At 36.8% G+C, this 144,179-nt stretch overlaps 2 protein-coding genes across 11 annotated transcripts in view; one reads left to right on the forward strand and one right to left on the reverse strand.

Annotated features, from left to right (window-relative positions):
• The first annotated feature begins 6,502 nt into the window (after positions 1 to 6,502).
• On the forward strand, positions 6,503 to 111,217 carry PRRC2C (proline rich coiled-coil 2C). Of its 10 annotated transcripts, none has more exons than XM_074222003.1 (35): positions 6,503 to 6,661; positions 37,633 to 37,801; positions 46,332 to 46,509; positions 47,376 to 47,485; positions 49,740 to 49,865; positions 51,924 to 52,159; positions 56,244 to 56,326; positions 56,882 to 57,015; positions 57,100 to 57,190; positions 57,890 to 58,028; positions 61,759 to 61,848; positions 65,170 to 65,875; positions 68,154 to 68,323; positions 69,897 to 70,143; positions 71,166 to 71,379; positions 71,821 to 74,076; positions 77,302 to 77,510; positions 83,176 to 83,330; positions 83,832 to 84,198; positions 84,599 to 84,684; positions 85,931 to 86,119; positions 86,302 to 86,553; positions 87,485 to 87,577; positions 91,856 to 91,957; positions 97,341 to 97,542; positions 99,536 to 99,733; positions 100,683 to 100,801; positions 101,526 to 101,662; positions 102,460 to 102,694; positions 103,714 to 103,836; positions 105,734 to 105,952; positions 106,693 to 106,796; positions 108,064 to 108,190; positions 109,065 to 109,301; positions 110,925 to 111,217. In XM_074222003.1, exons 2-35 carry the CDS (start codon positions 37,687 to 37,689, stop codon positions 111,180 to 111,182), a joined length of 8,307 nt encoding a protein of 2,768 aa, XP_074078104.1. In that variant the 5' UTR covers positions 6,503 to 6,661; positions 37,633 to 37,686; the 3' UTR covers positions 111,183 to 111,217. The 10 variants fall into 10 exon arrangements, with proteins under 10 accessions (XP_074078104.1, XP_074078106.1, XP_074078105.1 ...); XM_074222005.1 differs by having other exon boundaries at positions 103,714 to 103,821; XM_074222004.1 differs by having other exon boundaries at positions 68,157 to 68,323.
• A 20,646-nt stretch (positions 111,218 to 131,863) lies between these two features.
• The window catches only part of MYOC (myocilin), a 15,203-nt gene continuing 2,887 nt past the window's right edge, over positions 131,864 to 144,179 (reverse strand). The window contains exons 2-3 of the mRNA XM_074220367.1: positions 136,600 to 136,725; positions 131,864 to 133,394 (exon numbers count right to left, since the gene is read on the reverse strand). Of these exons, the coding sequence (XP_074076468.1) occupies positions 132,610 to 133,394; positions 136,600 to 136,725 (911 nt within the window). The 3' untranslated portion in view covers positions 131,864 to 132,609. The remainder of the gene's footprint in view (positions 133,395 to 136,599; positions 136,726 to 144,179) is intronic.

Raw genomic sequence — 144,179 nt, forward strand, 5'->3', positions numbered from 1 at the left:
CACCTTCATCTTCCAGTATAATCCTTTTTTCCAAGTCTTACCTGTCTTATATCTGCCTTGTACCTGCACCCTGTACCAAAATATACTCCTTTCAACTGGCTTAATAGAAGTACAGTTTCCAAGAATCATAAACTTTATCACAACTTAATTTATACCATACCCTCTGCCTGAATACCCTCCTTCCAGTTGTCTCAATAGAAATAGCCATATCATATGTCTAATTATGTTCCTTTCAACTGTCCTAAGAGAAATATAATTCTCAAGACTTTCAGGTATTGTCTTCCTATTTAGTCTTATTGATTTTTTTCTTTCCATTTAACTTTTTATGCATCTTGACTCTTGTATTTGAAGATCAAATTTCCTTTTCAGTTCTGATCTTCCAATCAAGTGTCTTTAAAACACCATCTTTTCTCCTGAAAGAATATGTTGAATTTTGCAGAGTAGTGGATTCTTGATTATAATCCAAGCTCCTTTACTCTCTGGAATATCATATTCCAAGTTCTCTGATCCTCTAATCTTGAAGCTGATAAATCCTATGTAATCCTGACTGTAGCTCCCTGGTATTTTAAATTATTTCTTTTTGGCAGTTTGTACTTTTTTTTCCCTTTAGTTGAGAATTCTGAAATTTGGCTACAATATTCTTTGGAATTATTATTTTGAGATCTCTTCCTAGGAGTGATATGTTGATTCTTTTAAGGACAATTTTATCTTCTTGTTCTAGGATATTAGGGCAATTTTCCATGATAATTTCCTGCATGCTAATTATTCAGGCTCTTTTCCTGATTGTGCCTTTCAGGCAGATCAATAATTCATAAATTCTGCCTACTGGATCTAATTCTCAGGTTGGTCATTTTTCCTAGGAGGTACTTTACATTTTCTTCTGTTTGTTCAGTCTTTTAATTTTGTTTGATGGCATCTTAGTGTCTCACAGAGTCATTAGTTTCCAATTGTCCAGTTCTAATTTTTAAGGTTTTATTTTCTTCAGTTAGCTTTGTGTTTCTTCTTCCAGTTGGTAAATTTTACTTTTCAATGAGTTACATTTTTTTTCCAACTGGTCAATTTTACTTTTTGAATATTTTCTAGGCGGTCATTTTTGCTTTTAAAGGAGTTGATTTCTTTTTCCATTTAGACAATTAAAGGTATTGTTTTCTTCAGTTAATTTTTCATAATTTTCATGCACTCTCATTACTTTTCTCCATTTTTTCTTTTCTTCCTTTCTTTTTTTGGGGGGCTTTTAAAAACCTTTGAGTTCGCTCTTCCCTTGAGCCAATCCTAGGTAATCAGGGTCGTTGGCCAAAAAAAGAGTGCTGAGTTCTTGCTGCATATGCTTAAAAATGCAGAGAGCAACCCTGAATTAAAGGGTTTGGATGTGGATTCTCTTGTCATTGAGCATATCCAAGTTAACAAGGCTCCCACAATGAGACAGTGTACTTACAGGGCTCATGGTCGAATCAAGCCATACATGAGTTCTCCTTGCCATATTGAGATGATACTTACTGACAAGGAACAAATTGTTCCTAAACCAGAAGAGGAAGTTGCTCAAAAGAAAAAGATATCCCAGAAGAAACTGAAGAAACAACAGCTTATGGCATGAGAGTAAATATGACATTAGAGTGCAAATAAAAGTGAAATAAAAAAAAAAAAACCTTTGAGTTCTTCCAAGAGGTCTTTTTGGATTTGAGACTAATTCAAACATCTCTGAGGTTTCACATATTGGTATTATGTTACTGCTTTCCTCTTTTGAGAGCATTTTTATTGTCCCTCTCAGAATATAGCTTTAAATGGTTGGCATTTTGGGGTTTGTTTTTTTGGGGTTTTTTGCTTTTTTGATAGTTGAGCTCTGCTCCTGGGGCAAAGGGGGATATAGTCCCAAACTTTTTGTGCTGGAGCCAAGGGACCTTGCTTACCACTTGCTCATGGTGTCTCAGGTGCTAGAAGTTTGTTCCCTGCATTAGAATTGCCCAAATTAATCCCATCTATTGCCTCAGCAGTCCTGGGGCTGGAACTTTGTCTTTCAAGCTAGGGTTGGGGGACCTTCACTGCTAGCCAATGTACCATTGGCTTCCTGAGCCCAGATATGAATTGTACTGTGGCTAAAAGCTTACTGTTGACTTCCAGCTCTCCTGCCTATGTGGGGTTATATTCCCCTTTTACTCACATGATACAGACCTTTACTGAAGTTCTCCATGATTTCTTGAATTGAGAGCTTGCTTTATTTTTTTTTGTGGGTTCTCTCACTTTAGAATCTGTTTAGAGGCTTCATTTTAAAGTTGTTGTGGCAAAAGCTCTTGGAAATTCCTAGCTTTGGACTACTATCTTGTTTCCCCATTTCTTAAAGCTCAGTAGCATTCCATTCACAATTTGTGTTTAGCCACAATTAACCCTAGTTAATGAGCATCTACTTTGTTTCCTGATCACAAAGCCTCAGTTCCAGATCATCTCCAAACCTTGTCTTGTACCCTCTGCCCCCCTCATTCCCCCCCACCCCCCACCCCTTTCTAACTTTGGCTCTTTTATATCTGTGCTATTATCTTCTGTAACAAAGTAAACTACTTGAGGTCAGGGACTGACTTATTTGATTGAATTTGAATTTGATTGAATAGGTCCTGAAGGTTTAATTAGTATTCAGATTAGCACCTTGTAAGCACTTAATGATTTTTTTTCTTTCATTCATCCATCCATCCATTCTTTCATTCCTCTTCCTTCCCTTCCCTGCTTCATCCATGGTATTTTGCAACACAAATACTTAGACAGATAGGGCTCTAGGAAACTTCCAGGACTAAGACAACAAAGAAGAGAGTTAATTGTGGATTCAAGAGAGTACTATCTCTTGAGGAGGGAACAGAATTTCAGAGAAGGGCAGATCTAGGGAACTTAGATGAGCAATCTGCCTTCAAAAGTTGCTGTAACCAGGAGAGTGTAGCTTGAGTACAATTCTGGAAGAGAAAAGCCTTTGAAGCCTACAGCTTTAGAGGTAAAAATTAACTGATCCTTCCATTTTACATCTCTACCAATACACTCATTCTTCTGACAGATTTTATGTGTATTTGTGAGAGAATAATTGTCACATTTATGGGGCAATATTTTATAGATATTTTTCTTGCTATACCAGCTTAGTAAATGTCTTTGCTGTAAGGTCATTGTGTCTTGTTTTGTTGTTTCAATTGTCTTACTTCATGCGCCAATTTGAGGTTTTCTTGACAAAGATATTGGAATAGTTTATCATTTCCTTCTCTAACTCATTTTACAGATGAGGAAACAGGATAAAATGACTTGCCCAAGGTCACAAAACTACTAGGTATCCATGGTCACTTTTGAACTCAGGAACTTGAGTCTTTCTGATTTCAGGTCCAACACTATCCAATTGTATCTACTGACTATCTATTAGAGGTAAGTTCATTGGTGAGAGTATATAAGCTATTTTGGGGGGAGTGAAAACTTACAGACTCTCTTGAAGCTGGAGATGGTGCTAGCTCTCTGGAAGATCCAATATTCAAGTAAATGTGACTCAGTCAGAAGAGCTGGGTATGAATTCTTCCTCAGACACTTACTAACTGTACAACTTTGAGCATGTCTTAAACCCCTCATAACAATCTTTTTTGATTAGTGTCCTCATCTATAAAAGTGGGATAGAAATAACTTCTGCTTCAAAGAGCTGTGAGGAAAATAAAATGAAAGAACATGTGAAACACATTGTAAACTTTAAAGCATTATGTCGATATCAATTATTAATATTAACTTTCTTTACTATTAAATAATGCAATATGTCCCAATGTATTTGCAGCCAGGAAGGAAAAGAAAAGAAAGCTGTGCTCCTTAAATGATGGTTTTGGGGTTTATGACTCCACTTTCTAATCAGAGGGGAATAGAGAGTAGTGTTGGGGTATAAGAAGGAAGGTTGTTTGAAAAATATTATTGTAAAATAAAGAGATTTTCTCAATGATGAGCTTCCTGGGGCAGAGAAAGTTAGAGAAGTCCCAAAGTAGTTCAGTCAGGGGACAAATGAAAATAGAATTTGAGAATTTGCTTTTCTGTATTCTCTATACACACACATATGTATTTACACATACATCTATACTTATATGCATGATGCATGGGAGTCACATGTATATACACATACATATAAGTGTGTAGCTATGTGCTTATAAATAAATATTTGGGGGAGTTGTTCAATAGGGAATGGGTAGTGGAAGAGACAGATTATAAATACACATAAAATTATTTTTTGAAATGGAATAAAGATTTTTAAAAAGAAAGAAACCTCTTTCTTTTCAAGACATGTAAGGTCTTGTTTCTCAAAATATCTTATATAGTATTTTAAAACATCAATCTCAAACTTTCCATTTGCAGCAAGTACAGAGAAACTAGTTTTTGACTGAAATAAGTAAATTCTTGCAATGCTTGAGTAGTAGTCTTACTATCCAGAACTAGTTGAGACTAAGCATAGTTTGATCTTATTTACTGTTGTTTTTAATTCTGAACCTGACCTATAGTAAATAAGAGACATTTTCATATATAAGGTAGAAAGAAAAATGGTATTGTGCATGAAGTGGCAAAACTGCATTATGAACGGTTTTCTTTTTTATTTAAATAGATAAGAAATTCAATCTATTTTCAAGGTTATCTTGTCCATCCATGTTTCAGCTTGGCATTTTATGCACTTTAAAGATGCTGAATAACTCAGGGTTTTATTTTTTGTTATATTGTGGTAGACTATTGATTATTGATACTGGATATCCCCCAAATGTATTTATCTCCCTGGCAGGTGAGTGAAGTGTTTCATCTTGTCTTCCAGACTTATGCTTTTGTCATCGTGTTGATCAGTTTGAAAGTCTTTCAAAGTTTTTTTTCTCTATAATGTGGTTTCTCTAAAAAAAATTTTTTTGTTTTTGTGAGGCAATGGGATTATCACTTGCCCAAGGTCATGCATATAAATGTTTTTCTATAAATTATTCTTGTAATTGTTCATTTGTCTGTGAGTTTACTGAGGTTTCCCTAGTTTCCTCTGAAACCATGCCTTTTAAACATCAGAAATCACCTTTATACACATTTCTCTGTGAATCTCTCTTGGATATTCTACTGTACCATCTGGATCCCAGAATGCTGGGATGTACAAGAAAATCACAAAAGATGATAATAATCTCTGGAAAGGACTCATGGGAGTACTGATTTTTTAGAAAGCCTTTTAACTATTTTGTCTTTGAAAGATGGAGTAGGGGCAGCTAGGTGGTGCAGTGGATAGAGCACCGACCCTGGAGTCAGGCCTGCCTGAGTTCAAATCTGGCTTCAGTAAAAATTACCTAGCTGCGTGGCCTTGGCTTAACCCCATTGCCTTGCAAAAAAAAACAAACCCTAAAGAAAAGAAAGATGGGGTAGATCCAGACAGCTTTAAATGGGGTGGGAGATCTAAATTCTCTAGCTAGTCACTTTCTATGGGATGACCCAGTCTCTTCATAAATGCTGCAGATAAGTTCAAGCGCCCTTATAAATATTTAAGAATCAGACTTTTTTTTCTGTAGATGTATAGATCTAAAACTCCCAAACTAGCTCTCTCTAGTTATGCAGCAGTTTTCATTTATGATTTCTTGAAACGTAGCTCAGAAAAAAATAGGCTTTAAAAAAAGTCCACTGTGGTTTTTTTTAAGTTTTTGCAAGGCAATGAATGGGGTTAAGCGGCTTGCCCAAGGCCACACTGCTGGGTCATTATTAAGTATCTGAGGTCGTATTTGAACTCAGGTCCTCCTGACTCCAGGGCCGGTGCTCTATCCACCTGCCACCTTAGCCACCCCTCATCCTGTTTCTTTTTTTCTAGTTTTTTTGCAAGGCAATGAGGTTAAGTGGCTTGCCCAGAGGCTACACAGCTAGGTCATTATTAAGTGTCTGAGGTCGGATTTGAACCCAGGTCCTCCTGACTCCAGGGCCACCCATCGTGTTTCAAAGGCCACTTTTAAACCCAAGTCCCTGGGGCCCCCGGAGCGGCCCGGAGCACCCCGCAGAGGAGACCTCTCGTTCCTTGGTTTTCTCCCCGCCCCATTAACCCTTCCAAATGGATACTTTGTTTCGAGCCGGTGAATCGAGTCCTCTTTGTCTCGGGCCGGCCCGGCCGGGGCCGCACAGTGGGGCCGAGCCGGGATCGGACATCCCCAGGAAGGCCAGCCCGGCCGGGCCCGACTCGGGTCTCGCCGCTGGACCGACTTCGGGGGGGCAAATGGCGTGAAGGCTAAACGGAATTTCTGAAAGAAAAGGTCAACGGGAGAGTCCCCCAGCGCGGCGCGGAGGCGAGCGGGAGGCCGGGAGCCCCGCGGCGGCCCCGGGCCACCTCGCGCTCCCCGGGCTCCCGGCCCCGCCCCCCGCCGCGTCCCCACGTGACCCGGCCGGGCTCGGGCCGCGCCTGCGCCGCGCCTGCGCCGGCGGGATGACGTGCGACGCCCGGGCTGGCCGTCCGCCATCTTGCCCGTCCCTCGCTCTCTCGCTCTCCTTTACTGGAAGCGGCGGCCGCGCTGGGTCGGTTTGTCCGAGGGCGGCCTCTGGTTTCCGGGCTCAGGGACCCGCCGGCCGCCTCCCCCGGACCCTCTCCGCTCCCGGGCCGGCGCCGGGCGGAGGCCAGTGCGCGGGCGCACACACGCACACAGCCCGCCTTCCCTCCCACCCACACCGGCCGGTAAGGAGCCTGCGCGGCGGGGAGGGCAGGGCGGCGGCGGCCGCGTGGGTGCGGGGCGCCCCTACTCCTAGGCCGGGGCCGGGCCTCCGCGGCCCGGGAAGCGGGAAGCGGGGCCCGCGGGGCGAGCGGGGCCCGGGCCGGGCCGTTTCCGGGGGGGAGGGTCGGGGGAGAGGCGCCCCCCGGGCGGCCCGGGCCGAGCCGCTTCCGCCGGGCGCCCCAGGCCTGTGCAGCCCCTCGGGGGAGCGGCCCGGCTTCCGACAAAGGCGCGGCGTGCCGGCCGGGCCGGGCCGGGCCGCGCGTGCCGGGGGCCGTGGCGGACCCCGCCTCTCCCCGGGGCTCCGGAGCCCGGCCCGGCTGGGCTGGGGCCAGAAGCGACGGCGGAGGACTGGGGAAGGGAGCCGAGCGGGCTGCAAGAGACCGCCCGAGAGAAAGGGAGAAATGCGGCCCACAGTTCTGCTCATCCGCTTCATGTATAGGACTGGGCAAATCTCCTTCTAAGCCCTTTTTTGGGGGGGGGGGTGGCGCAGACTTGAGATTAGTGATCAGTTTTAAGATTTGATGAACTGTTGGGTCCAGAAATGCTGTAAAATTTAGCAAATGCGAACTGTAACTTAATATTCAAGGAGAACAGTTGGGTTTCGGGATCAGTTCAGTGAAGATGAGTTGGGGGGAAAAATTTAAAGCAAAACAAAAGATTTGATTTTGGGGAGGAGGAAGGCCTTTGCACTTGATCAGTTTCAAAGTAACAGTGCTTCTTTTTAAAAAATTCCTGATTTAGGTTAAAATAAATTCCTTTCAGAGCTTACTCTGTGAAGCAGTTTCCTATCTTTAAATTTCAAGTTTACTTTTAGCTGGTAAAAGTATTTAACAAGGCCTTAAAAAGATCTCCACTTTCTTGCCTTCATCCCTCATTTATGCCTCGTTAACCCTTAATTAACCTATTTTCACTGATCAGTCCCCCTCCTTCTGGAATCTCTTTTATGCTTATTTAACTAACAACATCCTACTGTTCAGATTTTTATCCACTTGAAAATGTGGCCCCATTAGTTTTGAAGTAGTTCTATTCTTTTTAACCCTTTTCCATTCCTCCTTCACTAGTTTCTAATTTTCTGGTATAAATATTTATTTATTTCCAAAGACTTAATCAAAAGTTAGATTTTTTTTTCCTTACGAGACATTAGCAGTTGAGCATTGACTTGAAAGTGAGTCACTTGGGTAACAGCAGATGATGACTTTAAGATTATATTTATGGTAACAAGGCATGCAGTATAGTTGGTAAAGAAGAGTGTTCTTAGTCTTAAAGAATTTTAAAGTCGGGGCTAACTGCCTTATGACTAATCTATTCCCACTAAATGGATACTTGTCACATTGTGAAAAGTTCATCTGAGTATACATTAACTATGTTACTTAGGTATCTGACACTTAATGTGTTGGTTTTCTGAGTCATTATACTTTCCATTTCTGACTAGTTTTATTGGTGCTGACAACTCAGCTTAACTTTAGAAAAGTATGGGGAGAAATAACTTCTTTATTTACTGTATGAAAATATTTTTTTTACAAAATTGATAAACCTGATTTGATCTTCTGCCACATTACATCTTTTATCCTCTTCTCTGACATATAAGGCCTAGATGATTTCAGTCACCCCCTTAATTGGTTTATATATCTCAAGTCTCTCTTCTTCACTGCAAATTGTTTGATATTTTTTGTTGTTGTTGGACTGTTTGTTGTTATGGACCGTTACCTTCTTGTACCTGTCATCGTGATTCTCCTAAAGCCTTGTTCGAGAAATTTCAGTGGCTTTCTATTACCTCTAAAACCAAATACAAACTTCTCTTGGTTTTAAAGTCAGTCAACCTGACTCCAACTTACTTTGCAGTCTCATAGGTATTTCCCTTCACATGCTGATATACAGCCAAACTGGCCTTTGTGCTATTCTCACGCATCAAATTCCTTGTCTTTGCACAGGCTTTCTCACTTGCTTGGAATGCTCTTTTTATTTTCTTCAAAAAACTAAGCTCAAATCCATCCTCCTAAATGAGACTTCTGTTTTCTTTACTTTCCCCACTTATCCAAATTCTCATTCATTTTGTATAGATATTATGTATACATGCCATCACAAGAGTAGGGAGTTTTATCTCCCCCCCCCCCCAATCTACCGAGTGCCTGGCATTGTAGATGTCTAATGAATTCTAATTAGGAGAACATTATTTTTTAGTGGGTTTTTTTTAGGGACTATTGCTTTCAGTTTACCCTATTTGTATCTTATATGTATGCAGTTGCTTTGTACAGTTGCTTTTTGCAGTTGTTTTCTTCATTATAATGTGAGCTCCTTGAAATTAGCACAAACTTAGCACCACACCTGATCCATAGTAGGTGCTACATAATGCTTGTAGACTGTGTATTGATGATGTAAGCCAAAGTTATTTTGTATCTTTCTCAACCTATAAAATGTAGGTGGGTTGACCCTACTTGTGTTTTTCCCTATGGTGGTGGTAAAAGATAATGGACAAAGTGCCATCTGTGAGCCCCAGTGAATCTGTGACCTCATACATAGGTAATGCCCTTTCCTTAATTACTCCTAGTGATTCTTGACTCTGTAAATTGTCCATTCAGGAAGCTGAAGATTCTGGTTCTTTTAATATTTCTTAGGTCCTAGAGTGGTTCTCATTCTTTCTACATGATTGGCCTTATATATATTCTTGATGCCTTTTATGTCACTTCTAGCGTACACCGATCTTGAGTCTTTCCATTGCTCTAAGGATCATTTTTAAAAGTCATGTCTTAAGATAATTAATATTTACCTTTATATTAAATTAAGTGATTTGCTTTGCATTCGTTATGACTTACTAGTTTTTACTTAGGTTAATAAAGTGTCTTCTCTTCACTTGATGCTCATGCCAGAAAGTAATGAATGGTGCTTCCTGGTTGTGGGAAACTTTTAGTTTAAACATCCAGTACAAAAAAATCCACATAGTTGCCTCTTGTACAAATTCTGTGTGTGTGTGTGGCAAAGGGACTTGTTAAGGAATTAACAAATAAGAAAGATCAAGTTATATACTATAGGAAGTGAATTTTGAGTCTGGTTTTGAAATAGTGATGTGGACTGATTTTAAGAAATAGAAACATTCCAAGTGAAGGGGAAGGGCAGATAAACAGGTCTCTAGAAAATGAGAAAAATTTATTTAGTGTTTAGCAAATGGGGTAACTTGACTGTAGTGTATTAAGGGTTTTTTTGGGTAAGGATATTTCAGAAAATTATATTTTCAGTATGACTTAGACCTTGAATGCCAGGCAGAGGAATTTGTTCATTTAACAAACACTGTTTTAAATACTTACTGAATAAAAATGATACAAAGTTCTTTGGAGGATATAAAAGTAAAATGTGACCCCTGTTCTCTAAAAGTTGATGATCTAAGTTTGGAAATATTTAGCAATTAACTGGATTTCTGAGCCCAGAAATGATGCCTGCTTATAGGCAGTGTTGGTTCAAAATTATTCTAGCAGTAGGATGAAGTGAAGGATTAGAATTGCAAGTCTAGTGTAGAGGAAAGAGCTCTGGATTTGAAGTCAGCACTGAGGTTTGAATCACTATGGTGCCACTTAATTGTGGGACAATGACCAGATCACAAGAACCTCTTTAGGCCTTCTTTTTCTCTTCTGTCAAAGGTCTTGGACAGAGCTGGAAGATTTCTAAATTCCCTTCTAACTGTAAATTTGTGGCGCTAGGTTGTTTTAGTAATATAGCCGGCAGCTGAAAAGAACCTTCCATGGAATTATTTCTAAGTAAAAATAAAGGTTGATCAGAGGAAGAACCATCCTTAGGTTAGACATTTGTAGATAATGGAGGGAGAGCTGAGTAGGCCTCCTAGAGAATGACCAAAGGAAAAGATCAATGGGTACTTAGTCCTGTATTTGAAGTGCTTATTGCAAGTATGCATGTGTGTGACTAGCAAATAAATGATGACATTTAAAACAAAAAAGACAATGACACAATGATAAGATAGAGACAAGAGAGGAAAGTTTTAAAAGATGTGTCTTCCATGTAGTAGAGAATAATGACCAGAAAAGACCATACAGGTCATTTTAAAAACTGTTTTGGGGGCAACTAGGTGGCGCAGTGGAAAAAGCACCACTGGCCCTGGAGTCAGGAGTACCTGGGTTCAAATCTGGTCTCAGACACACTTAATAATTACCTACCTCTGTGGCCTTGGGCAAGCCACTTACCATTTGCCTTGCAAAAACCTAAAAAAAAACGGTTTTGAGAAAGTTTTAAGAATAAAAATCAAAGAATGGGGAGTGGGGGGGCGTGCTAAGGATCTGAGTTCAAATTGGACTTCAGACACTTGGTACTAGCTATGTAACCTTAAATAAGTCACCTAACCCCATTGTCTCACCAAATTACCACCACCACCACATGTAATTGAAAGTCAAAGAATGGAACAAATAATGAGGAAGTAGAAGTAATTGATTCAGTTGAGAAGTGTTATGCTATGAAAAAAAGTAGTAAAATGGTAGTTGGGAGGAGTAATCAAGTCCATTGAAGTTTTGTCCATGTGCTTTACTTTTTTTTTAACTTGAAGTTTAGATAAGAGATGCAAAAAACCCCTCTAAACCCTATGAGAAAGGATGAGTATATGGTGTTAGTCATGTCCAGCTTTTTATGACCTCATTGGAGGTTTTGTTGGTAAAGGTAATAAAATGGTTTGTCATTTCATTTTTTCAGCTCATTTTATAAATGAGGGAAAGGGTTGTGATTTGTCCAGGGGTCACACAGCTAGGAGGTGTCTGAGGCAAAATTTGAACTCATATCTTACTGATTCTAGACTTGATACTGTATGGGTCCACTGTGCCACCTGACTAACTGTCCATGGGTATATAGAACACAAAATAATTAGCTTTTCAGCAGAAGGAGAGGGATAGGAAAGGATAGGAGAGTGTTTGTGAGACTTTTTCCTAATTTGTAATTGTTATTCCTGAAGATTACATATGTTTGCTTTGCTTTTGTTTTTGCACCTTTTTTTAATGATCCTAATCAGTAAGCTAATTAAAGGCAGTGAAACTATAGTTCAGGGGTTCTTAATCTGGGGTCCATGAAATTTGTGAGTGACTGGGTATGTGTACCATTTCAGATTGCTTAAGTGTTCCCTCACACACACACACATGCACATAATCTCTGATATAGAGAAGTCTAAGATGAGAGCAAATGCTCAAAATATTGCAGAGCTAGATTGGCATAGTTGGATAAAGATGAAACTACTGTTTATAGTATTATGAGTTAAATTTTGTGATTAGCTGAAAATCATTGTGTTTACCAGAATTAGTGCAGAAAGTACTTAGTGATCATTTAAAATTTTAATTATAATTTAGATTGGAAATTTATCCTGTATGATTTGAACTAGTTAAGTGAATTATTGCCACTAAAAATCAGTGTGTGAATTTTACAGACCTTTATGATGTGCTTTAATTCTCTAGAATAGAGATCTGACAAACTTGAGGGATAAAAACGCAGAAAATACATACAGATACATTTATATATGGTATTGGGAAACAAAAATTTGTGATAAAAATTGACTTAGGAAGGAAGAGGTGAGGAATGAAATGAGGCAAAAATTTATATATAGTATTTTGAAAATTGAGAGAAGATATCTTTTTTTTAAGGTTTTTGCAAGGCAAATGGCATTAAGTGGCTTGCCCAAGGCTACACAGCTAGGTAATTATTATATGTCTGAGACTGGATTTGAACTCAGGTACTCCTGACTCCAGGGCGGTGCTCTACACACTGCGCCACTTAGCTGCCCCAAGAGAAGGTATCCTTAAAGGTAATACTTTAAGGAATAAAAACAATTGTTGATTTTCCATAATTGGAATATTCAACATACAAATCCTCCAAAGAGTTAGGAAAATTCTGTTTTGAGGGAAGAAAAAGTGCCTCTGTTAGCTATAATTATCGTGTTTGGAAGGTTCACTTATTTGGATACTGTATATCATGATCTGTGATTTCCAGAGTGCCACCAAATTTTGAATTAAGAAGAGGCCATTATCTGACAGTTAAAAATAGAAAATTTTATTGATAGAATGTAAACTCTTATCAACAGTATTGTTTCATTTTTACTTTTATGTACCTAGTACCTAGGCACATGGTTGGCATACATTAAATGCTTATTCATTGATTGATAATAATGATTGATAATGCTCAGTTAACTGCATAGTTATAAAACTGTGAAAGGTTATACTTGATCAATTTAATTTTTAATCTATAGGAATATCTACAGTTCTTTTTCTTGCAAAGTATTTCCTTTAGATCTGACCACTTGAACTGAAACTGCTCTCTTCAAAGTTACCAGTGATCTCTCTGTCACCAAATTCAGTATCCATAATCCTTATATATGACCTTTCCAGGGGTTCGACACTGTTAAGCTATTTACTGAATCTCTAACTGCTTTTACCTGGGACTTCTATCTCCCTTACTATTTTTTCTCAGTCTCTTTTGTTAGATCATTATATATCTTCTGTTCTAGTCAGCCCTTCCATCTTCATGACCTTAATAGCTTTCTGAGTTCATTTATTATCTTAACAAAGGTGATTTCCAAATCCCTGTATCTATCTTCAAAATGTCTATTTGTCCTTTTCTCTCCTGACATCACCTCTTGCCTGGACTATTTCAGTAGCTTTTTGGTTGATTTCTCTGCTAGGAATCTCAAGATGATACTCCACTCAGCTGCCAAAGGGATCTTTAAAAGTGTTTAACCATGTAACATCCCTCCTCAGCCTCCCTACTTGAACTCCAATGACTTCCTAATGTCTCTAAGTTCAAACATAAAATCCTCTGTTTGATTTTTAAAACCTTTTCATAACCTGATCCTACAATCCAACTCACATTCCAGCTGTGTTATAGTATACATAGTTGTTTACATGCCATCCTCATTAGAATGTTAGTTTCTTGAGGTCTGCCACTTGTCCTAGGAACTTAATAAATGCATATTGGCTTAACTTTTTTCAGTTGTTTTTCAGTCATGTCTGATTTGACCTCATTTGGGTTTTTTTGGGAAAAGGTCCCTAAGTAGTTTGCCATTAATTATTCATATTCTTTTACAGATAAGGAAACTGAAGCAGACAGAATCACACAACTGGTAAGGGTCTGAGGCCTGATTTGGAAGATTAGTCTACTCCAGATCCACTGCTTTATCCACTGTACCACCTCAGTACCCTTACCTAGTAAACATTTCCAAAATAGAACTTATTACCTTTCCCTAAAATGATAACCCCTTTTCCTAATTTCTCTGTTTCTGTCAAGTATATCACTATTCATTCAGTCCTTCAAATTTATAACTAAATCAACCTTGACTCACTTTTCCCTTACCCCATATTCCATTCAGTTCCTAAAATTATCCCAACAAAACATAAATACAGACATTTTAAACTGCCCATCATAATGGATTAAACTCCATATTAGGAGACAATGAGCTAGGTTGGTGAAACAGCCCACTTCAGTAAAGATTATTTTTTTCCAACAACACTTTGATTGTAAGTCAGTCAGTCCAAGATGTCCTATAAACAACTAAGTTACACATAAGTTAGAACACTGCTGGAATGTGCGAGGTGAATTGTAGGGTCCAGTTATGGAAAGGTTTTGGGGTTTTTTTTTTAAAGAAAGACTTTATTTTGAATTTTACAATTTTTCCCCTAATTCTTGCGCCCCCCCCAAGGCAGTTAGTCTTTACATTGCTTCCATGATCTACATTGATCTCACTTGAATGTGATGAGAGAAGAATCATATCCTTAAGGAAGAAAAATAAAGTATAAGAGATCACAAAATTACATAATAAGATAACAGGTTTTTTTTTCCTAAATTGAAGGTAATAGTCTTTGGTCTTTGTTCAAACTCCACAATTCTTTCTCTGGATAACAGATAGTATTCTTCATCACTGATAGCCCAAAATTGTCCCTGATTGTTGCACTGTTGGAATGACCAAGTCCATCAAGCTTGATCATCACTCTCATGTTGCTGTTAGGGTGCACAATGTTTTTCTGGTTCAGCATCAGTTCATGCAAATCCCTCCAGGATTCCCTGAATTTCCATCCCTCCTGGTTCCTAATAGAACAGTAGTGTTCCATGACATACATGTACCACAGTTTGCTAAGCCATCCCCCAATTGAAGGACATTCACTTAATTTCCAATTCTTTGCCACCACAAACAGGGCTGCTATGAATATTTTTGTACAAGTGATATTTTTACCCTTTTTCATAATCTCTTCAGGTTATCGACCCAATAGTGGTATTGCTAGATCAAAAGGTATGCTCATTTTTGTTGCCCTTTGGTATAATTCCAAATTGCTCTCCAGAAAGGTTGGATGAGTTCACAGCTCCACCAACAATGCCTTAGTGTCCCAGATTTCCCACATACCTTCCAACATTGATCATTGTCCTTTCTGCTCATATTGGTATAGAAAGGTTTTAAAAAATCAAACAGAAGATTTTATGTTTGAACTTAGAGACATTAGAAAGTTATTGGAGTTCAAGTTAGGGAGGCTGAGGAGGGATGTTACATGGTTAAACATACACTTTAAAGATCACTTTGGCAGCCAAGTGGAGTATCATCTTGAAATTTCAAGCAGGGAAAAGTAAGTCCAAGTTCACTTTAATTCTTTATTTTTTTGAGTTTTTGCAAGGCAATGGGGTTAAGTGACTTGCCCAAGGTCACAAAGCTAGTTAATTATTGTCTGAGGCCAGATTTTTTCTCAGATCCTTCTGACTTCTAGGGCTGTGCTCTACTACAACACCTAGCTGCCCTGAAGCTCACTTTAATAAAGATTATTTCTTTCCAAAAGCACTTATTCATGTATTACTTCCTTTTTGCAGGCTCATGATTAGTAAAAAATCCCTTTCTTGTTAAGTAACAACACAAGAAATTGAGACAGCTATAGTTTATAGAGTGCTACACCTGAGAGTCAGGAAAATTTGAGTCGTCAGGTAAGAGCTATATGGTCCTATCACATAATTTCTTCCACTCAGTTTTCATTTTCTGTAAGATGGACATAATGCCATCTACTTTAACCTCAGGATTATAAATGTTAATATTAGCAATAATAATAACTAGTCCAGGTAAATTTTAATACTCCTCACTACACCATGATAAGTAGATTTTGTTCATTGGTGTTATTACCACATATCTGAAGAATGGTGTGTCTGGTTTTCTTATTTGAATATAGAAAGAATTGTAGAAATGAACATCAGCAAAATGAAATGCCTTCTCTAGCATATTTTAAAAGTCAAAATGACTTATAACATGAAACATTTTATAAATTAGTAATGGTTTTTTTTTAACATTTTATTTATTTAAAGCAGTGGGGTTAAGTAACTTGCCCAAAGTCACTGCTAGATAATTATTGTCTGGGGCCAGATTTGAACTTGGGTCCTCCTGATGCCTGGACTGGTGCTCCATTCACTGGTCCACTAGCTGCCCCTAGTAATAGTTTTAATAAACTCTTTAAATGGTTTTTGATGAGTAAAAATGAATAACAAAAGCTTAAATTTTTAATACAAAATAACTTGGAAGCCCTTCTAAACCCAATTGGGTTTATTTTCTCTTTGAACCAAATCTGTTGGGAGTAAGATTTACTCAGTGCTCATACCCTCTCCTATATTACTATATTCTTTTCCTCTACTATATTAGATTCTTTGTGCTTTTTCATGTGGTTTTATTTATCCTTTAATGCCTCTACCTTATTCCAGCATCATCCTTTTTCTTTTCCCATGTCCTAATTGTATATACTCCTTTCAACTCTCCTGAAGTACATATAATTCTCAAGAGCCATTAGCATCTTTGCATGGTAATCAATTTATACTTGTACTCCCCTTCCAACTGTCCCAATAGAAATATAATTCTCAAGAGCAAAAAGTTTGATCACATCACAGACAATTTATACACCCTCTAAGTATTCTCCTTTCAACTAACTGTCTTAAGAGAAGTACAATTTTCAAGAGTTACAGGTATTGTCTTCCTGTGTAGGGACGTATGCAGTTTAGTCTTTTTTTTTTTTTTTTTTTTTTAGGTTTTTGCAAGGCAAATGAGGTTAAGTGGCGTGCTCAAGGCCACACAGCTAGGTAATATTAAGTGTCTGAGACCAGATTTGAACCCAGGTACTCCTGACTCCAAGGCCAGTGCTTTATCCACTATGCCACCTAGCTGCCCCAGTTTAGTCTTATTGATAAACATTTTCCCTCCCTTTACTTTAACTTTATGTATCTCTTGTATTTGAAGATCAAATTTTCTGTTTGATTCTAGTCTTTTTATTGATTGGTAAGTTTAAAACTCATCTATTTTGTTGAAAATCCTTCTTTTCCCCTGAAAGAATATGCTGAATTTTGCAGGGTAGTTGATTCTTGGTTGTAATCCAAGCTCCTTTGCTCTCTGGAATATCAGATTCCAGGCTCTCTGATCCTTTAATCATGAAGCTGATGAGTCCTGTGTAATACCTCTCTGTGGCTCCCTGGTATCTAAATTGTTTCTTTTTTGACTGCTTTCAGTGTTTTCCCGTTTAATTGAGAATTCTGAAATTTTTCTACAATATTCCTTTGGAGTTTTTATTTTGGAATATCTTTCTGGGAGTGATCTATTGATTCTTTCAAGGACTATTTTCTCTTCTTGTTATAGGATATTAGGACAGTTTTCTATGATAATTTCCTGAAAGATTGCCCAGGCTCTTTTTTTCTGATCATGGCTTTCAGTAGATCAATAATTTGTAAATTATGTTTCCTGAATCTATTTTTCCAAGTTGGTCATTTTTCCTAGGAGGTGTCAAATTGACCTGATCCCAGGCTTTCCATTGTGATGTTCCCAGTGTTCCCAGTGAATCTTGCTGTGAGGCCTGGGTTTGGGACCCTCTCCACTGAGCTGCAGGGTGGCTAAAAGCCTTACTGGCTTCCCAGCTCTCCCACCTATTCTACCCCCAGATAGACCTTCAACCAAAGTCCCTCCTAGATATCAAGCTGAAGTTTCACTGTTTGGTTTTTTGTTTCTTTTGTTTTAAAATCTGTTTAGAGCCTGTCTTCTATTTCACAAATTTAATTTGTATGTGTCAGTTTCAAAGAACAGTCTGAACCTTTGTGCCTTTATGATTAACATCCTTTGAGCAAATTTATTTTACACTTTGTCAAAAGTAAATGATTATACTTTACTTTCTAAGTTTGTTATTTATTTTTAGTTTAGGCATTCAGTGTATGGCAGCAACTTTTTTCTGATGGATTGTAACAAACTTTTTCATAGAATTATATAGTTTTCAAAGAATTATAATGGTTGGGAATGGAATATTTATATTTATGTTTATGTTTTTCTACTGAAAAGAAAAATCTAATACAGCCCTGGGAAATAGTTAATGATTCTTAATGAATAGTTAGCTCTCTGCTTTGGGAGGCAGTCCATTTTATTCTACTTAGATCCTTTCCTGTATTGAACTGAGATATTTATAACTTCTTTCTATTGGTCTTAGTTTTTCCCCCCAGTATTACTAGGGGTGTTAAATTTAATTATATTGACTCTTACATGACAGTATTTTCAAGTATTTGAAGATTGTTACAATGACCTTCCTAAACTATTCGGGCTTAGGTAAGAATCTCCAGGTTTTTTTCATTTCTTTCCATTTTGACTTCCTTTCCGATATTTTTATTATCCTGGTTCTTATGGGACTTGTGAGGTTGCCAGATAATGTCTCTCTTAAATTGTGATACTAACATAAAACTTTTCTATTCAGTTTGTAGCCTGATATTGCTCTTTTTTTTTTAAGCATTCATGTTGTCCTTTTGGCTTCTCAAACTTATGGTCAACTTAAACCTTTTAAAAATTTTCATTAAACTAAATTGTTTTAAGATCAAATTGAATAATTAGGTTTTGTAACCTCATTATATTGATCCCTTCAAAAATTTATCAACATGGTTTTGACTTGCCATGTAATCTTGTTAATCTTTTTTTTTTTTTTTGCCCAAGGCCACACAACTAGGTAATTATTAAGTGTCTGAGGCCAGATTTGAACTCAGGTACTCATGACTCCAGGGTTGGTGCTCTATCCATTGTGCCACTTAGCTGCTCCAGTAGATTAACTTTCCCACTTTTTGTCATGATATATATTTGTCTGTATTACTGATTTTTTTAAAAGATTGCTATACAGAAATGGGACCAACTATAGAACCACATGAAGCATACCAGTGAAGGCTATTCTAGGTAGGAATCATATATTAGTCAACATTCTGAGTACAGTTGTTCAGTAAGCAATTAAATTCATCTAACTGCATTTTTACTACGTCCACAGTCATTTTAACTTTATTAATCTCTTACTGTTTAACATAATTGTTTAAAAAAGAAAGTTTTCATAATTTATGAAGATGGGTAATGAGGATTTGGGGGTATTGAGGAGAGTCTCTCAGTTCTTCCATGTGACCGCTTGGGAGTCTAGATTAAAGAACTTAACATTAACAACCTCAGTGAGCTAGGTTAGATAGGAGAAGGCTTCTGGGTTCTGTGATCCAACTTATATTTAGTTGATAAGTATGTGCCATGCCTTAGGCATACAAATATAACAATAATCAATCTCTACCCTCAAGGGATTTGTTTCATATGGATAGACAATTTGTTCCTGTTTAATTATATTCAAAATCAAGCATTTTGGAAGAGATAGTAGCAGATTGAATTAGAAATGACCTTGTGTTGTAGGTGTTGGCATGCTGATTTAATTATACATATATATGTATATATAATTTATGTTTTTTATATTTACTAAAAACACTAGGGAGACAAAGAAAGAAGTGGGGAGGAAGAGGAATGCATTGGATGCATCTGATTAACAGACTTTGAGTATAAGAGGTGGGAGGTAGAATGTGGTGTATAGGAGCAGTGAGGAGGCCAGTTTGACTGAAAAGAAAGGTTCCTGAAAGGAGATTAACTTTATAAAGCTGAAAAAGTAGTTTGGAGCCACATTTTGATTGCTTTAGAGGACAATTTTTTTTTTATTCCAAAGGTAATAAGTGACTTTCTTGGTTAGACCTGTGCTTTAGAAATATCACTATGATGAGAACAGAAAGGAAAGAGACTCAAGGCAGGATGGCCAACTGGGAGGCTACTGCATACCCCACTTTTTAAGTTCAGGCTTTTTATCCCTCCAGTGATTGGTAATCCTTCTCAGAAACTAGATGCCTAGATGTTTTTTCATAAATCCTACGCTAACCTGTGGTTCATTATCTGAATCCATTAACAAGCTATGTATTAATTCCTTTTTCTGAATTAATATGGAGGTTAAATTATACAGGAGGTGGAAGCCTAATCTTGTTTCCTACTGTTGGGTTAAGGAAGTGCTTGATTTTTCTTGTCTTTGTAACTAATAGGGAATTATTCTGTTGTAGTATCTTCAGATGGTATGTTAATGCATTACCAAAACATTTCTATAACAATCCATGTATGTTAGGGAAGAGATGCTGGGAAACAGTGCAGTAATTAAGGATGGGTATTTGTATTCTTTTAAAAAGACAAGCAAGTTGCTGTATGATCTTAGAATTTGAAGAGACCTTAAAGGGTAGGCCAGTCCAGTAATAATTTTAATAATAGGAGAATATTTATTTTGCTCATTGGAAAAAAGTCTTTGGAATAATATGGGAGTTTCTATGTTCCTCACAGTCATCTGAACTTTGTTTTAACATTAATTGGAAATTCACTCTTTTGAAACAACCGTTCTTACATAGAATCCTAGTTTGGTATCTTGGGTATAATGGAAATAACATTGGATTTAGATTGAACTTGAATTCAGAACCCAGTTCTGACACTGTTTCTGCCCCCCCCCCCCTTTTGCATCCCCAGTGGTTAGTACTGTCAGACAAATAATTAGAACTTAATACATTTTGGGGGGTTTGGAGGAAGGAGTAAGGCTTTGACTTGGGCAAGTCAGATTCAAAAGCCTATAGTTACTTTTGTGCTAAGCACTGTGCCAAAGGCTTCAGATATAAAGAAAAACAAATCTGCTAAAGGAACCCACAACACGGACACAATTATGTGTAAACAGAATAAACACACAGGACAAATTGGAGGTAATCAAGAGGGAAAGTGATAAATTAAAGGGGACTTGGAAGGGCTTTTCGTGTAAAATGACAGTTTACCTGAGATTTGAAGTCAACCAGGGAAGAAAGAAAGGAGGGGAGATACTAATAGGAAGAGAGAGACCATTCAAGGTGGAAGGAGTTTAGGCATGTGAAACAGCATGGAATCAGGAGATGATGGTATCTGGTGCAAAGGGTGTCACTGGATTGCACAATTTGTGAGGATGAACAAGGTGAAGGAAAACTGGAAAGATGGGTAAGAGCCAGGTCACAGAGCACTTTTAAAACCAGATAGAGAATATGTAAGAGAAATATTGCAATGGTAGACAGAGGTTTTGGAGTGGTCTATTAATCGACTGGAAAAGTGATGTTGTCCATGACAGATTAAATAGGGAACTGGGAGAGAGGTTGAACTAAAAGATAACATGTTGAATTTAAGATGATTTTGAGACATGTAGTTTGAAATGTCCAGCAGACATTTGGAGAGATGCTAGGCTGAAAGTTGGGAGAAAAGTTAAGGTTGGATAAATGAGAGAAACATCTGCATAGAAATGATAGTTGAATTTATAAATTGATGAGATTAGCAAGCCTAGTATTTTTGTTGTTTTTGCAGGGCAATGGGGTTAAGTGACTTGCCCAAGTTCTCACACAGCTAAGTAAATCTTGGACTGAGACCATATTTGAACTCAGGTCCAGCTGAAGCCAAGGCTTGCTTTATCCACTGCGCCACCTAGCTGCCTCTACCATAATATTGAGGGAGAAGAGAAGAGAGCCTCTTACAGAACTTTGACTGACTCTCATACTACATCCAAGGCAAAGCCACAGTAATGGAGACTGAGGAGTAGTCAGACAAGTAGGAAGAGAAACCAGAGAGGTGTCATGAATAATCAGGATAAAGCGTGTTTGATTGTCAAAGATTATAGAGGAGTCAAGAAAGACAAGGATTGAGAAATGGACATTAGATTTGGAAAGAGCAGGTTCAGTTGAGTAAGTTGGAGGCCTGACTGCAGAGTTAAGAATGAGAGGAAAGAAGTAGAGGCACTAATTGTTAGAGTCTCAATTTCCTCATTATTCATATTAGGGATGTGGAAAGGAATGATTTCTTTCCATTTCTAAATCTGTGGTCTTATGAATCATCCAGAGTTCATGGGGAAGATAAATAACTGTCTTCCTGCATTGGCCAAATTGATGAATTTAGCTATAAGTTTCATTGTTAAAATAGGAAGTGACCTCAGAGACTGTCTAATCAACACACCTGAGTTGGGAGACCTGCATTGCAGTATCAGCATTGCAGTTTATGATCTTTAGCAAGTTACAATCTGATTTTTACAGTCACATGGTTCGCAACAAAATCAAATAAAAATATATTTTATATATTTATATATATTATATATTATTTATATATTATATTATTTATATATTTTATATATACACTGTAAAATGTTACACAGATGCTATTCTTTTAGATAGCATAGTCTTCCTACCAGTTTAAGTCTAACTCAAGGCCTCACTCTTAACTGTTAATAGAAACATAATTCTGAGTGAATACTTTCAAATGTTTGATCCAGAAAAAGAATTCTTTTCTTGTGAGTGTAATTGACCCTTAATTCGGAGTAATACTCAGACTGTAACCCTCTACACAGAACTTTTTTTTTTCCTTCAGTGACTATTTGAATTCATAAAAAACTTAATCATCATATGCCTATTTTAATTAATGATTATTGCAAAAGTGAATACTTTTTCTCATTGTCCTATTAAACTTTAGTATTTTTTATATTCGAGTTTTTCAAAAAAGTTATTAAGCCACCTACACTACAAAATACTAGGTGCTGTGTGAAAGTTTCAAGTTAGCACAAAACAGATCAGGTTAGTTTTATATCATGAATTGATAAGGTCTTCTTTTGTCCATAAAAAAAGTGAGGAAAAAAGTCGTTATTAATTTTACCTCAGGTTCAGAATCAAGTGAAGTGGCAGTCAAAAAAAGTACTTAAGTGTTTCTGTATTCATAGAATTATAGCAACTTAAATATGGGAGATCATTCTATGAAGGTTCTTCATGCCTTGTCAGTAAATTGGCCCCTGGACTAAGGGCAGCCAATATGTATGGCTAAATCATAAAAATGCAATAGCTAGTGAAAGTGAAGATATTTATTCAGAAAGTAAGATCAATGATGTGTAATTTACAGGTTTCAGTTAGAAACTTAACAATATTTTAGCACTCAGAGGTCCTCAAGATAGGAGTGCCTGTTTTGTTTGGAGGGGGTTGTTTTTGTTTATAAGAAATGAGTGCCCTGATGAATTTATAAATGCATTTATTAAATGCTTTCCTGCTAGACATTGCCTAAGTTCTGGAAATAATAATACAAAACTACCATACCATTCAAATAATCAGTGATCCCAAGATTCCCTTGAGTTCTGAAAGAGGAGTGATAACTTAGGGAAATTTTGTTTGGTCAGGATAGGCACAGGGAGATGGAACGTAGTAGTCACTTATTGACTGATTAGAGTTATGGGATTGTCACTGGAAGTATACAAAGTCAAGATGAGCAATTATTTGTCTAGAAACATTTAAAATATATATATTTTTAATTTAAGACAATGGGGTTAAGTGACTTGCCCAGTCACACAGCTAGGCAATTAAGTGTCTGAGGCCGCACTCGAACTCGGGTCCTCCCGACTCGACCACTGTGCCACCTAGCTGCCTTGTCTAGAAGTATTTTAGAAGGGATTTCCCTCTTTGAGCTTCCCTTTCCTTTTCAGAATGGGGATATTACTTGAATTCACCGGATTAATATGTAGATCAAATAAGATAATCCATATAAAGTTCCATTGAAATGTAAGTTATTAGAGTCCTATATTTAGAACTAGAAGACAATAGAATCCAGTAGATGAGCCTCTCAGTTTTACAGATAAGTCTGAGATCCAAAATTATTTTTATGATAGGAAAAGAGGACTCTGGTGATTGATAAACTTTTTTATTTTTTACATATATTTTCCAAGTTAAGAGATTTTTCTTCCACCCAAGCAATGGCCATTGTGACTTGCTTTGTTTTAAGCCTGTAATGTTTGCTTTACTACTTTGCTTGTTATTTCCTTGACAGAATTTTGAATTGTGTGTGTGTGTGTGTGTGTGTGTACGTATGTACGTACATATGTGTGTATGTGTATATATATTTATCTATTTGGCACTTCTTGCACTGTCACTAAAAAAAGATATAATTAGAGTTTTTCTCAAGCTACTAAAATTTTAAAAATTTTGAGAACACTTACACTTCCTTTGTTCACAGAAAACTTTTTAATGCGTTACATGATTTTAGTTTTGAAGGATGAGGAATTAGCCATTTAATTTGTCATATTGGCTCTTAAGAAATTTAGATGTAGGTAAGGCTTTCCTTAGGATTTTTTTTTTTAGGTTTTTGCAAGGCAAATGGAGTTAAGTGGCTTGCCTTGCCTAAGGCCACAGAGCTAGGTAATTATTAAGTGTCTGAGACCAGATTTGAACCCAGTTACTCCTGACTCTAGGGCCTGTGCTTTATCCACTGAGCCACCTAGCTGCCCCCTTTTCCTTAAGTCAAATCATGAATAACAGAATAGTCAAAATATAATATATGATAATGTACTCTCAAACTAAGATAACAATTGTAGTGCTCCATTTCCTGTAGATGATGCTCTTCGTTAATTAGATTGTCTTTTGCTATGTCACCATTCCCTAAGTGAGGTATCCCCACATTCCAGTTTTTCTACTTCTTGTGTTCTATAAGAATGTTTATATTACTGTTTAATTAGAGAATGTGAGTTAGTATGTAAGGGCCTTCCATAAGAATTGGAAAAATATTGCATTGAAACTGTAAATCTATTTCACACCATTTTGGTTTTTTTTTAAAGTATAATAAATTCTACATGGTACTTCAAGGATTGTCTTTAAGCTTATTATTCTAAAAGTTAGTAGTCCTCAAAAAAAAGGTTTATATATTTACCTTCAATGCCTAAAATCTATTCTGTGAAAGGGAGAAAAAGCCAGATTCTTTCTTCCCTTTTTCTTCCTCTTTGTCAGTCTGAAGATGGGGTGAAGTGGTTTTTAATTATTTTCATTTGCAGTTCTCTATTAGTGATAATGCAGCTTTTTTCCTATGGCTATTGATGACTAGGATTTCTTTCTCAAAAACTGCCTATTCCTATTCTTTGATCTTTTAGCAATGGGAGATGGATCTTATAAATTTAACTCCGTTCCCTAGGTACCTTAGAAATGAGACCTTTGTCAGAGAGACTTGGATCAATGATTTCCCCCAGTTTCTTAGATCTCTTTTGATTTTAGCAGTGTGGGGAAAAAAAATCTTTTAATTTTCATGTAATCAAAATTTGTAGGCTTTAAAAAAAATCTCTTGTTTGGTTTTGAATTCTCCCTATGTATGGATCTGGCAGTAGTTTTCTTCCCATGTTATTCTAATAGCACCATTTATGTCAAAATCATGCACTCTTGAACTTGGTACATTGTGTGAGATGTTGAACTATACCTAGTTTCTATGAATTTGCTTCCAAGTTTTCCCAACAGTTTTTATTAAATATTAAGTTCTTTTCTCAGTAGCTGTGATTATCAAAAACTGAGTTACTGTGTTATATTGTGTATCTAATCTTTTCCATTGATCAACTTCTCTTATTTCTTCCCTGGAACCAAACTTTTTAATGATTACAGTTTTGTAGTATGGTTTGAGATCTGTTACTGCTAGATCCCCTTTCTTCCCACATTTTTTCATTAATCCATTTCAAGTTTTTAATATAGAAGACTTTTTTCTTGCTTTTTCTTGTCAGTGTTGCTATCACATAATGAATAGTGGTTTTTTTTTTTTTTTAAGTTTTACATATTTGTCTACTTGTTAGAGAGTTGAGATTTGTAGTGGTAACCTTTTTGGCCACTTTTGTTAACTCAAAGATCCATTGTAAATGACTAGGACTAGGTTTGATATGGAGCAGTAAGTAGTAGAATGAGTTCTCAGGGTAATCTTAGCTTTCTGGAAATTAAAAACCTCCCTTCATGTATTTTCCTTCAAAGCAGGCATTGGAGATCACATAAAACTTTTTTTCTCTTCAATCACCACAATTATATTTGTGCAATTTAAGTAGCAGCTGTTTGGTACAATGAATAAAAACACCGAATTTGGAGTTTGAATGTAGTCTCACATCCTGTATGACATTGGACCAGTCACTTAACTGCTTTCTACATCAAGTATTTCATTTGTAAAATGGGAAGAAGAATAATATCTACTTCCTAGAGTTGTTATGAGGATGAAATGATAAAATTGTAATTAATTTTTCAGTACTTAAAGTACTTTATAAATGCTAGCAGTGATTATATGCTATTAGTCTTTGCCTTGGCACTTAATTGAATAAGAAATGGTTTTGGGGGGGCAGTTTAAAAATTATTACCATCATATCAATGAGGTAAAACAAAAACACTTAAAGGAAAGACTAGGTTCTTTAACTCCCCACTTGGGGCCTGGAAACCCATTTTCTGTAGTCCTGTGCAGATGTGCATACAATTAACTTTGTTCTTTCATGCTTTGAGCTCATTCTGCTATTTCCCATGATGCCTAGTACCTTCAGCTTCTTCTCTTTGAGAATTGTGGAGTAATCAGATCATTGTATGTAAGCCAGAATTGATGATTGAATTAAGACACTTGGAAGCCTAGTTAAAGAATTCTAGTTTGGGCAGTGAAAATGGCGTGCTATGGGATCAAAGCTTAGCATAAAGAGAGTAAATGAAATAGGAGAACAAATCATAGAATCATAAATTTCAGAGGAAGGAACCCCAGAGACCATGCTGTCTAACCCACATCCCCAAAAGAACTTCCATTAAGATATTTCATCCCCCTGCTTGTAAACTTCCAACAAGGAGATTTAATCTATTTCATTTTGACTGCTTTAATTGAAGAAAATTTTTCTTTATATCAAACCTAAATTTGCTTCTTTAAACTTTGCACCTTTGCTCTTAGCATGACTTCCTGGAAGTAACAAAACAAATAGTCTTCTGAAGTGCAGGGCCAGAGAAAACAACTTTTATACTTAAGTATTTCCTAATATTCATAGTCTTAACTGGTGCTGCTTTGAAAATCATTGACATTTGAAAGAATTCCTCCTCTTCTAGTAGAGAGATGTTTGTATCCAAGGATACTTTTTGTATTAGAGTATACAGATCTCTTTCTGTAATAATGGAGATTTATGTCCCAGTTGTCTTATTATTTTAATTGACTTAGCAGCAAGGATATTTCTATTTAATTGTTATATGCATTCAGTAAATATTACTTGACCAGGGCTTTAGTTGCAAAGTTTAGGATCACCCAAATTCAATTCTCTACTAATCAGTTCAGTGTTCTTTAACTATACTGTTGCCTTTTGTAAATACTTCGTAAAATTCTAAGTAGTGTATAGTTATTTGACAGTATATACGATACACTAATTTTAAGGTTTCCAAGTTTAGAAGTTGTATAGAATCTAAATTTTTTTTAGGTCATAATTGTTATAATTTCAAATATGTTGATTCTATTTGTATATTAGTTGGTTTAGAAAGTATTTTTTCCCTCTATTTGGAGTAACTAAGTTTTTCATAATTCGTCCTCATGGATGGTCATGATTATGAATTTAATTCTCAAGCTGATTCTTATAAAGTCAACTAAGTTTTTATAAGATTTATACTGCTTTTCAAGCCCTCACCAATTTTAGCTTTTTTAAAATTTTATAAAATTAAATTTCCAAAAGGAAAGAATTGTCTTTGTTTTTGTAAAGAGTTTCTAAGTAGAGAAGAGAGAGTGGGTGTATTTGTTTGAGGGCCCTGGTATAAAGTGTATTAATTGGCTTTGAAGTCAGATTAACTAGGATTGGGTTTGTTTGTTTTTTTAAATCCTAGCCTTTTCTGTTTTAGTACACAATGTGACCCTGGTCAAGTTAATTGACCTTTAGGATTAGTTTCCTTATAAAATGTGGGAGGTGGACTAGATGATCTCTAAGGTCTTAGAAATTTTAGAGCTCTACTGGCAACACAGTGAATGAGAGAGAGAGAGAGAGAGAGAGAGAGAGAGAGAGAGAGAGAGAGAGAGAGAGAGAGAGCGCGCGCGAGAGCCAGACCCAGCTAAAGAAAATGCTTCTGAGTTCAAATCTAGCCTCAGACACTACTCTCCTTGATTCTGGGGAAGTCACTTAGCCCTATTTGTTCTATCTATAAAATGAGCTAAAGAAGGAAATGTCAAACTCCTCTAATGTTTTTGCCAGGAAAACCCCAAACAAAATCATGAAGAGTTGATTACAGATGAACAACAAAAAGACCTTTCCAGCTTGAAATTCATGGTCTTGAATTTTTTTACTTTTGTTGCTGACAGCAGTTGTATTGTAGTTCCAACTTTCACATATGCCAACACAATTATATCTTAGAAAATCTTTTTTTTTCACTCACCAGAGTTAAGCATCTACAAATACAAGGCACTCAAAGTTAAAATTGAGTCTGGTATTGTGTTACATTAATAATAGGAGTTATTATTAGTGCCTTTATCCTTTTAGGTAGATTTTTGTTTTGTACCCCCCCATTTTACAGATAGGAAACTGAGCCTCAGAGAAATTACTTCACACCCTTCCAGGATCCTTGAAGGGCTTCTTAGCCCATTTCATCTGTATTCCAGAGTTGTGTTAGTACTTAATACAGTGAAGTTTTTTTCATTCTCATTCTCATTGCTCTAATTTTTATCTTATTGGACTGGGCTATTGTACTAATAGCCTTCTATTGTTGATCATTCTGTGTGCCCCCCCCCCCCCAATTCGTCTAATCTATCTATATCCGTCTAATCCATCTATATCTGCAAAAGTCAGATTAATTTTCCTAAGGTAGAACTCCAATCCTTGTGACTTTACGGTGTCTGCTATAATTAATGGTGGGTGGGGGTGGGGTGTATAATTTTTTTTTAACTCTTTTTTTAAACTGGTGAGACCTTGAATGAGTTTTTGCTTTGTCTTTTCAGTGGAGTAGTGGATAGAGCGCTGCATAGGAGTTCTAATCTAACCTCAGACACTTGATACTAACTATCTGTGTGACCTTGGGCAAGTGAGTTAACCCTGATTGCCTCCCATCCAGGGCCTTCTCCAGTTGTCCTGATAAATATCTGACCACTGGATCCAGATGGCTCTGGAGGAGAAAATGAGGCTGTTCACTTAATTATACATCAGTTCCTGTAAGTCTTTCCAGGTTTTTCTGAAGTCATCCTGCTTGTCATTTCCTACAGCTCAGTAATATTCCATTAGTCATATGCTACACCTAATTTAGCTATTCCCCACTTGGGGTATTAGGATTGCCAGTTCCTTAGCCACCATAAAAGAGATGCTCTGAATATTTTTGTACAAATAGATTCTTTATCTTTTTTGGGGAGAACTTTTGGATATAGACCTAGTTGAATCAAAAGAGTATGTAGTTTTATAGTCCTTTGGGTAAAATGATAGATAATGTTTTCATCATAGGTCCTTCGGAATTGGCTTGGATCATTGTCTTGGTTAGAGTAGCTAGGTCTTCCATTGTTGATCAACCTTACAATATAGATGTTACTGAGTACTTACTATTCTGGTTCTGCTCACTTCACTTTGCCTGAGTTCATTCAAGTCTTCCCAAGTTTCTCAGAAACCAACTTGCTTGTCATTTCATGATAGTATTCTTGTATGATATTATTTCATCACTGATTGATGTCTTTATCCCTGTCCACATTAACCATATCAGAAATTTAAATGTCTTACCAAAGTAACTTTACCATGCAGATTTCCTAAAAGTCTCAGATCCCCAGGGTTCCTTGAATCATATTTTGAGAACTACTAGTCTGTTAACTAAAAGTATTTAATTCATCCCTTCTTGACTACACATCTTTTTCTCCTTCCTTCCTTCCTTCCTTCCTTCCTTCCTTCCTTCCTTCCTTCCTTCCTTTCTTTCTTTCTTTCTTTCTTTCTTTCTTTCTTTCTTTCTTTCTTTCTTCCTTTTTGCAAGGCAAATGGGGTTAAGTGGCTTGCCCAAGGCCACACAGTTAGGTAAATATTAAGTGTCTGAGGTCAGATTTGAACTCTGGCCCTTCTGACTCCAGGGCCAGTGCTTTATCCACTGCACCTGCTAGCTGCCCCTACACATCTTTTTCTTAGGCTTTCCATCTCCATTCAGTTCATCAAGCATTGATGATTGATTTTGGTGAATTATTATTTGACTAATGCTTAGTGTAGAGTATCTAGAGTATAGTAAGTGCTTAATAGGTGCTTGCTAGGAAATTGAGACAAGAATGAAATAGTCCTTCTCAAGAAGCCTTATATTCAACTGGGGAGAAACAACATTTGCATAGAAAACTAATTACAAAATACTTTTATCTGGAAGAAAAAAAGAAAAATTAGGGAGATACTTGAAGTTCCAGGGAATAGGAAATGAGAGATTGCATAAATCACTAAGCATTTATTATCCACCCACCCAAAGAAAGGCCCAGCTAAGTGGACTCTATCAGTAATACTAAAACAAAAGGAAACAGTCCCTGCCCTCAAGGGATAAACATTCTGGACTTGGAGATAACTGAGAAATACATACAAGATGCAAAGTGATTTCTTGGGAGAAGGCACAAATTAATACTCTTCAGCCAGGCTAGTTCTCAATTTGAGCCATAGGGCTCAAATGTTGAATATTTTATTTTCACCTTAGTCATGACCTTCACCATCAAACTCTTAGCCAAAAACACTTTTAAATGACCACTTTTTAGATCTTCCTACCAAGCAGAAAGTATTTTTTTTATAAATCTAACATTTGAACCACTCCTAAGGCCATCTTTCCATATTCCCCTTTAACAAATTAGAAACTCTTTCATAACAGTGACTTTTTTTGGTTCTCTTGTAACATGTGATATAGTGCTTTGCAAAGTAATTAACATTTTTTTTGTTTTTTTTTTACTAAGCAATGGGGTTAAGTGACTCGCCCAAGGTCACAACAGCTAGGTAATTATTAAATGTCTGGGGTTGGATTTAAACTCAGGTCCTCCTGGCCACCCCAATTTTTTTTTTGACTGAAATTATGAGATCCCTAAGAAAAAGCATTTCATGTTAAATTTGCTTTAGCGACTATGCTAAAAAAAGATTAGCTGAAATTTCAAACATTGTATTAGTATTCCATGAACTCTCCTTTATCCCTTTTTTTTTTTTGCAAGGCAAATGGGTTTTAAGTGCCTTGCCCAAGGCCACACAAGCTAGATAATTATTGTGTCTGAGATGGGATTTGAACCCAGGGTCCATGCTTTATCCACTGCCCACCTAACCGCCCCTATTCTTTTTTTCTTTAGAAAGATTTTATTTATTTTGAGTTTTATAATTTTCCCCCTAATCTTACTTCCCTTCCCACACCCCCCACAGAAGGCAATTTGCCAGTCTTTACATTGTTTCCATGGTATATATTGATCTCAGTTGAATGTGAAGAGAGAAATCATATCCTTAGGAAGAAAAAGAGATTACAAAATTGCATAATAAGATAACGGTGTTTGTTTTTTTTCCCCTAAATTGAAGGTAAAAGTCTTTGGCCTTTTTTTCAAACCCCACAATTCTTTCTCTGGATACAGATGATATTCTCCATTGCAGATAACCTAAAAGTATCCCTGATGTTGCACTGAAGGCATAATGAGCAAGTCCATCTAGGTTGATCATCACCCCCATGTCGCTGTTAGGGTGTACAGTGTTTTTCTGGTTCTGCTCCTCTGACTCAGCATCAGTTCATGCAAATTCTTCCAGGCTTCCCTGAATCCCCATCCCTCCTGGTTTACTAATAGAGCAATAGTGTTCCGTGGCATAGATATACCACAGTTTGCTAAGCCATTTCCCATTTGAAGGACATTCACTTAGTTTCCAATTCTTTGCCACCACAAACAGGGTTGCTATGAATATTTTTGTACAAGTGATATTTTTACCCTTTTTCATAATCTCTTCAGGTTATCGACCCAGTAGTGGTATTGCTGGATCAAAAGGTATGCACATTTTTATTGCCCTTTGGGCATAATTCCAGATTGCTCTCCAGAAAGGTTGGATGAGTTCACAGCTCCACCAACAATGTATTAGTGTCCCAGATTTCCCACATCCCTTCCAGCATTGATCATTACCCTTTCTTGTCATAATGACCAGTCTGAGAGGTGTGAGGTAGTGTCTCAGATGCTTTAATTTGCATTTCTCTAATAAGTTATGATTTATAGCAATTTTTCATATGACTGGATCACTTTGATTTCCTCATATATAAATTGCCTTTGCATGTCTTTTGACCATTTGTCAATTGGGGAATGGCTCTTTTTTTGTTTTTGAAAATTTGACTCAGTTCTCTGTATATTTTAGAAATGAGTCCTTTGTCAGAATACTAGTTGTAAAAATTGTTTCCCAATTTACTACATTTCTTTTGATCTTGGTTACACTGGTTTTATCTGTGCAGAGCTTTTTTAATTTAATGTAATCAAAATTATCTAGTTTGTTTTTAATGATGTTCTCCATCTCTTCCTTGGTCATAAGCTTTCCATAGATCTGACAGGTAAACTCCTCCTTGATCATCTAGTTTGCTTATAATAGTGTTTGTTATGTCTAAATCTTGTATCCATTTTGGTCTTATCTTAGTATAGGGTGTGAGGTGTTGGTCTTTTCTGAGCAGTTTTTATTGAAGAGAGAGTTTTTATCCCAAAAGCTGTACTGTTTGGGTTTATCAAAGAGCAGATTACCATGGTCATTTCCTGCTATTGCACCTAATTTATTCCACTGATCTACCACTTTTTTTAGCCCATACCAGACAGTTTTGATGACTGATGCTTTACAATGTAATTTTAGATCTGGTAAGGCTAAGCCAACCTTCTTTTGCACTTTTTTTAACTGAATCCCAAGAAATTCTTGCCTTTATTTATCCATATGTGAATTTACTCACAACTTTTTCTAACTCATTAAAGTAATGTTTTGGAGTTTTGATTGGTAGGGCACTAAACAGGTAATTTAATTTTGGTAGAATTGTCATTTTTATTGTGTTAACTCCACCTATCAATTAGCAGTTGATATTTGCCCAGTTATTTAAGTCTGATTTTATTTGTGTGATCATGGTTTTATTAATTGTTTTCAAAAAAATTTTTGAGTCTTTCTTGTCAGATAGACTCCCAGGTATTTTATATTGAATGGGATTTCTCTTTTCTAGCTCTTTCTGCTGTATCTTGGTAGTCATATATAGAAATGTTGAGGATTTATGAGGTTTTATTTTATGTCCTGCAACTTTGCTAAAGTTGCTAATTATTTCTAGTAGTTTTTTAGATTTCTTGGGATTCTCTAGGTATACTATCATGTCATCTGCAATGAATGAGTTTTTTTTTCTCTTCCCAATTGTAATTCCTTCAATTTCTTTTTCTTCTCTTATTGCTGAGGCTAACATTTTTAATACCATATTGAATAGTAGTGGTGATAATGGGCATCCTTGTTTTATGGGAATGCCTCAAGCCCTATCCCTATTGGATATAATGTTTGTTAATGGGTTCATATAGATACTGCTTATTATTTTAAGGAACAAATTTATTTCTACACTCTAGTGTTTTTAGTAGGAGTGGATGCTTTATTTTGTCAAAAATACTTTTTCAGCATCTATTGATATAGTCTTATGATTTCTGATAGGTTTGTTAGTGATATACTTAATTATACTGTTTTCCTAATATTGAGCCAACCCTACATTCCTGGGATAAATCCTACTTGATCATAGTGTATTATCCCAGTGATAACTTGTTTTCTTGTTGCAAGGTGTTGTCTCTCCCAAATTTTCCAATTGATTTTTTCCCCACTTTTTTTAATTTAATTTTATTTTTTTTACGTTTTTGCAAGGCAAATGGGGTTAAGTGGCTTGCCCAAGGCCACACAACTAGGTAATTACTGAATTAGGGTCTTTTTCTTCTAGGTATTTATTGTGGACCCTCCTTTTCTCTGAGCTTTCTTTATTCTCCTAAGGGCTTATGTTGGGGAGGGGCTATTTCACTGAGGTTTAGTGTTTTGATCCCTCCCTAGAGGCTTTACTCACAGGCCAGTCAGTCACCTGTGTTGGTTGCTTTCTCTGGCATGTCTGTGACCTTAATTTGAGGCCTTCTCCCTTAGCCTGTAGGGGGTGGATGAAGCTGTAAAGTACTTTTATCTTTGTTGGATGGTTGGTTTTGCCCAAGGGCAAGGTAATTGCTCTCCCTATTCAGACCTGGACCAGGTCTGCTGTTTGTTCTGGGAAGAGGCTTCTGCTGAAATGAAGGTATGGTTGCAGCTCTCCAGCACTGGAACTCACCCTCCAGCTCTGCAGACAAATTCCAGATTGTCACAACCAATGCCTCTGCTCCCTAGTTGCCCCTGTAGCCCATCAGGCTTGCCCCCTTTTTAGACTTCCAGGCCCCAGTCCACCCTCTGTACCCAAACTCACCCAGGATCCTGGAGGACAAACCTTGGGGTAGATCTCCTAGTTTCTCTTTCTGGCTTTTGTAGATTGGATTTCTGTTAAGAGGTTTGTTTCATATTATATATGAGAGAAGATTAGGAGAGAAGATCAGGAGATTAGCACTGTGCCTGTATTCTCTTTGCCATCTTGACCTGAAGTCTTAGCCTCCCTTATTCTTAAACAGCCATTGAGTCCTTTTTACCATTTGAAGTGATGAAAATTGGCTTTACACAGAATGTCTTACTTATGATAGTTTGGCAGTCTATTTCTGTCTAGGAATAATAGATTGGGGTGAGAAGCAAGGAAGCACCTGTTATTTCATCTGTGAGTTATTGGTATGGAAATTCAGTCAGTTTCAGATTGATCATTTTGTAATTTATAGATTTAGAAAATTGCCGGGGAATAATGATATTAAGTTAATTTGCCAATAGTCTTCATGAAAAGAATGTCTTGAGAAATAACAATTGATATTACAAAGGATCTTACAAACTACTTTCCTCACTGATTGCAAAACTGTTGGATCAGAGTTGGAAGGGACCTCAGAAATATTAGTTCAACTCCCCTCATTTAAAGATGAGACAATTTTCACGGAAGTATTTAGTATTGAATCAAGTATTCTTACAGGAAAAAAATAAGAATTTCCACTAAAGCATTCCCCATTACCATTGCTGCTCAGCTAGGAAGGGTTTCTTCCTCCTGAGGGACTCCCCTTATGTCTTTCTCTGTGATTTTCATCATCTCAGTTGCCTCTGTGTCATCCATCTCTTTGTTCCACACCCATTTCTTTATGCGCTTGAATTCTAGGATTCCTAGAGACAGAACTATACTGGAGGTGGAGAAGAGGCAGCTTGAGTGGAGATGAGGACTGGATGAATGCCATAATTTAATCTGCCTAATCTTAACCTTGGCTGGATTCAGTGCTCTTGAATGAAAACTCAGGTTGTGGGAAGAATAAACATCTTTCACTTCACCCCAGGATGAGAGGATGTGATTCAGTGACATAGGATATGAAGTCTTGAACTGTGCCTTGAGTTTCATTTCTCTATACATAAGCACAAAGAATTATATAATTGAAGCTTGGTGGTGAGAACAATAGAATTTTGTTTTATTTTTGTTTTTAAAATGTGTGCTAGAGTTAAAATAATAGCCTAATATGAATAAAACTAGGAATTAGAGAGGCATAGATATGGTGGGAAACATTTGGATGAAGGTAAGTTGTGGCAAAAACAGAAGTAGTAATTTCATTGACCATGATGTTCACTGTCAGAACAAAAATAGGAAGTAAATGAATTCAGGGAACAGATCATAAGCCTAGGATGGCAACATGGTATGGTATTGATGGGAAGAATTCAATAGTTCAAGTAGCCTGGATTTCTCAAAACAAGAGCAGCTAATAAATTCTTGATTTGGTTTAATGTTGTTACTTATCAAAATATGGGACAACTAATGAAGCTAACCACTATTTCAGATAAGATTCTCACCAATAAGGTAAAAAAGTAGGATTAAAAAATGCTGGAAATTATAGGGTGGGATCAGGTCAACAGAAGAAGCATTCCATTCTAAATTTATGATAGAGGATTGGGAAGCTGAACATAGATGGCCATATATCCTAAAAACAAATTTTGGCTATTTTTGCAAGGCAATGGAGTTAAGTGATTTGCTCAGGGTCACACAGCTAAGTCCTCCTCACCCCATTGCTTGTGGTGCTCTATCCACTGTACCACCTATTTGCCCCCTGTATCTTAGATTTTGGCAGATTTTTAGAGATCAGAGAAAAATTAAATAGTTTAATTCTTTCAAGTATATCAACATAGAAGAAGGGATGAAACACACACACAATTCCCACAAAGATTTTAAAAAGTCAGTTTAAAGAGGTAAAGATACATAGTGGGTTCGACCAACTTGGATTTTTAAGAGATGTGTGCAAGAAAAAGGCCAAGTAGGGGAGGATACATATAAAAAAAGTATATACGGCATTGTCTTCTAAGCATAATAAATCTCAGAATGAACTTAGATGTTGAGAACTTAGATTGATGAAATGGTTCTTTTTTTATTTCTGTTGTTTTAACTATAGTGAGCTCATTTGAATAAGGAACATAATAAAAGTTGGAGAGAATGTGGACCTGTTGAGCTTTTATTTGCTTTTTTGCCCTGTCAAGGATATTAAGACCAGAGAAGGAAGGATAAAAATGACTAATTGTGCATTATTACCAAGATAAATGAGAACTAGTAAGACTCCTAAATGCCCTTGATTAAAAAAAAATTACATTGCAGATGACTGAACAAACTGGCAAATGTGATTGATTGTTGGGCATTGTCGGACATCTTTGAGACGTTCTAGCAGGTAGGAGAGGTGTCATAGATCTGGAGAAAAGTATGTCTGCTTTTCCAAATAATGGCTACTAGTGTGTGCCAACTAGAGGTGTTAGACTTGACTTAAAACCTGGCAAAAATTCTAGAATTTATAAGGGAAATGGTAATAGATATCATTTACTTAAATTTTTAGCACTATTAACAAAGTGATTCTGTCTTGGACAAGATGAAAGATATAGGTTAGACAGTAATACAATTAGGTAGATTCAGAAGTGATTGAATAACTTTAGTCAAAGAGTAGTTATTAGCAGTCAGACCAGAAATATATATCCAGATTGTCATATATGCCAAGGATCTGTGCTTGGATCTTATGCTATTTAATTTTGTTATCAGTGACCAATTCATCAACATTTAAGTGTCTAGTATGTTCCAGGCACTGTGGAAGATGTTGGAGATAAAATTATAATGATTGAAATAATCCTTTCACTTAGAGATTTATACACTAAAGGGAGGAAAAAACAGGGGCTTTTACTTTTCTTTTTATCTCCAGTGGCCTGGATAAGTCTCTTGTACTTACTATGTTTGGTGAATTGAATGAAAAAGTCATACTACTAGCCAATAAACTTTTAGCTGTAGTTTTTGACTGGGATTTAGACCTGGAACTTTAGAAGTCATCTAATCCAACTCTTATTTTACACTTTTGAGGCCTGGAAGAATGGGTTACTTGTTCAAAATCCAACAAGTAGTTACCAGCATAATTTGAAATCAAGACCTCTATCTAGTTGTACTACTTGTATTATAACCTCATAAGAAATGAGAAGTTTTAAAGTTTATTTGATCCTTAGACATCCTATGAAATGTAAAGTACACCTTTAGATTTTATTGCTCACTTGGTCTTTTGCTTTCTGTACAGACTTTAAAGAAAATGGGTTTTCCCCTAGTTTAGTTGCTTAGTGTAAGATGTAGCCATTAAGGAAATTTTTGGTTGGTATAGAATTGACATATAAGGGCTATTGGCAGCTCTGATAAATCTTAAGGTATTTACTATGAATCATGATCTTGTCTTAAAATTTGCTAGCCTAATTTATTTTTCTCCCTTTTTTACATGCTGTAGATTGGTTTTAAGGGGTGAGGCAAGAGGTTCTGGACTCGATGAGTTTCCACCGAAATGTCGGAGAAGTCAGGCCAGAGCACAAAAGCAAAGGATGGGAAAACAAAGTATACAACACTCAGTCTATTTAACACTTACAAGGGAAAATCACTAGAAACTCAGAAAACTACAGGTAAGTGAATTGCCTTCCATATGTGTATGTGCTAAATAGATTTCTAAATAGATAAATCTACTTAGGTATAAAATGTATTACACACTCAATTATATACACCCATTGATTGCCTACACATCAAGTGAGGCATAGAAACTCATTTAATTGTAAATATCATGATTTATATACAAGATTATAAAGTATAAAAGAAAAGTTCATCTCAGAGGACCAAGACAGCAAAGTCTTACTGGGAGATGAAATGTTAAGGAAGAGATGAGGATGTTCTAGGCATGGGGTAGAGGCATTGCAAAGACATTGAATTGTAAGGAACAGCATGGAGGCCAATACAAGTGGATTGTGGAGGATCTGGAGAAACTAGAGGGCAGAAGACTGCATAGATGGGAAGGGACTAGGTAATTTTTTATGTGCAGCTAATCGAAAGTCTCTAAAGTTTGTGAGAACATGGCATGTGCTTCAGGAAAATTTTGATTGACATCAAAATCTTGAAGTGGGGAGAAATGAGAAGGAAACCAACCAGAAACACTATTGTAGTTGTGAACTGATTTTGCTTTATATCTCATGGATCAATTATTATATCTCTTTGCCTATGAGTCTTAGCTCTAATCTTTCTCCTGACCTCCAGTCTTTATATCTCAAAACTAGGTAATCCATAAATATCTTAAAACTCACCATGTCCAAAAATGAATGAACATTTTCTTCCTTGTTCCCTCATCTTAACTTCTTTTTTGTTGTCCAGAGAACAACCATCTTGCTATTCTCCCTGCCCTAAATATTGTCCTTGACTTTTCACTTTCAGATTCCATATCCAATCAATTTGGGGGACCTATTGATTTCATAGTTTCTGTATTTTAAATAAATGTCCATTTTCTTTCCTCTGACACAACATTGATACAAACCTTCATTATTTCATATATAACTACTTCAATTCCCTTACTCAAGTCTCTTCCCACTCCAGTTTAGTCTCTACTTGGTTGTTAAAATGATCTCCCTAAATCATTGTTCTGACCATGTCCCTTCTCTATTCAGTAATCTCTAGAGGCTCCCTTACTTGTAGGGTCAAATATAAAAAATCTTTTGCATCTAAAGCCCTTCCTAACTGGCCTGGTCCCTCCCTGCCTTTCTAGTCATTTTTTTCCCTTAATTTTTTTATAGATGTTTTTAAAGTTTTTAATATCACTTAAATATCCCCTAGTAATTCCTCTTTCTCCCAAAGAGCCATCCCAAATAATATGTTTAAAAGACAAACCCCCGCAAAACTGATCAATGTATCATAAAAAATGTCTGTGCCATACTAGTGGACCTCCTAGCTCTGCAGAAAGATGGAATTATCTTCTTTAGTCTCTTCTTTGAAAATATTCTTTGTTATTTTGTAGCATTTACTTTTGTGATTATTCATATTTTCCATTATTTACATTGTATATAATATTTTCCTAGCTTTCTTTATTTCACTGCATCAGGTTATAGAGATTTTTCCTTGCAGCTATACTCAACACATTTGTCCTTACCTTTTTCATTATTTTCCTTTATATCCTATATCTATTTTTCCAAGAGAATTTTGTTATTTTGAGTTCTGTATTTTTTTATAATTTGATTATATAGTATACAAACTAAAAAGTAACTTTTGTATTATCTCCATCCTGTGTTTAAGTAACTCTTTATGATTGAATCTATGCAAGTACTTTGAATATTTTGATGTAGCTTGAAATATTCTAGGCATTTTGTAGTTTCTTGCAAGGAAATCCCTTTCTATTATTGCCTCTTGGATTTTGTTATTACATGGAAATACTATTTTGCAGGTTAATTATGTAGCCTACAACTCTTATGATTATGATTATCTTAAGTCTTTATCTGTCTTAAGTCCTTTTTTTTATTAGTGGTTTGTTAGCAACTAGCATTTCTAGAACTATATCAGATAGTAGTGGGGAAGAATGTTTATTTTGTTTTTCTGTGTTTATTGGGAAAACTAGGCTGTTGTATTCATTGAGTGTTAATACCTTGACAAAGAGAGAGTGAGCAAGTGGCAATAGGTTTACCTTAAAGTTGACTCAAGTTTAAAAATACCTGAAAAGACAAAGGAAGAAAAAAACTTTACAGAGGAAGAAAAAAATTCTTACTAGGTGAATGTGGAGAAAATCAATATTAGAGACAAATAGAGGAATGATAAATCTATTGTAACTTAAATGTACATGAATTAGACAATAATAAAAGGAAGAGTGCCAGTTTTATTGGAAAACAATACTCTACAAATTTTTGCCCACAAGAAGCATAATTTAAAAACAGTAATATATACAGAGTCAAAATGATAGTGTGGGGAAAAATTTTTTTTAGGTTTTTTTTTTTTTGCAAGACTAATGGGGTTAAGTGGTTTGCCCAAGGCCACACAGCAAAAAAAAAATTTTTTTTACTATGTATTAGGTGATTCCAGATAAACAAGTATTGCACATACAACCAGACAAATGAAAAGAAAAATACACAGCCTAAAAATTTACAAAGAAACCACATTGTGAGGAAAGGAACCATAAAAAAGAAACTGATAACAATATTTAATTTATATACTTAAAGTGCTTTAATATCTAAATGGGGAAAAAATTAAATAAATTCCAGGAGGACATTGACAGCAATGCAAAAGTAACAGGAGATTTTCATGTTGCTCGCTCAGTTTTGAACAGAGCTAAGCTAATACAAAAGGAAAAATTTAGAATTGAACAAATTGCTTGAAAAACTAAGGCAAAAAGACTTGATATGTTCTTTTAAATGGAACTTCTAATAGCATGAGTTTTTCAGCACCATATGGAGCTTTGACAAATCTTAATCACATTCAGGTACCCAGAGACTGCAAACAAATAAATATTAAAAGGGAGAAATAATAAATATCCTTTATGGCTTATAGCACAATTAAAATAATCAATGCAGTGAGCACAGACAAGATACAGACCCACATGACGACCTAATGAAATTCCAAATAATGAGTGAATCAGCCATTATTATGTGAAAGGGATAACAATAAAACATCAGTGCTTGGTGTATGAAACAATGCAGTCTTGGAGAGAAAAATGATATCCCCAATAGAATACATTAACAATGTAAAAAAGGAGAAAATTAATGAATTGGATATGCATTTTAAAAATATAATGCCAACGAGTAAGCACAGAAGAGGATATATTAAGAAAAGAAATAAACTGAAAAGCAAAAAGACTAGAAATCATAACATTAAAAGCTGCTTTTTAGGGGGCGGCTAGGTGGCACAGTGGATAAAGCACCGGCCCTGGAGTCAGGAGTACCTGGGTTCAAATCTGGTCTCAGACACTTAATAATTACCTAGCTGTGGCCTTGGGCAAGCCACTTAACCCCATTTGCCTTGCAAAAACCTAAAAAAAAAGCTGCTTTTTAAAAAAAAAAATATACAAAATTTTTGCCATGCTGATTAAAATGAAGAAAGCAGAAAATTAACAAAACAGCAAGCTAAATTTACTACCAAACCACAAGAAATTAAAAATCGCCAGAATCTATATGCAGTTAGTATTTATCAAAGCTGAGAATATTTTCAGAAATGTGAATACCTAAACTTTCAATAATCCAGTCTTAGTAAAAAGAAATAAAACTGTATTTATCAAAGAAGATCCTTATGGGTTCACAGAAACATTTTATAAAACTTTTTAAAAAAATTAAGTACTAGTACCAAACAAATTATTCTCAAAAATAAAACACCATGATAAGTTCCTTTTGTGAGCCAGAAAATCCTAATACCCAAATCAGGAAAGGATAAGACACAGAAGAATAGTAGACAATATTATTATAAATATTGATTCTAACATTTTAAGTAAGTTGCTGTCAGATAATAGCAGTTTTTATATCAATGATACAATGAGGGTTCAATATTGGAAAAGCATTCACCATAATCTTACTAAAAACAAATATCAACAAACACATGATTATCACTATTAAGTACAGAAAAATCCTTTGACAAAGTATAGTACTCATTGACACTTTAAAAAAAGCAAACTTCTAGTCTTAGCTCTCCTCTCCTATGTACTGTGCTTGGCTTGGCTGACTCTCCTGCCTGATGTCTCTTGGTTTCCCTGATCTCCCTTCAGCCCTAGCTAAAATCCTGCCTCTGTATGAAATCTCCCTTCATCTCTCAATACTATTGCCTTCCTTCTAAGATTATTTCCAATGTATCTTATCTGCATGTTGTCCCTTTTGATTGTGATTTAACAGAAACTGTTTTGACTTTCTTTGTATTCTCAGAGCTTATCGCAGATATTAATAGTTTAAGAAATACTTTGAGCACACAAGAATAATAACTAAGTTGAAAAAAAGAAACTTATATGAGATGCTACAAAACGTGAAGTATTTACAAATAGATTTGGGAATCATCTAGAGATTTGACAGATCCTGGGAGGACATCCAAGATTAGTGGGCTTGACCGGAATGAAGATCCAGCAGAGGAAATCAAGTTGAATGACATGAGTTTGTAAATCAAATTACAGAGTTTAGGAGTGAGAGGATGTGGAAAGTGGGGGCAGCTAGTATAGGCAAACCTCCAGGGAGATTATCCAAGAAGGAAATAAGAAATTTAGGATGGTAGGTGGTAGGGATAGTTAAATCATGTACATTTATAAGGAAAATGTTAGAGATTAGAGAGAGAAGGTGAGATGGGGGCTGCCTGCTACAGAAGATAGGATGAGCTTTGGAAGGAATCTGTCTCTTCATGTGAGAAAGAAGGCAAAGCTAAAAATCTGAGAAGGATAAGGAGGAGTTCTTGGTTCAGGGCCTCAGTTTTTCCATTGAAGTATGAGGTGAAGTTCTCAGCTAGAGGGTGGGAAAGGAGCTGCTTTGGGAGACTGGAGGAGGTTGGGGAAAAAATTGGAATAAAGGTGGGGTTTTTGGTTTTTATATGTGTATGAGTGCAATAACAAATCAGTTATGGAGGTGTAGAGGGGTTGCCTCACCCAGTTAAGGTTATATAAGATTAACTTGTAGTGCAAATAGTTTACCTGATTTTGAGATTTCTCCAGAAGCAAAAGAAATCCACAATTGGTGCAACAAATCAAGGGTATGGATTTGGCAGGGCTTAATCAGCCATGGAAGAAGGGCACAAGACACTGAAGAGCAGAGTTTAGAGTTGAAGTCATTCACTGAGATGGTGGAGATAAGGAAGGGAAGGAAAAATGTCCTGGAGTGATTGGGGGTCATGGTAAAGAAGGTCAAGGTTAAAAGTCACATCTAGTAAAGGTTGAAATGATAGAGGTTTATCATCCTTTTTTTAATTTGTTAGAATTGTCATATTTATTAAAATAGTTCAACCTATACATAAGGAATTTTTCTCCAGCTGTTTAGATCTGACTTCATATGTGCAAAAAGTGTTTTTTTAATTGTGTTCATTTAGTTCCTGGGTTTAACTCACCAGGTAGACTTCTAAGTATTTTATATTGTCTGTAGCTATTTTTTAAAATTTTTGTACAAGTAATGTTTTTTAATACATTATTAAAATAATTCTTTTTTAAGAGTAAACATAATACCCCTCCCCCCCAAAACTATAGACCCTCATGAGAAATAAAGTAAAAGAAAGAGGGAAAAAAATGTGCTTCAGTCTGTGTTCCAACACCACCAGCTTTGTCTCAGGTGGATCACATTTTTTATAAGTCCACCACAAAAGCTACTTTCATATTTTTCCACCAGTGTTGTTGCTAATCGCAGTTCCCTCCATCCATACCTCTCCACTACCATATATATACTATATTTTCTCTCCTTTCGTTCTGTCCATCTTCTAAAATGTGCTGTAGGGTAGCTGAGGGGCGCAGCAGACTGAGGCCCCGAGCCCATATACCACCCCTGAGAGCCAGCCACCCTTGTGGTCCCGGACAGGCCACCCAATCCCAGCCCCTTGAAAGAAGTAAAAAAGAAAATATGTTACATCTGACCACTCTCCCCCATGATCCACTCTCTCTTTCATCACCCACATTCCCCCCTTCCCCTTTTCCCCTTTCTCTCCTTTTTACTCTACATGTCTATACCCCATTGACTGTGTATGCTGTTTCCTCTTTGAGCCATTTCTGATGAGAACAAAGGTTCCCTCATTTCCCCCTGCCTTCCCCCCTTCCATATCATTGCAATAGCTCATTGCAATAAAAAAAATCTTTTATACGAAATATCTTAGCCTACTCCCAGTACATTTCCCTTTTAGCCATTGACTCCATTTTTACAATATCTTCAAATTCAGCTCTAACCTGTGCTTCATCTATATAAGCTCCTTCTACCTACTCTATTAAATGAAAAGGTTCATATGAATATTATCAGTATCATTTTTCTATGCAGGAATACATATAGTTCGTCATCGTCAAGTCCCTCATATTTTACCCCTCTCTACTCTCTATGCTTCACCTGAGTCCTGTTTTTGAAGGTCAAACTTTCTGTTCAGCTCTTGTTTCAGCAGGAACAATTGAAATTCCCCTGGTTAACTGAAAGCCCATCTTTTCCTATGGAAGAGGATGTTCAGTTTTGCTGGGTAGTTGATTCTTGGTTGCATTCTGAGCTCTTTTGCCTTCTAGAATATTTTATTCCAAGCCCTATGAGCCCTTAATGTACTTGCTGCTATGTCCTGTTTGATCCTGGCTGCAGCTCTGCAATAATTGAATTGTGTTCTTCTGGCTGCCTGTAACATTTTCTCTTTAACTTGGGAGTTCTGGAACTTAGCTATAATATTCCTGGAGGTTGTTTTGTTTTGTTTTTTATCTATTTCTGGGGGAGATTGGTGGATTCACTCAATTTCTATTTTGCCCTCTGCTTCTAGGATATCTGGGCCGTTTTCCTGTAGAAATTCTTTAAAAATGAGGTCAAGGTTCTTTTCCTGATCATGACTTTCAAGTATCCCAATAATTTTAAAATTATCTTTCCCGAATCTGTTTTCTAGATCAGTTGTTGTTTTTTTAGGTAAGATGTTTCACATTTTCTTCTAATTTTTCATTCTTTTGGTGTTGAAGTATTGTGTCCTGACTTCTTATAAAGTCAACAGCTTCCTTTAGCTCCCTTCTACATCTGAGAGATTTGTTTTCCTCTGAGAGCTTTCTTATGTCTTTTTCCATCTGACCAGTTCTGCTTTTTAAAGCATTCTTCTTTGAACTCTTTTATTCATTTGACCTATGCTGGTCTTTAACATGTTATTTTCTTCAGCATTTTTTTGGCTCTCCTTGACTAAGCTGCTGACTTTGTTTTCATGTTTTTCCTGCATCTCTCATTTCTTTTCCAAATTTTTCTTCTATCTCCCTTACTTGATTTTCAAAATCTTTTTTGAGCTCTGTCATAGCCTGAACCCAATTTCTGTTTTTCTTGGAGTCTTTAGATTCAGGAGCTTGTACTTCCTCATCATCAGATTGAGGAAGTTTGTTGGGATCACAGACAATGTATTTCTCATTGGTGTTCTTTTTTCTCTGTTTACTCATTTCTTCAGCCAATGCCTTGTTTTAGGGTGCTTCCTGAACTTTTTAGTATTATTGGGGACCCCCCCCAACATACGCACACGCACACACACACATATCTCAATGTGTGAAGTTCTGAGTGCTCCACAGGGCTAAGGTGGGGGGGGGGGTGATGTTCTGTGGGGGCCTAGACTGTGATTAGGATCTGAATGTGGTCAGAGCCCCCGAGTCCTGTTCCAGTTAGAGGGAACAAACCTTGGAATTTTCACCTACCTGAGCTGAGCACTCAGGGCTCAGTTACCTTGGAGGATCCTGCTTGCTGGCTCTGCTCCTGCTTCACTTTTCTGGATCTGGGCTTCATGCATTCCTTCTGGCAGAGGTCCCCCTGCTGATCCTCCAACCTTTTCTCTGTGCTCTCCTGGGTGTTGGTCAGGAAACTGCCCCCACTGCCGTGAGCTGGGGTTCCCAGGCACCCTGGGGCTGCCTCCAGGAGGTTGAAGTTCCTTTACTCTGGTGGGCCACCACTCTAACCTTGTGGAGCAGAGTTTTTCCATTGTTTTTCAGGTTACCTTGGTCTGGAGAATTGCCTCACTGGATCTTTCTTTGGGTTCTGTCTTTCAAAAATTTAGTCATAATTTTAAGATTTTTGAAATATTATGGAGAGAACACGTAGGAAAGGCTCTTCTCCTGTCACTATCTGAGGTTTATCATCTAATAAAGAAATTTCAAAACATGGGAGTAGAATGCTTGAGGATGACTGTCAGATCATTTCTGAGTGTGAAATGAAATCGAGGAAGAAACCATAGAATTGAGTAACTTCAGATAGTTTGGGTTAGGGTATTAATGGAAATATAAGTTGATGACTATACCATTCTTATTCATTAATCAGCAAATATTATTAAATGCTTACTATATGCTACACGCTATGCAAAAGTCCTGGAAGGAAAATGACCTTTTCTCTCCTATCCACATAGCCAAGCATTTAAAAGTGTCATAATCACCAGTAGTTTAGAAACCCTACTCATTCTAGCATTATTCATCTCTCTTATCTCAATAATAGTTGAAAATAAAATAGAAATGCAGAAATTAATTTGGTTTTGTTTATCTTCTAGTTGCTGCCCGTCATGGATTGCAGAGCCTGGGAAAAGTTGCTATTTCTCGGCGTATGCCCCCACCTGCTAACCTCCCTAGTCTCAAGGCAGAGAACAAAGGCAATGATCCTAATGTGAACATTGTGCCTAAAGATGGTACAGGGTGGGCATCTAAACAGGAACAACATGAAGAAGAAAAGTGAGTTTGCAATAGTATACCTTTTAGGAGGAAACATATATTCTTAAATTTCAGAAACATTTTTTTTCTGACAGTTTTTGCTTATTCCTGTGAATTTATTCAAACATTGAAAGTATTTAATGTTCACAGAATTTTTTCTATATCAAATTATTGTATTATTAAGCTAAATAATGGTAATTTTCCTATGACCTGTGACATTAAACATATAGTTCCTCAGATTTATCATTGGAAGAGTGATTTTAATCAGTTTTGGTACCATATTTTTCCAAATACCATTGACGACTTACTGCTTTGTGTTTAGTCATTGAAATAATTTTTTTTTGGAGGTTAATCATGGCATTTAAAGGACCACAGAGATTAGATTTTTTTCCTTGGTCCATTGTTACATCTTCTTTACTATTTTTGATATTAATTGGATCTAATTGTCGTCCTTTATGCTCTACTATTTGAATTATAGTAATTACGTTGTCCTTCACAGTGCCACTACTGCTTAGTTAATGGCTTACAGGCAATGATCATATAGTCTGTTAACCTCATTTTGTCCCCCTCTTAAGGTAAAGGAATAGTGGATTTCTTTAAAATGATGACCCATAACAAATGATATTTCTCCTGTGGTTATTATGCAGGGATTGTATGGTAAAGTAAAAAGTAAGGTTTTTAAGTATTTTCTCTAATTGATCTGATGGGTAACTTTTTTGAGTTAAGGCAGCATTATCACCTGGAATAAGCTATTCCTTTGGAAATTACTAGTTCATAAATATTACCTAATACTTGTTCTCATTGCTTCTGAAATAGGTTTTCTCTCTCCCCCCCACACACACCCCCCTATTCTGTTTTTTGTTTTTTTTGTTTATTGTTTTTTTAAGACCACCGGAAGTGCCACCAGCACAGCCAAAATCAGGAGTTACTGCTGCCCCTGAAGTTCCTCCAGTTGCCAAATCATGGGCCAGTAACAAGCAAGGTGGGCAAGGAGATGGTAAGTGGAAATTAGCTGGGAAAATTAGTTGGACTTCATAGTTACAGCACGGCCATACAGGAAATGGGTTTGCTTTACATGGTCCTTTGAGAATTATCCTAGCACTCTTGATGCCTGGGAAATACACTTTTATATCTCTTTTGTCAAGTAAGCAGACTGTGTTAAGTGACCGAGGAACTTTCCATTTCTCACAATATCATAATGGAAATAAAATTGTATTTTCAAGCATGATCTTTTGAAACAGAATAGGGGGTTTTTAAACAAAGACCAGAACTTTGAATGATTTTATCTTTTTTGTCCCATATAATCTGTCTTCCTTTTCACTCCTTACCTCACTACCTCACACTTAAGAATAGAGCAATAGTCAGAATCTGGTGTTTTCAGACATATCACCTGCTTTCTTTGGACAAAAAGCATAGCCTCTGACACTTAGACAATTGAACTTCTTTGCTATTCTTGAAAAAAAGTTGAGAAAAAAACCATAGGGTCTTCCTCTAGAGCCATATTCTTTGCAACAGAGCCTCCCTACCATTATGCTCTATTTGGTTTTGAGAGTTAATAATGTGTGTCATTTGATCATAATAGCCTCAGTATCATCTAGTTAATTTAATATGTTTTCAGTCATTTACAGTCTTTCAGACCACTGTACTATCATTCTTAACCATTGAAAGATTTTCTTTTAAGCCCAATGTCTTAAGCATTATGAATTCCATTCATAAAATGGGATCTACCTTTGATATTGCCATCTCCAAAAAATGTAGCCCTTTTGTAGCTTTTCCTTTCTCAGAATTTATAGGAAAGGATCAGTCATAATTGGAAATCAGTTTGGTGTTAAAGAATTAGGATTTTCAAAATATTTGCTTAAATAAAAAAGATACTCAATAAATTCCTATATAATGAGAGTTCTTAATCTCAAACCATATGTTTCAGATTTTCCATAAAGACTCCCATTCAGAGAGAGAGTTAGTTTTTTAGGAAAAGAATTTGACCTGTATAGACAACATAAAATCTGGGATCTTATTTCATCGGATCTATAATCTCACCCGTGTGGATGCTTCCTGCAGTAATAGAGAAACCTTCTTCTCTTCCTTTGGAAATCTTGTTTATATCTTGCTACAAATTTTTAGGAATAAAACATTGTGTACTGGCTAACATCTTTTGGACATAGCTCTTTTTATATCCTTTTATACTGCTTCTATGCAATTTGTAATAATAGGTGATATGCTGCAGTCTGTGTCTGGCAACCATATTGCCTTTTTAGTGATTTGAAGGCTCATAAATAGCATTAGCAAATGAATACTGGTGTTTAAAAGATGGGTTTTTGTTTGAGAAAGAAACTTGGGGATATTGGACATGCCATATGAGTTTACTAATGCAGTGTAGTTCTACCTCCTATTATATTCAGAGCACCAGCTCATTTGACCTTCTACTGTGTCTGTCTAAGATCTATGTGCTCATCAAACGTCTGCCCTTTCCAACCATGTAGTGCAGACTATTACTTTGATAATTAGACAGTCTTCCTACATTTGGTTTATTTTTTTGTAGATTGTTAGCCTGAATAATTTGTGATAACCAGGAATGTAATTTAGGAAGTTATACAGTGTTGTAGAGGCCTGGTACAGTAAGCAAGTCATCGGCATGTAGCAGAAACTTCACTGTCTAGAAAGGATCTTTGTGAACTATTGTTTACAAGTTATTTTTAAATACTCTTGGAATGACCTTTTTGCAAAAAACACTTATTTGTCCTTTTATTAAGGGATAATGCATATAATCTTTTATTTCCCATAACTTTCTATTAAGATATAATCAGTTTTAATTTTGTGATGTTATTTGATACTTTTCAAATTTAGAATCATCCTATTCTTGTACCTCTCCATCTTTTGGCAGATGTTGGAACAGTCTTAGCATTATCTTTCTCATTCGACATGAACTATCTGTCCAGTGATGTTATTTCCATAAGAAAGAAGTAGGGAAGGTAGAACTTTTATCCTAATCCAGACATCTTGAACCTATTCTCTAAAAACAGTGACTGATAAATCTCTTTTCTTGCTTTGTATTCATGAATATCCCTTAGTTTTTCAAGGAGTTATAGCTAAACAAATTCTTAAAAATTGAGGCAACACTTCCATTGATAATAAATTCCGTCAGAAAGCTAATAGTGACTTACTTAGAAAATGGAAAACAGGAAAGGGTGCTGACCTATAAATTAATGTTTCGTTGACTATTTATATTTAATATTTTAAAAATTCTTTAGGTGTACAAGTAAATAGTCATTTCCAGCAAGAATTTCCTAGTCTACAAGCAGCTGGGGATCAGGAAAAAAAAGAAAAAGACGCAAATGATGATGCCTATGGACCTGGACCCAGTTTACGACCACCAAGTAAGAGAGCATTTTACTTTGGACAAACAAATTTTTTAAATTCAATGTAATTGATATTTTGTACTTATGTTGATGTTGTTGTTATTATTACTATTATTATTATCATTAAGCAATTTAAAAGTTAAGCACCTATTGTATGCTCAAGGCTGGGGATAAAAAGACAAAATAAATCCATACTTACCCTTAAGGAGTTTCCATTCTATTAAGGTAACATACACATGTAAATATGGTTCAATTTATGTGGGGATTAGAAGGTGGAATGGATCAGGAAAAATCTTTTCATGTAGGAAGTCATGTGTTAGCTGAGTTTTTAAGAATACTAGGGTTTCTGAGAGTCTAAAGCTGAAGAGGGAGTCCATTCTAAAAATAATGGTCAAAATAGGTAAAAATAGAGGTGGAAGGTATATTATAGTGAGTGGGGTGCAGGAAGAACGCCAGACAGAAGAGGGCATGAAATGTTTTTTTTTTGTTTTGTTTTGTTTTGTTTTTTTAAAGAAAATACGAGGTAGATTTGATCCAGTTTTTGGAAGGCTTTAACTGCCAAAGTAAAGAGTTGGTATTTGATCTATAGAGAAGTTAATAGAACTCAAAGTGACATCAGTTCTGTGCTTGAGAATAATTACTTGTAGAGGATGGATTGAAGTATGAGGAGACTTGATGCAAGGAGATTAATTTTGATGCTTTTGAAAGGGAAACAAGATGAGAATCTGAACTAAAGTGGTAAATGTGGAGAAAAGGAGATGCATGCAGATGTTGCCAGAGGTATGATGTCATTTGGGCATGTGTAGAGTAAGAGGGATCATGTAATCAAAGGGTGACCCAAGTGGCATACCTGGTCAAATGTATAAAATGAAATGGTCTTTGATATTATCTTCTTGACTTCTGGAGAGTGCTATAAGTTACATTAGTTTCATAGGCTTCCTACCTCACAGAATCTCAGTAGGAAGGAACCTTAGTGGCCATTGACCCTCCAGTGGAGGGGTAAGTGTAGGGAAAAGCACATCTGCTCCCCAGGGTGATCCATTCCACTTTAGGATTGGTGTAATTCCTAGAATGATACTCTTTAAATCAATTGAAATTTATGTTTCTGTAGCTTCTACCCATTTCTCCTGATTCCTCCCTCTAGATTCAGTTCAAGCAGAACCAACCTAATCCCTCTTCCCCATGGGACAGCCCTCTCCCCACCCCTCAACACCCAAAGTCTTCTTTCCTTCATCCAGTTCTCATGACATGATCTCTAGGCCCTTCACCACCCTTGTTGCCTTCCTCTGGATAGTATCCAGCTTATCATTGTGGTGCCACTGTCTGAGCATAATAATCTAGAAGTGGTCTGAGTAGAATAGGATGATAGAATAGTCACCCCAACATGTTTGACATACTGCCTTTCAGGATAATTTTAGCCTATCTTAAGCTTTTTTTTTTTTTTGCCTTCATATCATTGATTCATATTGAACTTGCTGTCCACTAAAGAAATCAGATCTCTTTCAATCTACTGTATAAGAAGAATGATATAAAAGGATCCTAAATTCAGATAGTGTTTCCCCAATCTTGCTTAGGAAATTGGTTTTTAAACCCAAATCTAAGATTCTGTATTTATCCCTTCTAAATTTCATCACTTTAGATACAGTACAGTTATCTTATCTCTCAAAACCCTGTTGGATACTGACTGTAATCTAATATATTAGTTATGCCTCTTATGTTTACCTTCTCTGCCTTTTTTCGAGGTATTTGACAAAAATGGTAAAGAGAATAGGGTCCCTTACAGATCCTCATTCCCAAATTACTCTTGGATTGTAAGTGATTACTTTTGGTATCCAGTCATTCAGCCACTTCCCAAATAAACTTAATTGTACTACCACCTAGGGCACATCTCTTGACCTTTTTCTGTGAGTTGCACAATTGACTTGTTAGGCCTTTAAACCCCAGAGCAGATTTTTATCATCTTCATCAATAAATTACAGTTGACTTTGCCTCCTAAGTTGTGTAAAAGCCAATTTTTTGCTTTTTTTATCCATTTCATTCTTAGTGCTTTGCATGTTTAATCCCTCTTCCTACCAGATGTTGCTAGTTGGAGAGAAGGTGGTAAATCTGCTGGCCCATCTTCTCCATCTGATCAAGAAGATAAGCTCCCTGGTCAAGATGATGGTGCAAATGGACCAGTAGAGCAAAACGATTCTCATAAAACAACAGAAAAGAGGGTACCTGGTGTTCCGCCTCAGATACCTCAGCCTAAACTGAATGGACAACAGCAGCCTGCTCTTGCCTCTCAGTACAGAGCAATGATGCCCCCTTATGTAAGTACTGTTAAGTGGATGAGGTCTAAAATCTGCATACCAGTTCAAAGAAAAAAAAATTAGTTTCTACTAAGTATAAGGCATTTTACTGGGATCTGGGAAGACAAAACCAAAAATGGCCCCTGCTCTCAAGGAGCTGACACCTTTTTGGATTATAATGTTATGTAATTTTAATATTATGTAAATCTAATTATAAATACGCTTATATGAGTTTAAAAGTTATGCCTTTAAATTATCTTCCTGGAAGAAGCAAGCTTAACTGTCAAAAATAGTTTCAGTTTAGTCTTGCATTTATTTTTAATTATGTTTAAAAACTTTGAATATCAAGCCCTTTCTTTGAGCTTTTTCAATTCATTATTAGTTATTCATTCCCCCTAGGGAACATTTAAGTTAGCAATCTAAAAATGTGTTTGGAGGGAAAATAATAGAAAATGTGTTTTTTAATTTATCAGTAACCCTTAATTATTTGTGGCAACATGCCATAGTAGAGATAAAGTGCTCAACTTGGGAGTCACCAAAGATGTGGATTCAGATCTTGAGAAGACACTAACTTTTTAAGCCAAGAGAATTTATTAACCTTTATGTGCCTTAACCACTGCACTAAGAATTTATCTTTTAAGTCAGAGAATGATTGCAGTTTATGTTTATAGAGGGAATTAAAGCACACTGGTGAAATCACAATTCATTTGTGTGTTCATTTTTAAATTATTTTTGAATCTGCCTGTCCAGTTTGACCGCAGATAATTGAAATTATTTCAACTCTTTTGGAATACCATAGAGCTTAAATAAATGCCTCCTAAACTTTACATGGCATAACTAGTAATTTGAGAGTTAAATCAATGCCAGATCTAGGGTATTATTTTTTTTTCCAGACCATAAAATCTCTCTCAATGTCTCAAATCCTTGAATTAAATTACTAATCTGTTTTGTAATTTTCTCAAGTTGAGTTTGGAAACAAGTCCCTCTTGGTTCTTATTCTAGTTTGTTTTTTAATTTAATAAACATGAACATTCTTCTGTAAAGAAGAGGACAAAGAAAAGTTTCATATAGAAAAAAACTTCTATTATATCCAGTTTGTTTTTAAAATATAAATTAACACCAAAGTAACAAATTTTCTTTTATCTGTGTCCCCTCAAATTTTCTTCTCTTTTGAATTATTTTTAAAATAGATTTCTCCCTGTATCCCTTATACTTCTTGTCCCTTTTAACAATTTTTTTTTTTAGTTTTTTTGCAGGGCAATGGGGTAAAGTGGCTTGCCCAAGGCCACACAGCTAGGTAATTATTAAGTGTCTGAGGCTGGATTTGAACTCAGGTACTCTTGACTCCAGGGCTGGTGCTTTATTCACTGCACCACCTAGCCACCCCTAACAGATTTTTTTTTAAGAGGAAGAAAAAAAGATCAGCAAAGCAAATGAACCCATTGAAAAAATATAAGAATTATTTGTAATATTCCACATGTTACTTGTTCATATATGCTCCTTGAGGGAAAAAAATTTAACCTAGAGGAAATCTTAAAAAATGAGACAGTTAAGATTATTTATAGACTTAATGATGTACCATAGGGATACTTGACAGCTGAATAAAATTGGAAAGAAAATTTATTCAGAGGAACAAAATATAATGAAAATAATAGGATCGAAAGGGGGAAAGCATTTCTATATCCTCAAATTATGTTATGAAGCAGCAGTCATTAAAATCATATCATATTAAAAATAGAAAAGTAAATTACTGGAACAGACTAGACAAAAGAAAACATAAATAATGGAACATATTAATGACCCAGTGCCTGGTACACCCCCAGTATAAATTGCTTAGGAAAATACTCCATATTTGACAAGAATTGCCAGAGAAAAGCAGTCTAGCAGAAATAAGTCCTAGACCAGTAGCTTGCAATATATATTTTACAAATAAATGTGACCTGAATATTTAAGCTCACACCATAAGAAAGTCAGAAAAGCATTATATTGTTTCAGTAATTATAGATATTAGGAATAGAGGCAATTACAAAAGATAAAATAGATAATTTTGACCATGAAATTGAAAAGCTTTTTATCTTTAACTTAATTGACACTTTGTTTTCTTTTTTTTTCTAACTCTGTCCCTACCCACCAATTATTCTCTTCACTTAAAAACTCTTCTATAGTAACAGTAAGTATAGTCAGGCAAAACTAATTTATCAACCCATATTTGAAATTGTGTATCTCTTTCTGTATCTTTTATCTACTTTTCACAAAGAGATCAGAAGCATTTTTTCTCATTTTTCTGAATTCATAATTTATCATTGCATTGATCAGAGTTCTGAAGTACTCCAAAACTGTTTTTCTTTATATTATTTTGATTATCACATAAATTGTTCTTCTGGTTTTATTTGCTTTACTTTGTATCAGTCCATCTATAATTATTCCCAGATTCTTTGAATGTATGATAATCATCATTTCTTATAGTATAGTGCTGTTCCTTAAGACAAAAATCACAATATATTCAGACATTCCCCTGTTATCTTTCTTCCTGTGTCTCAGGTCTGTCATTATTGATAGTTATCTCTCATGTTCCTCTTAAGATTTCAGTATTCTGATCTTATTCTAATATTTGATGTTTTCTTATTGTAGCATTGGGTTCTTTTTTTTTTTCTGTTTTTCAGGGTTCCTGAACTTGGGTACAGTTTCCATCTCCTGATTGTTAATTTTCGTTCCAAGTACATTCTTTACCACTTTTTTTTTTGTTTTATTTCTTTAGTTTCATTTCATTGATCTATTCTTGGAATCCTTGAGAAATGGTTCATTTTTTTCTGATGTTCTACTTCTTATAGGATAGGATATTAAGTTAGCTCTATGTTAGCTATAGTTCATCCTGTAATTCTTGAACTGAACTTCACATAAAATTACTTTGAGCTACCACTTGACTTTGCTTTAAAAGGATCCTATCTTTACTGAGTATAAGTAACCATATCCTTGAGATAAATCTATGCCATCTATACTAGCACTATCTTTTATTAGGCTAGTCAACTAATAAGTTAAAACTAAAATGCTTTTGTTAAACAGAAAATATAAAGCCAGTAGTTAAATTCTAACTTCTATTTTTTATAAAATAACTCATGTACTAAGTTTATTATTCTAAAAATAAAAAATATAAGTTGAAAATAGCCTTTCCTCTAGAAGAGCTTGCAGTTCCAGTTTTATGAGACTAAATTTTAGAGGAAGATAATTCATGTTTTTATAATATATTCTTGAATAGATCAGAAGTACTATTTGATTCTTGCAACTCCTATGAAATTAGGTACTATTCCTATTTGACAGATGACATTCTTATTTAGTGGTTTACTTCTTCTGTTCTCATAGTAAATCCTTTTGACTCATAACACTGATCATGAGCCAATCATTTAACTTCATTGACTAAGTTCCAGCTGATAGTCCATCTGCATTGGTGGTGCACATTTCCACATGGAGAATTCCCTGCAACTGGTTGAAGTACAAAGGGAACAGTTGTGTGATAGGAGTTTTAATTCTTTTCAGACTGTTGTCTTCCATTATTTTAAGTCAGTTAACATCCCTGGTGAAATGTTGACTTTCATTTTAAGGAGAAATCTCAATCATTAAAAGCGCTATGCTGTCTCAGTCTGCTCACTAGTTGTTCTAAGCTCTATTAACATTATAATCCATCTATAGAGCCTGTTCAAGACTGGTGTCTTAGTGGGTTCTTCATCCAAATGATAGTATGGTCTAGACCTTCATTATTTCTAGTCCCTTTTCCTGTATGATAGTTGGACCACTGTTTTGAGTGGTGATGAATTTAATTTCTGAAATCCTAGTGCTGTGGAATTTGATGTCAGTACAATAGTTGGTCCCATCAGTAAGCATGTTGTTTGTCCTTTGAGCATTGGTTTCCTCATCTATAATATGAAAGGTGTAAAGTTCTTTCCAACCCTAATTTCAGAATAATCACTCAGATTGAACATAGTTTATTTTAGGTAAGTAGTAATGTTTATTTTAACTTATATTGTGCCTATATACCTTTTAAGAGGTAAAGTAGACTTTTTTAAGTTTTAAATTAATTTTGGGGTTGGATATATGACTTTTCTTCCAGATGTTTCAGCAGTATCCTAGGATGGCATATCCTCCATTACATGGGCCCATCAGGTTCCCACCTTCTTTATCAGAAACTAACAAGTAAGAATTTTTAAGTGATTGAAGAGAATTATAATATGTATTCTGTAATTATGATTTTTGGTGGTTATGAAATATAGACATTTAATAATGTATGAACATCTGATTTTTAAAATGTAGGCATGTTGATATGAAAGATAGAATAAAAGATAATTTTTGCTGCTTGCAAAAACAGATTAGAGTCTGTTCCATCCCTTGATTTTCCTCTTGATTTATTCTTTAATTATTGTTTGTTTGTTTTTGTTTTTGTTTCTCTTGATTTATTCTTGACTTGTCTGTATTGGATTATAGATCTTTGTAGTATTGTCTTATTTATGTGATGTAAAAAAGGAAATAGGAACTTTTAAAGACTTTTATAATTGTCAGCCTCTTACACTTTTTTAAAATACAAGTTTTAGTTTAATTTTCTATGGTTAAAGGTTTGATTCTCTTTAAATATTAAGCTCATATAAATTAAACTAAAAAATTTCAGCCTTTAATTTTCTGCTAACCTATTTCATTCTAACTCACAGTGCAATTTTTGACTCATTTTTATGTTCATTTTTTTTTTTTATCTAGAGGTCTTAGAGGAAGAGGCCCACCCCCAACTTGGGCCCCTGAACCTGAACGCCCCTCAATTCTCAGTGCAACAGAATTGAAGGAGCTTGATAAATTTGATAACCTAGATGCTGAAGCTGATGAAGGCTGGGCAGGTAAAAACTGAAATTGACTTCTTAAGTTTCTACATTCATTTTAAGGCATTACTCTGAATTTTCTTTCATATTTATATTTAATAGGAGCTCAAATGGAAGTAGATTATACAGAACAGCTAAATTTTAGTGATGATGATGAGCAAGGAGGAAGTCAGAAAGACAGCAAAGATAATTGGTAAGTCATTAAACTATGTGTTAAACCATATCTTCCTGTTTGAACAGGCTGTTGTTCGTTTGAACATTTTCACCATTTTGCTTTATTATGAAAGATATCAATCTCAGTATGTTAAATCTTTGTAAAGCATTACTTTGGGCTAGTTATTCTGCAGGATTCTGGAAATAAAAATGCAAAAATCAAACAGTCCCTGCCTTCCAGGAGCCTCCTATTCTCAATGAGGAACAAGATGAGCAGATAGAAATATTTAGAAAGTAAATATAAAGCAGTTTGGGTGGAGGATTATAATCTGGGAGTTATCAGGAAAGGCCTTTTATAAGAGGTGTTTGAGTTGATGCTGAGTTTCAGTCTGAGTTCAACTCATGCTGGTGTGGAGGCAGGAGAGTAGCTTGTGCACAGGTTCAGTGGTGAGAAGCTGTAGAAGAATCATGGGTAGAAAGTCTAGGTAGGACAGGCTCTTGAACCTTCACTATGTGAAATGCTTGAAATGTTTAAAAAGTGACAGAAGTTTTAAGGAAATAATATGTTCAGAATGATGCTTTGGATTTGCTTTAGGAATATCATTGACTTTTGTTTGGAAGGTTATATGCAGAGAGAGAATCACAATTTGGTAACACTGTTAGAGAAAATGAATTGGATAAAATAGATATTGATGATGCATAACCCCCCTCCATTCTTGTTATGCTATTTGTTCTCCAGCGAAGAAGAAGCACCAAAGACTTCTGAAAATAGTGAAAACCGAAAAGAAGAAGATGAAAGTTCTAGCAGCAAGCCTCAGTTGCATCCACAGGCAACACTATTAAAGAGTTCTTATGGAAAAGGACCTCCTTTTAATCAGGTTTGTTGAACTAAGGTGTATGTGTGTATAGTAATCAACAAGCCAGAGTCCTTTGTTTTTCTTTTTTTAAAAAATAAATATTTTATTTTTTTTCCAATTAGATATAATAGTAGTTTCTACTAATAATTTTTTTGCAAGGTTTTGAATTTAATTCCCCTGCCTTCCCCCCAACAGAAAGAAGGGTCCTTTGTAATGGGCATAATTAAAATGATGTGCTTGGGGAGAGGGCATTATTACTTAAAACATCAACTAACTGAAGACTTTTGAGTCTTAGTCATTTTTTTTTTTGGCACTGTCCATCTAAAGTATTACCTTAAACATTCTTATTGACTTAAAGAAGGATATTTAAGCCAAACTGCTACTTTTCTACATCTTTTAATATATCTCCAGACCCAAAATAAACATCCTGTCTGGTTTCTGCTTAAACATTTCTAATAATAAGTGTGACTAGGTGAGCAGTTTTGCTTTGGCATAACTGTTAATAAATTTATAGGAAACCTGAAATCTATTTCTGTTAGGTTCATTTGTGCATTTATTGAATTCTTAATGAAATTTATTTAGATTTTGTGTGGTTTTTTCCAGAGAGAAGGATTCCCATATCTGATCTTTCCTGAGGCAACCTGCTTTATTTTTGGATAATAAAATTGTTAGATTTTTCTTTGTAGAATGCTAACATGCTTCACTTTAACTCCAGATCCTCTGTAATTGTGGTTTATCAGTTATTGATGCTTTCAAAGTTGTCTTTATACTGTTACTGCAAAAGGAATTTTCAGATTACACTCACTTTATTCTGTACCAACTTAAAATGGCTCTTCCAGAGTATTTCAAAAAGTCTCTTTTGCTTTTTTTTCTTAGATTACTGTATTCCAATTCATACATAATAATTTGTTCAGCCATTTCTCACCAAATAGATACTGCACTTCAACTTTCACTCAACTCCTCTTCTGCTTTAAATATTTTGGTACATCTGGAGTCCTTTCTTTGAGTTCCAGTAGTTCTAGTAGTATTATCACTTGTTTTATAACAAGTCAATACCTTTTGGAACATATTATAATGAAAAAAATGGCATAGCATAATATTAATTTTTTAGTGACCATGCAACTCTCAGCTTGTAGTCAAAATCTTGAGGTATTTTTCACAGAAATTTGTCTTAACAATATTTTCAACATCTTATATTTGTGATGGTTATGTTTTTAACCAAAGCATAAGCTTTATTCTTCAAATTTGTTTTGGCCTTCTTTACAATATTGTTGCTTTTACTGGGCTAGATCTTATCATTTGTTATATTAGTTATCTTTTCAAGCTTTTTGCTATCTCCTAATTTGACAAGTATACCATCTCTGACTTTATCTAAACTATTAATGAAAAGGTGTTAACAATGGGGGATTAAAGACTAATCCCTTCTTTCAAATTAACACTAATTCATTATTAAATAAGTATTCTTAGGTTTCTGAAAGTTAACCTAGTTGCAAATGAGCATGTCTTTCTTACACCACACTCAAGAGAATTCTATATTTCTATTTTGATCCTCAAACAAAAATTGAAGGATTTTGTCAAGTATTTTTTAACAGCATTTCCCTGATCCTAACAGGCTAGCTTCCCTGTAAAAAAAGGGAAATGTTGGGGACCTTGCATGATACCTTCTTTATTAATATGGTTATAGAACAAATATAATAATGGAAAGAACTATAACTAAGGGCAGGGTTATTATTATTCTCATATCACACTCTGTTGGACAGTAAACAGAAAAATCTCTATGAATAATAAACCCTGATATGATCCTTGAACTTGAAACTGGAAGTCCTGTGACACTAGTGCACAATTCCAGAAATATTCATCTACTAAATCAATCTTTTCATCCCTACCATCTTCATGGCTCAAACATTTATAAAAATAATCACACGTTAACTGTGAAATAAATTTCTGATTATTTCTTCCCACTCTTCCACAAAAATATGCATCTACTAGTGACTCTAGTGAGCTCCTACAACTTTTTTTCTTTTCCAGAAATAGAAAAGATAGACAAAAAGTGTTTACTCACATACTGAGCCACAATGGAGTCTAATGTGTGTGCTTGGAATGTCAAAATAGCTTGAGAAATGTATTTCCACTGGCAACAATTTTTCCAGTGTCTTTCTTGGCTTTGAATACTTCCCCCAAAAGAAGTCCTTTCTTTATCAGTGACTGCCTTAAGTCCTCGGAGTAAATCACAAAGAAGGATAATGCATGTTTTAGCACCATCTCCAGTCACATTCCGATTCATGGAAACACAGTTCACTATCATTCTGGCCAGGGGGTGTGCCACGTTCAGCGCCCCCAGGAGGTCGGCCCCAGTCGTGGCTCAACAGCATGTCACCGGCGGGCTTGGTGCACAGCACCTGCCACCCCTCGGGCCCTACACAGCCGCTCATGGCATTTTCCAGGACCTCTGCTGCCTGCAGCACGACCCTGAGCCCGCCTGGTGCCATGCTCGCAGCCCCCGCCCCAGGAACCGCTATGGCGAGGGCTGCGAGGGATTGACCTCTGTCTTCTCATGAGCCAGGCGGCCTTTCATGATACCTTTTTTTAATATTATTTCATTCCCCTCATCGTGTATCAAGAAAATTTTTATCATTGATTTTTTACAAGATTTTGAACTCCAACTTTCTCTTTATTTAAGTGTTCTTAAACATCTGCATTAGTCTCCACAGGCTTTTCCAAATTCTTATTCTCCAAGTTTTTATTCTTGAAACCTTTAATTTCTCTTGCATTGACATTCCATTGAATATATTAGACTATTGAATTCTCACTCCAGCTACTGGATATATTTTATCCTTTGAAACCTAAGGTTAATTTCAGGTTGCATGACTTCAATGTAGCCATCATTTGTCCACTTTTCAAAGGTGTTTATTTAACAAAACAGACCTCCAGTATTCAACGTTGATCTCCTATCTTTATTTAGCCACAATTCCTGAGTTGTTCAGTTCAACTTGACTGAACTTCATAATCTTTAGGAATCTTAGTTCTTATTTCTGAGGTCAACATATAACTTTCTTGGTTCCCCTTAGCCTGGAGTCACCACCTACTGTCTTTGATGACTTGTTTGTCACTTGCTAATAACTTGGGAATCCCTGTTTCCTTGAGTTCAGGAAACTTTCTCCAGAATTGATCCAATACTCTTTCTATTAGGAAAACTTCATTTCCTTTACATAGCTGTAGATATCCAATGGGTCCCTATATGCTTCGTCATGATCTTAAAACATCAGAACATTGACAGCAGTGCAGACACCTATGCATATTCATAGATCATCATTTGTTACTTTTTCTGGGTTAGACCAGGGGTAGAATATTTGCTAGATAGCTAGATACATTCAAGATTTTACTATAGTCTAGTTCCTAACTCAGTGTAACTCTTAAAAGTAGCATGATTTCCCTTACTTAGCAAATTTGTCACCCATTAATACATTTACATCATAATTAGGATAAGGAAACTTTTAGATAAAAAAAATAAAATTTTATGATTAGTTAAATTCTAATAATAAGTGTGGTATTGTTTGAGAGTAGAATAAAAACGTATAATTAATATCATTTTCAGCCACTAATGGAAATAAAGGCTGATGATTTACTTAGGTATTGTAGCATGTGTAAAATTTTAAAGGATTTAGAATTTTAATTTAGACTGTTAGATTTATTTATTTATTTCTTAAAATGACTCCTCTTAACCAGATTTTTGTAAATCTTTTCCTCTTAGGATCGTGGACCTCCCCCAGCACAGTCCTTAGTACATGAAAAGAGCAGTTCTGTCCACTTACCACTTCAGCCAAAGTCACTTCCTCAGCAGGTATGATGATACTAATTACTGGTTAAAGTGCTTGAATTTTTGAGTAGAAAGACATGTACAAATGTTTTATCAATATTCTTTAGGATGAATTTGAATTTCATGTTATTTTGCTGTTCCCAGGATATCTACAAATTAATGCCAAATTGGATTTTTGTCTTGAATAAAATTAAGTAACAGATGAATTAAAATAGATTTGTAAGTGATAGGTAGTTATGTTTAATGAATTAGCTAGATATAGTTCTGAGTTCACATTTTCTGTTCTGCCTAGACATTCAGTTGTTATTCTTCCCTCATTTGTATTTGGCCAGCCATAAGCTACCCCTCACTTCATGATCTTTCTCCATAACTCTGGTCACACAATATCCCACAGTATGAACTAATTGCCTTTTGGACATTGCTCCCTATGTCTTCTGGACCCCTCAAACTTAGTCCTTTTCTGAACTTCCTTTTTACCACTGAGAGCTCTGCTGTCCACCTACATACACCTAAGATCACAACTTTACAGTCATCCTCAATTCCTTTCTCTCTCTCTCTCTCTCTCTCTCTCTCTCTCTCTCTCTCTCAATTCACATACCCATATTTTTACCAAGTCTTGATTGTGTCTACAAGATCAAATAGATCCCCTTATTTCCTACTCATGCAATCTATATTTCAGGCCCTCATAATGCTTCCTTAGAGGATTGCAATAGCCTACGTTTTATTGGTTTTCCTGTCTAGTCTTGCCTCTACATAGTTAGCAGATTTGTTTTTCATAAGTGTGGTCCTGACCATGTCACTCTGATTCAATAATCTAGTAATTTCTTTTTATCTCTAGGATCAAATATAAATTCCTCTGTTTGGCACCTAAAACTTTTTTGCCTCCTCCTCCCTTGCAAACTTTTAAACTTCTTATACATTACCTTGCTTCTATCTATAATCTGGTGCAGTCATGCTGAGTTACTCTTGAGTTCATCCATCACACAAGATCTTTCTTCCTTTCCTATCTCCATGCTTTTATACTTCAGTTCTTAGGTCTAATAACACTCTTGGTAAGTAAACAGTTTTTCTGAATTCCCCAAAACTGTAAGTGCCTCCCTTTGTAAGATTCATCCATTTATACTGAAATTACAGAATAGTTCTATCCCATGGGTCCTGAGGAAAAGGGACTTAATTTTTGGGAGAAGGGTTATATTTGGCATTTAACATAGTACCTGGCTAATAGTGTGAACTTGATAAATGTTTGTTGATTAAATTGATAAATGTTTGTTGATTTAATTGACAGATTTTTAAAACAACTTAATCTTGTACATTATTAATTTTTGTAAAGAAATGAATGTGCTGTTAAGATTTCAAAAATAGACTGAGCAGTTCCCTCAGTTTTTATTTATATATATATGTGTGTGTGTGTGTGTGTGTGCGCGCGTGTGTGTTTGTGTGTGTGTGTTTGTGTATATATACACAAACACACACCAAATCATTCTAATAATTATTTTTAATGTAACGTGTCCATCTTTTAGTCTTATTTTACCTTCAGCTTTTGTCCCATAGGGAGTTAAAAACACTCAAATTCTGTTCAGCCTATATATTTCATTATGGGATTGAACTAGAATAAAAAATTGCAGCTCTTTGTAAACTGATGATTTGCCTCAATCTGAAAAGGATTATATGAGCCATTATCAGTAAGTGATGTTAGGATTCAGTAAATAAGAGTATGTAGTTCTTCCAAATGGCACTTTTGTTTGGTTGTACAGTGAATACTCATAATATTATTTGTTAATTGAATATAAGATCAAAATGAATCTTCATTTAAGCTATTTGTGCTCTTTGGACTATTCTTTACTTCAAAAAGATAATAAAGCATTTTATATTTGTAGATTAATTAGGCATCATTGGCAAATGGTTTGTACTGTTGAATATACAAAACTTAGTTTTAGTACTACTTTACTATGTTATAACTGAAGCAAGTCTTGTTTCAAAGCCAAGCCAAATTTTTTTCCCCCTTTAGCCCTCCAGGTGATATTTGCATTCATGAAGATAAATGAAATAGTCTTAGTAACTTTTAAGTTAACTGAAAACTTTAAAATAATAAAGTAAATACAAAGAATCTTCAAATCAATCATATTTAACAAATATTACCAGGAAAATATTTATTGAATATCTACTGTAGTCTTAAGAGTTTCTTTGCTTTTTAAAAGCAAATACAATACACTAATTTACTTTTACACAGGCACTGATATATATATATATATATATATATATAGTAGATTCTACAAATGGGAGTCCGAATATGAGTTCTCGTTCTACAATTTTGTCTTTCTGTGACCTTGGAAAGCCATCTGAGTTTGATTTTCATTATATGAATCCTGTTTATTGAATTAAAAATAATTCGAATTCCTGCCCCTGCTTCAAGAATCAAATAATGAAAGCACTTTGATGTGCATACAATTTTCCATTTTAGATTAACATCTGGTTCATATCCTTGTTTTTAATTAGAACTTTTCATACAGAAATACAGAAGTGTTGAGCATATATGCCTTGCTAATACAGTGAAAATTGTCATGTAGTTTACATTCCTATCTTTTCTAGAACTTATGTGTAACATCTTTCTCCTGTACTTGTATTTAACTTATATAAGAAGTTTTTTACATTTCATGCTTATTCCCAGAACTTTGAAATAGTTCTGCACATTAACTTATTTATTTATTTGACCCCATATTTCTAAATCTGTATTAACTTAAATTTGGAGGTTTTTCTCAGATTTTTACTTTAGTACATATGTATCCTTTGTTTTTTTTTTTAGTTGTGGTCATCTAACTTCTCTCTCCAAATAGTGTTTTTAAATACATAAAATATATAGAATTTTAAAGGAAATCAATTATATTAAAATACAACTGGCCTGAGTAAAACTTAAAAGTGTAACAATGTAACCAAAGGAAAAAGACAGCATGTGTATAAGGAGGTTCAACCTTTTTGGAGAAGGGAGGCAGAATCAATAAAGTTTTTTTTTTTAGGGTTTTGAGCTGATCCAAGTGCCAGGTATGAAGAACAATTAAGGATCTTGGATCATAGTGTACATGAAACAAAGTAATATGGAATTAGGTTAGGACCAAGTTATGAAGAACAAATGGATATCAGAGGAGAAGTAACAGGGGAAACCATTAGAGCTTTTTGAATAAGAATAAGAAAGTGACAAAAGCCAATACTTTAATTTTTAAGAAATTATTTCTTGAGATTCTGGTTTTTAGCTAGTAACATTGAATTAGAATGATCTTTCCCCATTAGACCTAGGATAATTATTCTTCTTAGTATGCATTATTGTTAATTGAAGTCTTCTTATTTCAGCATCCACCTCCTCCTGATCGACAGGCAGGACCTGGTAGATCAGGTCCTTTTCCTCCTAAACAAATTCCTGATGAAGATGAAGCTTGGAAGCAACGCCGAAGGCAACCAACTGAACTTTCTGCAGCAGTAGAACGTGCTCGAAAGAGGCGTGAAGAGGAGGAAAGGAGGATGGAAGAGCAAAGGAAGGCTGCATGTGCAGAAAAGCTGAAACAGTTAAATGAGAAATATGGCATTGTAGAAAAGCAGCCATCTCCTGAAGAAATTAGGGAACGGGAGCGTGAAAAGGAAAGGGAAAGAGAGAGGATAAGGGAGCGGGAACGGGAGCGGGAGCGGGAGAGAGAGCGAGAAAGAGAAAAGGAGAGAGAGCGAGAAAGGGAAAAGGAGAGAGAGCGAGAAAGGGAAAAGGAGAGAGAACTGGAGAGGGAACGGGAAAAGGAGAAAGAACTGGAGAGGGAACGGGAAAAAGAGAAAGAACAGGAGCGGGAGAGAGAGCGGGAAAGAGAAGAAAAGGAACGGGAACTAGAACGTCAACGAGAAGCAGAAAAAGAAATGGAAAAAGAAAGAGAGAAGGAAAAAGAAAGAGAAAAAGAACAACAGAAAGAAAAAGAGAGAGAGAAAGAGGAAAAATTGGAACGGGAAGAGACTACATTACAACCTGTGTTAGATAATAAACAAGAAAGTGAAAGCTGTAATAAAGAAAAAATAGGTTTGTATATTTTATTTTTTAAGGTTTTTTTTAGTTCTTGTAAAATTGTAAAATTTTTACAATTATTCTTTGAATAAGAGTGCATATTTTTCCTATAGTTTTATTTATGTGAATATATAATTTACCCATACAGTTTCACAAAACCAATCCTATTGTTGTTACTTAACATCCTTGTGATGATTTCTGCATTTAAGTTCTTAGCAGTCCCTGTACTGGAAAGATTTACCAGCTTATCAAGATCTACCATTTCTTTTACTCTCATGATAACCTTCAAAAATCCAGTATTCCCCTCTTTTCTACAATGAAGCAATCAAAGGAAGACCTTAGTAGAGATCTTTGTTAGAATGAAAACAAAGCAATAGCCATAATCTGAATTCTCTATGGCATGATTAAATTAGGTGACTATTTCTTTTACCAAACCATTGGCTTGACTTCATTACCATTCTGCTTAGGGTTTTGAAGATTTAATCATACCAAAGCAAATTTAAGTTTTATTTTTTGCCTCTTTTACACATTAAAGAGTTGAGTGGAGGTATGTTTCTTATGAATTCTTAATTGATTTTATTGCCAAACTTTCTCAAAAGACTAGCACGTATCCTTTCCCATCCTAGCCATGACCCTATTTCCAATAAATTTAGACAGGCATTTTTCTAAATAAAAAACCCATTAGCAGTAAACTAAAGGTTAAGTGGATTTTCATGGAAAAGATGATTTTTCTAGACTTTAGTAATTTCAGTTCTTTCATATTCCCCTATATGTTTGGGGCAATGGGGAGGGATAGAACACTGTAGCTGGAATTATTTTGTTTTTTGAATAGGAATTCTGCTTATCTCTTAGATAAAGGAACTTGAGGAAAAGTCAGGTGTTTTGTTTTTTAATTAACTATTATTAATACAAAACATGAGCCTGTGAGCAATGTGATATGATAGGAGCATGGACTAAGTAGTTGCAAGCTTTGTTATTAATGTGCTGTGGGACTTTTTATCTAATCTCCTTGGACAGCTTTATAAAATCAGAGCTTTATACAAGTGAAACTTGTGTTTAATCCCAGCCTTAATATAATCTAATACCATTTTTGCCCAGAATTCTCTCTGAATCTGATTAGGATTTTGCTTCAGTTTATGAACCTGGTTTGAAGTTTTTTTGAGCATACCTTGGTTGCATCATTTTTTTTTTCAGTCACATTGCACATCTCAATGTGCTGATTTATTTTTAGTTAAACTTGATTATATAGCCATTCCATTTTCTGCTATGCTCTTTCACAAGATTTTGGGGGTTTTTTTGTTTTGTTTTGTTTTGTTTTGCAAGGCAATGGGGTTAAGTGGCTTGCCCAAGGCCACACAGCTAGGTAATTTTTAAGTGTCTGAGGCTTTATTTGAACCCAGGTACTCCTGACTCCAGGGCCAGTGCTCTTATCCACTACGACACCTAGCTGCCCCCACAATGGTATTTAATTAACTAATTGAAATTTGTACCTTTATAGCTTTGGTACTTTTTTAAAAAGTATTTTCCAGGCCTAGTGTATTTTGTATTTGTAAAACTACATTTCATATATATTTTAAAATTGTACTTTATGAAAATTTCTTTGTAGTTTAACCTACTTGATAATGTACACTGTTCCATAAATTCTTAGAATGAGTTTGGCTTACAGTCTACTGGATTTCTGTGTCTTTAATTAGAGCTTTCCTTGCATTAAAAAGCAGTCTCTTTTCATTGTGGAAAAGAACTAAGATCTTTTTGCTCATCAAGCATTCATTTGGAGAAGCTTTTATCTTTTTTTTTTTTTTTTAATGATCTCTCATGCTAAAAATGCTTAGTCAAATGGTCCCATACAATTCAGGTGTGTGTGTGTGTGTGTGTGTGTGTGTGTGTGTGTGTGTGTGAGAGAGAGAGAGAGAGAGAGAGAGAGAGATTTAGAAATCTAGTTATTTTATTGTTCCAATTTGATCTATTCTTCCTTGCCCAAAATTTGTGGGGAACCTAGGTTGTGAATAATTTTATAGGTTAATCTACCAGAATCTGACTTTTTTCTTGATCAGTATCCATTAGAGCAGAAAATATCTTCTTGGAAGTGTTATGGTTCTCTTCCCTTTGGAAAATGTTATTGAGGCCATTTTAAATAGCATGTACACAATGATGTCAAAGACAGATAGGAGCATATCTGGAGCAATTTAAGGTTTGTAAAGTGCAGTCAGTTTATGAACTCATTTGGTCATTTTCCTTGAAAAAATTCAAAGATGAGGATGAAAAATAATTATCAAGTGTTTTCTTTTGTCAGAAGAACAGCCAGCTTTCACTAGACAAGATAGTAACCGCAGTGAAAAAGAAACCCCACAAGTGGCTCATGAAATAGAACCAGATTCAGGATCTCAGCCTCGACCTGCTGTTTCATCAGGCTACTCCAAACAATTTCAAAAGTCATTGCCACCCCGGTTCCAAAGACAACAGGTAGGAAGAAAAATTATTTTGGACAATTAAAAAGTCAGATATTTAATGAACTGTATAAAATAGGGTAATGGATTGGGGTATAAAAGTTTTAAATGAATAATTATGCCCAAATGTCTAATGTTGCCTTTTGAAACAAGACCTAGTCTCTGACTCAGGAAGATCTGTGTTTAAGTGCTGCTTTTCATATACCTATCTTTGTGACTAGGGCCATTAGTCTTTAAACTTCTTACCCCAGACTGCTCTTCTTAAGCTTATACATTAGATGAGATGCCATGGATTGTCCACATTAGTAATTTCCCAGATCAATAAATTTATGTCTCTTCTTCCCTTCCCCCCATACATATACATTTGTATGCATGTTTGTATGTGTGCATGTATGGTGTATATTTTATCTTTTTATGAAACCAGATTAAGTATATTGTACTTGATCTATACTCAGTCCTGAAAACTACAATATCCTCTTAATTGAAGACTTGCATTTTGATGACTGGGTATCCCTGTCTTGACTTCCATTTCTTTTAGTATAGCATGTGGTATAATAAATGCCTTTTCTTATTGATCTGTTTTCAAATTCTGCATGAGAATACATTTTCATTTTTGTTTAAAAGAGATCACTAGACTCAGTTTCAAGAGGCCTCTCTGTTCAAAGTCTGACTCAACACAAATTTGCTGTGTTGTATCATTGTGGACAAGTGACTTAAATTATTTAAACCTTTGAATCCTTTTTTAGGACTTAAAAAATATTTGTGCTACCTGTTTCAAAGGGATGTTGTAAGAGAAGGGCTTCTATATAACCCAAATCAACTCCTGTCTCTTTACTTCTATTCCTCTTCCCCACCTCCCAAATACAAACTGTTGCCAAAGCCTGTCATCTTTCCCCTTTCAACATGTCTTCAATGTGCCTCCTTCTTTTCTCTGAAAATGCAGTCCAATACAGATTGTCATTTCTTCACAGCAGAAGTACTAGGAACCAGCCTGCTGATGGATTTGCCTACCTCAAATTTCTCCCCCCTTCCTTTCCATCTTGCTTTCAGCCACCAAAGTGATTTTCTGAAAGTGGAAACAGTCTTAACCATTTTACTCCTGTGGCACTCAAAACTTTTCATAATCTTCTGAGACTGCTTCCAAACATATGCACACTCCTTCCTTTTTACATTCCTGCACTCCCATGTACTCATCAGTTGATTGAATTTATAGTCAATTTTTCCATCTCTGATCTCCATGTGTGGAATACTTTCCCCTCCTTATCTCTTATTCTTTCTTTAAGTTGCAGTTAAACTCCCATCTTTTACAGCTTTCCCCAGTCCCTTGCCTCTATTTTGCATAGTTTGCATGTAATCTCTTATTAGATAGTTTCAGGCATGGTCTTTTACCTTTTATTTCCCCTAGGTTAGAACAGCGCCTTTAATAATTTTTTCAGCTTTAACATTCTGTAAAGTGTGTTAAAGGAATATTTAGTTCCTTTTTTAAAAAAAATTAGTTACTCTTATACAGGTTTTTCAATAAAAATTTAAATTGTAAAGACTGACTTATTCCCACAAATTCTATTGATTTTTTTTGCCTTGCTTTTCAGGAACAAATGAAGCAACAGCAGTGGCAGCAGCAACAGCAGCAAGGTGTCCTTCCATCTGCTCCTTCTCAAGCGTCTAGTGGTGCTGTCCCCCCTCCTCCACATAGAACTCTTTACCAGCCCATGCAGCCTCACCCTCAGCATTTAGCTTCCATGGGCTTTGATCCCCGTTGGCTAATGGTACAGTCTTACATGGATCCCCGTATGATGTCCGGGAGACCTACTATGGATCTTCCACCTCTACATCCAGGTGGGAGTCAATGTGTTCAAAATTGACGTTTAAGCTCTTCAGGGTCTGTCTGTTTGGTGTTTAAGGGTTCTTGATTGATCTTTGCCAGAGATTTTGTAGAGGGAAGAAGAAATAAAGGAGTTGGGTCTTACATCATTTCCATTTAGATACAAATTATAAAATATCATTACCACCTGAACCCCTGCAGTGGGTATTCATAAGACTTGGACTTTTTTACATACCTGTAGAGACTTGTACCATTTATAAAATCCTATGAACATTAACTTAAGATAGTTTCCATTTTGCAAGGGAAAAGATTGATCATTAAGGACCTACTATGTGCTGGGGTACAGTGCTATGCACTCATTCAGTGTTCATAATAACCCTGGGATGTAGGTATACTCTCATTATCCCCATTTTATAGTTAAGGATACTGAAGGAATTAGAGGTTGCCACAGTAGGTAAAGGCCTCAGGATGGATTTGAACTCGCTTCCCATCTCCAGGCTCAAGGCTCTCTATTCACTGCACCACATAGTTATCTCTGTTCCTTAAACTGTTTTCCTATCTCAAAATTTATTCTTCTTTTCTTTAACCTTTTTTTGTGAAGTCTTCCTTGTAACATTTTTTTTTTTTTTTTTTTTTTTACTTTTTTAGATTTTTCAAGGCAATGGGGGTTAAGTGGTTTGGCCAATGCCACACAGCTAGGTAATTATTAAGTGTCTGAGGCCGGATTTGAACTCAGGTACTCCTGACTCCAGGGCCGGTGCTCTATCCACTACGCCACCTAGCTTCCCCCAGACATATATCTTTAAATCACTTTTAGTACTTATCACAAAACACCAGTGTTTTGCATGTTAAGTAAATTTTTTTAACTTTGCATATTTTTGTCCTTTCTTCTTTAGAAATATTCTCATTTCTTGTAAAAGTAATTCACACCCTTCCCAAATATAAAATAATAGCATTCTATCATCTCCTTTACTAGTGATTATTTATTGTTAAGCTTAGTTTTTCATTTCATCTTTTTTCTGAACTCTTTTGATAGGAATGATTCCTCCTAAGCCCCTAATGAGAAGAGACCAAATAGAAGGTTCTACAACTAGTTCTGAATCATTTGAACATATTGCTCGATCAGCACGAGACCATGCTGTTTCCCTCACTGAACCTCGTATGATGTGGGGAACTGACCCCTATCCCCAAGTAGAACCTCAACAGGCAAGTTCTCCTCCCAAGTTGGCTGAAGAACCCAAAGATCTAAGGTAATCATTACATTAGCAATCATAAGTCAAAGCAAAAAAAAATTGTGTGTGTGTTTACGTGTGTGTATTGATATAGTCACTGAAGTGTGATTTTGAAATAACATTCTGATTTTTACTCATTTTAAATAGTGATCAGGGAATTGAATGAAATGAAAACTGTTTCATTTCTGTGTCACTTTTTAGATGTGTACTCAAGAAGTGTTCACATAGTTTTCTTCTGTTAACAATTAATGATTGACTTAAATTTTTTAGCAGTTGTAAAAATTATGAAAATATCTGTTTTGGAATTTTTCCATTCAAAATACCCATTCTTGAGCTTGTAATTTATATTTCTATAATTAGGATTAGGAATCTTGTTTTTTGATGATGAGTTATAATTCTTTGTAATATAACCTATTTAAGGAATACTTTGTCAGTAACTTTTATTTCTTTTTAACATAGACCTGAAGCCCCATTGGAACAAGATCTAATGCCTGCTTCCTACCCAGTTGAGCCCAGTCAATTGGATGCTCATCCCAAGGCAGAATTTTTCAGAGATTCTGGTGAAGCAGAGATACAGAAGTTTGCAAACAAGTCTTTGGAAGATACAAGAACTCCTCCCACTGAAACAAATAGCCAAGCAACTTGTTTTCAACTACCTGATCAGAATATTGTTCTCACTCCTCAAGATGACCATAGTCCAGTTGGAGAAAGTCAGTCTGTCAGGAAACGAAGTGTGTCCCATGGATCCAATCATTCTCAAAAACCAGAGGAACCGAGGAATGAGACACCTGCAAACATTCCTAAAATAACCAACAGGTGCACCGATATAAAAGAACCCTCAGAACGGCTCGAAGATAAGCCAAAAAAGGAAGGTTTTATAAGGCCTTCTGAAGGACCAAAACTTGAAAAACTGTACAAACCTAAATCAGAAACACGATGGGGTCCAAGACCAGGCTCCAGTAGAAGGGATGAAGGTGTTGACAGGCCTGTGAGAAGATCTGGACCTATTAAAAAACCAATACTTCGAGATATGAAAGAAGAGCGGGAACAAAGAAAGGAAAAAGAGGGTGAAAAGGTAGAAAAATCAACAGAGAAAGTTGTAAAACCTGAAAAGTCCGAAAAGAAGGATCTTCCTCCATCCCCTGCAGCTCAGGTTCAACCACAACCACTTCCACCGCCCCAACCAGAGCCAGACAAATCTCCTGCTGAGACTTCATCTGTGGCTAAAAAACCGTCCCAAGATACTGTGAAGCCACCAGAAACTGTAGAAAATGTTCACATAGAACCTGCCATTAAAACATCAAATCAGCAAACTGCTCCCCTTCATGTAACCAAGGAAGAAAAACAGCCTGAAAGAGTTCTTATCAAAGAGCAGGGAGTAGAAAGACCACGAGTAGATTCACGGCCAATTAAAAAAGAACCAACCTTACCCCCTCGAACGTATTGGAAGGAAGCCAGAGATAGAGATTGGTTCCCAGACCAAGGCTATAGAGGCAGAGGACGTGGGGAATATTACTCCAGGGGTCGAAGCTACAGAGGTTCTTACGGTGGACGTGGTCGAGGAGGCCGAGGACATAGTAGAGATTATCCACACTATAGAGACACAAAGCCAAGAACAGAGCATGCACCCCCTGGATCTCTGAGGCAGCGAGAAGAGAGTGAAACTCGAAGCGAAAGCTCTGATTTTGAAATTGTGCCCAAGCGCAGAAGACAGCGAGGTTCAGAGACTGATTCAGATAGTGAAGTTCATGAAAGTGCAAGCGACACTCTTCCATCAGACAAAGATAGCAGCAAAGGCAAGCATCCAAAAAGGGAGGAACGCCCTGAAAACAAAAAACCTCTGAAACCTTTGCTTTCTTTCAAACCTGAAAATAATGTCCGAGTAGATAATAACAGGCCGCAGGAAAAATTGTATGTCAGGGATGATGAGAACAAGAACAAACCTGGCTTCCTTCCTAAAGGAGAACCTACTAGAAGAGGAAGGGGAGGGATGTTCAGACGTGGTGGAAGGGATCCTGGAGGCCGTCCACCACGTCCTTCCACGTTACGGAGGCCAACATATCGTGACAATCAGTGGAATCCAAGGCAGGCAGAAGCCCCTAAAACAGATGATGGAGAGCCCCCAAGAAGGCATGAACAATTTATACCTATACCACCAGATAAAAGAACCCCAAAATTTGAACGGAAATTTGATCCAACTAGAGAGAGGCCTCGAAGGCAGCGACCTGCACGACCACCAAGGCAGGATAAGCCTCCACGATTTAGACGTCTAAAGGAAAGGGAAGCTGCTTCAAAAATCAATGATGTGGCAGCTCCTTCTGTCACAAATGGCACAGTTAATAATGTAGTTCAGGAACCAGTTAGTACTTCTGGGGATATCTCTGGGAATAAGACTCCAGATTTATCCAATCAGAACTCTTCAGATCAAGCAAATGAAGAATGGGAGACAGCTTCTGAAAGTAGTGATTTCAATGAGAGACGTGAAAGGGATGAAAAGAAAACAGCTGATATGAGTGCACAGGCAGCTGCCAAGACAGGAGAAAATGTATTGCCTCCAAAAAGGGAAATAGCAAAAAGAAGCTTTTCTAGTCAGCGACCTGGGATAGATCGCCAGAATAGACGAGGCAACAGTGGTCCACCTAAATCAGGAAGGAACTTCTCTGGACCTAGGAATGAAAGAAGAAGTGGTCCTTCATCAAAAAGTGGAAAAAGAGGGTGAGTGAGAGGGAGGAAAAGGGAGTGAATTTCCTAAGGAACAGTTGGGGAACTGTTCTTAGTTAGGTTTGTCACTCTTAATGTTAGTTGCTTTGGAGGTACAAAAATGGTGAACTACTTTCTGAGAGATAGAGAAAGAGATCAGGTTAACTCTTGAAAATAGAGTGAATAAGAAATGTATTAAATATCTAATTTTACTGCTTCGGAAGTTCAGAGGAAAAGGAGATCAATGAGACCTCAAGTAGTGAGGGAATGGGACATAACCCATGTAAAAATATTTTCATTAAATTAACCAAATAGTTATTAATGATTGTATCTATTATATTCAACATTTTATACTAGTAAAGTGGTAAGAGAAAGACAGTAGCTGACCTTTGTGATAGTCTTTTTAAAAAAATTATTTAAGGCAATGGAGTTGTGACTTACCCAAGGTCACACAGTAAGTATCAAGTGTCTGAGTCAGAATTTAAGGTCCTCCTGACTCCAGGACCGGTTCTCTATCCACTGTGACATCTAGCTGCCCCCATATTAGTAGTCTTATACACATATCGTATTACTCCTTTTCAAAAATTTATCTTAAGAAAATTAGTTATAATAAAACTAAAGAACAGTGATTAGCACATAATTAACTTTTAGAATTACTACATAAACATACAAGTAACCTTTCACCTCTTTAATAGTGCTGAATTTTGATGTTATATAAGATAATTAAAAGTCTCAGTGGCATTACATTAGGTGTTTTATAGTTATTTTGAGCTTCAGAAAAATCTGGCAGCAGTGCATTTAATGATATTAATGAACATTCATAGCCTGATCTAATACAGTTTATCAGCATGTTCACTTGTCCACAGCCTGCTTTGTTTTGTCCAGGCTAATTTTTTGAGACACAGTGCCCCTAAACTAATTTGAATTGTATTTTTCAGACCACTTTTATTTTTTCAAGACCTTAAAATGAAATGATTTTGCTTTACTTTTGTCTCTTATTGAGCTTTATAAAAATCTGTTTCAACACTTCCATATTTCTTTGTCTTAACTGGGTGGATTTAATTTTGAACAACAATTTTTGAAAGCTTGCATTTGTTAGTGCTGAAAAGTTGTTAATTGAATGTAAGGACAAGCTCCCGGTTTTTCAGGGTAGAAGGGATGCTTTCAATATCATACTTTTCATTTCTGTTTTGTATTTGCTTGTTGTGATTTCTTATACCTCCTTACCCAGTATCTATTCAAGAATCAGATATTTAACCTTTCCTCAGTCCCTTGAGATTTTGCTATCCTATAGCAATCTCCATAATCTCTTCTGTCTCTTTCTATTCCCCAGTGGTCATACGCTGCCAAAGAAAGTCATTATATTATTCTACACTGAAATATATAGTAGATAATAAAAGATAATGTTAAATATATTTAATACAGCCTGCTTCATTTCTATGGCCCTTTGTTACATGGAAATACATCTCTGCTTATTTATAAGGTTGTTTTTTACACATGTCCTTGTCTCCATTGAAATAAGACTTCTCAAATTAAAATATGGTGTTTTAAGCAGCACTGATTGTGCTTTTTATTTATCTGGTTTTTGTTTTTTGGAAGGCAATGGACTTAAGTGGCTTGCCCAGGGCCACACAGCTCGGTAATTATTAAGTGTCTGAGGTCGGATTTGAACTCAGGTACTCCTGACTCTAGGGTCGGTACTCTATCCACTGCACCACCTAGCCGCCCCAATTGTTGCTCTTTAAATAGAAAACCTTTTTCTCTCTTTTGGATAAGTTTTTTTTCTTAACAAGGCGCAAATGGGTTTTAGTTAGTGACTTGCCCAAGGTCACACAACTAGGCGATTATTTAGTGTATTAAGGTGATTTTAAACTCAGGTCCTCCTGACTCCAGGGTCGGTGCTCTTTCCACTGCGCCACCTAGCTACCCCTGGATGAGTTTTAAATATTTTGCCTTCTGAAAATGTTGAGTCAAGCATTCCAAGACCAAAGATTCAATGTGGTTCAATTTATCGAGCATACTTTCAGAAACATGTATTGAGGTTCCTTTCCAATTTAGAGCAGTTCTAGTGATTAATAATTATATACTACCTTAAAGTTTGTGAAATACTTTATAACTCTTGAGAATAGATGTTTAATAAAGATTGTCCTTTAACTCAGCATTAGTACAATTTAAAAAATTAGGATTTAAGAGTCAAGACATCTAGATTCAAATGGGCTGGTCACTTGGCTTTCAGGCTTCATTAGTTTCCTTAAATATACATTTACAGGACTCAAATCCATGACCCTATTAAATCATTTTATTGAAAAAAGAAATGAGGCATAGAAAAATTGAGACTAGAGTCATGAGTCCATCACTTTTTCCACTACTCTGTACTCTCTTGTAGAGTTTTTTTAAATAAATGCTAACAATAAGGAATAGATTAAGGAATGTTGAGTTTTTCTGTCTTACATAGAATATAGAACATTTAGGTATGTTCACAGCTTTACTGAGGATTAACTTTTTCAGAAGCAGAAATAATATTTAAGGTCATTTTGGAGCAAAAACATTTTCAAAACCGATTTGCCTAAAATAACCAGTCAACTAAGGAAGAAGTGACATGGATTATAAACTTAAAACTACAAGACATCATCAGGTACCTCCCCCTCATGTCACAGATCAGGAAACTGAAACGGACATTAAAATGACACAACCAGTTTCCGAGATCGAATTTGAATTCAATCTTTCTGATCCTTATGACTGTTACTCTTTATTTATTAAGCCATGCTGCTTTCTCAGAAAGCTGACCTTGGAATTCAAGTAGTATTTCTGACACATTATTGGCTATGTGAATTTGTACACTTAAATTCTTTGGATTTCTAAGCAGTTTTCTAAGATAACTGGTGAGAGCTTCATCAATGGAGGGAATTTCCACTTGGGATATTCCATATTATCAAGTAAATCACATATTCTATTAGTCTACCCTATATCTGATTTTTCATTCTAAAGAAATTAAAGCTGCAATCTTAAAGAACCCTAATTTTACAGTTGAAGAAACTATGGGCACTTTAAAAGGCTGTGAATTTTCAGAGTGCTTGTTTTAGGATGATAAAAATTGTAACCTAGATTTTTTTTTTTACTTTCTTTACATGTAATTAACATGATCAAATCTTGATATTCTTTTATGGGAGATAGTATGTCCTTTATTTTTAGTTTAATGGAATTACAAGTATATTTTATATAAACCATTTACTTTTGCAGTCCATTTGAAGACCAGTCCATAGGCATGGGTGGTATTGATCCTGCCAATGGCAGTTCAGTGCATCATCAAGATGGAGGTCCTAATGGCACTGGGCCCAAGAACTCCAAAGATGCCAGTGGCAAAAAAAGAGAAGAACCTAAGCCAGGTCCTAAGAAGCCCAAAGAAAAAGTAGATGCCCTATCCCAGTTTGACCTCAACAACTATGCAAGTATGTATACTTTTTGAAGAATTTATTTTTTTGTACAAATGATGTTTTTTTTATACATTACTGAAATATTCTTGTTTAAGAATAAGCATAATACCCCCTCCCCCAAAAAATTATAGACCCTCATGAGCAATAAAGTAAAGGAGAGAGAAAAAAGTAAGAATAAAAAAAATGTGATTCAGTCTGTGTTTCAGCACCACCAGCTCTATTGTGTGTAGATCACATATGTCCATCACAAAAGCTACTTCCGTATTTTTCTACCATTGCCATTGCTGATCAGAACTCCTCCATTCATATCTCTCTACTACCATATACTATATTTTCTCTCTCTCTCCTTTCACTCTATCCCTCTTCTTAAATGTGCTGTGGGGTATCTGAGTGGTGCAGCAGACCGATCCAGCAGACTGATCACCGGCCCTGGGACCAAGAGGCCCCGAGCTCACATACCACCCTTAAGGCCCGCAACCACCCAGCCTTGTGGTCCTGGACAGGCCATCCAGTCCCAACCTCTTGCAAGAAGTAAAAAAAGAAAATGTGTTATATCTGGCCACTGCCCCATGATCACTCACATCACCCCCTTCCCCCATCCTGCTTAGTTCCTTTTTACTCTAGATGTTTATACCCCATTGAGTTTATATGCTGTTTCCTCCAAGCCACCTTTGATGAGAACGAAGATTCCCTCATTTCCTCACCTTTCCCCCTTCCATATCATTGCGATAGCTCATTGCAATAAATACCATGTATCTTGGCCTATTCCACTCTCCTTTCTCTTACTCCCAGTACATTTCCCTTTTAGCCTTTGACTCCATTTTTACAATATATTTTATCTTCAAATTCAGCTTTCTCCTGTACTTCATCTATAGAAACTCCTTCTATCTGCTCTATTAAATGAGAAGTTTTAGGGGTGGCTAGGTGGCAGAGTGGATAAAGCAGTGGATAAACCTAAAAAAAATGAGTTTTATATGAATATTATCAGTGTCATTTTTCTTTGCAGGAATACATGCAGTTAATCATCAAGTCCCTCATTTTGCCCTTCTCCACTCTATGGCTTCACCTGAGTGCTGGGGGTTTTTTTGTTTTGTTTTTTTTGTTTTGTTTTTTGCAAAGCAAATGGGGTTAAGTGGCTTGGCCAAGGCCACACAGCTACGTAATTATTAAGTGTCTGAAGCTGGATTTGAACTCAGGTCCTCCTGACTCCAGGGCCGGTGCTCTATCCACTTCACCACCTAGTCGCCCCCTGTGCCCTGTTTTTGAAGGTCAACTTTCTGTTCAGCTCTTGTTTCAGCAGGAACAATTGAAATTCCCCTGGTTAACTGAAAGCCCATCTTTTCCCCTGGAAGAGGATGTTCAGTTTTGCTGGGTAGTTGATTCTTGGTTGCATTCTGAGCTCTTTTGCCTTCTAGAATATTTTATTCCAAGCCCTATGAGCCCTTAATGTACTTGCTGCTATGTCCTGTTTGATCCTGACTGCAGCTCTGCAATAATTGAATTGTGTTCTTCTGGCTGCCTGTAATATTTTCTCTTTTTGACTTAGGAGTTCTGGAACTTGGCTATAATATTTCTGGAAGTTGGGGTTTTTGGTTTGTTTTTTGTTGTTGTTGTTTTTGGATCACTTTCCAGGGGAGATTGGTGGATTTGCTCAATTTCTAATTTGCCCTCTGCTTCTCGGATATCTGGGCTGTTTTCCTGTAGAAATTCTTTAAAAATGAGGTCAAGGCTCTTTCCTGATCATGACTTTCAGGTATCCCAATAATTTTAAAATTATTTTTCCTGAATCTGTTTTCTAGATCAGTTGATTTTTTTTCAGTAAGATGTTTCACATTTTCTTCTAATTTTTCATTCTTTTGGTGTTGAAGTATTGTGTCTTGACTTCTCATAAAGTCAACAGCTTCCTTTAGCTCCCTTCTACATCTGAGGAATTTGTTTTCCTCTGAGAGCTTTCTTATGTCTTTTTCCATCTGACCAGTTCTGCTTTTTAAAGCATTCTTCTCCTCAATAGCTTTTTGAACTCTTTTAATCATTTGACCTATGCTGGTCTTTAACATGTTATTTTCTTCAGCATTTTTTTTTGGCTCTCCTTGACTAAGCTGCTGACTTTGTTTTCATGTTTTTCCTGCATCTCTCATTTCTTTCCCAAATTTTTCTTCTATCTCCTTTACTTGATTTTCAAAATCTTTTTTGAGCTCTTTCATAGCCTGAACCCAATTTCTCTTTTTCTTGGAGTCTTTAGATGCAGAAGCTTGTACTTCCTCATCTTCATATGTTTTGATCCTTCTTGGGATCATCGACAATGTATTTCTCATTGGTGTTCCCCTTTTTTTCTCTTTACTCATTTCTCCAGCCTGTGTCTGGTTTGGGGGTGCTTCCTTAGCTTTTGAGTATTATTGGGACACCCCCCACAAGTATCTCAGTGTGTGTGAGCCTCTGTCTTCCCTCCTGGTCTGTGAGTGACCACAAGTGCACCCCTCTGCCACGGGGCTGAGAGGGGGGGATATAAAATGTGATCAGGATCTGAATGTGGTCAGAGCCCCAGATTCCTGTTCCAGGTAGAGGGGACAAACCTTGGAATTCTTCCCTACTGAGCTGAGTTGCCTTGGAGGGTCCTGCTTGCGGGCTCCACTCCTGCTTCATTTTCCTGGATCTGGGCTGCCATGGCCACTGCTGCTCACTGAGTGCCCTGTGGGTTGGGCTTCACGCATTTGCTCTGGCAGAGGTCTGCCCCTACAGACACACACACACACATATACACTAATCTTCCAAGTTGTGCCCGGTGCTCCCCGGGGTATAGGTCAGGAAAGTGCCCCGCTGATGTGAGCCATGACTTCCAGGCGCCCTAGGGCTGCTCCAGGAAGCTGAAGTTCAACTCTGGTGGCCTGCCCCTCTAACCCTGTGGAGCGGAACTTTTCCGCTACTTTCTAGGTTACCTTTGTCTGGAAAATTGCCTCCCTGGATCCCTCTGTGGGTTCTGTCTTTACAAAATTTAGTTAGAGTCATAATTTTATGATTTTTGAAATATTATGGTAAGAACATGTATTAGAGGTTCTTCTCCTGTTGCCATCTTAACTCCACCCTGGAATCCTGTATACTTTAGAGAAGAGCAGTTACAAAGGCAATAACAATACTCATCATACATACTTAGTTTTGATATATTAATTTTCATTGACTTTTGCAGATGGGAAGAAACATGGTTACAGTAGAAGCTTCGCTTTCTGACCTACACATGAATCAAATGATACCTTGATACCAGCAGAATTTTTAAAAAATTTAATAGAAATTAATGATATTTTAATATTTTTAAGTTTGGGGAATATCAAAACTTTGGCTCAGCTGAATAGCATAGTCACAGAAATATTCAAATAGAAAAACAGTCCATTTTCTCAAGGAGCTTGAATTCTAATGAAGGAAGACAAAACTTAAAGCTGGAGATTAGGATTGGGCGAAGCATGTAGGGAGAGCAATAATAGAAGTATAGGGCAACTGAAAGATAAGAAATTAGCATCTGATAAATCTGATTTCATTGCTGAAATGCAGCAAGATCAAGGATATAGTTTTCCCTATATATGTGTGGGATATTAACATAGTGTGTTTAGAAAGCAATAGAGAAATTTCCTGAATACTTCATCTTTAATTTAAAGTTAGGGAAATTAAGTACTTTTGAAGAATGGTAGAGCAACAAAGTCCATTTTATGGAGGCCCATTCCATTTCTGTAATTTTAGTTTGGAATTGTGGCAGAAAGGTCAAATCAATTTTAGGCAATTATAAAACTAAGTATACAGCAAACTTTACTGTATCGTTGGTACCATCACATTTAATAGAAATGATACTAATGACCAAGACAGAAGGAACTAAACTAGAATAAATGTGTTTTAGAACAGGTCAGCATCAAGTACCAGTGATTATGAGAGTGTTGAGAGAGTGGAGAATGTTCTCCATCCAAAGACAAGAGAATTTCAATTTCCAATTTCCACGACTACTTTGAAGCATTTTAAGAGCTTAAATGGAATGAAGGCATCCTCAGGGAATGTGCTCATTTTTTGCAAGGGACATTCTATATCAGACCACATTGTTATATAATGGACTGAAAGTTAAGGAAAGGTCTTGCACTTATGTTTTGTTTTTAAAACACTTTAATCTATAGAGGAAAATGAATAATAACTATGATTCTTTTAAAACGGAGTAACTGATGACTTTGAAACTAATAATTCCCAAAACTAGGGTGTGCATCCTTGCAGCCTGAACCAAATCTAAGTGCTGGTTTTTTGAAGTGAGTAATAATTTCTTAGAGGAAATTATTGCCTATAGTCTTAAAATTTTAGTTCATTGAGGACTTTCACTAATCACATTTCTAAGAGTAGTGATGCTTTGGAAACAGTTTGATCAGTTGTTGTGAAAATATGTATAGGTTATCACATATTCCTTCCAAACTTTCTTTGGGAAGAATATATTGAGCTCACCTGGCATTATGTTTTCATGCTTCGAGGGTTCACCTGTTAAAATGGACTTGAGTCATTGTGTCTTAAGTCTTCCTTAAATTTGTTTTCTTTAAATATTTACAAACACCCATTTTCAGAGTTCTGAATTGGTCCTTTCCTGCTCATCTTCCTCTCTATGCCACCTCACAGGTTCAATGGCGGCGGGGGGGGGGGGGTGTCCACTAATTATACTAAAGGTTATCTTCAAATTGTAGCACTAAGTATTCTGGATCCATTTAGTCTTTCCTTAGTGATTGGTCAGATCAGAATCCTTTGAAAGATGAAAAAATCTCTTCCAGAAAGCTTTTCATTAACTTCATGTCATCTGTAAGATTTTCCTATTCCATGTGATAGAGAAAACCCTCAGTGTAGTCTGGTGAGGAGTTATTCTTCCAAATTAAATGCCATACCGTGAGGTCTTCTGTCTTGTGTTCTCTTCTATCTCTCTCATAGTTGTGCAATGGTAACATATGTCTGTGATCCATTATTGGAAAAGTTGGCTCATTCCCTGCTTATCAGTACCTCAATACCCTCCCATTTTTATTTCTTATTTGTTGTTATTCAGGGATCTTCAACTCTTCATGACCCTGTTTAAGATTTTCTTGGCCTCTCCAGCTCATTTTATAGATCAGGAACTGAGACCAACAGGTTTTGCTATTAAGAGTTTAAGGGCTTTGCATATACCTAGGTTATCATCAGGCTGATGTTTGCATTTTTGGTCTCATTAGTGCTATCATGGACATTATAGGGTCTACATATGATAATATAGGTATATCACTGGACACTTGAGAAGATCTTTTTCATTTCTCTTCTGTTTATTTTCTTTCTATATTTACCCTTAAGTGTCATTGGGATGATTTTGCTTGGTTAGTTGAATATCTTGCATTTTCCTTTAGTCTTGAAAAGCATTAAGGTGTTGAATCTAAAACAGCTAATTTGCTGCTTTTTTTTTTTGTCCTTTGTATGAATGAAATTCTCGCAGATAAGTTACTATTTAAGGATTACTCTACAGTAGAGGGAGTCTCCTCACAGGTCTGATCCCAAAACATCTTTGATCTTAGGATGGATATATCAGACTGCTTTACCATAGAAATTGTGGGAGGACAGAAGTGAGCATCAGAATTAAATCTCTGATCTTGCTTGAATGAAGAATTCTTAACACCATGTAAATCTAAAGCATCTTCTTAAATTACAGGTGTTGTAATAATTGATGACCATCCTGAAGTAACTGTGGTTGAAGACCCCCAATCAAACTTAAATGATGATGGTTTCACTGAGGTTGTTTCAAAAAAGCAGCAAAAACGCTTACAGGATGAAGAACGTAGAAAGAAGGAAGAACAAACTATGCAGGTTTGAAACTTTAAAATTTTGGAATGAGTTTTTTACAAATTTGCCTAGAGTATCCTGTAATTATATTTGGTAGCAGATTATATTGATACCAAAACAAGTTTATTTAAAAAAAAATTTCTCAGTTTTCAAATTCCAAGATTGATTTGCTCTTGTATTTTTAGGTCACAAAATAATCCTATTGGAGATTAAATTGTAAAGGAATTAGAAATAGTATGCTAAGTACTAATAGGGTTTAGATGGTTGATTTTGGAAAGAGATGGTGTTTATGGAAGTAATTTGTGCTAATGGGGACAACAGATTTTTATAGTCAAATAAAAGATGACTGTAATAACTTAATCAAGATACAATTCCATCTTTTTATTCCATCTTTTCTCCTTAATCCTTTGCTCTGTAAGTAGGCCAAGAGTGCCTTAATGGATCACTTAGATCACATTTTGTTGAATGGTATGAATGCTTCTTCTCATAACTGACTACATTATTTAAACTTCAAATTTTTTTAAGGTGTGGAACAAAAAGTCTTCAAATGAAAAAGGAAGAAATCAGAATTCTAAGCTTCCTCCCAGATTTGCTAAAAAACAGCAACAGGCTACAGTTAGCCAGCAACCACAAACTGCAACCCCACCTCCAGTTCAGGGTCTGGCCCAGGCTCAAGTCCCTGTTCCAGTTCAGCCCCCAACAACACAGGCACCTAACCAGTCACCACCATCAGTCCAGCCACAAGTCCAAGCAACAAATGCAACTAATGGCACAGACTATATAGCAACAGGAAAGTCTGTCCAGCACACACAGTCTCATGGACCTCTAGGGGCAGAGTTATGGGAGAACAAAGTAGCCCCTGCAGCTGTTCTCAATGATATTTCTAAGAAATGTAAGTGTGACTTTGATTTTTAACTATTTGGGATTGAACAGGATTGAATACTTTCCATACAGTTTTGGTTTTGGTTTTGGTTTAGTTTTGGTTTTTGTATTGAGAAGGACCTTTGTGTTCTTAATTATTTCTCCAGAAACCTAAAGGAAAAGAGATCTGAACTATTTTTCCTAAACCCAAAGGTATATTAGATTGTCATTGCCAGTATTCATTTTGATATAAGTATAGTTTTATGGACTGACATGCTTAAAATATAATTAACCTTGTCCTAATGTTAAACACTCTTATTTTATTATTATATTGTATAATAGTAAAACATGTAAGGTATTTTAATGAACATTAAGAAAGATGATTTTGATTATTGAGATTTAAATTCATACTCTCTGCCTTCTGATTTCAGTGGGACCCATTAGTCCACCACAGCCACCTTCAGTCAGTGCTTGGAATAAACCTTTAACATCTTTTGGATCAACTACATCACCAGAGGTAAAAATTATTTCAAATAGTAAAATGCCATGATATAATTCATTACTATGATTTTTATCAAGGGAGCACTAGTGTTAGATTTTGCCTGTGTATTTTCCTTTTAAAATCCCTGTATATTGATAGGTTGGATATTTGTTCTCGGACACATGAAGACTGGTATTGTAGATGCACTTATGACTGACTGGAATTTGGCAGTAGGTTACATTATACATAGAAGTTGAATATAGATTTTTGTTAACATTTTTACACAGTAGTATAGAGATGGCTTTTCTGTATATACGTGAATATGTGGGTTAAGCAGTCATTGCAGCTTTCACAGTTGAAGAAACTGCCATATTTAAATTCATTACATACCACTTTAGATGTCATGTTTCTTAATATTTGACCTGGCAAATCCCACAGTTTACTTTAATCATGCTCTAGAGCAGTTTGCTCAGATAGGAATTTATTTGTTCTGGTTCTTAATTGAAATCATTCCTCTTGATTCTTATTCCAGTTTTCTTCCCAATGTGTGCACCCAGAACAGTTGCATGTGACTTGTTTAGTTACAAGAATTGTTCTCTGGGGAGTGATTGTTGAATCTTAACAATTCACACTCTTAATACAAACCTCTATGACTTAAGCATTTCATCTTTTTCAATAGCCTCTTTTGTCTCCATTTCCAACAGATGGGATCAGTATTCCTAAAGTAGCATTCTAAACATGTCACTCTACTGCACAACAAGCCTTTAAAGATCAACTTCTTTACTTGGAGTTTTGAGCATTTCCTAGGCTCATACATTAATAGTGTCCTCCACCTCCCCTACCCCTCCCCTTCCCCCCCCCCCCCCCCCCCCCCCCATATCTCCCCTTTAGTCATAGTAGCCAATGCCTATTCCATGGCAGAGATTATCCATTTGGAGAATTCCGCTCACTTTCACTTTTAAGTGCTTCCTTTTCCTCAAGCCTTTCATGATTTCCCTAGCTGTTAATTGAGTCATTCCATTCCCTTTATTTTTGCATATAACCCATATTTATCTAACATAAAAATATGTGTGCATATACATTTATCAACATATAGTAATACACATACATATATAGATACACATACATAAAATCTCCTGGTTTCCTTGAGTTCAGAAATTATCTTTTGTATTTTATATTCAGGACTTGGCATTGTAATTTTTTGTTGCTTATTTGGAAACTTTGATAACTTGTTTCTTTTGTGGGGGGGGATTGGTAGCTAATATCTTTATACCTTTTCCAGGGATCAAAGAATGGCCAAGAAAGTAGTGTTGAAATTGGAATTGAAACCATTCAGTTTGGTGCCCCAGCTTCAAATGGAAATGAAAATGAAGTTGTTCCTGTACTTAATGAAAAGCCCCCTGACAAATTACCTGAACCCAAAGAACAACGGCAAAAGCAGCCTCGAGCAGGCCCAATTAAAGCCCAGAAGGTGAAAATAATAATTTTATAATTCATCATATTGTCAAATTTTGAAAAAAAATTAAGTTAGTCCTTCTTTGAGGTAGATGGAGGGTGGCCTTAAAATTATCTGCTTGTTAGTCTATTTGAAAGAATATATTCATGAATGCCTTTGAACAAAATATTTACTTGTCCCCAAAATATTGAATTCAGCTTCCAGATTTGAGTCCAGTAGAGAACAAAGAACACAAACCTGGTCCCATTGGAAAGGAACGTTCTTTAAAAAATAGAAAAGTGAAGGATGTACAACAGACGGAACCTGAAGGGCAGGAAAAATCTACCCCACCTTCAGTCAGAAGCCCTGATGCTGTTACCACAAAGGAAACCAAAACAGCTACAGAAATGAGTTCTGAAATAGGCACGATGATAACTGTTTCTGCCCCAGAATTTGGTGCTAATACAAAGGTAAGCAAAATATGGATTTAGAAATTCAGTTGACACATTTACTTAAAATGACAGGGAGATCACAAATACAACTATTATCTCAGGATTTCCTTATTGTGGGTCATTTAGCACCTAGTATATGCTAATCACAGTTGGGGATATATGTTAAATTGCCTATTGAGATATGATCTACATTCAAGACTCAAACCTAAACCTTTAAGCCATGAAAATCCAACCTTTTAGCTCTTTTTGGACCACATTGCCCAACAAAAGCTTTTCAGGGACCACATATAGTATTTAAGATTTATTTATGACTGCAATGTAATCCATATTACCAATGAGCATAATGATAAAATGTAGTAATACCTTGTGAATGGGCTTTGAGAGGCACATGCAGACCATGGGATGATTATCCTGGTGTAAATTATTTGTTTTTGAATAAAAATCTGAAAATAATATCTTTTTAATCTGTTACATACTATTACTAGAAGTACGCAATATTTAAAGAGGAATGCAGGGGAAAGTTGACTTTGTGAATGATTGCTCTGAACACTGCCACATAATTCTGCTCAAGGGATGATAGTTAGCTTTATGATGTCTAATGGTTTACTAAGCTGTTTATTTTTCAGGAAACTTTTGATTTGTCATTCATACTTGACTGTCAGCATGATGTCAATTATTTTCAGTTATTCTTTTCAAAATATTAGTTAGCATATCTATGGTCCTTAGCATAGTTACTTGTTTACTCCTAAAAGGACCATTTTAGACCTATAGGGTTTCTTAATAGAGTAGCTGACTTTAAAATGAATGAACATTTATAATTCTTCTTCCCCCAAAGTTTCCAAAATTTACTTTATCAAAAACTAGGATATGTCTTTAGGAAAAGATATGGCAATGTAATTTGGTGGCTTTTTCTTCAGAGTATATTTTTCTATCACTTATTCCTTCACAGGAGTCTGTAACAGACTACACTACCCCCTCTTCTTCTCTGCCAAACACTGTGGCTACTAGTAATACCAAGATGGAAGAGACATTGGTTACTAATGTAAGTAGTTAACTAAACTATCATATCACACAATTCTTAAATGTCATTATTATCACAGCAGACAAAAGCTGAGGTACAGAAAGGGAAAAGGAATCTTGTCTAAGATTGTAGATTTTCAGAAAAACTGCTATAATGCTACTCTAGGCTGCTTGTTGAGTTAGTAAATTAAAAGCAGACTAAGCAGGGTTTTTTCCTCCCATCTTATTCCTAGTAATGACAAGTGTACTTTAAAGGTTCTAAGGTACAGCTGCCTTATGAGTTCACCATGGTCTCCATTGACAATCAGATGAATGTGTACTAATTATTGATCACAGGTTTATCTAATTAAATCTGAGGGGGGAAAGGTTATTCATTTCCAAGTACCATCCATTACTGGAATAACAGAAATCTCTTTAATTTAAACTGGTTGAAGGAGAAGCAAGATCTTACTAGACTAAGTCCCCATATTTTATATTCTTGTTGTTAGTCAAATGAGATCGACAGTTAACCTATCTGACATCAAATGACTATTTGATAAATTTAATAGCATCTGTGAAATTGCTCAGAACTTTGTTAGAGCCCTATATTTGTAAAGAATTATTAGAAGGGGTAGCTAGTGATGCAATGGTTAGAATAATGGTCCTGGAGTCAGGAGGACATGAATTCAAATCTGGCCTCAGATGCTTAATAATTACCTAGCTGTGTGACCTTGGGTAAGTCACTTAACCACATTGCCTTGCAAGAAAACCACAAAAAAATTATTAGATCTCAGAATTAGTAAGGGTCTCAGAAACCCATCTACTTCACTTACACCTTTACTTTCCTTCTTTCTTGCTTTCCTTGGCAAGTCACCATAAAGTCTGTTTGACAACCTTCCATAAGCTGGAGACTCTGATCCCAACTCACACCTCCTTTAGAATAGTTCTTCTTGAGAGGGATGATCATGGAAAAGGGTACTCAGATACAACACACTTCTGAGCAGGGACAGGGTGAAAGGAGGGAGAGAATAGAGTAAATGAGAATGGGGAGGAATAGAATGGAGGGAATAGCTTATCCGGTGGACTTGCGATAAAGAAAGCAACTTATTCCAGAGACAACTGCTGGATTCTGAACAGAGATTGAAGTACACTTTTTTTTTCCTCTCTCATTATTCTTAGGTTTCTCTATCTTTTGGGGGCAGGGCGGGGGAACATGGGCATGTATACTTTCACCACAAGATTATTGTAATATGTAAAATAAATAAACTAAATTGTCATTCAGAATAGTTCTTTTTAAGTTCAACCAACCCTTTCTTGAGCCTAAATCTGCCAACTGTTGCTCTAATTCTGTCTTCTGGGAGACAAGTAGTTTCCCTCTACCCCTTCATCTTTTTCTGGGTTAAATAAATAAATCCTAGTTCCTTCCACCAAGTTTCTTTTTCTCTTGATCTTTAAAACATCCTTGTCTCTCCTGCCTTCCTTCTGGTCTCATCTCCTTAGTATTCAGTTTCCTTGTTTAAAATGTGGTAGGATGAATGGAACACAATACTTCAGATGCAGTCTGACTAGGACAAAATCACTCCCCTTGTTTTGGTCACTATTAACTTAATAAGTTTACAATTCACTTATATCTTCAGATTTTTTCCCAAAAGCTATTTTCTATCCTTCCCCAGCCAGTTTTTCTGTAGAGAGGTTTTAAACTAAATAGGTTCTGACATTTAATCCATATTAATAACAATAATACTAATAATAATGAAACATCAAAAATGTCATAGTTCATAACTCTGGATAGCAATATTAAATTTTATGTATATAAATCTATTGAGATTATTTAGAATTGGGATTACTTTAGATAGCATCCTGTAATTCCTCAACTTGCAGTTGAGGAAACTTTAGTATATAGAGATTGACTCTCCCAATGGAGACATAAAGAAAGTGCCAGGAGATTTCGGTATCTTTTGAGAGGAAGTGGAGAGCTGAAAAACGATAGTATTTGTTCTAAACATTTGTGGCAGAGTTGAGATTGTCAATCTACTACTGTAATACTGCTTTTTCTAATGAAAGGTGTATAAAATGTGGAAACCTTGTATACACTGTACACAAAGGACTTTGTAGGAGTAACTATATTAGTAAAATTATTCATTTCAGCACATAAGTATTTAATAACTCAAAAGAAGTATTAAAATTTGAAAATCGGGGAAATTTCTGTGTAACTTCATTTGTGCTTTTCTCAGAATAATAACAAAATCAACAATATCAGTGAAATTGGATTTTAGATCTGAAGTGAATATAGAGATCTACTCCAATTTAGTCCTCTCTCCCCACACAAACCCTCCTTCATCTTAGACCTCCTCTATCTTAAGGTGAGATATCTAGGGATTCTTTTTATCACTAGGAGGAAATGTTTCATTGACAGACACAAATACCCATGGCAGGAGACAGGAAATAATATTTAAATATTGTTTGGAATCTCCTAGATTGCATTCCTTCTGCCTCTTTGAATCATTGCTCACAATGGGGGTTATGTCCTTAAAACCGATGAATAAATAAATTATTAAAAAGTAAATAAGCATCATAAAGGACTGCCTATAGTATTGACTTCCAAGAATATAAAGTAATGAACTAGACCAGCACAATTATTGAGTTTTGGTGCTTTTTTGTGTTCAAATAGGATATATGTTTTAAGCTATGGTATTTGTATTTTTATGGAGCTTTTTCTTAAACCTTTCTCTTGAAAAATGGTGAAATTTTGAGAATATGAATGGTAGAACTTCAAACTTTCTATTTTAATGATGTCTATATTACTGCCAATTAGGAGATGTAACTCAAAAACTGGGGTTGCTTGTTAAGCTTACAATGTTAGTATAGGTTCCAAGTTCTGTGTGAAAATAGCAAACTCAGATTTTTGGAAGTATTGTAAATGGTAACCAGATTGGAATAATATGTACATTGATATCAGGGATTTTATTAAATTCTTTGACAATTATGAAGTGATGTTGAGATAAGTATTTTTTGTGGGTACCTTGGAGTTTTAATATTTGGGTTTTTTTAATTGGTCTACTAGTGCTACTCTTTTTTGGTTCTTTTTTATTTGTTGTTAGGACAGGTGTTCACAGAATTAAAGATAGTCACTTTTTAAAAGTCAGAATTTTAGCATTGGTTTTTGTGTGAAATGAGTGTGAGTGTATCATCGGTTAAAATGAAATAATGCACATGATATTTTGATGAATGTGTTATGAGGAAAGGATTTTGTTTCCATGAAATTATTTCTGTATTTCCTGGATGGTCCATTCATTTAATATTTTGTTTTCTATAGTTTTGAAATGTGGTAGCACAACTCTTTCATGAAGCAATGATCACCTATGGGGTTTTTTTTTATAGCAACCCCATCAACCCACCCAAACCCCCAAGTTGTCCACCAAAAACAGAATACAAAAGCATTGGGATGTGGGAAAAGATGATAAAGGTGGATAATGTCCTTTCCTTATATCCCTCATCAATTCACTTTTCTTTCTCAGAATGTGAGAAATATCATTTCTTATATTTCTAGACCAGAATAAAGGAACCTTTTTCCCCCTCCAAAGGCCATTTAAATATTTCTGACACCATTTGTGGGCCACACAAAATTATCAACTTAAAAATTAGCCTGCCATATTTGGTCAAACATTTAATTAATTCACCCCTATAAACCTAGATTTACTGAATTTCAAGTTCAGCGCCAGACTAAATGATTTCATAGACCTCAATAGGACCTGCCAGACCAAATGTTCCTTTCCCCTGTTCTAGATCCTTCTGTGATTAATTTCTGGTAGTGTACTCAACTTACACTACAATAGAAAGGAACATGAGACAATCCTGCAAGTTTTGCTTGTCCAAAAATGTGTTTCCTCATAGTTAACTTATTACATATATATTTCCATCTACTGAAACTACTTTTTGAAAAGAAAATTGACTGCAAAGACATAACCAGAATTAAATTTTTTGCTCCCTCTGATCCATATTTTTAGGCATGTGCACTCATGTAGTATATCCATTGTAGTATTTTAGGTAACTTGGACATGAATTTGGGGGTAAAAAAAATTTTTTTTTAGTAAATCTCTTTATGGTGCTTAACTTCACCATTGATTTTCTTATTAATAGACAGATAGTCTTCCATAGAGTTGTGTAGGGTTGTTTGCAATACCTATGAATATGTAATGTTTCGCAAATGATCTATTTTGGTCAGGCCCTAAGTTTTTAGCAACACTTGAGCTTTTTTTCTTTAATGGGGCTTTTATGGTAGACATAGTTAGATTGTGATGTATGTTACCTGCCTTTTCAGGTGCCCTTGCCCAACACCCTTCCCCTCCCTAAGAGGGAGACTTTACAACAGAACTCCAGCCTAAGTCCAGCTCCTCCCACTACTTTCAACCTCACCTTTAAGGTATGTACAATGTCCATCTAAGGGTCCTTATTTCTTGCATGCATGGGGAAGGAAGTTTATGGTAATTCTCTTAGTTCTTATAGAACCTTTTTTTGGGGGAGTGTTCAAGAATAAAAAGCAGAAGAAAGGAAAAAGAGGGGAGAAGATTCAGACTTCAGTAATTCTAGTTTTCATTTCCAGTTTCTTATCGTTGCCTTTTTGTCCTCATTTTTGAGTCAGGCTTTAGCTTTAGGAATGAAGGAGTATATTTGTGCCATATGTTGCTTGAGATAGGTTCATTTTTTTAAAATCCTTAAATAGCATTCATTAGAAATGTGCAACAGAAATGAATAGTGTTTCTTGGTGATTTGTTCAGAGGAGCAGTGATAAGGATGCTCATTACAATGTCTTTCTGTGGTATTATTGATGCGTATTGTGGTGGTTTTTTTTTAAGTTGCTCAGTTACTTTTTATGGGACAGTAGCATATGGATTGAGCTTTTGCTTTTTGGTTCTACTATAATTCTTTGAATAAGAATACACAGCCTAGAAAGTAAAATAAATAGTTGTGACACTAATAGATTTGAATTTGTTTTATTCCTTATTTCTTAAAGGGATAGTGTTCCGAATAAGGTTAAAAAGTTATTGGCAGTATGATTTTTTAAAATGCTTTTCATTAATTAAATTAATCTGATACATTAAAAATGGATTCTTTACCTTAGGATAATCCTATAGAAAAGAAACAAACAAGGAATGAAACACTGAATCTTTTTCATATTGTATTACCTTTTGGCCTTTTTTCTAACAACAAGAAATTATAGTTTAATAATGCTTTCTAATACCATTGATGGTTGAAGATGAATCCTTTTGATCTTTATTTTCCTCTGAGAAAAGACGTGTGTGTGTGTGTGTGTGTGTGTGTGTAGGTACAGTGTATGTCCTCCTTTACTGGAGCTAAATGGTACCTATTTAATCATTACAATTCTACCAAAGGTAATTTACTTTTATACTATATATATCATTCAAATTATCAAAGGGATACTTTTGAAAACTTGATAAAAAAAATAATGGCAAAATTCATTTGGATGAATATATCTAGACTATCAAAGTATATAGTGAAAAGACATAGGAATGAGGGGAAACCATCCTGAACCTAAAACAACAATATGCAAGAGGCATCAAAACTCTCTAGTATTTAGGGGCAGCTAGGTGACCCAGTGGTTAGAGTACCGGCCCTGGTGTCTGTAGGACCTGAGTTCAAATCCAGCCTGAGACACTTAATAATTGTCTAGCTATGTGACTGTGGGTAAGTTACTTAACCCCAGCTTTAAATAAAAAAAAAAAAAGATAAAGAAAAAAGTCTGGTATTTGTTATAACAAAGGAATAGAAATAGAACACACTTGGACAAGGGAGATCGGAGGCAGGGAAACTCAGTAATAACACATTATTCAATAATCTGGAAAACAAATTATTGAGGAAAGAATTCCCTTTTGATAAAAATTACTGGGAAAACTAGTGAATAATCTGAGAGAAATTCAGTTTAGACCAATCTCCTTTCATATTTCTTATTCATGGTAAATGAATGGATGACCTTTATTATTTAAAATTGTTCTATAAAATATTAGAAGTGAAGCCCCACTCTGGATAGGAGAAATATTCTTTTTTTTTCTTGTCAGTATAAGTTTCTTTTTATTTTAAAATGAAAGCAGTGGAGTAAAGCTGTTTGTGGCTAAAACAACCTTCACTGGAAAAAAAACTGGAGCCCATATAAATCAAAAGAACAAACTCCAAATGTCTGAACCAGCTGCCCCGCCTCCCCAGAGGACAGTAAAGAACAGGGTTAAAGCAGAGGGTATAGAGAGGGTACAATCAGAAAGGAAGGTTATTTACAGTCAAGTACAACTTCCCAAGGCAAATACAATCATATAGAAAGAGGGTAGCACTTAAGTTGAGACACATGCAAAACTACAAGCCCCACTCCACCCCCAACCTTTCTTAGAAATTCTTTTCTCCACTAAGGAGGGAGCAATGACATGGAGCATTCATGCGGGTAGGGGTAGGAAGGCATGGTACATGGCCTGTGTTATTTTTGCCAAGGCCAGGATGTTATCAGTGGTAGTTGTAAGAATTGTATATTTTTTCATAAATGAAGTGGAGGAATCCAGTGTGGGATTCAGGCTTTTTTTTTTTAGGTATTACCTGCCAGAGTTAGTTTTTACATTGCTATACATGAAGTTGCAAAGAAAAGTTTTACTACACAAAAAATATTACATTAAAAAAAGTTCCTCCTCCCCCTTACAGGCGCAGTGGTGGGTAAGGCATGGAGCCCTCCAAAGCAATGGCCTTTGTGGGGTGACCTGATTCTCAAGGGTGTTGGGGAGAGGGAAGTGAAAGAGCCTAAGTGAGGCTTGCCAATGCGATTGGAGAAATATTCTTAACCAAAAAAGGATAAGTCACCTTGACTATATAAGATTGAAAAGTTTTATAAAAAAACAATTAATGGACCTATGATAAAAATGGGAATCAATTAAAAGAGAAAAATTCTTTATATCAACTTATTTTCTGTTATATAAAAACACAATTAGATATAAGTAATTTGGGAGATGTATAACAAGTTCTCAAAAGGAGAGCTATTAAACATATAAAATGCTTCAAATTAACTAAAGGTAGAAATGGAAATTAAAATAATCCTTAATTTTTTTCCTGGCACACAGCAAATTGGAAAAGGTGATTTAAAAAAATGGGAACAGGGAAAAACTTAATCACAATGTATGCTTGATTAGTAGAATTGTAAATCAGTACCAACCACAGTTTTGTAAAAGCAGTTTGGGATGCAGATAAAGTGGCTAAAAAGTTCATACATTTTGATCCAGAGATTACACCACTATTGGGTTCTTAGGGATCAAAGGCATTCATGGGCGAATAAAAAGTCCATTCTGCAACAAATTTTTACAGCAGCCTTTTCTAGGTGATAACAAAAACTAGGAAACAAAGGGGTCCCATTCTTTGGAGAATGATGGAACAAATTATGGTTCCCTGAGTGCTATAAAAAGTGAATATAGAAAAGTATAGGAAAATCTCTATGAAGTAAGAATGAAGTAAATAGATTGAAACAGTATACTTGGGATGGCTAGGTGGCGCAGTGGATAGAGCACTGACCCTGGAGTCAGGAGGACCTGAGTTCAAATCTGGCCTCAGACACTTAATAATTACCTAGTTGTGTGGCCTTGGGAAAGCCACTTAACCCCATTTGCCTTGCAAAAATCTTAAAAAAAAAAGGAAAAGAAAAGAAACCATATACTCTGTGACTACAACAATGTAAATGTAAATAACAAAAAAAAAAACCAAAGAGACATTAGTAGAAATTCTTCGCCAAATTCTTTTGCTGTGTGCACGATGTATGAAACAATGCATGTGAAAAAGTTCAATCTGTTGATCAATTTTGCTGGAGGGATTCCCCCCCCCCCCTTTATTATGTGGGATAATATATTCTCATCCTCTCAGACAATGGGGAAGTAATAGAGTAGGAAATTTAGGTCATAAACAGAAGATAGCTATTAAAATATTTCAAAAGAAAAATGAACCTTCTACTGTACATAAGTGTATATCTAGAAGATTCTGGCAGTTTTCAAATACTGATTTCTCAGACTTTGTTTCCTTCTTTTCTGAATACATTAGTAATGGTTCTTTAGTTTCACAGAGTAATAACCCTGATAGCAATTTCTCTTAAGGAGTGTTGTATTTTGTAACCCTATCTTTTTTTTTTTTTAAACCACACTGTCCTGCCTTAGGTCTATTGTTTACTGTCACAATATCCTTAGGGTGTAACTCTATCAAACCCCTATTTCTACTTCTTTCCTCTGTCCTCAGAATGTTGATGCCTTACATTGTAACTGATCATGAAAATGAATGTCTTCATATTTATTTTTGCATTTGCTAAACTTCTAAGCATAAATTGAATCTGTTTTTCAGAAATGATCTTGCTTCTTTACTTTTGCTTTAATATACTATCCTACTCTGATCTATGTGATAATTTTTAACACTAAAGAGGTACCAGTTGAAATCAAGGATTCTCCTATAACTTTGGCAATGTCCATTATCTTTGCTTATCACTTAAATAAATGATTATTTTGAGTCTTTTAAGCCAACTTTTAGACTCTCAAATCACTTGTCTTTGCAATATTGATAATATCTGATATAAGGACAATCTCTGTGATCATTGTGAAAATGTTACTTGTGCTAGTTTGAGCCTTCACTCAGAAGACCTTTCACTCTTAATCATCTTGACTAAGCATATTTAGTTCATGTTATACTGTATACAAAGTTAATAAGACAGTATTATCTTTCAATTTTTTTAAGGAATAAATGCTTTCACAGTAAATACACATTTGCAGGCCTTAAGTTTTTTTTTAAATCACCTTGTACTAAAACAAGTTAAAGCTAAATCCCATTTAGAGCTAGTTTCTGGGTTGGGAAAAGGAATGATACTTATTTTATCAAAAAGATTTCCTGTTGATTTCAATATTACCTATAGATGAATAGCTTTTCGCCTCTTTTATTATCTCTTCAGATTACACATTTCTGACATCCGTGATAATAGATTATATCCCCTTAAGACTTAATGGTTACAAAAGACTGTCCTGTCATGTTATTTGTTCTCCTTAACAGCTTTGATGTAGGCATGCCTTGTCCCATTTTATAGATAATAATGACTTAGAGAAGCTAAATATATTAACTGATAATAGGTTTTCTCTCTATGTAGTAAGTTTTCTACTACATCACTCTGCCTTGTGAAACATCTTTTTATGAGGCAAAGAAATCATATGATCTCTATTAAAAGTGTGCCTGTGGGAAATTATTCAAATAAGTAATTGTAGTATCAATGGATTTTACTCATATCTTCCCTATTACCAATTTTACCTTGAATTTGAATTTTAACAAATATTTATTAGATATCCCCATTTCCTGGATTTCAGACCTGTAGGAGCAAGAGACAGTTTCTAATCTATCTAGTCATGCTATTTAGTGATGACACTTGGTCCAGGGAACATTTTGCAGCTCTTCTGAAGAGGATCTTTTACAGAATCTAGTGGAGGCAGTTGTATTTTGGCCATCTTCCTTTCCCAGGTTCTTAAGAACCTATGAACCTTTGTAAATTGGTGTCTTGCTACTTCTCAAAGCAGTTCATAAAACTCTTTCTGAAGCTTTTCAAAGAAGGTACTCTTAAACAGGATGAGAATCAAGGGAGGAGATGAAGAAGGTAAAATTTTTATAGAATTGCTTGAAGGTTGATTTTTGAAGGTCTTACTAAAAATGTATTTACATTTGCTGTATACATGTTTTTGATTGTTAAAATGAATCTTTATAGTTTAGAATATAAATAAAATTATCATGTCTAATTGTAGATGGAGTCTGCCCGCAAAGCATGGGAAAATTCTCCAAATGTGAGAGAAAAGGGATCACCAGCAACTTCCACAGCAACTCCTATTGCAAGTGGAGGCAGCAGTAGTGCCAGTGTACCAAGCACTGGAAATTACAACTCCTTCTCAAGTGCATCAATGCCTCCAATTCCTGTTGCATCTGTCACTCCTACAACTTCATTATCAGGTAGAAGATTCTTGTTTTCTTCTAAATTTTTTCACCTCGTTTTTGATCCTCCACATCAGGACTATCCAAAATACAGCCCACCTGTGGGGTTTTTTAATGCTTTAGTAAACAAAGCTGAACTACCACAGACCTCACACTAAAATAACGGATCAAAATATGTCTATTGTTTCAATTAAAACTTTTAAAAGGTTGGACAGCCCTGCTCTACATAATAAGAACAGGGATTGTTCTTTTTTTTTAAATATTTTATTTGTTTTCTAATTATATATGATAAGTTTCTTTTGTTTATGTAAGGTTTTGAATTTTACAATTTTTCCTCCACCCTCCCTTCCCTCGAAGCCCCCACAGAAGACAGTCTGATAATCTTTACATTGTTTCTATGCTATACATTGATTGAAATTGAATGTGTTGGGAGAGAAATCATATCCTTGAGGAGAAAATAAAATATTAGAGATGGAAAAGTTATGTAGTATATAAGAAACTTTTTTAAAAAATTGAAGGTAATAGACTTTGGTCTTTGTTTAAACTTCACAGTTCTTTCTCTGGATACAGAAGGTATTCTCCATCAGAGATATCCCAAAATTGCTCCCGATTGTTGCCCTGATGGAACAAGCAAGTCCATCACCCCCATGTTGCCATTAGGGTGTACACTGTTCTTCTGGATCTGCCCATCTCATTCAACATCAGTTGATGCAAATCCTTCCAGAATTCCCATCCCTCCTGGTTTCTAGCAGAACAATAGTGTTCCATCACATACATATCCCACAATTTGTTCAGCCATTCCCCAAATGATGAACTTTTCAAATTCTTTGCTACCACAAACAGGGCTGCTATGAATATTTTTGTGTAAGTGATATTTTTACCCTTTTGCATGATCTCTAAAGGGTATAGATGCAGTAATGGTATTGCTAGATCAAAGGGGGTGCACATTTATATTGCCTTTTGGGCATAATTCAAAATTCCTTTCCAGAAAGGTTGGATGAGTTCACTGCTCCACCAACAATGTATTATTGTCCCAGATTTCCCCCATCCCTTCCAACATTGAACATTGTTCTTTCTGGTCGTATTAGGGATCATGCTTGAAGATCCAATTGTTTGGCACAGTAATTATGATAGTATGCTTAAGATTTTTTTGTCTATTTTTCTTTGGTGTGAGTTGTAAATTTAATGAGAATTTTATAAATTAATCTTTCTGTAATTTTTCTGACACCTTATAGACTGACTACAGTAAGTGATAGTGCTGTGGATCTAAAATGAGCATTTAAACTAAAACTTTTAAGTTGACTAAGGTGACTGACACTGGTAGAGTTTCTTATCTGTGTAATGTAATCATCTAGGATCAGTTAAAATTACTAGAGCTCTTATATTAAACATAGGAAATTTATTTTTGCTGCCCTTTGACATTATCCATCTGAAGCTTTGTGTTTCAGCCAGAGATAAAGGGAACTGATTGAGCTATTGCCATCTGGCAAGTGACCATTAAACTGTGAGGAATATTCCTATGCTACCTACTAGTTATGGAATCTGAAACTCACTGTTAATTTTCTGCCGTGTGTGTGTGTGTGTGTGTGTGTGTGTGTAAAATATTTCACCTTTCAAATTGAAGTTTTATGATACCTTTCATTCAACAGGCACTTATTCAGTAAGTATGATGGTCATGTGGTAGTTGTCCCTATACCTTTAAAGTTTTTATTTCAGTGACACAGGCAAGATATGGATCTGAAAACTCCTTCAGTAATCACCAATTCTTGAAGGTTAATCACTTCAGAAATTTTTTCCCTGTGTTTAATTGACTCTTTCCAGTTCAATTAAAGAGTATTGTTTTCTATTTCCTATTGCTGATCCATGTAGAGAATTATGTGAAAAACTACTTCCCTTAGTTTATTCCTGGATAACTGTTTATGCCTTTTCCAGAGTTTGTGTTTTATGGGAAAATATCATTATAAAATATATCCTTAATCTGTGTTTCCTTTTTCCCCACTCCCTGTCCTAGGAGCTGGTACATATACTACCTCTTCTTTGAGTACTAAATCTACAACCACCTCAGACCCTCCCAACATCTGCAAAGTGAAGCCTCAGCAACTACAGACTAGCAGCCTTCCTTCTGCCAGTCATTTCTCCCAATTGAGCTGCATGCCTTCCCTTATCGCCCAGCAACAGCAGAGCCCACAAGTCTATGTGTCTCAGTCTGCTGCAGGTAATATTTATAGGATTGAATTTAATCAGAAAAGGTTTCTAAGATAATTATTTCCCTTCTAAAAAGGTTTATTCATTAAATGATGCCAGCTTTCTCAAATACCAAACTCTAGCTTACATGGATATGTGTTTATGTGTTTTCTATGTGCCAAGATAACAGGTTTCTAGCAACTGACCTCACTTATTATCAATTAAGCAAGGAATTCTAGACTCCCACTTTAAGTTTTATGGGCCACATGGAAGATGATAACATATTATTTCGTCATACATGCTCATTTGTACAGCTCATTTCATAATGCAGTAGGGTTGAAAAATCCAACTCTTTAAAGGTCTCAATATATTTTTTCCAAAGATTAATAATTATTAGTCATATTTTTGACTTGATATGACTGTATTTTTGACTATAGTCAAATCTTTCTATGTCTTGCTTATATCTTACTATATCATGCTATCTTATGCTTATAACCACTAATTGTGAGTCTTCAGTGCCCTGTGCTACTGTGTCTGCTACATAGTAGTTTCTGATAAATGCTTATTGATTTTTGTCCTGAAAGAACTAATGGTAGATTCAGACAACTTTTTTATAGTTATACTTTTTCATTTTATAAAAAAAAAATTAATTTGTAAATTTAGTTTTCATTACTTTATATTTTAAATTAACTTCCAAAAAACAATTCTGTCTATATTTTTCATCCCTATCATCAGAAATAATATCTTTATAAATCACTTAATGCTTATTGATTGTTCATTTACTAAAACTGAAATATAGTAGTCCTGACGGGTCTATCTTGACTTTTATGACCTTCAGCAAATTTACTTGTCTGTATTTCAATTCTTTCAGCAATAAAATGAGACTTAGGATAAGATAGTTTGACATTTTATAGAGGTTATGAAAGTATGTAAAAAAGCTTCAGAACTAATTATCTTATTCTTTTTCTGGGAACCTGCAGCACAAATCCCAGCTTTTTATATGGACACAAGTCACTTATTCAATACCCAGCATGCACGCTTGGCTCCAGCATCCTTGGCTCAGCAACAAGGATTTCAACCAGGACTTTCACAGGTAATTGGGAACGTATTTTGAGGTGTGTGTATATATATATATATACACACACACCTGTTTCACTTGGCTACATTCTGTACTTGGTAGCTAGCATTTTACTGTTTGACAAATCTGTTGTCTTTCTCTCATTGATTATTATAGTCTTAGAATAAATAAGTTTTACTTCATTCAATTCATGACCTCACTGATATCAGGACCCAAATGGATGAATTATTTATCCTTTCTGTGTGTTTCATACCTGTGTCCTCAAATCCACAATAGATAATCTTCTTTAGGTTTGTTTTTTGTTTTGTTTTGTTTTTAAATATTCTATACACTGGCTGCCTATTAATTAGCCCTTAAGTGTTGCTATAATTTTTTCAAAATAAAGAACATTGAGTCTATCAGGTGTTTTGTTTGTTTTGCTTACTTGCTCACCTCAAAGGCTTTGTGAAGATAGAAGTTCAGAAAAACAGTTGGAGTCTTAATTGTTTTGAATAGTTTTCTTTTGGATCATATCTGTGTTTGTAAAATTTTGTTCCAGTTTTTAAATGGAGATTGGTAATCTTTTATAATTTGATATTTTACAGACATTTGTTTTTATAAAACTTACTGATGTGCATTTTATTTTGTTTTTTAACTAAGCTGATTTTTCATTTCATGAAAGATTTTATTTTCATTTCATATTCCTATATTTGTGTGTATGTGCACCTGTGCATAAATGTAAATATTTCTGTTATTTCAGCCTACTTCAGTTCAGCAGATTCCAATTCCTATCTATGCACCCCTGCAAGGACAACATCAAGCCCAACTGAGTTTGGGAGCAGGACCTGCAGTTTCACAAGCTCAGGAATTATTTAATTCCCCCCTGCAACCATATAGGTAATTGTGTTTAAAATGACATTTAAAATACATTCTAATTATTTTAACTTCCTTAATCTTGATTTATAGTTTAAGAGTGTTTTTAGTTTCACAAAGTATTGATCTTAAAACAAGCCTGTGAAGTAGGTGGTGAAAGTATTATAAGGGAAAAGAGAGGCTCATTTCTGTGCTAATAGTTTCAGGGCCAAGATTCAGTGACCGTCTCTGAAGTCTGTCATTCTTTTTACTATGAATTATCTCCTGTTCTTTTAAATATTAGTCTTGACACTTACTGGATTACATGCTTTGTTTTTCCTAGATTTATTCATATTGGACAATGTACTCTTTTATGTAAAAATAGAGCTTATACCATTATATCAGTTGGATAAGTCTTACAAATGCCACACATTTGTAAAATTTGATAAGGAATCCTAATTATAAACTTACATTAAACTTAGTCATTTGATGAAATATCTTCATTCATATTATCATTGCTAATTGCTTAAATTTCTTGGTCTATCTTTTCAGGCTCATGGTTTGGAATGAATGTGTTGGTTTGATTATCACTACCCATGTTCTGGTCTTGGGGATACAAAGAAAAAAATTATCCTTGTATGCATCTAGATGAGTAAATTTAAGTGATGAAAGGGAGGGAAATAGCATTTGGATGTCAGAGGGAGATAGGGAATACATAATATCTGTTCTTTTCCACTATCCCCATTTCCCTTTTTTTTTTTAAATCATCTGTTGAGATAGTAATCCATTCAGGTTAAAAAGAAGAAATAATACTAATGCATACATTTTCCCTCCAATTACAGGTCTCAGCAAGCCTTTATGCAGAGCAGTCTGTCCCAGCCTTCACCTGTGGTTCTTTCTGGCACAACCTTACACAATTTTCCAGCAGTACAACACCAGGAACTTGCCAAGGCCCAATCAGGCATTGCCTTTCAACAGACTTCTAATGCTCAGCCCATTCCTATATTGTATGAGCATCAGCTGGGTCAAGCATCAGGGCTTGGAGGTTCCCAGTTAATTGATACACATCTGCTTCAGGTAAGAGAATGTGGTCAACATCATCTCTTGATTATTACCAGTCAAGATAAGCAATTTAATAAGCTCCTATGATGGGAACAGCTAGTGAAAACTTGCAAAGTTGTAAAATGGACTGGCTTATGAAAGGAACATTAAGAAGGCCAATGTCACTGGATATTAGAGGATTAAAAAGGGGGGGTAGAAAGGTGTAAAAAGACTAGAAAGAAGGAAGAAGCCAAGTTTCAAAGGTCTATAAAAAAACAGACTTTTAAATCCTCTGCTTTTATATTTGATCTGGGAGGTAATGGGAAGCCACTGAGTGAATATTTGGGAATGGTGGCATGGTCATTCTTTTTGAAAAGGTCAGGAAAGAGAAGAGATTGAGGAGGTGAGAACAATCAGAAGGGTTTTGCAGTATCCTAGGCGTGAGGTTATGGGGACCTGCACCAGGCTGGTGGCAGCGTAAAAAAGAGAAGAGGGTAAGGTAGAATCTGCAGGGTTTGGCAGTAGAATGAATGGGGTGATGAGAGACTTGTGGAGTCAAGGTTAATGCCTAGGTTGTGAGCCTTGTTGACTGGAGGATAGATTACTACCTTGGGTAGTAATAGGGACAGGGCTTTGTTGGACATCCGTGATAGTGGATATTACTTAAATGAAGGTAGAAGAGACTGAAGAGTTCAGATAGTTGCAGAAAGAACCAAAAAACAATTTATCACAAAAACCTAAAGCAAAGAGAAAAGCTAAGAGGGCTGGATCAATAGCATCAAATGCTATAGAGAGCTCAAGAAGAATGAGGATTGAGGGGGAAAAGGCCATTAGATTGGGCAAATAATGATAAATGGTAATTTTGGAGAGAGAGCAGTTTTCAGTTGATGATGAGGTTGAAAGCCAGGCTGCAAGGAGAGGAAGTTTAGGGATGAGGTAGCAATTGTAAATCAGCTTTTAATAAACATGTATAATTTAAGGTTATAATACTGTTGGGGTTTTTTAATTATCTTTTTACAGTTTTCTTCCCTAATTTGTTAAACCTCTCATTCTAGGCTAGAGCAAGTCTCACCCAGGCTTCCAATCTTTATTCTGGACAAGTACAACAGCCTGGTCAGAGCAGTTTCTATAATACTGCTCAGTCGCCCAGTGCTCTCCAGCAGGTAAACTATGGCATGGTAAATTTCCTCAATCTTCTTTTTATTTATTTTTTTCTTTTAATTTTTATGTATAAAAATAAGTTGGAAATATTAGAGCATGGTATAGTGTGTGGATAAGGAGGTTGCCACAAAATAGGCAGACATGGGCAGGTTAACCCTCTTAGTTTCAGGCAGCTCTCTAATGTTCTGGTAGAGAAGACAGCAGAGAGAGTTTCCTTATTGAGGATTTTCCTATACTAATGAAAACACAGCTCCAATCCCTATCCCTGGCTTTTATATTTGATCTGGGAGGTAATGGGAAGCCACTGGAGTTGAATGAATAGCTGGGAATAGTGGCATGGTCATTCTTTTTGAAAAAGCAGGAAAGAGAAGAGATTGAGGTGAGAACAATCAGAAGGGTCTTGCAGTATCCTAGGCATGAGGTTATGGGGACCTGTGGATGGAGAGCAGTTAGGAGGGTAATATGGTATATGTTACAATCTGTGTCCCTAGATTTGAGCAAATGTAGGATTAAGTACATTAACATTTTGCTGATGTTTTAAAATGGGAATAGAATGTCAAAATCAAACTTATGGAAAGGTCAGTGGAGACACACATACTGACACCATTGTACATTTTAAAAAGTGAGAGCATATATTGAAATCAAAATATTCATTAAACTATAACTCTCTGACATTGTTTATTAGCTTCCTGTTTAGAGGTTGGGGCCTCTGGGTAATCAGTGGGCACCAAGCTTGAAGTTAGGAAGACTCCTTCTTGAGTTCAGATCTGAACTCAGGCACTTAATTGCTCTGTGGCCCTTAACAAGTCATATTTATCCTGTTTGCCTGTTTTCTCATCTGTAGAGGGAAATGGCAAACCATTCCATTATCTTTACTAAGAAAACCTCAAATGAAGTCAGTCAGGCATAGCTAAAAACAACTGAATAATAACATTCATAAATACTTTTCTTGTCCTTCACATTAAATTCCGTTAGGAACAGATTTTCTATCTCTCAAAAAATGAAATTAATGATAGGATATGCTTGACAATTCTCATTGTTCTTGGTAATGTTTTATTCAATTCTGAAGATTTTCGCAAAGTTGAGATGAAATTCCTCTTCAAAAATCCTTGTATTATAAAAGCCAAATCTTGCAAAGAGAACTTGCTTTTTATTGAGATATCAGTATTGGGTCATCTTATTTTAATTGAAATAATAGATATCAGTATTGGGTCATCTTATTTTAATTGAAATAATTTTTCTTTTGATCTCTTTCTTCTCTGGATGATCATTGTGAGTAACTCAGTTTGGGCTTTTTTCTTCACATAAACCTGAAACCTCATTAACTTGCTACCTTACTTTTAGGTTCCGTGGGTTATTCAGTACAGATGGGGCAAGGTTATACAGTTCATTGCATTCATGGCCCCATGAAATTTTTCTTTTGTTTGTTTGGGGTTTTTTGGCAAGGCATATGGGGTTAAGTGGCTTGCCCAAGGCCACACAGCTAGGTAATTATTAAAGTGTCTGAGGCGGGATTTGAACTCAGGTACTCCTGACTCCAGTGCCTGTGCTCTATCCACTGTGCCCTATCCACTGCACCACCTAGCTGCCCCGAAATTTCTTGCATTTGAGGAACTTGAAGCAATTTATACATACTACCTAAGCTGGCTGCCACTTCATTACCAAATTTAGCCAGTTCATAAAAGTAATGAGGATATAAAAGCTTGCAAAAGACTTTGACCTTTTCGTGGTTAATGCAGAATTTGAACTCAGGAAAAAAAAACTATTTCTGAATCAATTAATAAATTATTATTTGTTATTATTTGAATGTAGATAGTTATGTTGGTTAAGGGAGTAGGTGAGGGGGGGAACTGTATAAAACATGTGGGCACATTGTTGAGTTGTCTCTTTTCTTGTTTTTCTCTCCTCCCACAGGTAACTGTACCTTTGCCAGCTTCACAACTTTCCTTGCCTAACTTTGGCTCTACTGGACAACCTCTAATTGCATTACCCCAGACTTTACAGCCCCCATTACAGCACACCCCACCACAAGCTCAGGCCCAAGGCCTGAGTAGACCCACACAAGTAAATCAGCCTTTCAGAGGATTAATTCCTGCAGGAACTCAGCATAGTATGATTGCAGCTACTGGAAAGGTGAGTGAAGAGAATAATTTATATTACTTATCCAGTAATTGTAGTGAGATAGACACCTGATAACTAGGGCTATAATTACTAAAGTTATTGTTTACTATATTCTAAATCTTTGTTCTGCAAAACAAATAGTCAGCTGTCTAATTTTGTTAATCTACCTTCATACAAGTAAATTCTTAATTATAATTTTTAAACTTTTTAGTTGAAGAAGCAAAGCACTTATCAACTTCTTGTTTAAAATCGTTTTTTATTTATCCATTGTGCCACCAGCTTTTTTCTTCATTACCAGTTAATTAAGTTTTTACATTATGCGTAAATTTTCTGGATTGAGTACATGAAGGTGTTCAGCATTGAATTAGGACAGGCTTTGATAGGTACAAATCTGTGCTTATAATTTGATTATGTGAAACCACCTTACAAAAGTTTATTATATTATACCTTTCTTACTTTTAGATTGATCTATCCAATAATGATTCATAAAATTTTACAGTTCTAAGGAACTGTGACTAAGTGAAAGAGGGATTTCTTTGGATTCCAGGGGCTAGTACTGTGATCTACAAGTCTCACTTCATATCTCAATCTGAGTTGTAAAATGAGCAAGTTTAGACCAAGTACTATAACCTCTAATATCCCTTCCAGCCCCGAGTCTCAATTTCCTACAAAAGGACTTTGAATAAAAATTACATGTAGATCTTGGAATTCCTATATGTTAAAGTTGGTTTCATTCTTGTCTTATTACCCAGATGTCAGAAATGGATCTGAAAGCTTTTGGAGGTGGCATTGATGTAAAGCCAGGTACTCCTCCAATTGGTGGCAGAAGTACCACACCAACTTCCAGTCCTTTCCGGTAAGTGAAATTTTTATACTTGCTTATAAAACCTAATTCCCTCCACTCCTTTCAGTGTTAATTACTATCAGTATTATATATCATTGCTATAATTCATTACACTATATTAGAGATATAAGTAGCTATAGAAAGATTAGATATTATGCTTCATTCTTACCTGAAAAAGATCTTGAAATTTAAATTTTTCATAAATTCATTGAATTGATATTGATTGATTCACAAAAAGTTCATCGCTATATAGAACGAAGTAAAACCAAGTTTGACTCTGGAGAAGACTTGAGAAGAATACCCATTTCTCCTTTGATTGCAGAAGTAGCCATTGTGGGTTTAGAGTATTGCTTATATGTAGACATAGCTGATGAATTAGTTGACTTTTTTTTTTTTAATGAACTGTTTTTTCCTCATCTCTTTGTTGGAAGGAATTACTTAATGGTAGAGAGGGGTATATTTGAAAATAAATGTGATTTTGAAAATAAGACACCAGTGAAACTTTTGTTAATTTCCGGTTGTGCATTTGATTAAAGACCCAGTGAAAATAAATCTGGTAAAAAAATTGACCAAAAATTTTGAACCATTTACTTGCTTTCAAAGTTACTTTAATAAGGACTAGGGATAGGGATAGAAATTAGGATTTCATTGATGTGAGGAGCTTCCTCTACCAATACGGATGGACTTGTATTGACTTAGAAAGCTATATATTATCATTACCAGTGTTTTATTGTATTTCTATTTGTTAAATATTTCCAGTCACATTTTAATCTTAGTCATTATCACACACTTGAGTTTGATAACTCAGGTCTATATTGTTGTATTGGGCCAAGAAAGAGTTTAAATGACTTGCCCTTAAGTGTCAGAGCCAGGTCAGTCTTATCCCTGACCCTGGAATAGACTCTTCAGTATGCTAGACTGGGAGGCCATTTCACTTGGATTTTTACACTTAAGTGTTTCAAATATAGCCTATCCCCATTCAGTGGCTCCTAGGTCACAAAATGGTATCAGGATGAAACAGAAATGTTTGTGACAAGAAATATTAAGTAGATAACCATCTCCATGGATATAAGTCTTGAATGTAATAATATCCATGTGGTTCTGGCTGTGTTATTTTAACCTTCCTGATCTTAAATTTCATCTCCTCAAAAATGGGAACACTATACTGCCAGCCTTACAGGGCAGCTGTGAACCTAAAAATGTTATATAAATGAGTGACTGTTGTGGGGTTATCTGCCCAGGGCAGATGCTGACTAACTGCTGATGGCTTCTTCCCAAGGGCCAGTTCCACAAGTCCCAACAGCCAGTCCAGCAAAATGAACAGCATCGTCTACCAGAAGCAGTTCCAGTCCGCAGCTGCAACTGTGAGAATGACACAGCCATTCCCTGCACAGTTCGCACCCCAGGTGGGCAGACACAGACAGGACTATTTCCTTCCACATTCTTGGACTTGCTAATCCTGCCTTGTGTTAACAGATTGAAAAGCCCAAACCTCGGAGGCAGTACAGTAGCTCCTCTTAACAGTGACATTTTCTGTAAATGTCAGTTGAGATCTTTTTTTTTTTTTTAGCAGTTGTGTATTCCTAAAAGGAAAAGGCTAAAAAAGCAGAGAACCGAGTCCTTGAAGATTACCCACACAGCTCTGACAGTATACTTCAGTCTGATATGTTGCTTCAGGAAAAGTTGAGTCCAAAAAGAAGGGTCCCAGTGCTTGGGGTTTTCAAAGATGTGCAGGTTTCTACTTGAAGATATTTGAATGTCTACACACACACACACACACACACACACACACACACACACGCGTGCGTGCGCACGTGCGGTTTGCTTGTCCTGGAGTATAACTGTCTTAACTAGGACAAGCTAAAATCAGATTATCCGTAGATTTGACTTCTGAGAGAGAGGATGGCATGGTCCCTAGAGGTGAAGAGCCCTTCCTTTATTTTCATATTGCATTCTTTCTAGGTGTATGCTGCACATCTCTTTACTAAAGGTGTTATCATCCATAATGTAACATCATTGTTTTTTCCCCTCTGGAGAATTTGCAGTAAGATGATAGAGCCCAGTGAAGCTCCATAGTGTGGCCTTGGCTCAAGTTAGGCTCTTCAGGCATGACATGTTTCATTTTGGCCCCTGTTGATGGAACAAACAGCCCACACACTTCCTTTCAGTGACACAGTGGGCACTAACTAGATTTACTCTGGGGTAAGCCAACTTGTGATCTAGTTGGCAATTTTTTTTTTTTAACAGTTCAATGTGTTATGTTTTGTTTTTTTCACTCAGATCCTCTCTCAGCCTAACCTGGTCCCTCCATTGGTAAGAGCCCCACATACTAACACCTTCCCAGCGCCTGTTCAGAGGCCACCAATGGCACTGGCCAGTCAGATGCCTCCTCCGATGACCACAGGCCTCATGAGCCACCCTCGTTTGCCACATTTGGCCAGGGGTCCTTGTGGATCACTATCTGGAGTCAGAGGTAATCAGGCCCAGGCTGCGTTGAAGGCTGAACAAGACATGAAGGTTAGTACAGTGTTAACAGCTGATAGGGCAAGATTGTGTCTCTTGAAACCATGTCTTAAGATGCCTTGGGACCCTTAATATAAATCCAGGCATTCCTTGTCTTAGTGAATTTACCCAAAACACGCTGCTTTTTCCCCCCCTTTTTTTTTTCTTCCATTGCAATTGCAATCGATAACAAACCAGCATTTTTACACCTGTGGCCAAGTAAATTGCCGATGAAATAAATTGAGGGAGATCTGAGGCTTTGAGGAAGAACAGAAAACTATTTGGGAGTTAGTAAGAAATCTCTAAAACCCCGGTGAATTTATGATGTCATTGATGTCCTGTCAGAATTCCATTTGGATAAAATAATTCTGCCTAATTCACTTTTCTTCCCTCCCTTCAGAAGGCTACAGCTTTTCTGCTAATTTCTGTTATATTGTTCCTATGCACTCCTCTGTATACATGTTCTCTCTTACACACACACACACACACACACACACACACACACACACACACGCAGCACAGAGTCTTGTTACAGAGTTGAATTACTTTTAGATAAAGAGAGCTTGGAAAGCACTTTGGGATCCTTCCATATGAAATACATTATAAAAAGACAAGATTTCTTAATAGAACAACGCCTAGGAGTCTGTGTGGGGACAGTTTAGGTTGAAATGATTGTGTTACTGGTCTGCTACCTCTACAGGCAGCAGAATCACAACTGTTACTAAGGAAGTAAAATCATCTGTTTTCCTTTGAAGATATGTTATATTCCTAGGAATTGCTAAATATGTGAGTTCTCTGAGTTTAAGATTTCTTAAAGGATTATCAACCTTTGTATTTTCCTGGAAAAGAATAAATGAAAAGCCTCCTTAAAGCAAATATGTTTGGATGAGAATCATAAACCTTTTTTGTAAAAGTATTAAAAGTAATATGGATAAGAATTCCTAAAATTTGAGCATAGGCATAAAAAGCCCTTCTTGTGATTGGTTTCTGCTTCTGCTGTTCAGTTCTCTTCAGTGAACGTGACCATCACTTCTTAATACTTTGGGGCTTTTGTGTAAATCACTTTGAAGGAACTTGGATGGTAGGTGTTTTTTAACTTACGGTATTGTGGGGGGTTTTAGCTACATATAAAACCAACCTGTCTTGGGATTTGATCCATTGGTATCATTTGTGGGTTAACGTAAGTATATTCTTTGGGCTACATTGCCAATGAGATTAAATTACCTGTTTTAGCAGCCCATTAAATGTGGTAGAACTTAGCAGAATTTAGTGGTTAAATACCAATTTCAGAGCGCTTTACTCCTTCATAAGAAAATGGTGGGAAAAGGACTTCTGCACCAAGGTATTTGATTCTCAGTGTTGTTGGGAAAGCCACAATATCAGTGCTTCCTTAGGGTCTCCTTACTGATAACTAGACATTTGAGTTTTTATTTGTGCTTTCAAATTTTCAAGTAGGAAAAAGAGAATCCCATTTGACCGTTTTTTTAAAAGAAGGACTCTTAGACAGGATCCTGAAAGGTGGTGCTTGATCTTCTCGATCTGGGTAATGGTTATACTTGGTTATGGATCTTTGTTTGTCTTTTGACAGCTTTTACACTGTTGCTGCCTTTTCAGCCTAGTTGTTTTTCCTTTTTTAAGGCAAAGCAGAGAGCAGAGGTTCTTCAGTCCACACAACGGTTCTTCTCTGAACAACAGCAGAGCAAACAGATAGGAGGCAAGGCACAGAAAGTGGACAGTGATTCAAACAAAACTCCTGAAACTTTGCCTGAGCCCCCTGGAGTTTGTCAGGAGAGAGTAGAGGACAAGCCTCCCCCTCCACCCAGCACAGCAGCCAAGCCTGTTAGAACCGGACCAATCAAACCCCAGGCCATCAAAACAGAAGAAACCAAATCCTAAAGGCTGTGGTTCATAGTTGGGGTTGGGGAGGGAGGTCTGGGGGTTTGGGGTGGGGGTGGAGGGTGGGGGTGGGGTGGAGAACGAGTTCAGCTAATGCCAGCAGGATTCCATAGCTGGGGGAAGGGAGAGGGTGAAGCGGTGGTTGTGACATTCTCCTGTCAGGGCATATCACACAGACAGCTGCAGCACCAGGGAAAGCTTAAGGCTCTGTAGGACCCAGCTGGAGTCCGGGCTGCACTGACAGCTGTGCATTTTTATAGTCAGGATGGAGATGCCCATGTATGAACAAGCACAGGCCTGTGTCCATCTAATGCAGAATCTTCACAGCCACCTGCCCTAGCAGAAGCACGAAGACAGAGCACAGCCGAGCAGAATGTGCCGTAAGCAGCGTCTTCCCAGCCTCTGAGCAGAGATGGTCTCTTACTGCTCCTTGATGCTCCTTGGCTGCTATTTCCGTTTTTAGAGGCTCTGTGTGTAAGAGCTGCAAATGGATGGTGCTGGGCAGAGGAGCCTCATTTCATATTATGGCAGCTTGCTATTGTTTTGTAACATGGAAGCTGAGTTAAATGAACACAATCAAAGGACAGTAACTGATCTTCTCCCTTCCCTTGACCTGTAAACAGATGGATGGATAGTCATAGCAGCATCCTTTAAATTCCCCCCCCCCCCCCCCCCCCCCCCCAATGGCCGGTGTTTGGCTACTGCTTCTGTTTCAAATGATGCTGTATTTAGATTGTGGTCTAAGCGTGAAGTGCTACTTGGCATCCTCTTCCTTCCTAAAAGCATCCACTCCCTTGACATGGCAGGCTTGTTACATTAATAAGTCATAAACAAGTCCTTCTTGCCTCTGCTCAGCCATCTTTGTTTGAAACCAGTGGTTTTCTAAACGGTTTTCAGCTAATAGTCATGTAGAGCAACAATCACTTAAATCTGTGCGGCTAGTTAATGGAAATCCTATCTAAGGAGGTACATTTCTGTATCAGAGCTGTGTCACACTACCCTTCCTGCCCACTCTGTGCTGGAAAAGTAGAATCAAGTCAAATAATGCCTTTTTAATTGTATCCTCTAGTATTATAGCTGTAGGACAGTACTGTATTATACTTCTGTGAATGTAAAAATATCCTGTACCTGCTTATGATACGTAGTAGTGACCGTGCTATACCAGAGCTGTTTTTAATGACGTTATTCTAGATAGACTTTTGTTTTTTCCAGATGATGATTGAGAAGCTAATAAAAGGCACCAGGTACCCATCAGTAACAGAATGCTGTTTTTCTGGGATTTTTTTTTTAAACAAACTTCTTTGTGGGGGGAGGGGGATGTTTTCAGGGTTTTTGTTTTTGTTTTGGAAACAGTGAGCTGAAAGTCTAATGTGTATAATTTTGTTCAATGACTGCAGAACTTGGAAAGGCTGTTGCTGCTATTGATGCCTAGCAAATTGCTATTGGTTATCTTTTTATATAAATATATATATATATAATTTGAATTTTTGGAAACTTTAGCTGTGATGTCAACTTTGGAAAAAGTATCCCACTTGTACTGTGTTGAGTTGGCATTGTACAGAAATTAACAGCCATATTGGTCTAGAAACGTTAAACTTAATTTTTTTTTCCATTTGTACAGGGGTAACACACTGTATTAAATATGTAAGGTCTTATTTACATGGGTTTGATTACAGAAACTAATAAAATATTCTCTAAATAATGTATCCTGTAGTTTCCTAATACTTTCCTACAAGTTAACAGCAAATGGCATGTCAAATAAGAACAGTGACAACCCCAAGATAATCAACCAGGAAAAGCAAATAATGAAAAGGGGAGGCTCCACCACTCTGCCTTACAAAGTCAGCACACTTTCATGGAACATTTTCATGGGCAAAGAACCATGCAAGGAGTTGTGGGGTATCTTTGCAGACCTTGTTATAATAGTAATTGACCCCACAAAGTATGAGAGTTAAAATGATGATTCTAAAACAAGATTGAAGGTAGATACATCAGGTTGCTGTCCCAAGTTGCCCTAATGTGGTTGTCAGAATATTGTGGTCACATTATGATGTAAAAGAATAGGTTCTTGGGTTAATATACTGAGGACACTGTGGTCCCCATTCATAGTGTTATTCATTCATTCAGCAGTTGGACTTCTGACTGACTTCAAGTCCTTGGGTAGTTTGGGGAAAAGATTTTAACATTTGTCAAAATTATCTAAATGCCTCCTCTTTTCAGAAGAATTAGAAAAGGAATTTCCTTCATTTGAGCTATTTCTGAATAAGGTGTATATTTTAGCATACAAGAATTCTTAACTGTTAATGGAGTGAGGGAAAGACATCCCAACTTGTATCTTGGCCCTCAAGAGACCATGCTTGTGTCACTTCTCACGTCAGAACACTAACTCTACTCATTGCTCACCTGATACCCTGGGACAAAGTTATAACACCCCGCACTCAATCGTTTCATTTGTAAAATTTCTTTCTCTAAAATGTTTAGTCCCCTGTCCTGCACTTGAATCAAAGGAGAATGTGCTCCTTAAGTTTTAAGAAGGAACCCATGTGAGAAATCCTACCCTATTAGTGCTGAAATGTATGTATGAACTATGCCATGTGAGTTTGAGGCAGATTAGTTTAATTTTGGTGACTAATTCTAAATTTATGAGGAACTTGTAGGTTTCCGGACTGGCCAGCAGAGGTTACTCATGTGCCATACCAGTTGATTCCTGAAACATGAAGCACAGTGTTTTCTATTTTTCAAGTGCACATTCTATTTTGAGGAGGTATCACATAGTGAATAGGAAATTGGGTTCACATTGTTTTGGGGCATATGTGGCTGGATGATAATGGGCAAGTGACAGTTTTTCAGTATCCTATACCATATAAATCAAGGCATAGCTGTAGGTAGGTTACTTTTACAGGGACTTCCCACATTGTAAGTTCATCATAACTAATAAAGTCACAGGTTTGGGCTAAAAAATATTTACTTGGTAGGCCTTTTCTTCATTTTCTTGTAGAGGTAACCTTGAATTATTGAACACTGCCACTGGAATGAGTTTTGGTAGAGTCTAAAGATTTTTGAGACTAGAACATTTGTCAGCCAAGGACCAACCTAAATAAGTCAATCTCACGATGGACTGATGTGATTAAAACAGTCATCAAGGCCCACCTAGAAATTCTTTGAGAAGTGAAATAAGTGATGGAAGCATCTTGTGTCAAGGAAGCAGGTATTACTGTTGTATGAATGAGGAGGAAACAACGAAATGGTTTAGGTTACTTACCATGTTACTCAAGGAAAGACCCAACACCTAGTCCAGGGTCATTTCCACTAGGTATTGTGCTACCTTAAGTATATAAACCAGTAGATTCTGTTCCACCTCCCCAAAATACAACTTGATAAAGTTGTTAGGGCTTGGAGAGGATCTTAAAAGTGTTCAGGGGAGGGACTGCTTAAAGAAATACATGCAGCACTGGACTCCCATTTAGGCCTTGGCTCTTCTTGGCCCTAACCACGAGAACCAGGACAAGTTGTCAGCCTAATATTGCTTAGTTTCTTCATCTGTTATGTGAGTATGATAATGGGATTTGGGAGGGAAGTGTCTTTTAAACTAGGAAGTAGATAGGGTACTGCCCCCGGAGTCTGGAAGACCTGAGTTCAAATTTGGCCTCCGCCTCAATAATTACCTTGGGCAAGTCACTTAACCCCATTGCCCTGCAAAACAAACTAGGTTAGCTATAGAATTGTTATAACATGCCATTTTGCCTCATAAAACCAAAAGAACAATCAAATGTCTCTTGCTCTCTATTGTGCTAGTTGCAGCATTCCCCTCCTTCAAGGACCTTGACCTCTTAATGGATGAAAAAAATGTACATAAATAATTGTAGACAAAATGTTTTTAAAATAGAGGCTTAATGTAGAATGTTTAATCAGTCACGTCCACCTCTTCAATACTCCATTTGGGGTTTTCTTGGCAAATTACATTTCTGTCTGCAGTGGATAAAACAAAAGTTAATTGACTTACTCAGGGTTACCCAGTTAGTGTCCAAAGTCACATTTGAATTCAAGTCTGACTTCAGGCTTTTCAATATCTACTGAGCCACCTATTTGAACAGTATTTTGAAGGAAATAGTATTCTGAAGAAGTAAACAATGGCATGGAAGACAAAGCAGTGCAAAGGTGTCTTGGTGTTGTCATGTCATTGGTCATCTTTGAAAGAAAAGATGAAAAAACCCCACCTTCAGGAAACTTTCCCCAATTTCTCAATTATACTGCCTTTCATTTGTTTTGGGGGGGGGTTAGGTTTTTGCTAGGTAATGGGGTTCAGTGGCTTGCCCAAGGCCACACAGCTAGATAATCACTAAGTGTCTGAGGCCAGATTTGAACTCGGGTACTCCCGACTCCAGGGCCAGTGCTCTATCCACTGTGCCACCAAGCCGCCCTGGTGCCTTTCATTTGTTAATTTCTAGTTATCCTGTACATAGCTTGTTTTGTATATATTTATTTGCATGCATGTCATCTCCTATAAGGCTGGAAGCTCCTTGAGGGCAGGGACTCTCTTTTGCCTCTTTTTGGACTTAGTATAGCACCCTCTCACTTAAATCCAATTCATGTGCTTGTCATGGCAGCACCTCCCTGATGTCAGTCTTCTTTGAGAATGAAGGGCAAAGCATCTTCATTTTGTATCCCTAGAGCTAGATGGTGTGGTGGATCGAGTGCTAGACCTGACCTGAGCCAGGAAGACTCCCGAGTTCACATCTGACCCCTGACACTAGTTGTTTGTTTGCCTCAGTTGCCTCTTCTATAAAATGATCTGGAAAAGGAAAAAGGCAAACCACTCCAGTATCTTTGCCAAGAAAATCCCAAATGAGGTCACAAAGAGTCACATTTCTGGAAATGACTGAATGACAAGTTTTGATTGATTGATCCTGAAATAGATTTACTCTTGCCCCCTTCTAACACATTGACCTATCATTGGGAATAATGTAAATTTCAAACACATCACTAAAAGTTCTGATAGACTATTTAGAATTTGCATCTACTCGAATGTAAGTCAAATCCATTTAGTAAAACAGTGACATTAGGTTAAATATCTTTGGAAACCCCCCTTTTTTTTGGCAAGCCAATGGGGTAAGTGATTTGCCCAAGGCCACACAGCTAGGTAATAAGTGTCTGAGGCTGGATTTGAACCCAGGTACTCCTGACTCCAGGGCCGGCCGGTGCTCTATCCACTGCACAACCTAGCTGCCCCAAAGCCTTGGTTTTTTTTTTTTTTTTTACCTCTAGCCAAGGAGTAATTTCTAGTTCCTGGAAATGGATAAGGCAGCATTTCAGAGTTGGATAGCTTTAAGTTTCGTATTTAAGCCTTTGAATCATGGATTATTTTCCCATCAGTAGACGAAATTGTCATAGTCAAGTCAGTAAGGACTTATTATTTATTAAGCTCCTGTTTTGTACCAGGCACTATGATAAGCAAAAAAAAAAAGTCAAAAAACAAACAGCCACTGCTGCCTAGAGGTCCATAGCTGGGACTGGACATCAGGGAAGCTCGGGAGGCATAAATGAGGGAGATTGTTCCAGGCAACCAGTAAGAAAATATATGGATTTGAGAGATGGAATGTCTAATGAAGGAGAAGCAAGTGTTGCTAAATGGGAGAACATGCAGAGGAGAGGAGTGGAAAGATAGAAGGGATTAGGTCACAATAGACTTAAAAGTGAAGCAAAGGATTTAAATGTGATCCTGGAGGTCATAGGGAATCACTAGACTTTATTCAAAGGCCAGTGACATAGACAAATCTGTATTTTGGGAGGGGTTCAGTTTGACAAATGAGGAGAAAGATGGGGCAGAGAGGCCAATCAGGAGGTTATAGAAGGTGTCTAGGCATGAGATGATGGTGTGTACAAGGCTGGTGTCAGTGAAAGGAGAGAGGAGGAAATATTCGAGATTCAATGAAGACAGAAATGACTGGACCTGATTGGCTGAGGAATGATGAAATGAGAGTAGTGAGGAGTTGAAAATGGCATGTAGGTTTTGATAGTGATACCCTAGTCATAGGGAAATTAAAAAGGGAAGGTTTGGGGGAAAATATGAATTCAATTTTGAAGTGGCTTAGTTTAAGAAGTCAACAGGATATACTGCCTGAAATCTATAATAGACGGTTGAAAATAGATGAGATGACAGGAGACAGGTCAGGTTAAATAAACATGGAGATTTGGAAATAGGGAGGAAGAAAAGCAGGAGAGAGCAATGGCACAAGAACCTGGAGAGGAAAATATTAAAGAGAAGTGACTGAGTGTCAAATGCTACAGTGAAGTCAAGAAGGATGAGGATAGAGAAAAGTCTTGGACTTGGTCATTAAGAGATCATTGAGGGGCGGCTAGGTGGCGCAGTGGATAGAGGACCTGGGTTCGGATCCAGACTCAGACACTTAATAATTACCCAGCTGTGTGGCCTTGGGCAAGCCACTTAACCCCGTCTGCCTTGCAAAAACCTAAAAAAAAAGAGATCATTGAAGGGGAAGCTAGGTGGCACAGTGGATAGAGCAAAGGCCCTGTAGTCAGGAGGACCCAAGTTGAAATACAGCCTCATAAACACTTAATAATTGCCTAGCTGTGTGACCTTGAGCAAGTCACTTAACCCCATTGCCTAAAATAAAATATTTACTTTTTTTTTGTGTCCCCAGCAAAGGGAAAATGGTCAATATTAGAGGAATTGTTAGAAGTTAAGCATACTAGTAAATGATTGATGGGGCTGTGAATCAGTATAATCATTTTGAAAGCAATTTGGAATTAAGCAAATAAAGTAACTAAAATGTTCATACCCTTTGACCCAGAGATTCCATTATGAGGTTTATAAATCTAGGAAGCCATGGATAGGAAGTCCCCATTTACACCAAAATATTGCAGCCTTTTTTTGTGACAATGATGAATTGTAAACAAAGGAAATGTCCATCAACTGGAAAATGGCCAATCAACCTAATGGAATATTACTATGCACTAAGAAATGACAAATGTGATGACTAGAGAGAATCATGAGGTGGTACAGTGGAGTATTAGAGTTGAGGGAGATCTGAGTTCAGATCCAGCCTCAAACCCTTTTTATCAGCTGAATGATTCTGGAAAAGTCATTCTTTTTTTTGTTTTTACTTTGAGATGGGGAGGTGGCAGTGGGGTTAAGTGACTTACCCAAGGTCACACAGTTGGTTAAGTATCAAGTGTCTGATGTCAGACTTGAACTCAGATCCTCCCGACTCCAGGGCCAGTGCTCTATCCCCTACACCAACAAGCTGCCCCTAGTAAAGTCATTCTTTTTTTAAATTTATTTTTATTAAAGATATTATTTGAGTTTTGCAATTTCCCCCCAATCTTGCTTCCCTCCCCCCTCCCCCACAGAAAGCAATCTGTCAGTCTTTACTTTGTTTCCCTGTTGTACCTTGATGCAAATTGGGTGTGATGAGAGAGAAATCATATCGTTAAAGAGAAGAGAAGCCTAAGAGGTAACAAGATCAGACAATAAGTTATCTTTTTTTCTAGATTAAAGGGAATAGTCCTTGAACTTTGTTTAAACTCCACAGCTCCTTATCTGGATACCGATGGCACTCTCATTTGCAGACAGCCCAAAATTGCTCCCAATTGTTGCGCTGATGGAATGAGCAAGTCCTTCAAGGTTGATCATCCACCCCACCCCCCCATGTTGCTGTTAGGGTGTGCAGTGTTTTTCTGGTTCTGCTCATCTCACTCAGCATCAGTTCATGCAAATCCCTCCAGGCTTCCCTGAATTCCCATCCCTCCTGGTTTCTAATAGAACAATAGTGTTCCATGACATACATATACCACAGTTTGCCAAGCCATTCCCCAATTGAAGGACATTTACTGGATTTCCAATTCTTTGCCACCACAAACAGGGCTGCTATAAATATTTTTGTACAAGTAATGTTTTTACCCTTTTTCATAATCTCTTCAGGGTATAGACCTAGTAGTAGTATTGCTGGATCAAAGGGTATGCACGTTTTTGTTGCCCTTTGGGCATAGTTCCAAATAGCTCTCCAGAAGGGTTGGATGAGTTCACAGCTCCACCAACAGTGTAATAGTGTCCCAGATTTCCCACATCCCTTCCAACAATGACCATTATCCTTCCTGGTCATATTGGCCAATCTGAGAGGTGTGAGGTGGTACCTCAGAGAAGCTTTAATTTGCATTTCTCTAATAATTAATGATTTAGAGTATTTTTTCATATGGCTATGGATTACTTTGATCTCATCTGTAAATTGCCTTTGCATATCCTTTGACCATTTGTCAATTGGGGAATGGCTTTTTGTTTTAAAAATATGACTCAGTTCTCTGTATATTTTAAAAATGAGTCCTTTGTCAGAATCATTAGTTGGAAAGATTGTTTCCCAATTTACTACATTTCTTTTAATCTTGGTTAAAGTGGTTTTATCTGTGCAAAAGCTTTTTAATTTAATGTAATCGAAATCATCTAATTGGTTTTTGGTGATGTTCCCCAACTCTTCCTTAGTCATAAACTGCTTCCCTTTCCATAGATATGACAGGCAGACTAGTCCTTGATCTTCCAATTTGCTTATAGTATTGTTTTTTATGTCTGTGTCCTGTAACCATTTGGATCTTATCTTGGTAAAGGATGTTAGCTGTTGGTCTAATCTAAGTTTCTTCCATACTAACTTCCAATTATCGCAGCAATTTTTATCAAAGAGGGAGTTTTTGTCCCAATGGCCAGACTCTTGGGGTTTATCAAACAGCAGATTACTACAATCATCTCCTGCTTTTACACCTAGTCTATTCCACTGGTGCACCACTCTATTTCTTAGCCAATACCAAACAGTTTTGATGACTGATGCTTTATAATATAATTTTAGATCAGGCAGGGCTAAGCCACCTTCTTTTGCACTTTTTTTCATTAAGCTCCTCGCAATTCTTGACTTTTTATTTATATGAATTTACAATTTTTTCTAACACAAAGTAATTTTTTTTGGAATTTTGATTGGTAGGCACTAAACAGATAGTTTAGTTTTGGCAGAATTGTCATTTTTATTATATTAGCTCTACCTATCCATGAGCAGTTGATATTTGCCCAGTTATTTAAATCTGATTTAATTTGTGTGAGAAGTGTTTTGTAATTGTTTTCAAAAAGATTCTGAGTCTGTCTTGGCAAATAGACTCCCAAGTATTTTATATTGTCTGAGGTTACTTTGAATGGGATTTCTCTTTCTAGCTCTTCCTGCTGTTTCTTGCTAGACATATATAGAAAAGTTGAGGATTTATGAGGGTTTATTTTATAACCTGCATAGAAAAGTCATTCTTAATACCTTTCTGCCTTTGTTTCCTCATCTGTAAAATAGGGCAGCAAGGTAGCAAAGTGCTTAGAGTACAGTACCTGGAGTCAGGACTGGCCACAAACACTTCCTAGTTCTGTGGTCTAGGCAAGTCACAACCCTGTTTGTCTCAGTTTCCTCATTTGTAAAATGAGCTGGAGAAGACAATGGCAAGCCATTCCAGTATCTCTGCCAAGAAAACCCAGAGGGGGTCACAAAGAATTCAGACACAACTGAAAAATAACTGAGCAACGACAACAACCAAGTAGGGATAATAATAACATTTACCTCCCAGGTTGTTGGAATGATCAAATGAGATAACATTTGTAAAGTTCTTTATAAACCATATCGAGCTTATAAATTCGAGCATGGAAAGATCAACATAAATTGGTGCAATGTGAAGTAAAGAGAGCCAATATCCACATTATGTGATGATCAACTGTGATGGACTTAGCTTTCCTCAGCAGTACAATAATAATCAAAGACAATTCTGAAAGACCTGGATGGAAAATGCCATCCACATCCAGAAAAAGAACTATGGTGAATGTAGAAAAAAGCATACTATCATCACCCTTTTAATTATTTTTTGCTTTTCCCTTTTCATGGGTGGGGGAGAGAGAGAGGAGAGAAAGAGGAAAGAATAAAATAAATAGTGTATAACAGAGAACAGAATAAAGCCTCCAAGGAGGCAAGGAAAAGATGGACAGTTTAGACTATACTGTGTAGCATTTATTTTGTAGGCTTTCTTGAAATAGAAATGTCGGTTTTTTATTATGAATCCTGTATACATAATAATTTCTTATTTTCTATTTAAATTTAAAAGAAAATACATAAAAAAGAAAATTATCACTACTTATAATTGGAAAAGTAAATAAAAAAAATCAAAAGTAAAGCAAATGTTGCAGAATTGCAACAAGCATGCCTTGCTGCCATGAACAAGCATGACTCAAAAGAAGAGATAGGAGAAGACACAGGATCCTGCCACTTTGCAGAGATGGGAGGTTCACATGTGGTTCATTTCAAACATTTTCAGACTTTTGATGAGTTGATCAATTATACTGATTTTTTTCTTTTTTAAAAAATCATGTTTTAAAAATATTTGCCATTTGAGATGGCTCTCTGAGCGTAGGGAGGGAAAATATATTGAAATAAAAAATGTCATCAATAAAAATTTATTTTAAAACATGTTTGCTGACTTGAAATGTGTAAAACAGGTAAAATGAGACTAGGAAGGAATAAAACATTTATTAAATGCCTATCTATTAAATTAGATATAATTAAATTCCAGGAATTGTGATAAGCACTCTCCAAATATTATGTCCTTGGATCTTCACAACAATGTTTGAGAAGTATTGTTATCCCCATTTTACATCTATGGCAAGTTAAAGCAAATGTTAAGTGACTTGGTCAGGGTCACGAAGGTAGTGTGTCAGAGTCTAGATTGAAACTTGAGTTGTTCTGACTTCAGGCATAGCGCTTTATCCAAAACACCACTTTAAGGCACTAAAGGGGGGAGAGACAGAGACACAGAGAGAACCAGAGATAGAGACAGAAGTCATCTGGTCCATTCCCCTCATTTTACAGATCCTAGCATGAGAAAACTAAATCCCAGAAAGAATAAGCCACAAACTCAGGAATACATAGGTGAGGAAAAAATAGAGCTTCTATTCAAACATAGGTTTTCTGCATCTAAATTCAAAGCACTTCCCACCATTTTAGAGTGATCCAAGTTAAAAAGTGAAGGTCTGTTTGGAAACTCTGGGGATGACTCAGGACAGAAAACTCAGATTATCTGGAATTAATCTGTAATAAAGTAAAAGCCAAGTAGCATTGTTTTACCTTGAAAATGACACCTGACCTGAAAAATGCCTTTCATATCCAGAGGCAAGAACATGGAGTCTGAATGCAGACCAAAGCAGACTATACTCACTTTTTAAAATTTGTTTTATGTTTTTTCTTTTTTCCTCATTTTTCCCCTTTAGTACTGATTCTTTTTTTCACAAGTCTAATATGAAAATATGTTTAACATGATTGCACATATAAATCAGATTACTCTTTGTCATGGGAAGGGAGGAGGGTAGGGAAGGAGATAGAAAAATATGGAACTCAAAATCTTACAAAAAGATGAATGTTAAAAACCATCCTTGAATATAATTGAAAAAAATATTTTAAAAAAGAGAGAAAATTACATCAGACCCAGAAATCGTGCATGTGTAAATGTGTATATACACACATCTCATCTACAATCAATGAAGAGACATAGCTCAAATGCTATAGTATATATATTATATATATATGTAAATAATTAGTTATTAAAACAAGTAGACAGAGAGAGAGATGTTGAAGGGATGAATAGATAGATTCATAGACAAATATTGAATATCGATATTGGAAAGATGGATAATTGTTGGAAATAGATAATGGAGACAATAGAGAGAGATAGACTTACAGATAGATAATTGAGATGGATGTTGGAAATAGATAATGGATATAGATAAACGTTAGAGTTAGGTAATGTAGATAAAAGAATGTTGGAGAGAGAGGAGAGAAAGAGAGGGAGAGAAGATTTTTATCAGTACCTGGAATTTCATTCATGTAGGGAACTGGTATTAAAAACAAAAACTCTCCTACCAAAACTGGTCAGCAGCTATTCTCTCTCTTAGTCTTAGCAAATTGCCTGAATCACCAAGAAGTTAGGTAAGTTCCCCAGGGTCACATTGCTTGCAGAAAGAGTGCTAATTGGAATCATGAGACCTGGGTTCAAGAGTCCTCACTCTGCTTCTCACTAGCTATGTGATCTTGGGTTAATCCCATCACCTGAGCTTCAGTTTTTCATCTGTAAGATGTGAATAATAATATGTATGTTCTTCTCTAATTCACAAGGTTATTTGTGTTGAGCAAATGAGAAAGGAGGGAGCTCTGCTAAGTGAGCCCAGCTGTAGGTTCTCACTATCACCTGACTAGTCAAACCTTTCCTTCAGTATTTGAATAAAGGAGGGGGGTAAGTCATGTTGCTTAAATTGGCAATGTTTTAAAGAGTTAAATAGTCAAGTCCAAAGCCGCCTTTCTGCTTACTAAGTATTCCTTTGACAGGCAAGAAAATTGAGTTCCTGACCAAAATAAGAGAAAAGAAATCAGTTCATTTTGAATCAAGAACTCAAAATTTGTTACCTGAAGATCACATCTCTGCCCAATGAAAGCTCATTCAGGTCTGTGCAGAGTGTGTGTGTATGTGTGTATGTGTAACTATAAAGAGGGTGGGGGTAAAGAATGGCTTACTTTTTGTCACCACATCTTAAAAAAAATGCTTTGATGAACTAATTAATACACTGCTGAGAGTAACTAAAATTGTTCTATCCCATAAAGGACTAGGGAATTGTGATTGTATAATTCTGAGAAGGGTGGATCTGCCTTTCTTAATCTTTTTGGTTTGTTTCAAATAATTGAAGATTTTTAAATTTCTAAATTTCAATTAAAGGTTAGTGAAAATAAGGATGTACCCCCCCCCATCCAAGTTTCCAAACCTTTTGAAATCACAGGCGCATGGTTGAGAACTTGACCTAGGAGGATACTGAATAGCTTTACAGGGAGAGCCCCAGGTGTCTAACATTAGAAACCATTCCCAAGATGTTTAAATTAGACCTAGGTCTAGAAAACCTTTGGTAAACAATAGAGCACTAGATGTCAAAATGTATGTTCAGTATAAGAATGAGAGGAACAAGAAAACTGATGCTTTCTGGTTTTGTTATGCAAATGCAGCTGAGCCAGAACAAAAATAAGCTAAGGAGTGAATTCTCTACCAGAGTCAGAGGTACCTTGATAGATGAATGAGGACTTAAAAAAAAAATTCTTTGCAGGTTCACTTCCTAGTTTACAAATTTGACCATATCAGTCCCAGGTCAAACACTTTCAAGGATTCCTTATTGCCTTGGAGAACTCTTGATTGATTGATTGATGCTTGTTCCTTCATTCTCAAAGAAGACCATGACATCAGGAAGGTGATACATGACATGCAAGTGAATTGGATTTGAGTGAGGGGGTGCTTGTGCTAAGTTATCAGTCTGACTTTGTCCTCCAGAGCCTTTTGGTCCAGTGGTCAGATATGAATCAGGATGCTTGGAGATAGCCTTGGATGCAATGGGAGACCTTGGCTTTTTAAAAGCTGTCTTTCCTAAGTCAATTTGATCAAGGTAATGCCCATTCAGTCTTTAAGATTAGGTGAGAGAGCTGAGGAGAATAGCCACTTCCCAAAAAAGGGGAAAAAAATTAACCTGGGAGCCTAAGTCTTTGGGGTTTCTCAGCAAACCAAAAAGAACCCCTTAATCTGGTTGATTGCTGTTTGTTCCTTCATTCTCAAAGAAGACTATGATATCAGGAAGGTGATACATGACATGCAAGTGAATTGGATTTGAGTGAAGGAGTGCTGTGCCAAGTCACCAAATCTAGCTCCATATACATTTCTTTTTTAAATTTTATTTATTTAAGGCAAGTGACTTGCCCAAGGTCACACAGCTAGGCAACTATTAATTGTCTGAGCATGGATTTGAACTCAGGTCCTCCTGACTCCAAGGCCAGTGCTCTATCCATTGTGCCACCTAGCTGCCCCTCCATATACATTTCTAACCTTTTTTTTTTCCTTCAATTTCCTTTGTACATTCTGCTATTTCAGTTAAATTGCTCCCTGACCTTGTTCTCCTATCTTCTGCCTCCCTATAGTTCCACAGAGAATATTTTCTTCCCACATTTCTGATATTGAAATCCTCTTTCTTCAAGGTTTGGTTCAGAGGTGCTTCCTCCATGAAGCCTTCCCTGATTTGACTCTCAGCCTCAAACCTCAACTGAAAGGTAGGTCTAGAATCAGTTTTGGGTTCTCACCTCAATTTTTCCCAGATCACTTCAGTTCTCTTTCTTTGTGAAAACTTAATTATTTAGGGCTAAAATAAAATAACAGAAATTTGGACTGGAAGTATATAGACAGTAAAAGATATTCAACTTTGACACAATTTTGCTCCAGTGCTTTCTTACCTTGAATCCTACTTATTCGAGCAATGTCATTTTTTTTTTGAGTCTTTGTTCCAACACCAACAACTCTGTCATGGGTGGATCACATTCTTTATGATATGATAAGTCCATCACAAAAGTTACTTCCATATTTTTCCAGCATTGCCATTGCTGATCGCAACTCCCTCCTTTCATATTTCTCCACTACCATGTACTCTATTTTTCTCTCTCCTTTCACTCTGACTCTGCGGTAGGGTAGCTGAGTGGCGCAGCAGACAGATCCCTGGTCCTGGGGCCAAGAAGCCCTGAGCCCCCATACCAACCCTTAGGCCCAGAATCCACCTAGCCCTGTGGTTCCGGACAGGCCATCTAATCCCAGCCCCCTGCAAGAAGTAAAAAAGAAAATGTGTTATATCTGATCACTCTCCCCCCATGGTTCATCTTCTCCTCCATCACTCATATCCCCTCCTTCCCCCTGTCCGCCCTTCTCTCCTTCTTACTCCAAATGCCTATACCCCATTGAGTATATATGCTGCTTCCTCTCCTAGCCACCTCTGATAAGGGTGAAGATTCCCTTGTTCCCCCCTTGCCTCCCCCCTTCCATATCATTGCGATAGCTCACTGTAATAAAGAAAAATCTTATTGTATGAAATATCTTGGCCTATTCCCCCTCTCCTTTTTCTTTCTCCCATTACATTTCCCTTTTTTTTCTATTGACTCCATTTTTACACCATATTTTACCATCGAATTCAGCTTTCTCCTGTGCTTCAACTATAAAAGCTCTCTCTACCTGCTCTATTAACTGAGAAGGTTCGTATGAGTATTATCAGTGTCATTTTTCTATGCAGGAATACATGCAGTTCATCCTCATTAAGTCCCTCATATTTCCCCCCTCTCCTCCAATCTCCATGCTTCACCTGAGTCCTGTATCTGAAGATCAAACCTTCTGTTCAGCTCTGGCCATTCCAACAGGAACATTTGAAATTCCCCTGGTTCATTGAAAGTCCATCTTTTTTCCCTGGAAGAGGACATTCAGCCTTGCTGGGTAGTTCATTCCTGGCTGCATTCTAAGCTCTTTTGCCTTTCAGTATTTGTATTCCAAGCCCTACAAGCTTCCAATGTAGCTGCTGCTAAGTCCTGTGTGATCCTGACTGCAGCTCCACAATATTTGAACTGTGTCCTTCTGGCTGCTTGTAATATTTTCTCTTTGACTTGGGAGTTCTGGAACTTGGCTATGATATTCCTAGGGGTTGGTTTTTTGGGATCTCTTTTGTCCTCTGCTTCTAGGATATCAGGGCAATTTTCCTGTAGTAATTCTTTGAAAACGATGTCAAGGCTCTTTTCCTGATCATGACTTTCAGGTATTCCAATAATTTTTAAATTATCTTTCCTAAGTCTGTTTCCATATCAGTTGTTTTTTCAATGAGATATTTCACATTTTCTTCTAATTTTTCATTTTTTTGGTTTTGAAGTATTGATTCCTGATTTCTGGCAAATTCATCAATCTCCCTGAATTCTATTCTTTGTCTGAAGGATTTGTTCTCCTCAGAGAGTTTTCTTATCTCTTTTTTCCATCTGGCCCATTCTGCTTTTTAAAGCATTCTTCTCCTCTATAACTTTTTGAACTGTTTTATCCATTTGACCTAAGCTGGTTTTTAGCATGCTATTTTCTTCAGCATTTTTTTTTGGATTTCCTTGACTAGGCTGCTGACTTCATTTTCATGTTTTTCCTGCATCTCTCTCATTCCTTTTCCCAGTTTTTCTTCTAACTCCCTCATTTGATTTTCAAAGTCTTTTTTGAGCTCTATCATAGCCTGAGCCCAATTTCTGTTTTTCTTGGAGTCTTTAGATGCAGGAGCTTGTGCTTCCTCATCTTCAGACTGAGTATTTTGATCCTTCTTGGGCTCATTTGCAAAATATTTCTCAATAGTCTTACTTTTGTTTCTCTGCTTGCTCATTTTCTCAGCCTGCGCCTGTTTTGGGGGTGCTTCCTGAGCTTTTGGGACACTCCCACAAGGGTCTCAGTGTGTGCGGCTCTGTCCTCCCTCCTGGTCTGTGAATGACCATAAGTGCCCCCCTCTGCCACGGGGCCAAGGTGGGGGGGCCCTGTTGTTTTATGGGGGGCCTAGACTGGGATCAGGATGTGAATGTGGTCAGAGCCCCAGAGTCCTGTTCCAGGGGCAGAGGACAGAGCTCTGCAATCTCTCTCTTCACTCCCCTCCCTCAGCTCAATGGGCTCATGCCCTGGGGGCTCCTGCTTACGGGCTCCTCCTGCTTCCGTTTCCTGATCTGGAATGCAGTGGCCATGCTGCTCCCTGCGTGCCCTGAGGGCTGGGCTCCACGTGCTGCCTCTGGCAGAGGTCCCCCGCTGTTCCCCCACTTTGTGCCCGGTGCTCCCCGGGGTGCAGCTCAGGAGACTCCCCCGCTGCTGTGAGCCCCGGCTCCCAGTGCCCCGGGACTGCCTCCAGGTGGCTGAAGTTCTTTCACTCTGGCGGGCCACCCCTCTGGTGGGCTGCCTCTCCAACCCCGGGGAGCAGAGCCTTTCTGCTCTTTTCCAGGTTACCTTGAGTAGGAGAACTGCCTCACTGGGTCCTCTGTGGGTTCTGTCTCTCGAAAGTTTAGTTAGAGTCCTTAGTTTCAAAGATTTATGAGAGAGCTCCTAGGACACCCTCCACTCTTGTCGCCATCTTGGCTCCGCCCCCTGAGCAATGTCATTTCTAACCTACTAAATTCTAAGTTTCTTGAGGGTAAGGCTTGCTCCTTTTGTATTCCTAACCCTTAACACAGAGGAAGCAGTCATATTTGTTCCAATGCATTCTGAGGACTTGGTGTTTCCCTAAGTACCTGGGATTTTTATCCCCCAAAGGAAAAAATAGGAAAGAGGCAAGTTTAGTGTTGCCTCCTCTGAGAGTATGTTCAATGTGGAAAAGAATGTGTTCACTATCAGAGGCACCCAAGTAGGTTTATAGGAACCCTAGCAAATCTCATGCGTGCATCGGGATGATTCTCTTCCCTGTCCATTGGAGGACATTATTCCTGGCAAGAAGTATCTAGACTATTTGAGATTGATTAATCTCCAGCTCTATAAAAGAAGGCTAATGAATATCCATTCTGTGCTGTGTTTCAGATTCAGCAATGGCAACAAGCAGAGCACTACAGGAGTTGGAAGGCCCGCATCCTTCCTTGGCATTACAGGCCGGCACTCACAACATCCGTATGGTAAAAAGCATCAACATCCCTTATGAAGACTTGACCTCGGAGGTGTTCAAGCGAAGGGATGCCATGAGTCAGAGGTACTTTGTCCACTTGCTACGATTGGAAGCTGAAGAAGTGAAGTAGATATCCCCAATCTACTGTTGCTAAAATCATTTTTGCCGTGGTATTCCTTGGGGGTCATGTTGTCTTAGAGATATTCTGCTGGTGACAAGATAGTCTCAAACTCAAGACAGTCTTAAACTAGAGTCTAAGAGTTTGGTGAATATGTTCATATATATGTGTGTATATATATGTGTGTGTGTGTGTGTGTGTGTGTGTGTGTGTGTGTGTGTATATCTTCATCTATATAAATAGATATAGATGTATACACATGATGTATCATTTTTCTGATGTGTCCATAGACTTAGTAGATCACCTGTTCTGGTGGGATGAAGCATTTGGCTATGGAGAAGAGAGAAGACCTCTTAATAACAAGAGCAGGTTTTCCATGTATAGAGTAGGGGCTCATCTGTACTACTTGAGGAACCTGCCAGAGTCTTGCTTGTTCAGACACTCTCTCCACCATCTCTATCATGGTCCTGTGTCACCTACCTTAGCTGGTCTAGCCCTTAAGTTATTCCAATGGCAGTAATAATGATGAGGGAATTGGGTAGATGGATGGATAGATATGGATGTTTAAGTCTCCTTACTTGTCAACATGCTTGTTAACATGTCTAAAATTTCACTATTAAGGATTCATTTCTTCCTTTCTTTTGAGGATGATGAAGCTAGGACTCTCTTCTCCCCTGGACACAACTTCTCCTATACTCCTTGTCCCTCCACCACCTCCTCCATCTCCTGCCTAAGGCTGTGGAAGCCCCTTGCCTCTTCTGTTAAGCCAATCTGAGACCTCTGAAACCTGATTGAAGTAATTCATGCTGAGTTCTATCTCACATGCTCTCCAAGGGGCTTCTCATTACCACCGGAAATGAGCAGTTTCAGATGTATCCTCTGCTTTACACCCATTTTTCAGTGTGAGAGGCTTTTGTTCTCTTGACCTCAATTGTTATTCCTTAATGTTTTTAAAAATGCTTTTTAAGCCAAAGCTTCGATATGAAATAGGTGTAGTTTTTGATGTCTTTGATGTTACCTTTGATATCTTTTGTAACTGGTGAAAATAATAAAACATAGAAAGTATGAGACTTTGGTCATTGCTGGTCACAGAATTTGAACAGGTTAAAAAAAAGAGGGAGTAAGATGGAAAAGTGTGAACCAGGATTAGTGAAAGCCAGAATAAATCTCAGTAGTGGGGTAGGTTTGGTGTGATTACAACATATGATGTCATTATCCCTCCAACCCCAATCTATCTTTCTTCCTCTCCCTCTCCAGTAGCCTGTCAGCATGTCTAAAATATCATCAAAGATTTATTTCTTTGCATATACCCCAGGAAACCATAGGAGGTGACTTAATGGATACAGTACTGGACCTGGAATCAGGGAGTTCTAAGTTCAGATCTAGCTTCAGATACTTATTGACAACCTCTCTCTGTCTTAGTTTTCTCATCTGGTCCCCGGATTACAGAGGGTCAAATGAGATGATATGTGTAAAGTTTCTTGCAAGACCTAAAGTGCTAACTAATATTATATTTAAATGATAGGTTTTATTAGAGATCTAGAATTAGAACACTCAAGAGTTCATCTAGATCCCCACCCCCCCTTGCCCCAGTATGCAGATGAGGACACTGAGGGCAGAGAAATGAAATGATTTGCCCAAGGTTGTACAAGTCATGGTATAGGTGGTATTTAACCCAAATTTTCTGACTCTTGAGAGGGATTGTGGTAACAAAGACTAGAGGGTTTTCCTTGAAGTCAGGAGGCCTTGGGTTCAAATCCCACCTTTGAAACATATTGGTTGTTGATCTTGGTCCTTAAGGATTCTATATTAGCTTAGAAAACCTTGTATGAACCATATTTATATTCTATTGTATTTTTATTTTTTGTTCAATATTTCCCAATTACATTTTCATCTCACTGCACTGGGATTGTGGGATGTTTCTTCCTCTACCAGTGAAATCACAGGAGCAGCCTGGATCCCCATTCTCAGACTCCAGAGTCAACTCCTCTTCCAGCTGCTTCTTGTGCCACCTGATACTTTACTGGAGATTAACTGGGGACAAATTGAGGGTGTGATGCAGAATCAGGGCAATGGGGGAGGGAGGGAAGGGGAAAGGGAGAGGAAAAGAGAAGGAGGGAGGAAGGGAGGGAAAGGGGAGAGGGAGAGAAAGGGGGAGGAAGAGGAAAGGGAGGAAAAAAGGGAAGGGAGAGTGAAAGAAAGGGAGAAAAAAGGAGAAAGAGAAGGGGAGGGGAAGAAAAGGGAAAGGGAAGGAGAAGGGGAAAAGGGGGGGGGAAGGAAAAGAAGAAGGAGGCACTAAGGTGGGGATAATATGGTGGAGTGAGTCCAAAAGACTGGTTTAAGATTCTGAGTCTGCCATGTATTACTTGAAAGAAAAGGAAGGAAAACATTTATTTAAGCACCTATTATGTGCAGGTTCTGTGCTAAATTCTTTTATCTCATTCTCTGCAAGGTAAGTGCCATTATTATTGCCCATTTTACAATTGAGGAAACTGAGGCAAATAGGAGTTAAGTGTCTTTCCCAGGGTCACCCGGCTAGTAAGTGTCTGATTGCCTGTTTTTGACTTCAGGTCTTCGTGACTCCAGACTGAGCCCACTGCTTTATCTGTACCCGTCTACTGCCCAGGTGACTGAGTGATCTTGTATAAGTTTTCTAAGCTCTCTGTTCCTCAATGCCCTCATCTATAAAATGAAGAGGTTTAACATGACCTCTAGAGTTTCCTCTTGTTCTAGATCAATGACCCTAAGATGATATATAAATATCGCCCAATGTCTTATTTTGCTGGAGGCTGGAGGTATAGGCCACTCTAGCTTCTTCTGAAGTGACCGGACTCAATGTTCTTTGATGCCCTTCAGGTCTGTCTCTATGGTCCTGTGATCCTTCACTTTTGAACCCTGTTATTCCATATTAGTTTTGGGAGGCTAAAATCCATCTCTCTGATCTCAAATACAGACATTCTAGGGAATCTGGTGATGCTCTTGGTGAATACAAGTATGTATCAAATGCACAGTAATATAATCACACCGAATTTAATTGTGAACATTTTGCAACATGTTTATTTGAAAAGGCACCAATGGAAACAGTCAGAGACAGTAAGAACTAACTCTTGCAAAAATACAGTCTCTGAATCAAAGCCCAGCATAGGCACTAGGATGCTTCTCTTCACTCCAAGTTGCTGACTTCAATTCTATATTACAGTTCTGCAAGCTCCAAGAAACTAAAATAACAGGGAGAACATCCCCCACCCCATCCCCTCATCAAGGTAGGCAGGCCTTTGTTGATAAATTTATGGGAAAACATGAAAGAAAAGGAAGCAGGACAGAAAGGTTTGAAGGAGTGGTGCAATCCCATCCACGAAGGGAGAATTCATGCTGATGGACCCTAAAGGGGTGAAATGGCACCTCTTGGATAGACCATGCATCAAACAATAAACTTCTTCCCCTATTGCTTTTCTCAGAAAGCCCTGCAAGGGTATGGATCTTCAGCCAGTTTTGGAATTCTTCATTTTTAAAAATGCGGATAGTTCTGAATATTCAATCAACTCTTGTGACTGTATACATCTTCTCACCCTTCCTTCCTTCTTTCCCTCCACTCCTCCTACCAAAAAAAAAAAGTTGTTACTTCAGAGCCGAGCTAGGAAAAGGCAATGAAAATGGGGAAAGCACAAAAAAATCAGTATGAGCAGGGGACAGCTTGCTTTTCCCTCCACCTCATCCCTTGTCCTTCAGTTCCTAGTTAGCACTGAGGACCGTATCTTCCTCTCATTCTCGGATAGCGCTGCTGTAGTTCACATCTGAGAGAGTCTTATGTCATATTCCACCATATTGAAGTTATCCCATGAGAAGATCTTCTTTTCAGCAGGATTGTAATCAATCATGCTGCTATATTTATACTGATTCTTGAATGGGATGGTCAGGGCCTTGCTTCTCCTAGCACTGGTGTCATAAGCCAGGTTGATGGTGGCTTCAGCTGCCGAGTAACTGCTGACAGTGTACAGGGTGCCACAGATTATGAAGGAGTTGGCTACCGATTGCTTCCGAATGTTGGTCTCCCAAGTTTGCTCAAGTTCTAGTGTGTCTGGATTCAATTTGGAAAGGACGATAGCTCCCTTGGCTTCTTCCGTACTATAGATGACCCATAGTCCTGTTTCATCCACTGCCAGGTCAATGTCTGTATAGCCACCCCAAGAATAAGGGAACTGTCCATGATAACCAGCATGGGGAATCTCTTTTTGGACCTTCACACTTTCAGTCTTCAGGTCATACTTGATCACAGTTCTAGATGTGTGTTTCTGATAATAGAGGGCTCCACGGTAAATCACAGCACCCGTGCTCTCCATCGGGATAGGCAGCATGTAAATTTTAGAAGGGTAGCCCTGTGTGAACTCATTGATCTGGCCATACTGGAAAACCTGACGAACATCTGTACCAACCGTGTCAACTCTCCAGGTGGTCTCCTGAGTATAGGGGTACACAGGTTCGGGGTCTCTCATCCATACACCATACTTGCCAGCAATCGTCTCTGCCTTTCTTAAGGTGATAGGTTCACCCACCCAGACAAGTTCTCCACATCCTGTTCAATAAATAGAAAAATAAAATCCACTTACCAAAGACTTTCAGAATGCAAATGCTAATTGTAAAGACAGGAAATAAGTCACCTCCACAGCATTGTTAGATTAGTTTTCATGGGTTTAGATGAGTTGATGAGACCCATCAGTGTTCAACCTAAAAATCAATGGCACTAACTCAGAGAACTCCTAAAAGAAGATGGTAGTTGCCAAGGCAACCTTTTGAACAAAGGCTTGATGTGAATTTGAAACTGGATTTCAAAGCACATTCCTGGCTGTGAAGCAGCAGGCCAAAATAAATTGCACTTGAGTTTAGCTTCTCCTGCTTAAAATGGGCAATACTTATTACTATGTCCCAAACACAGTTGTTGAAAAGAGAGTCTTTTTCTTAAAAGTGACATAGCTTAAGAATAAAGGAGAGAATTATACTGTTTTGATGCTTTGATAATGAATGATTTTTGTTGATTTTATGAGCCATATTCTCTGACATTTGTCAAATCTCTAATGCAATTTTCAGAGAACAGTAAGTTTTAGAGCTAGCTATGTCTTAGGTGTTCCCAAAGACTAAACTGTAAGCTCTGTAAGAACTGGATTCACCTCTCACCTAACTTTGCTTCTGCCCCAGTCCCTAGAATAGTATTCTGCATACCACAAGCACTTAATAAATGTTTTCAAAATAAATGGAGGAAATGTCTTGATAGACATGGAGTGATATGTAAATCATTAGCTGAAGGAAAGATCTAGATAAAAAAAATTGGATCTAAACAAATCCTAGTCACTGTATTGAATAGGCTTAAGCCTTTTTAATCATAATATCAAAGGTGGGATCTCTTTTCTCTAGCCTTCTCATATTTCATCATTTCATAATTTGACTATTTCTCAAATTTTAAAAATATTATTTATATTTATTATATATTTATATTCTTTTATTATATGATCATCACTAGCAAGGGAAGAAGCACTTATTAAAATGCCTAATAGATGCCAGCCACTGTGCCAAGCACTTTAAAAATACCTTTGAAATTTATAATCTTAGCCTCATAGAATTACAGAATCTCAGAGCCAGAAGGAAGTTCAGAAGCCACGTAGTCTAACTTACATTTGAACAAGAATTCTTTCTATGTCATATGGGATAAGTGGTCTTTGTTTGAAGACTTCCAGTGGTGACAATCAGCTACGTCCCAAGGCAACCATCAAGGCAACCATGTCACTTGTGGGTAGCTATAACATACAAAGGTCCATTTGCTACTTGTTATTTGCTTTTTGTTTTTTACATCAAACCTTTATTTCCCTCCTTGAAACTAACCATTGCCTCAAGTCCCGCCCTTTACAACCAGGCAAAACAAGTCTGATCCTACTTCCCCAGTGATGGTGGCTCTTCAGCTAGTGGAAAATTGCTATCCTAGCCCATCTTGGTATTCTTCAGGTCAAGCCTTAATTACTTCAACTGAGCATAATATTTTGAGCATAAGTTTTTGGGGAAAAAATGTGTTTGTAGTTTTTTTTTCTATCACAAATGAAAGAAATATAGCAAAGTATTGGAACTAAATTATAAACACCTTCAGATTCATAGTCATGTTTTAATAATCTTTCTCATTATGGCCCAGCACACTACTTTGCCTATAATAGATGGATAAGTTTAAGTATAATATGAAATTCTAGACTGTATTATCAAAGATAATTTGTAAATAGTTAGAAAGGGCGGTGATGGATAACTAGACATGCTTTCAAATAGATTCATTTGCTTTTTATGGTTTGGTTACCAGACTAAATTGATGAGGAGGAATGATGTAGATAGAGAATACCCAGATTTCAGCAAAGAACTGATCACCTCTCCTTATAGAAGAGATGGAGGGAGGGGCTGTCATCTTTAGTTGTATCGTTTAAGATTAGTTAAATGACTGGAGTCAAGGAATGGTCATTCATAGGTAGATTAACATGGAGGGAGGTCTCCACAGTAACTCCTTAGGAGTCTGTTGTTGGATCTAGGCTGTTTTATATGTTCTAAGCTGTTCTATAAAACAGATGGTGTGCTTATCAAATGAAGATGACACACAATTGGGAAGGATAGCAAACACATTGTAGAACAAAGACAAGCATCCATATCTCAGTAGGCTAATAGACTGGATCAAATGTAATGTCTCAAAGTTTAAGTGAAGTTTTAGAGTTCAATAGCTTGAAACTGCACTAAGACTTTTGGGACACCTGGTATAATAAACCATGAGAGAAAGGTAGTCTTATATTTGTGTTTCAAAAATCTATTACAAAGTAGACAATGCTTCATGTGAAAAAAAAATTCTAGCAGAACACACACTCCATATGAATTACTAGTGAAATAACTGCCCAATTATAAAGTGATCTTAGGTTGCAAAGGGAGACATAGTGATCAGTTGATGATAATTTTCTTACACTTGACCCCATGTAAACTACATTTATAGTGTTGTATTGAGTTCAGAGAATTCAATTTTAGGAAGAACTGGCAAATGGCAATGAGTCCCAATAAGGGATGAGAAGAAGACTGTAAACCATGATATATGAGGACTTATTGGAGGAATTTGGAATTTTTGCCCTGGATAAGAGAACACTCAGGGGGAGCATGGTGGCTGTCTTCAAGTGTCTGAAGGGCCATGATATGGAAAAGGTATTAGATTTGCTTTCCTTGCCTGAAGAGTAGGACTGGGAACAACATGCGAATGTTGCGAACACCCAAAACTTGCTGCCAGAAAAATTCTTCAAAGAAACAGAACTGTCCAAAAGCATCATGGACTGCCTCAGGCTGCCATGCCTGGAATACTTAAATTGGAAGCTTGATGACTCTTTGGGGATGTCATAAAGGGAATTGCTATTCAGGTACAGGCTAGACTCTATGGCCTCTGGGGTGTCTTCCAACACTGAGAGTCTGTGAGTCAAATATGTTTGGAAAGATTCCACAAAATAAGTAGGGCAAGTTCCTATAATGTTCACAAGGGCAGCAGGATTAGCTTACTTTCTCCTGTCCTGGAAAACCATAGCAGAGGCTCACAATTCACAAAGGAAATTCTTATTTGTTCTTTAGGGAAAGCTAATATTGAGTCAAAGAGAGAGAAGGATTAGAGAGAAAATTGCAAAATTCAAAAATAAGTAAATTAAAATGATAACAAAAAAGAGAGAGAGAGAGAAAGAAGGATAATTTAGAAAAAGAAAACTGTAGAAGAAATGTAAAGTGAATACCATTGCCCACATCTTTATTATCAGAACGATTGGTTGAAGTCTCTTTGAAGATGTGAGAAGCAGGAACCTCAGTTAATTCTGACTTCAATTCTTGGTAGTCTACATTGTGTACACCCCATTTTGAAACTGTAAAGAAAGAATGAGTTAAAAGAAGCTGTGAAGAGAGACATATATTGATATACAATTAAAATGTAAATTAAATTGTTCATATAAACGTTCCATATAATTCAACCAATATTTTATTTTTTTAAATAAATTTATTGCTCTTTCCTTTTTATATCATACATAGTTCACAATGCTCTCTTACCTTCTCTCCTCAACTTCTCACCCAGAGAATCATTGTTTGTAAGAAAGAATTTTTTAAAAATTAAAAAAAATTAATTAAAAAACCCAACAATACATCAGAAAAGTTTCTATCTTCAGTGCTCCATGTCCATAGTTCCCCATGTCTACAAAGGAGATGCCTCCTCCTATCTTATTTTCCCTTAGGCCAATTTTTTTTTTTTTTTTAGCTTTTGCAAGGCAATGGGGTTAAGTGGCTTGCCCAAGGCCACACAGCTAGGTAATTATTAAGTGTCTGAGGCCGCATTTGAACTCAGGTACTCCTGACTCCAGGGCTGATGCTCTATCTACTGAGCCACCTAGCCGCTCCTTCCTTAGGCCAGTCTTAATCTTTATAATTTCAGAGTATTCAATTTTAATTGTTTTATTATGACATGCAATTCTTAAGTACTTTCCCTGTGCTTAAATAAAACAACCCTTGCCTTCAGGAAGTTTCTATAGAAAAAAAAAGAAAAAAGTTTCTATAGAGGGAGATAGTGTGTAGTACACATATACTAAAATACAAAATAGAGAAAAAATTAAATACAATTTTAAAATTAAATTATAATTAAATTTAGGATAATTTGAAGGAGGAAGGCACTAGGAACTAGAAAAATTAGTAAAAACATTATGTGGAAGGGATATTTAATTAATAGAACTGCTTTATCAGTTAATTTTTATTTCAGGGATGTGGGTTCAGGTGTAGGATAAGACTGGGAATCAAGGAGGCTTTAAATGATATGCAAGATACTAATTAGCTGCATGACCCTGGGGAAGTCATGCTCTCTGAATTTCAGTTTTCTCATCAACAAAATGGAGATGATGATGATGATGATATTGATAATAATGATATCTACTCCACCTGGTTATTGTAAAGATCAAATCCAAGAAGACAAGGTACTAAAAACTGAAATAGCTATGTAGATGCAAGCTATCATCATCATCATCATCATCATCATCATCATCACTATCACTATCACTATTAGCTACAAGCTTTGTCCAGGTATTGAAGTACAAGTGTCCCAGGGAGCAATGACACCTCAACAATGATAATTAGCATTTATAAATGTGCCAGATTATTTCTTTTGATCCTCACAACCAACCTGGTTGGTGCTGGGCAAATAATAGGTAACATATTCAGGATGACCCAATAGGTGTCTGAGGTTGGATTGACTCCAGTCCTGGTACTCTAGCCATCGTACCAGTGGACTGCCCCTCAAAAGTAGGGAGACTTAATTTATCAGACTTTTTTCTGAGAACTGGACTGCTAAGCAGATGAGGAGAGAGAATGTGAGGCTACTGAATATCTGAAGAAATTTGGAGGAAGCAACTTTGTCCCCCTAGAGGCAATTAGGTGGTGATGACCCAGTTCTAATCAGGTCTCAGACACTTACTAGTTGTGTGACCCTGGGCAAATCACTTAACCCTGTTTATCTCAATTTCCTGATCTGTAAAATGAACTGGAGAAAGAAATGGCAAAACCATTCCAGTCTCTTTGCCAGGAAAACCACAAATAGGGTCATGAAGAGTCAGGCATGACTAAACCACAAGAGAGCTATGCCTCAGATTGGGCTAGGGTGGTAGGGATTGGGGCAAAAAGGGGAAGCCATGTTGGGGGAAAAAAAGATATGTTGGACAATTTCATATTTTTGTCCAAAGTCAAGCCAGCTACAGATTATCCCAGATCCCTGTTTTGGGGATGGAGCTAATTGGAAACTCAGCAAGAGAAATAACCCAAGTTAGTATCCCTAAGTATAGATTCCTGAGCAAAAACAGGGATCTGGGATAATCTGTAGTTGGCTTGACTTTGGACAAAAATGACTTGGATCCCCTCTCCACAATCATGTATATCATCAGCAATAATGATGGCATTTTGGTCTTCTTTGATAATAAAGGACAAGAACCAACTAACTGATATCACCAGCAATATAGCAAGGGTAAAATGAGTGACTGATTGCTGGAGGTACAAAATCTAAATCACCTCATTCAAAAAGGCATCTTCTGACTATTTTCTCCCCCTTGATCAACCTCTCTAAATTGCCAAGTCATCCTGGAAATTGTGAACATTAGCTCTCAGCACAATCCAAGAAGACTATTTTTCATTCTCACCTACACTGGCTTATAAAATTAACATTTAAGGCAGGGTCTGGCACAAGTATAAGGAAGCCAAGTGGAGGCATCTTGCCTAATTTACTGCGTCTGGCCCTATTCCTAGTCTTCCCCCCACTCACCCCGCACCCTCTGACTCATTGTTGATGCAGCCATTGGCCTTGACTTAGTCTAATTCTGTAACAAGTTGCAGAATTTTCTGTTGGTGTCCAGTTTCCTGGTATATATTAGAGTATCTTATGGTCAAAAGCCCCAGGCAATTAATAAGCTTTTATTGTGCCAACTATGGATTAGCATCTGAGGGCATGGCAAAATGGGACAGTCTTTGTCCTCAAGAAATTTAAATTCTCCTTCAGGAGACAATTTCTATATATAAAATGTGGCTTTAGAGGAGAGGGCTGTAGCAGCTGGGAGAATCCAGAAAATACTTCACTTGAAAGATGCCTCTTGAGCAGAGTTTTGAAGGAAACAAGAGGTCCTAGGAGCACAGCCCAGGTATGGTGAACTGTCAGTGCAAAAGTATTATTAGATGGGAATTAGGGAATCATCTGAGAGGAATAACTAGAAGGTCAATTTGGCTGAAATATAGATCACAGGAAGGGAGTACTAGATAATGAGGTCAGAAAGGTTGAAAGCCTGATACCAAAATGATTGTGAAGCATTCTCTATCTTTATCTCACATTCCTCAGGGAATCTGATGAAGTGCCACTTGTTCAATCATTTTTCAGTCACGTCTGGCTCTTTGTGACCCCATTTGGGGTTTTCTTGGCAAAGATACAGGAGTGACTTGCAATTTCTTTCTCCAATTTATTCTACAGAGGGGAAACTGAGACACCAGGGTTAAGTGACTTGCTCAGGGTCACATAGTCAATGTCTGAAGCTTGATTAGAACTCAGCAAGATGAGTCTTTCTGACTCCTGGTTTGGCACTCTATCCATTGTGCCACCTAACTACCATGTAGGTAGATCTGAACTAGAGCTGTCATAATAAACATCTTCTTGGGCTCACAGAACAGTGTGACTCTGTGAACATCTGTCGACTTCCATCATTGTTTTCTTCAGATATAGGAAAAAATCAGTAGATGATTCAACAGAGTTTGTTCAAATGTGAGATAGCCTCAATTAGCTAGGTCATGAAATGCAAATGTCCATGAAGGTCCATGGTATCATTGCTGCTATCATTGATATCAGAGACCCTCAGTCCACTATGCCCACCGTTTTTCTTTGTGCATCCACTCTAATCCCAACTCGGCACTTCCTGCCCAAGATGACAATTCCATATTTATGGATAAGGATAAAGGAGAGAAAGCAAAGAAGTGATTATAGTTTAGCTGTATAGGATTAATCATTAGTCGGCAAACTGAACATAGTGGTTCCTCCATGCCTGTCATCAGAAGACTTTGAATCTTTTTTCTAATATAGGCTACTTGACAAACTAATTCAATGATTTATTAATCACTTAGCATCAAATAGCAGTATAATCAAAACTAATTAGTAACAACTTAGAGTTAAGTTGGATAGTTTTAAAAAATATCAGTCATTTTCAATCATTGCTTCTAAGTTTCCATCAGGATTCAGTTAGTACTGATGTGCCTTTGGATGAGAAATTTAGCTTCTTTGGGACTCAGTTTCCCCATCTTTAATATGAGGTTTGACCAGATGCCCTCTAAGATTCCTTGGAGCTCTGAGTCCATGATCCTCTCTTTGTCCATTCACTCTGAGTTTTCTATTCAACTTTTCAGAAATGAAATATCTATGCCCTCAAGAGAAAGGGTTTTTCTCAGCTTAAAAATATATTATTTAGAAAATTTAGAAAATTAAAAAGTGCCTTTGCTTATACCCAACCACCTTTTATCATGTGAACTAGATTGACTGCCTACCATTCTTTCACCAACCTTGGCTCTGTTTTCAAATCAGCCTTGGTGCCAGTATAGGTTTTCAACACACAGTACCTCTGTTCATGTGTGGGTTTCACATGGCTCTTTTCTTTTATTCCTTTCTTCTGATGCCTTGGATTGAACCCCATGAAAATCAAACTGTGCTTTCTCTTCTAACTTCAAAAATGCTCTGGGTCCTGTGCTTAGGGCCAAGTTGCTCAAGGGTGGAGTGTTAGGAGGAAAATCTATGGCTGTAACACTCAAAGAAAGTTTGTGGTCCATCAGCAGAGACAAACATCCTCTACAGACATAAGACTGGCAAGCCAGCATCAACCTGAATCTCCTTTCTCTCCATTTGGAATGAAGTAATTCAAACAGTGACTACAGCGAAGGTTGTTAATGAGTACATACTTTAAAAAGATAATCAAGGCAGCTACGCAGTTGGATACAGCACCGGCCCTGGAGTCAGGAGTGCCTGGGTTCAAATCTGGTCTCAGACACTTAATAATTACCTAGCTGTGTGGCCTTGGGCAAACCACTTAACCCCATTTGCCTTGGAAAAAAACCTAAAAAAAAAAGATAATCAGAGAGGGAGAGTCTATGCCCAGAAATTGTACCAGCACCCAAGAATATGGTGCCGTGGGAAAGAGTTCTGGAATTCTAGAATTTTGGTCTAGAAGACTCAGATTAAAATCCCAGTTCTGCTACCTATTATCTGAATCTTAGTTTCCCTATCTGTAAAATGAGGTATATGGGATAGATGAGCAATAATCCAATGAATAATTAATAAATATAATAATAAATAAACAAAATCAATCCATCTAGCGTGGAAGTTAAAATCAGGGTCAATGTGTGATGGTGTAATTCTGTGGAGACAGGATTCTGAACTTAGAGCCAGAAGGTTCACCTCAGACACTTACTAGCTATGTGATCTTGGGCAAATAACCTAACATTTCTATAAAATAAGATATTTGTATACATTGACCACTAAGGTCCCTGGAGGCTAAAGCCATAAACTTATATCTTCTCAGGCATCTCACTTCCCATTCAGCAGCTCTCTTTTTGGAGACAAATTGGTGTCTCCACCCCACCCCCTGGACTTTTCAGTTTACTTTTTACCCAAAGTCAGAAGGCTATTTAACCCAGTTTATAGTACACAGCGGTATCAAAAATCTGAAAGAAATCTTTCTTTCTTTCTTTCTTTCTTTCTTTCTTTCTTTCTTTCTTTCTTTCTTTCTCTTCCTTTCTTCCTTCCTTCCTTCCTTCCTTCCTTCCTCCTTTCCCTCCTTCTTCTCTCCTTTCCTTCCTTCTTTTCTTTTTTTTTTCTTTTTGAGTAAATTTGAGTAAAATCCACATAAAAGAAGTTCCAGAATGGAACATAGTTCAATTCTCTACTGGCAAGGAGAATTCTATTAACAGGTTGGAAAACCTGTTTACAAATTTGCCCACTTCTTGGTGGTTATGCCAGTCAGAAAAGCCCAGTTCCAGTCAGACTGGCAGGAGATTAGTACTCTATTATAACTTTCAAACGTTGTTGGAGTATTATATTATAGTCAGATGCTAGGTTCTTTCTGTCTTTGCCTCTGTTTCCCCCAACCCCCCCCACACACACACCTTTCTGTCTCTGTCTCCTTTTCCCTCCATCTTTCCATATTTGTTCATCTATCTCTGTCTCATTTTCACCATGCCTAATGAATCATGTGGCCCACATAGGTGACAAGGGCCATAGTACAACAGGAGGAAACCAATCTAGAAACCAGCAATGTCCTATTCTAAAAAGAATTCTGAGCAATATTGCATATTATTCTTCCATTCTAAACTCAGAACCTATCATATATTTTGACTTGCCCAATCTCAAAGAACAATGTGGGTTATTGGTGTGGCCAATTCTGACATCAGATAATCTGAAGGGACCATTTGGTTGGTGATAAGGATAGGCTTGCCTGGTGGAAAACTTAATTACATTCCTCCACAGGATAATTAATATAGTGACACACTGCTTTTTTGTAGACTAAGAAGGTAGCACATGAACCAATTTGTACAACTTATACTACTGAAGTGCCTCAAAGTATCACTTATGGGACATCAAAAATATATACAAAGCCTACAAATGTCACATAACTTATTTTCTTTCCCTCTTCCTCACTTATATGCCAAATTAAATGTACTCTAGACATTGTTTAGCTTAGAAATTTGAACTTTTATCGCCTTCAAATATTTTCAGCAAATAGTCTTTGTAATGATTTTTGTTAGTTACCTCCTTTATGAAGACTTATGAAAGGACACGGAAAAAAATCTAAGATGCCCAAAGGATCAATAAAGTCATTCTACAAGATCAGTCACCTACACCCTGATTGTGACTTGTCTCCCAAGTCTTTGAAAAACCAAAAGCAAAACCAAAAACATGAGACCTTATTGATAAGAAGGGTCAGAAAGGAGGGAAATCACAAATATCTGATTTGGAATTAGGTTATAACTAACCTGTGAAGCTCAGGAGAAGATGAGCTTGAGCAGCAGCAGGACAGATGGAGTAAGAGGCTATTGGATTATACTGAGTAAAGAGTAGGTGTGATGGGTTGGACACAAGCTTCATGATTCCTTCCTTCGAAGAGGGAAGGCTATGACCCTGTGACCCATGTGCCTACACTCTGATTGATTGATTAATTACATTACAGCTTTTGAGATCAGATCACGGACCCCTTGCCATCAAACTCTGATCCTTTAGGAACCTCTTGACCTTTGGAGACCACTGGTCTAGAAGTGCGGTGCTTTGTTGTTCTTCCCATGAGCTATCACAGAACCTCAGAGTTAGGAAAAACCTCAATCTTTCTCATGTCAGTTATCCTCACTCTGGCCTAAAAAATCATGATAAAAATAATTCACATTTAAATAGTGCTTTAAGGTTTACAATGTGAAATAGGTAATACATATGTGATTATTCCCATGTTACAGATGAAGAGATTAAAACTCAAAGAGGTAAACACTTACCCAAGGTCACCTAGTATGTATCAGACTACATTCGAATCCATATCTTCTCCAGTTAGCATTCCTTTTACTACCCAACATAGGTGTATGTTTATGTTTGCATACATATTTGCATATGTAAAATATATTCAAAATAAAGATGATGGGGGGGCACTAGCATTTGGAGAGCTAATGAAAGATTTCATGTAGAAGGCTGTGCTTGAGGTCACTTTTGAAGGAAACAGGAGATTAGGAGAAGTGGAAGTGAGAAGGGAGGGAGATCATTCTAGTCATGGAGGATGGCCAGGAC

The sequence above is a fragment of the Macrotis lagotis genome, chromosome 2 (genome assembly GCF_037893015.1).
Source record: "Macrotis lagotis isolate mMagLag1 chromosome 2, bilby.v1.9.chrom.fasta, whole genome shotgun sequence".
In the NCBI taxonomy this organism is placed as follows: domain Eukaryota; kingdom Metazoa; phylum Chordata; class Mammalia; order Peramelemorphia; family Peramelidae; genus Macrotis; species Macrotis lagotis.

Bases quoted from the DNA above. Each gene is read 5' to 3' on its own strand.
- PRRC2C (XM_074222003.1), top strand. From the start codon at position 37,687: ATGTCGGAGAAGTCAGGCCAGAGCACAAAAGCAAAGGATGGGAAAACA. The intron at 74,077-77,301 runs GTGAGTGAGAGG...TTACTTTTGCAG, and splicing joins TCAAAAAGTGGAAAAAGAGG to TCCATTTGAAGACCAGTCCA. The intron at 84,199-84,598 runs GTAAGTGTGACT...TTCTGATTTCAG, and splicing joins CAATGATATTTCTAAGAAAT to TGGGACCCATTAGTCCACCA.